This window comes from Equus quagga, chromosome 6, assembly GCF_021613505.1.
Source record: "Equus quagga isolate Etosha38 chromosome 6, UCLA_HA_Equagga_1.0, whole genome shotgun sequence".
NCBI lineage: Eukaryota > Metazoa > Chordata > Mammalia > Perissodactyla > Equidae > Equus > Equus quagga.
Genome location: NC_060272.1, coordinates 99676972 through 99821150, shown reverse-complemented (window position 1 = coordinate 99821150; position 144179 = coordinate 99676972). Strand labels below are relative to the sequence as shown.

The window sequence follows — 144179 nt, the reverse complement described above, 5'->3', positions numbered from 1 at the left end:
ACTTTTGAGCTTTTAGTCAAGAAAAATTACACAGTTTTACATTTGCCTATTAAGTTATAACAACACTAGAATATCAATAAATCACGATGCTACATTTATTTACACAAAATCTCCCTGACTAGACCATACATTGTATAACTCATATACTTGCCTGGTACATGGTAGGTGCCCAAGATTGATTGATGAATTGATCTAAATATACCAGGTTTATACTGAGAAAGAAAGGGATGAAGAATGGGAGGGAGAGAGAAGGAGAGCGGAGAAGGGTTTGAAGGAGGAGGAAGGGCAGGAGGAAAGGAATGAATGATTATTGAGTACTCAGCATGTTTTGGCTCATTGTTGTTATTGCAATTAATCACAAGAAAAATAATCACATACGCATTTCATAGACATTTTACGGGGGAGGAGAAGGAGGTTGAGGGAAAAGTTAAGTAATTTACCAAGATCACTGCTGAGCTGGGATTTTGACCGATACCCCTCTCGGTCCAAAGTCTGTTCATCACCACACCTGTACCCCTCACCATCCATCCAAATAGTCCCAACTCATCTGTTGATACTTGACACTCCAGTTGAAGCTGCTTGCATTTAAAATAATATAAAAATCCTCCTGTTATTTGGCCTGGGGTCAGACCATGGAGTGAAATGCAGGAAGCTGGAAGTCAACTCAGAGTGATGATGCCCATAGTGCCCCGTCGCAACTGTGGCACAGCATGACTTCTGCTTTGTCTCTGCAGAGAGAAGTCTAAATGCCCTCAGTTAACCAGTTCTGTGCATTCTAATGGCTCTGAACACACTTTCCTAAAAGAAAGTGCTGCCCTGCTACTCCCTAATAACCTTTTTCTGACAGGAGGCTTTTTACTAATGCCAGTGGTTTTTCACTGTGAGCTCTTAAGAGGACTAAGCATTAAGTCCCTCTTGCTGTCCATGAGAAATTGTACATGATTATTCCTCTAGTGGAGAAAGAGCGCCTTGTGTCCCTAGAATGTAAAACTGAATGTTCCAAATGGACAACAGCTCCTGGGGTTCCACTCCATCCTAGAGGACAGTTTGTTCCTTTCTTTTGCACCTGTTTTCTTTTCAATGCCTCCTTGATGTTTTTGTGTCTACAGAAACTCCTTTAAATTATTGTCTGTTCCAGCTAAAACAACTCTCTGTGTCTGAAATTCTGATTAGTTTCAACCCAGTGATGCTAGGATTTCTTTTCTGTGGTGCACAGGTTGCAATGTGAACCCAGATCAAGAGAGAATGAGTTGGTCCATTACTGGTGTGTTACTAGAACATCAGTTCAACGGAACCTACTCAAGCATCCCACAAAACAAAGGACTTTTTGAACACAGGCTTCTGAATCTGCATGATTCATAAACCTGGGCTAGTTATGAAGGAGGTTAGCCAGAATTAATAAAACTCTGAATTATAGTTTAATATATGAGACACAAATTGTGTTTTTTATTTGCCTTTAAGAAATAGAATTAATTCGGTCTAAAGTATTTCCAAGTCAAATTTCACCTGAGTCTGCTTTTATATGTAGAAGCTACGTATTACTGGTTGTTAGGGTCACTCATTTGTACTTAAAATAAAACTACAAACTTTTAAAATATAAACAATTCTCTTAAGTCGTTGATCTTGAATATATATGAATTCAACACGATCAGAAACTTGTACAAATGTAAATCACAGCTCAACTAGGCTGAATTGCTTGAAAATGCGGGAGAATGCAAATGAGTAGACTTTCAACAGATGACAGTAAAAGCTACTATTTACCATGTGCTAGCGCTTTACCAACAGCATAATCGTAAAAGGCAATAATTATTATCCTAACTTTTCAGTTAAGTTACAGCGTTTGAGGAGATTAAACGAGTGGCCCAAAGGCACATGGCTGGTAAGTCACAGAACCCGGGCTCAAGCTGAGGTGGGCTTAGTTGCAGACCTTGGTCCTAATGCCCAGTTTATACTGCTTTCATTTTAGCGCTAAGAGAAATTTTAGAGTTGATCTAGTCCAGTGTTTCTGAACCTCCAGTTCCCTTTTAAAAAAAGCAACTGACGTGGATTCACAGTGTAGACATAAATTATTTTTATTATAAGAAGCTTAAACATGTACAAAACATGTTCCTTTTATCCCTGTTTCTTATATTAGCACAAAGTGAAACTACACTACGAATTAAAATACCGAGCAAATTATAAAACCAATAAAATTTAAATTAGTACCATTAAGATGACAGAGGATGCTGTTTTGCTGAAACTGAATTGCCCAGATTTGCTTTAAAATTATCAAAAGGTATCTGCTAACCACTATAATAGGTAATCAGAGTTTGCAGCAATGGGGTGTTCGTATAAATGTAATGTTCAGAATGTTATTAATAATTTCAAGGTAGTGAGAAATGCTCAGATGCCAATTTTAATGGTGTCATTTATAACTCTGTAAATTGCCATCTTTATTTAAAGATAAGATTAGCATTCTGCCTTTTTGGAAGTCTACGTTAAAGGTATATGATTGACTTATCACTGGAATGTGAAACTGACATTTTCTCATTGTGTGTTAACTGACTTACAAAACTATTCTCAAACTATCGCAACCTGGTACTGATGGTACCCCAGAAAGCAGATTCGCGTGGGGTCGGCAAGTCTAAACTACTGCTGGGCTACGTGATGGTCAAACTCTCCATCTGCTTTCTCTTTTCAAAGTTTTATGTACTAATTAAGGATAGTGTTAGCTGTTATAACAGCTAAGTCCTGAATTTTTGATGTTGAACCCAATAAAATTTCGCTTCTCACTCACATCACAGTCTGGTCACGCAGCCTCCATATTATCTTCCAGGGACCAGGTCTCCTTCTATTTTGTGGCTCTACCCGCCTTTAGTCCTCAGTGGCCTTTCTGTTCATCTTGCAGAGGGAAAAGGAGCAGGGACTGTGTGTGCTGAGGGGAGTAGGTGCTTATGTGGGCCAGACCTGGAAATGGCACCCGAATCTTCTGTCTATGTTCTACTGCGCAGAACTCAGGCACCTGGCCACACCCAAATGCAAGAGATGCTAGAAAATGAAGTCCAGCTGTGTGCTAAAGAAGGAAAAGGAAACACTAACTATATAGCAGAGTACGCCTCATTATGAAAAACCGTTACTTTTTTAGTCAACCAGTTCTTACATGACCCAGATCACAAACACAAATACCCAGACGAGGCCTGTAAGGATGTAGCAGTGGCCAGGTTTAAGTGGCCATGCTCATGATCTACATACACTTACATCAATGCTTTAGATTTGTGCTGAAATGAAAGCATTAAACGTGTAAATTGCCTCTGAGAAGACATACAGAATCCTCAAGGTCCATGAGCCCTAATTTTAGGAACTGTCGCCCTCATGGAATCTCCATCCTAGTGAGGCTGGAGTGCTCCGCCATGCTTCTTCTTTCATCATAATTGTTCCTGCGTTTGGCTTTTGTTTAGGCAGTTTACCTGCCCAGAACGCTCTTCCTCTTTCTTTTCAGAAATTCATCTAAGTCTTACTGACCACATAGCAAGTGACCCCACATCTCTATGAAGGTTTCCAAGCCTTCCTGTCTTCCATAGTCTCTGATTTTTCGGAACTTTTATCTTATACAGAACCAAAAATTTATTCATACCATTATTCAGTTTATGAATATATGACTTCTCTCAGCAGATGATTTCCCAACCAGAGCCTGCAGGAGTTTTTCACTCCACAAAGAAATGAAGAAAATAAAGATAGAATGCTGGGTATTTTAAAAGTTTTAATTAATTCAGCCTCCAAAATTGTTTTCCTGAAAGTATGTCTTTTCTATCTTTTTAATGTTAAAATGATTTTGCTTTTATAAAGTGATGATTTGAGATATACAGAACAATTTCTCCCTCTCTCTCTTTCATGCGCTCTCTCTCTCTCTCTCAATGAAGAAACTGAACTCAGAGAGGTGAAGTAACACCCTATGATTACATTGTAAGTTCAGAGTGTATGAGTCAGGACATTGTGGACAACAAGTAACAGGAAACTCAGATGAAATGTCTTAAATAATAAAGAAATATATGAAGAAGTCTTGAAGAAAGGCTCCTAAGCAAGGTTGTTTTATTCAGTGGCACGATGATGTCATCAATGATCCAGATTCTTTTGTATTTCCTGCTCAGTTGTCTTCAGTTGGGTGGCTATGGTTTCAAGGTGGCAGTCATGGTTCTAGACGTCATAAGCAGACATGCCAGTGTTTGACAATGTGAGAAGATATCGTCTCTTTCTGTGTTTATCTTTTGTAAAAGTGAGGAAACCTTCCTTAGAGGTGACCAGCAGACTTCTGCCTCAACTCATGGGCTAAAAATTTGTCACATGTTGAGACCCAAACCAATCACTGTGGAAAAAGGAATAGGGTAACCAGGATTGGTTAGGATGGACCCCAGAGTTGGGTTTAAGGTTACTTCCCCTGAGGAGTAGAAAACAGAACCAAAATTGGGTTCTTCAAACACAGAAAAAGCAGGGGAAATAGTGGTCGATAAACAATCATTAAGGTCACCACATCAGACTGATTCTGGGTATCTTCCTACTGCACAAAATATGTGTTGAACGAGTAGAGAGAGGTAAAAATATACATGTAGGAGAAAGGTATTAAGCATGTAAATTCAGGCATTGAGAGAAGACAAATGGATTCCTCATTCCTTTCTTAGAACCATCAAATACCTTTAGAATCTATGATAACGCACATTTGTATGTACCATGTAACACTCCTCCTTCATTCTTCCTTAGGGTGCTATACAGATAAATGAGCTCTGTAAAGTCATACACCATAAATATAAGTTTTTATCACAGTATTGATTATTTCAACTCTATTTCTAAAGAGCTGTAGAAATTTCATCAAAAGAAAAATGAAAGCTCTAGGAGATGTGTAGAGAAGCCAAACAACTGCACAGATTTTTAAAGCAGCATTTTCCCGAAAATATGTCAGGGCAGTGTAAATATATGAAAAAAGGTTCAGCTTCACTAGTAATCAAAGAAATGCAAATTCGCCTGAGAAACATTTTCACTCATCGAACTGACAATTGTTTTTCTTAGGCTTAGATTAAAGGTTGGTGAGTCTGTAAGGAAATAGACATTCCCGTATACTGACGGTGAGATTTTAACTTGCTGCATCCTTTCTGGTTGTCATTTTACCAATGTGTGACAGAGGGTTGTTATTTTCTGTCTTAGCTAGAGTTTGGGGTCACTGAGTGCAGGGACTATATATTGGCTGTATCAAGTGTTTCTGGTGTCCAGACCACTGCCTAATAACGCGATAAATATACATCTAGTATTTATTGCATGGTCACTAAGTATTTGTGGAATTAATAAGCAGATGTTTTAAAAAGTAAGCATAGCCTTTAACCTGGCATTAAAGTTTCTAGGAATATATATAAAAGAAATGAGTTATATACTAAGAATTATCTATAAAGATGTTTACCTTATTGTAATTTACAGCACCAACAAAAAAATAAATGTCAGTGGAGGAATAATGCTTATCAATAAGGGATTAGTATTCTAAATGTTAGCACATTCAGATCATAAAAACTAATAAAAAAGTTGCACCTCTTTGGTTAAATTTATTCCTGGATATATTATTCTTTATATTGTGATTGTAATTGGGATTGTGTTCTTGACTGCTCTTTCTGCCAGTTCATTATTAGTGTATAGAAATGCAATTTTTCTAAGTTGATTTTGTACCCTGAAACTTCGCTGTAGTTGTTGATTGTTTCTAATAGCTTTCTGGTGGATGCTTTAAGACTTTCTCTGTATAGAATCATGTCATCTGCAGGCAGCAAGAGTTTTACTTCTTCCTTTCCAATTTGGACTCCTTTTATTTCTCTTTCTTGCCTAATTTCTCTGGCCAAAACCTTCAGTACTGTGTTGAATAAGAGTGGCAAGACTGGGCACCCTTGTCTTGTTCGTGTTCTCAGAAGGATGGCTTTCAGTTTATCCCCATTAAGTGTGATGTTGGCTGTGGGTTTGTCATATATGGCCTTTATTATGTTGAGGTACTTTACTTCTATACCCATTTTATTGAGAGTTTTTGTCATTAATTGATGTTGGATCTTGTCAGATGCTTTCTCTGCATCTATTGAGATGATCATGTGGTTTTTATTCCTCATTTTGTTAATATGGCATATGAATTGATTGATTTGCAAATGTTGAGCTATCCCTGCGTCCCTGGTATAAATCTCATTGGTAATGGTATATGATCCTCTTAATGTATTGCCGGATTCGGTTTAGCAATATTTTTTGAGGATTTTTCCATCTATCTTCATCAGCAATATTGGCCTGTAATTTTCCTTCCTTGTGTTGTCCTTGTCTGGTTTGGGTATCAGGGTAATGTTGGCCTAATGAGTTAGGAAGCATTCTGTTTTCTTCAACTTTTTGGAATGGTTTGAGAAGGATAGGTATTAAATCTTCTTTGATTAAAAAAAAAAGCCACAACTAGAAGGACCCACAATGAAGAATATACAACTGTGTACTGGGGTCTTTGGGGAGAAAAAGGAAAAAAAATAAAATCTAAATCTTCTTTGAATGTTTGGTAGAATTCTCCAGAGAAGCCGTCTGATCCTGGACTTTTGATTTTGGGGAGGTTTTGATTACTGTTTCAATCTTCTTACTTGTGATTGGTCTATTCAGATTCTCTATTTCTTCTTGATTCAGTTTTGAGAAGTTGTATGAGTCTAAGAATTTATCCATTTCTTCTAGGTTCCAATTTGTTGGCATGTAGTTTTTCATAGTATTCTCTTATAACCCTTTGTATTTCTGGGGCATCCATTGTAATTTCTCCTCTTTCATTTCTAATTTTATTTATTTGAGCCTTCTTTCTCTTTTTCTTAGTGAGTCTGGCTAAGGGTTTGTCAATTTTGTTTATCTTCTCAAAGAAGCAGCTCTCTGTTTCATTGATCCTTTCTATTGTTTTTGTAGTCTCTGTTTCATTTATTTCTGCTCTAATTTTTACTATTTCCCTCCCTCTGCTGACTTTGGGCTTTGTTTGTTCTTCTTTTTCTAGTTCTGTTAGCTGCAATTTAAGATTACTTATTTGAGATTTTTCTTCTTTGTTGAGGTAGGTCTGTATTGCTATAAATTTCCTTCTTAGCACAGCTTTTGCTGCATCCCATAAGAGTTGGTACGTTGTGTTTTCATTTTCATTTGTCTCCAGGTGTTTTTTTATTTCTCCTTTGATTTCTTCATTGATGCAATGGTTCTTCAGCAGCATGTTGTTTAGTCTCCATACATTTGAATAAATTTAACCAAGGAGGTGAAAAACCTATACACTGAACACTATAAGATATCATTTAAAGAAATCAAAGAAGAGATAAAGAAATGGAAAGATATTCCATGCTCATGGATTGGAAGAATAAACATAGTTAAGATGTCCATATTACCTAAAGCAATCTACAGATTCAATGCAATCTCAATCAGAATCCCAACGACATTTTTCATGGAAATAGAACAAAGTATCCTTAAATTTATATGGAACAACAAAACACCCCAAATAGCCAAAACAATCCTGAGAAAAAAAGAACAAAGCTGGAGGCATCGCAATCCCTGACCTCAAAACTTACTATAAAGCTATAATAATCCAAACAGCGTGGTACTGGCACAAAAACAGACACACAGATCAATGGAATAGAATCAAAAGCCCAGAAATAAAGCCACACACCTATGGACAGATAATCTTCAACAAAGGAGCCAAGAACGTACAATGGAGAAAAGAAAATCTCTTCAATAAATGATGCTTGGAAAACTAGACAGCCACATGCAAAAGAATGAAAGTAGACCATTATCTTACACCATACACAAAAACTAACTCAAAATGGATTAAACACTTAAATGTAAGACCTGAAACCATAAAACTATATAGGCAGTACACTCTTTGACATCAGTCTTAGCAGCATCTTTTCAAATACTGTGTCTACTCAGGCAAGGGAAACAAAAGAAAAAATAAATAGATGGTTCTACATCAGACTAAAAAGCTTCTGCAAGGCAAAGGAAATCATGAACAAAATGAAAAGACAACCCACCAACTGGCAAAAAATATTTCCAAATCATATGTCTGACAAGGGGTTAATTTTTAAAATATATAAAGAACACATACAACTCAATGACAAAAAGACAAACAACCTGATCAAAAAATTGGCAGAGGATATGAACAGACATTTTTCCAAAGAAGATATACAGATGGCCAACTGGCACATGAAAAGAAGTTCAATGTCCCTAATAGAGAAATGTAAATGAAAATTACAGTGAGATATCAGCTTACACCTGTCAGAATGGCTATAATTAACAAGATGAGAAATATGTGTTGGAGAGGATATGGAGAAAAGGGAACCATCATACACTACTGATGGGAATGCAAACTAGTGCAGCCACTATGGAAAACAGTATAGAGATTTCTCAAAAAATTAAAAATAGAAATACCATATGATCCAGCTATCTCACTACTGGGTATTTATCCAAAGAACATAAAATCAACAATACAAAGAGATCTGTGCACCCTTATGTTCATTGCAGCATTATTCACAATAGTCAAGACATGGAAGCAACACAAGTGCCCATCAACTGATGAATGGATAAAGAAGATATGGTATATATGTACAATGGAATACTACTTGGTCATAAAAAAGACAAAATTGTCCCATTTGCAACAACATGGATGGCCCTTGAGGGTATTATGTTAAGTGAAATAAGCCAGACAGAGAAAGACAAACATCATATGATTTTACTCATATGTAGAAGATAAACAAACACATAGATAAAGAGAACAGATTAGAGGTTAGCAGAGGGGAAGGGGTGAGAGTGTGGGCAAAAAGGGTAAAGGGGCACATATGTACGGTGATGGATAAAAATTAGACTACTGGTTGTGAGCATGAGGCAGTCTATACAGAAAACTGACATATAATAATGTACGCCTGAAATTACACAGTTATAAACCAATATGACCTCAATAAAATAAAAAAAGAAAAAAATTGCAGAAGATTAATAACACTGAAGATGTTCATAAATGTGTATTATCAAATCAAAAAAGGTTTCAAAATAGAATGATCTCTTTTGTTAAAAACACAGATATGTGTAAATGCTTAGAAAAAATGTGGGAAATACATACAGCAAAATGTGAACAGTGACTACTTCATTATCATGGGAATATAGCTGGTTCTTTTATGTTTTTTATACTTAACATGTATTTTTGTGAAAAGGAAGAGACGAACAAATGTTCTTTCTTTCAAGTGAGTGATCTGAAAAAAAAATCTCTCTCTATTTGATTACTCCTGATCAAACATCATTAGTTTATTTTGGTAATGACGACTTGATAAAAATATACACTTTATCAACCAAACTAAGCATAAAGAACCAATTAGTGGTATTTTTTATAACAAATTGTGGGATGTTTTCCCATTGTGATTTCTGCGGCAGAGATATGGGTTTTTAATAATTTAAAGATTACCAAAAAGAGTCACAAATTGCTGTGTGAACTATAGAATCACATCCTTTAGTTCTGACCCTCAAAATTTAATCTATTGTATTTGAAGTTAAGCTTCAACCTTGTAGACTTCATCACAAGAACAGCAACTTACTGTCTTAAAAACCTGCTTGCCTGCTTCTCTCTCTTTCCCAGTGCTATTTAAAGCAGTGTAAACACCCTTATCAATAGGATGGATGAGTCATATCAATAATTATGAGCAACAGCAATACTCTTCTCAAAGATGCACAGCATTTTTTAAAAACCTCTGAGCAAAATGGCATCTTTATGCAACTGAATGATATGAGGGGCTGTTTAGAAGCAGTGGAGGCTTTTGTTGTTTTCCATCATTCCATTTCATTGTCAGTGAGAAACAAAGTGATCCAGTAAACACAAAATGTGCTATTTTTAACATGACTCATTTGATGCACGTATTTTTGGGAGTCGAGTCATTTTCCCTGAGACATGATTCAAATTCCCTAATATGTTTTGTAAGGCCCACCGTGTTTATCAGCAGCCTCCGGATAGCTTCCTGGATTCTCCATGGTGGACATTTAAAATTTTTCTGCTTTCATGGAACCTACGCTTCTACCACTTGCTCCTTAACACATGACCTCAACACTTGTATCATTCAGAAAAATAGAAAGCATCAGGCAGAAAATGGCTCTACTTTGCTCCATTTATACAAACGTGTCTACCTCAGCACCCATTGACCCACTCTCCTTTCTATGGTTAGTTTCTCTGCCTGTGGTTTGGATCGCATCTTCTCGTGTCCTCCCAGGGACTGTACTCCACAAATTAGCCCCCTCTCCTACATCTTCAGCTTCTGACTTCAACCAGGGGCATTTCTATATCTTCTTGAATAGTATATGAATAGCATTAATAAAATGGCAGTTCCCACTTACTAAGCATTTAGTCTGTCCCGGGCACGGAGCTAAATGCTTTTAAATCTAATTAACTTATTTCTTTCAACTTCTTTTTAAGGTTGATGTTGTTTTTCATGTTATGCGGATGAGGAAACTGAGGCTCAGAAAGGTTAAGCACCAGCTAAGATTATGCAACATGTATGTGGCAAACTAGGGATTCAAAACAAACTCTGTCTGATTACAACATGATTTTGTAACCATTTTGTTTGTCTCTGAAAAACCCTCGCTTGGATCCAATTTCTATCTCATCATAGACAAACTTCCTGAAAGACTTGTATTCACTTGTTGTCTCCACTTCACTTCTCACACCTCAACCCACTGCAGCTTGGCATGGGCCCCACACATCACTGGAACCACTCTAGGCAGCGGCATCAATTACCTGCTCATTTCTAAAGCCAAAAATCTTCTGAGTCCCTCCATTAAGTTGACTTGTAGCATCTTTTCACTCTGTTGACAGCTTTCTCCTCGAAACATTCTCTTCCACGGACTTTCATAAAACACCCACCTTGCTAGTTTTTCTCGTACTTAATCAGTCTTTTGGGTTGTGAGTTGCTTCTTTTTTCTCTACCCCTTATGTGTTAAAATTCCTCAGATCTGTCTTTGTTTTATCACAAATACAAATGTTTTCATTACAAATGCTGTCCTGGGGATCTCATCCACTCCCATGGCTTTACTTCCGTTTGCTGATAAATCTCACATTTCTATCTAGAGCCCAGGTCTCTATCCTGACCTTCAGACCTGAATGTCTGCTGCCTATTTTGCATCTGACTTTACATGTTCCATAGGCACAGGAGCAGAATAGTGAGATATTGACAGCATCCTATCTGGATTCAAACCACTGGGTTTGAATTCTGGTTCCAACACCTAGCACCATGGACCACTGGGCATGTATCTCTCTGGGTGTCCATTTCTTCACCTCACCTGCACTTACTAAGCACACGCACAAACACACACGCATGTATAATTTTTCTCTTTTTGAGAAGAAAAGGTCTTATACAAATAAAGACACTACTATATTATTGTGAGTTATTTTTCATAATTATTATGCAGGCCACCTGCCACTCCATCAAGTGAGAAAATGATGACATGCTCTTTTTTTAAATATCTCAGTACCTTATTTATTATGGATCAAAAACTATAAAAGAGAGAGAGAGAGAAGTGAGGGAGGGGTATAAATTATTCATAAGAGGGACTTGTTGGATTCCTGCAGATTAGTACTCAGTAAACAATAATCGAAAGTTGTGTTTCTCAAATCCAGTGATCATCAGAACCACAGCAGAATACTTCAAATATATGCATGTGGATTTCTCTCCAGACTTACTGAATCAAAACCTCTGGGGATAGGAGCCCGGAGTATGTATATTTCAAAGCATTCAGCTGATTCTGATGATCAATCTTATTTGGAAACCACTGATGAGCAGGGTTTTAACCTCCAATATAATAAAATAGTCACTACCTTCTTTAGAACAAATGAAAACTATTTTTAGGGCTGTCTGATACTTTATGTTTGAATCCTGGATAATTTGAGAGAGAGATCTCAAAGGACTCATCATTGACCTAGATAAAGACTACATTGATCAATTTCCTTTATAGTGAGATGTGACCACATGACTAAGTTCTGCCAGTTGGATGAGAGTGGAAATGAGGCATGCAAATTAGAGTCTTGCCTTTTAAGTGGTGGTTTCTAATGGTTTTTGTTCCATGGACCCTTTTGGCATCCTGGAGAAGGCTAAGGACTCCTTCTTAAAATAATATTTTTATATGCATAAAGTAAACTACTTAGAATTACAAAGGAGACCAATTATATGACATACTGTTATCAGAATACTAAAAGAATAAATTTGTGATACAGTGATATAAATGTTTATCAACACATTCAACAAGAAGATTCTGCAGCAGGTCAATGATAGAGTTACAGACATTAGGGTTCCTTAGGGTGAAAGCGTGGGTGATATTTCAGGGTAGGGTAATGTCTTAGATTCAGAGCACTTAGCTCTGAATCTCTGTCTTCTAAGAGTGAACAGACTCTATTCTCATGTTTCCTAGACCTTAGAAACTTCTAACTTTATCCCCATCCTACCCAAAGTCATGATCCTCAACAGTTACTTAGAGGAAACTTGTAGATATATAATGGATATGATTTTTCTATGAATTAGGACGGTAAAGGGCAGGTTCAGAAATGTTTTTAAATAAAGACAGGGGCCTTCTATAGTATTCTGACTCTGGTTTGCCAAATTTTGTAAACTTGGCTGAAAAAAGAGGTATTTCCTTTACTGGGCTCCTCAGTACCTATTAATTTATCCATCTACGCATTCAACAAACATTTTTTGAGCATCTGCTATATCCCAGACACTATGCAGGGCTATCTAATAAATTGGTGACTAACAAACTTGTCAGACGTTGAACAGTGGTTATGACCTGTAGTGACAGGCAAATGGTGTCTCAACCTTAAGTCTGTCCGCCTCTGCTTGCCCAGTTAGAACAAGATAGGAATGAGGTTTATAAAGAATTGTAAAGGGATGTTGGAGAACTGGTTAGTTTTTTGCTCCCTATTTCAAATTTGTCCTACAACACGCCTGATCTTTTCTGAGAGTGTTTGGGTCTCTCTTTGAGCAAACTGCCAGCCTGCAGCAGTCACATCAATTCAAGGAGAGAATACAAAGTCATTCCCAGGAAACTTTCCAGAATAAAAAATTCTTTGTGACCCTCATGATTCGAATCAGCCATCTGCATTCAAAATGATCAGGAAATCTGTAGCATCCTAAATTTTCGTTTATTTATGTCTAACTTGGCCTGATCTTTTTTAAACTGCATGACACTTGTTTTATTTAGTGGACTGCTTAACTTGGAGTGGAGTGGAAATTATATCCTTTTTTTAAAAAAATAAGCATTTGAACCCAGTTGAGTCAAAACCAGTTTTTTTATTTTAAATTGATTGATGGGAAAATAAATCTTTTCTGAGACGAACAGCAAAAAAAGATATGAAAGTAAATCTTTCCTGGGAGAATCTACAATGTGTGTGCAGGTTTGCCTGTTCTTTCCTTTCAGGCTAGTCCTCGGACACTCTCTCGGTTATCTGCCTACGTCATCATTGTGAGGATCAATGAAGTGTTGTACAAGAGTGAGCCTTATAAACCCTACTGTCTTCTACCAACTGATGACCTAGGAAGTCAGTTCCACCAAAAGAGGTTAAATGGTTTTCTCCATTGAGATTTTATGCATCTGTTTACCTTTTCCTTTTGGCCTGTTTGTTCTTTTTCTTATCTACGTGCGACTGTGAACCATTTATTAGAGAGGATTTTGAATCTTATCTCAATTCTGTCAGCTATTTTGCTTGGTGGTTTCACTTGAGCCAAAGACTTCCAGATTTTCCCATTTAGTGGTTTCTTGGATTTTTGCTATTAGTTTCCCATATCCCCACAGAGAAGGGACTTCTGATAAATGGAAAATAGTTTCACCTCGAAAGGAAATGAATGTAACTGGCATAGAAATGAAGAGGTGAGGTCGATGAGTTGTATGGCTGCTTCTGCACCTGCCTATCACCACCATGTTATCCTTGATGTATTTACAGAGCTATCTCTATAATTAAGTGAATATAAAATGGTGAATGTGCTCATTCACCATTCTACGTTCTCTTAAAAATAAGGGGTTCAAATACTGGAATGGTGGAATGTGGTAGAGTGGCAGTATGTTACATGGCTTTATTGCCATTTTTATGAAAAGTTTGTTTTACATTGGCAATGTCTTTGCTGATTGTAATAGTAATAATGATAATAATTTAAAAACAACTACTATCATTTTTGAGGACTTGTCATGTGCTAGGCATTTTATATCCATTATGTTCACAACAACAATGGATGATAGATGCTACTATTCACTTTCCAATGCTGAGATATATATAATATCATATAATAAACATATAATGTTGACATAACTAGAGCGGACTAGTTATTTGATTAGGATTTTGACAACTCCTTGTAGGAATTCTTTACCAGTTTTCAAGCCAGCTCTAAACCCTCAGAGGAGTCCTGTGAGACAGGCTGGCGGCCAGCATCTTTATATAGGCAGGGCCTGAGCCTGATTCAGTTGTTTGCCTAGCACCTAACTTATTTTTAGAATGCAATACATGGTAATAAAAATAAAATAGTGAATAACAACATAATCAAAGCAATACAAATTCACTTCTCAGGTCGGGGGGTTCTCACTAGAGTTCCTTTTAGAGCGTCTGAAATATGTCCTTGTCTGGCAATGAGAGATGGAATAAAATTACACCAATTTTAGCTTTCTTTTGATTAAAAACATATTCAAGCTTTCAACAGAATAGGCCAGCAGCCACTCTCCATGAGTAAGCCAGAGAATAAGCTAGGCACAACTGGAGTCTCCATTGACTGCTTGCCTCCTCCTGGAATGTTGGCCATGCCATACTGAGCTTGTCCTTTCCACTCTACCTCCAGGTCCTTGGGCATCCTCTGCTGTGTCCACCGTCCTCAGATAGCATCAATCACTACCCCCCTGCTTCCAGACCAAGTTAGGACTTGTTGGTACATAGGATAAAGACAGGGATTCACTGAAGAAAAATTTCTGTTTAGGACCCACACAGGGCTCATGGCATCTGCTGCAGTATATTTTTCTCATCCCATTCTGGCCTTCAGTCTTACAGCTCCAGATATTGCTAGAGGCCCAGAATTTCCCAGATATGGGGAGACAGATTAATGCTTACCTGCCTTACAATAGACTCCATGTAAAAACCAAAATGCTAGCATATTTAACTGACAATGAGAAGTGTAATTGCCAAAAAGAATCTCCGCTGGTGAAACCCGGATGAGAAGCCAAATGTCAACAGAGGGTTGCTTGGTTAGCATGAAAACAGGGCAGAGGAGTTGGCAGAATGAGTTGAATATTTAAAGGCCCCGGGTTAGATCAGCCTGGGATCAGGACTTTTGCTGCCATCAAGACGGGAAAAGGCAAATTCTTGAGCCAGAGCATTTCCTTCCCTGGAAATTCCCTGACCTGGAGATGACTCGTGTCTGCTGGAAATTGTTGGATGACACTGGAAATATTTCTCCTGGCCTCTGGCACTTTCCCCCAATGCTGTGCTGAGCGGGCACTAAGAGAAAGACAGTTAAACACCAAACTCTTGTAGCACGTAGACATATGATGCCCTTGTTCTAATCCTGCATTCACGTTAGGAAGTGATCATCTTTCTGAAATAAGATGCCAAGTAGTTTTCTTTTATTCATCAAATGAGAGAATAAAGGTGGTAGGTTATAGTAAGCCAAAAAAGGAGTGGCCAGGGTGGTGGGTGCAAATCCCATATAGACATCTTTCAATATTTAATGGCTTATTGAGGTAGATAAGAGTGTTTTAAAAAACAGATTCTCCCAGGAGGTTTTTTTTTTTTCGGATGTACATCATGATGTATTTCGAATTCTGTGTAGATTACATCATGTTCACCACCCAAAAACTAATTATAGTCCATCCCCTCACATGTGAGCTTAATTACCCCTTTTGCCCTCCCTCCTTCCCCCTTCCCTCTGGTAACCACCAATCCAATCTCTGTTGCTATGTGTTTGTTTGTCGTTGTTTTTATCTTCTACTTATGAGTGAAATCATATGGTATTTCAATTTCTCCCTCTGACTTATTTCACTCAGCATAATACCTTCAAGGCCCATCCATGTTGTCACAAATGGCCGGATTTCATCATTTCTTATGGCTGAGCAGTAGTCCATCGTGTATAAATACCACATCTTATCCATTTGTCTCTTCATGGGCAACTAGGTTGCTTCCAAGTCTTGGCTATTGTGAATAATGCTGCAATGAACACAGAGGTGCAAGTATCGCTATGCCTTTGTGTTTTCAAGTTCTTTGGATAAATACCCAGCAGTGGGATAGCTGGATCATATGGTAGATCTATCCTTAATTTCCTGAGGATACTCCATACTGCTTTCCATAGTGGTTGCACCAGTTTGCACTCCCACCAGCAGTGAACAAGGGTTCCCTTCTCTCCACATCTTCTCCAACATTTGTCGTTTCCTGTCTTGTTAATTATAGACATTCTGACCGGAGCGAGGTGATACCTCATTGTAGTTTTGATTTTCATTTCCCTGATAGCTAATGATGTTGAGCATCTTTTCATATGCCTGTTGGCCATCTGTATATCTTCTTTGGAGAAATGTCTGTTCAGATCTTTTGCCCATTTTCTAATTGGATTGTTGGTTTTTTTGTTGTTGAGCTGTATCAGTTCTTTGTATATTTTGGATATTAACCCCTTATCTGATATATGGTTTGCAAATATCTTCTCCCAATTGTTAGGTTGTCTTTTTGTTTTGTTCATGGTTTCCTTTGCTGTGCAGAAGCTTTTTAGTTTGATGTAGTCCCATTTGTTCATTTTTTCTTTTGTTTCCCTTGCCCGGTCAGACATGGTACTTGAAAATATGCTGCTCAGACCGATGTCAAAGAGCGTACTGCCTATGTTTTCTTCTAGAAGTTTCATGGTTTCGGGTCTTACATTCAAGTCTTTAATCCATTTTGAGTTGGTTTTTGTGCATGGTGTAAGGGAATGGTCTACTTTCATTCTTTTGCATGTGGCTGTCCAGTGTTCCTAACACCATTTATTGAAGAGACTCTCCTTTCTCCATCGTATGCTCTTAGCTCCCTTGTTGAATATTAGCTGTCCATAAATGTGTGGGTTTACTTCCCAGGAGGTTTAAATCTACCTAATATGCATAACTTAGTGCACTTAAATGAATAATATTTTGGTGAGGTCTGGTGCCTGATTTACAGAGAATGACGATCAAGAACTTTCCTTGAAGAGTAGCGGAGACCTACAGAGCTGAAGACACTCAACTGGTTACAGGCTGAGGCAAGAGCTATACTTGCTTTTCTTAACTCTCAGTCCAAGTTTTTTGCGCAATTAAGTACAGCTTATTTTTCTCCTATCACTCAGTTGATAGGCACCAAATAAGGAAAGGCAATTTTGGTTTGAGAGAGTGGGAGAGGGGGCAGGAGTGCTTTCTTGAGAATGAGACATGAGTAGGGACAAGTGGACCTAGGTGGAGCCCCAATGTAAGATCATAGGGTGCAGAGAGCACCGTGGCAGACATCTCCATTTCTGAAATTTCCCTAGAGCTGGTCACCAGCTCCCATGCCAGGTTTTTTGGTAGATTTTTGTTCTACTATTTCAACTGTATCAGCTTTGTAAAACACAAAACATTCATCAAATACATGAGGGTAAAACAGCCATGGGAAGATGATGACACTGAGATCTGGGGATTCTGGTTAATGGGTAAGTTATGAGAATGCAGCAATCTCATTTTATTTCATTCAATAAGTATTGAGCACGTGTCCTGAGATAGGTGCCGGGCCTAACTCAGAGGACATAAAGATAAATAGCACATGTCCCTACCCTCAAGAAGCCACAGTCCAACAGAGGAAATTTTCACTTAAGCAATTACAGTACTGCGTGTTATACCCAATGATCCAAGGGTGTATACGGCACGGTGATAACGTGGAAATAGGAAAACAGAACTCTATTGGGAGTGGTCAAGGAAGGCTTTTCAGAGAAGATGATCTATGCACTGAGTAATGAATAGGACAGTATGAATTTAAAAAAAGAAAAAAGGAGGGTGTTGAGTCATCCAAACTTACCACCGTGTAACACAGGCTATTACTGGTAACAGGCTTACCTGGCTGAAAATTTTTCTAAAATTGTCTGTACACATTGAGTCTAAACTCTTCATCACAGCATTCTTGAGCTTCCATTCATTCCCAATTCATCATGATGTATTGAAAATCTATTACGTGCCCATTGCTAGAGATAAAAGACAAGTTGGAGGAGATATTTGCCCTGGAGGAGCTCACAGTATAGTGTAGTGATTCTCAAACCTAGAATCATGGGAGAGCTTTTGCGATATATTGATACCCAAGATCCACTTCCAAATGTACAGCTCAAGTTAAAAACCATGGGTATAGTGAGACAGACATATATGCAAGCAGACCATTTAGTGTGTTTTTATATGATGGAGGTTCCTAAGGGGTTATGGGAATAGCAAGGCAGGCACCTATCCAGCCTGAATCTGGGGAAAGGGTCCATGAAGGCTTTATTATGAACATGATTCTTGCCTGAGCTGTGTTGTGAAGCGTCAGTTGAGTTTAATTAGGCAAAGGATGTGGGGGAAATGTTCCAGACAGATAAAGGTGCCTGGGCAAACACTCAGTGGTTTCCATTTTTTTCATCTGCATTCTCCTCACCTCCCATCAACTTCTTATAATGACGGCCTTCAGCTGTAACCTCATCCCACCCCACCCCTGCTCCATGAGCCCTGTGCTGTAGCTTTGCTACCTACTTGCCACTCCTGATCATGACATGCATTTTCCCTTTGCTGCAATGCCCTTCCCTTATTACTCAAGAGAAAAGCTTTTTTGTCTTTCAAAGCCAAGCTCTAGTTGCACCCTCTAAACCAAGGGTTGCAAAACCGTGGCCTGTGAACCAAATCCAGCCCACCACATGTTTTTATAAATAAAGTTTTATCGGATTGCAGCCATGGCCACTTGTTCCAGTATCGTCTATGGCTGCTTTCATGTTATAACAGCAGAATTAAGTAGTTGTTTTAGAGTTGGTATGACTTCCAAAACTGTGCGTTCTTGAGATAATTGCTATTTAAACATTCAGTGCTTCAATTTCCTCATGAGTATCATGGCAACAATTATAAAAGCCACAACGTTTTTATAATGATTAACTGAGATGCTGTGTGTTTGGTGGATGCTGTGATGTGACAACCTGATCCCTCTTCAGAATGAGGATTTACTCCCCCTGTTGTCAATAGATAGCATGTAGCTGTCAGCCTTCTGCTGTGTTGGAAGAAAACTTCACCTTAGGTCATGACTCTTCTCTGAGGCAGCCCTCATCAAATGACTTATTGTTCAGGGAGGTATAAAGACCCTTAACCCCCAATATAGATCTGTCTGAGGAGCCAACAGGGAAATTGGATCATGGGTCATGGAAATTCATCCTTTTCCTGTGCCCAATCCTGCTTCTTAACACAGGTATCGATCCCAAGAGCACTCCCTAAGTTCCTTCTTGGGTTCTGCATCCAGTGATCCCAACCCATGACAATGGGTACCACGGTTGGACCACGAGTACAGACACTAAGATGAGATTTTGGAGATGATCATCATCCCCTGGCTGCCAGTGAGGATGCTGTTGCTGGTAGGTGGAACACGCCCCTCCAAGAGTCTTGAATCTCTAGATTACCTTGAACCCTCTGAGCCTGCACAAATGGCCCACTCCTCCTTTTTAGTAAGGGCTATACATGCACACACACACCACACACACACACACACACACGCACACACACGCCATGCTTGCATTTAATGCAAAGGCCTCTCCTTTGCAAGACATTATACTCTCTTCAAGATCTCTCCCATCTTCCTTCTCAACCACCAGGTCAATAACGGGTTATGTCACAAAATAACTCTGCCAAGGACCTGCTGGGACTGCTAAGGGAGGGAAAGAACTATATCTCCTCTAGTCCAATTTCAAGAACAACCAACCAGGAGACTATGCATGAGACTGGATTCTGAGGGTGCCCAACCAGCGTAGGTGGAAGATAAATTTGGATACATAAGAGTTTACCAATATGAGAACACTCTCCCACAATACAGGAGGTAATAATACTTCAACAAGGACCCGAGACAGGATGTTAGCAGGTTGCAGGATGGCTGCTAGAAGCATGGCAAAAGCAATGACCCATATTAAGTGAGGTAGAAAAGATGGAATTACTGTGACAGACAGCACTGCACAATGGAGAAAGGAAACAACATGTTTAGCACCTCTTCTCTCTTGCCCAATTTGATAGCAAATGACATGTCTATTTTTATTATTGCTGTATCATTCTGAAGATCTCCAAATCAATCAAGAGGATGCAGATTTGGTGTCAAGAATAGTACTCCAAGAATGTCCCATAGGGAACCAGTAGCCCAGACACACCAAGAGACTCTCAGGCCATTGATGGTTCAGCTGGACTCAAGTAGTTATGGTTCCTGGAGTCCCCTCACTTCCCACCACCCCATCCCCAAGCAGAACAATGTCCCTGTATCTGACCTAATGGTCCAGATTTGTGGCTCTGGCTTACAAGACCCCATTATGCAGGGTGGCCCTGCCTGGATATTTGTACCTGAATATGAGATGGTGCTAATCATTTCCAAGGACAAAATGTAATAGAGAAAGAAAAGGAGGCAGCTGGGTGCACCCTGCGTGATGATCAATTTGGGGAGAACCATTTTTTCTTAATAACAAGAAATAATTTTTGCTTAGAAAGCAATTTCTGAGCTTTCTTTTTTCTGGTTTCAATCTATGTTTTCTATTGATTTGCAGGTTCCAGCATATCAGTTATTTTTCACAAATTCTTTTCTATTTTAAAAATCAGCAATGTGTATAGCTTATCCCTTACATATATGAACATTGTTCTTCAGGAATGTCAAGCTGCGAATACTTGCTTTTAGATTAGCCAAGTGACCTTAGCCCACATGGAAATTATTCCCTGGTCATTTGTTTTTAAATTCCTTGGGCTTCCATCATCCTGATTTCCCATAGTCAGAACAGACGTTCACTCTGGTTACAATTTAAGGAGAATTAAGAGAGCTCTCTCATTTCTTCTTATACTAACTGGCTTCCTAGTAATATTCTTCCAAACACACTAGAAATTCTACTATAATAAAACATGGCCATAACTCTATGAATGGGGTCCAAAACAGTCACTCTGTATAACGCAGTGCTGCTTTAGGACAAGGTTCAAGATGTAAGCCAGGGGAGCCTGCTGTGAGGACTGAAGCCAATCCCCCATCCCATTCTTCTGGAATCTCAGCTATCACAGGGATGAGTGTGTGATCATCAAGTTTCAGTCCATGTTTAGCCTTCTGTTCCTTTGGGTTACACATTGAACTCTCCCTGTGTTTCTCATTTATTGCATAACAACCTATCAGAGTCTCTCTTTATTCCCTGTCAAAGAGTGGAAACCATTGTTGTAAGTGGGAGCAGGAAGACCACGAAAAACAGAATAAGTGGAGAAAAAAAGGAAGGGGCTTTGTAAATAGGGATAAACACCAGTTTTCAACTGAAATAGTTTGCTCAACTAAGAGACTAACTAAAGTGATGGGAAGAGCCATGACCTAATTGCAAAGAGCTGGGGATCTTAGAGAACCAGTGCTGCGATCTTGGCTATGGCATTTAATGTTCCTCTATGTCAATTTCTTCATCTGTAAAATTCAAAGTGCTATGCCTGCCCTGCCTACCTCCCTGGCTGATTGTGAGGCCAAAATTCATATTTCTGAAGATGCTCCATAAACTGTACTGTGCTCTGGGCAGGTACTTGACTGTTGTTATGAGTTTGTAAACATGCATAAATCCTGCCTCAGAATCTATTGGGAAAGAAGTTGGGTACAAAAGAGTACATAGAACTGAATTAATGTTTGTGAGACATGACAAGAAGTAGAGGAGTTTCCCCTTGACAGTTTTGCCTGGTGTCAATCCTGGTGCTGCTATTATAGAGCTGAGGACATCCCAGTCCACCAGACTCCCTTGGGGGAAATGTGGTTCTGGCAAAGAAGGTGGTTGGTCCAGATCACATGGGTCTATGACATGCAATAACTCAGGTTTCTTGTTGATTACTTCCCTACTGAGTGATACTTCTCTGGAGCCACAAGATTCTACAGTTTAGGGAAGACAATGCCAGCTAAATACAGAGTTTCTGCTCCATTTTGGTTTTTTGCACATCAGTATCCACAATTAGATTTTCACTGGCAAGACTGACCCATTTTTACATTCTCTTCTGAATAAATATATTTTTACCCAGGAAAGAGTTAAGGTATGGCCCTGAACATCATGGCCTATTTTTTTTCTTTAAGTTTTAAATTGCAATTAATAAAACTAATCACATGATCAAATAATAAAACTAGCAATAATATTTGAGTACCTTCTATATTCCAACTACTGTCCTGAGAATTATATGTATATTATTTCACTTATTTCTAATAGTGAAACTGAGAGTGGGTATTTGTATTTCTATTTTGAGGAAGTGAGATTTAAGCCGAAGCCACATGCACAAGATTGCACAGTCATAAGTGGTAGGTCCAGGATTCAGATCCAGCTTTGTCTGATTTCGAGGCCCAGGCCCTTCATCATTTTGCTCTTATCTCCACCCAGGGGCATCTACTCTGAGGAAGGTGTGCTGTGTCCTGGGGATGGAAGGATGGATACAGCAGCGTCCCTGTCCTCATCAAGCCCCATTTAATGTTTGGATGAGCATTAGGAAAGCTGTTATTGAGAGGCTCACAAGACTGAAATGGATGATTACTCTAAGTTTTTCATACAAATAATACATTTTTGCCATTTGAGGAGAAAATATTTCATTTTTAAGCAATGAAAATGATAGAATGTGTGGCGTATCTTGACTTGGGCAAGGCATCAGACTATTTCATCAAATCTTTGAGGAGAGTTGTAGAACTGTCATGTAAATTACAGTGTAATATGGAGAATTCGGAGCTGATTGAGCCCCCACATCAAAATGTATTTGATAATAGTCAAGGTCAAGTTAGAGTGAGGGTCTAGAGGTGAGCCATTGGATTACGTCTTTGCCCCTGACATCCTCATCTCCTTTAACAATGCCTTAGCTCATTAATTAATTCTATTGTGGCACACAATAATTCTGTGAATGGCATTAGACTTTGAGAAATAGCTGAGACATTAGATTAAAAACTAAGAAGGTGATCATCATTTAGGATAATGTAAAGCCTTGGATTTAGGTTCAGAAAGTCAATTACATTTGTATAGGATAGATACTATTAACAGTCAGGCTAGAAAAGATTGAAAAGTACAATTTGTCTAGATAACATGATATGGATGCTAACGGAGCAGGTGTAACCTTAGGCTGCATGAATAGAAGCATCCCGTTCAGATCAAGGAAGATGTTTCAATGTATTCAGCATCAGTTGTATGTTTCAAAAATATTGCTACAGTGTCTTCCTTTAAATGAAATATTGACTCAGCAGTGAGAGGCAACAGAGACAATTACTGAGGACCTACCATGTACCAGGTTATGTGCTGGGTATCATCCAAATCTCACACCATCCCTGTGAAGCATTTTTAAAGAAAGTTGCAGCAACTGAAGCTCAGAGGGGTTAATAAGTTGTTTGCAGGGAAGCCCAGATTTGGTTTCAGACTGAGATAACTCAAAAGCTCATGTCCACATCATGACATCAGTCTCCCAGAGGGCACTAACCACAAAAGGGAGCTACCTGGGGGAGGGAATGAACAGAGGTAGGTAAGAGTAGAAGTGAAGTGAGTTAAGATTATTGGGCATCTACTATTTGCTAGATATGCATACATGTGTAGCCCCAATTAATACAACAACTCAAGGAAATAGATATTATTACATTCCCATTTTTAATGTGAGACAACTGAGGTTTAAAGGGCTAAATAACTCACCTAAGATCACATAATAAATAAGTGATGGAATCAAGATCAGGCTACCCATCCGTTTGTTTCCATGACCATGGTTTGCCATTATTTCTCCAACTTCAGAAGTTACACGTGGTACCTATATTGGTTTTGTCCAATCTGTGAATCCGCATTGTAATTAATTTTTCTTTAAATCTCACTTTTTAAAACTTAAGCTCAATTATTTAACTAGAAAACTGTATACAAAACCATAAACGAGAAACAAACTGTGCTACACCTATAAAAGGGAAAACAGCACCCTTTCTCATAAACACAAAGAAACCATAAACATAAATACATTGTAAACAAAATAATGTTGTTGGAGTCTAGCTAGATACTGTTGCCTGCAGAAAGTTCTAACTCTGAGGTCTCTTCTCTCTTTGTTAAAAAGGGAAATTAGCAAGGTTAGTAAACCTTTTAGTACCAAACTAAGAAGGTGTCCTTGACTTAAGAAGGACTGAAGAATTCAAATGGAAGTAATTTTCCCACTATAATTATGTGTAATTCAATGTTGTTTAATGTAGTGTCTGTGAGACAGCTGAAATCATCTTCTGAATCATCTAGAGACATCTCATGTTCCACTAGTTGCTCACATCCAATGTTTTTGAATATACTCTTTACCATTCCTCTTAATTGCCTAGAAGAATAGTGGGATGATGAATATGGTGGGGGAAAAAAAAAACTTAGGACAATCACCACCACTTTCAAAACCTGGAGGACTGACATGTGGGAGAGAGTACTGATTTCTTCTTTCTTACTCAAGAAAGTTGAACTAGGGCAAATTGCGTGACATTTTGAAATACATCTTTCAGCTCAATATAACATACAATATGAACATTAAAACTAATAAAGGAAATGGCCATTGCTCAAAGAACTGAGCTCTCTACCCATGAAAAACAATTATAGCCACCTTCCAAAATTTATCCAAAAGAAATGATTTTACTCTTTGGGGGATTGGAGTCAAATTTAAGATGCTTTAGAACTTTGAGATCTGTTTCAACTCCATCATTGTCTAAGACGCCATGTTGCTTCTAGTAGTTCAAAGATCACTGGACATTTAAGATCCTGTGGCCGAGGATCTTACTCTAGACAAAGATTTTTCAACCTCAGAACTAGTGACATTTTGGACTGGATAATTCTTTGTTGTGGTGGCTGTCTTGTGAATTATAGGATGTTTAGCAGCATCTCTGGCCTCTACCCATTAGATGCTAGCAGCACCCCCAAGTTATGACAATCAAAAATGTCTCCAGATGCTGCCAAATGTTCTCTAGGAAACAGACCACCTTTGGTTGAGAATCACTGCCCTTGACTCACTTCTCTCTGTGCATATTTACTCTTCTGAGGAATCAATAAGAAGTTTCTTAAATATTTATATCTCTCGCATATCTGTATCATTGCACTTAATGGATCTAACAAATATCTATTGAGTATAACACGCCAGATGCTGCATTAAGCACTGTGGCTGCAGTGGTAAAGCAGACAGACCCAGTCTGCGCAGAGCTCTCCGGTGGGTGGATGGGGTCGCAGAGGTCAAGGGGAGAAGAGACAGACCAGTATACAGCTTATCATAGTTCACCCATGTTCCTGTCTGTTTCCACCATTATCTTGTGAGCTTCTTAAAGACGAGAATCATATCATTTTAATCTTTTGATTCCCAGGGCCTAGCTGAAGGCCTAGAATATAGTGGGTGCTCAACAAATGCTTGCTGACTAAATGGATGAGAGGGTCGGAGACTGGATAAGGGCAGGAAGTGGTAACCTACCCAGCACATTAAATAACAACAACAGCAAAATCAACCATATCTAACTGATTGGGGAAGGAAGAAAACTTATGTACTAAGTTTTTGTTTGGTCTTATGAAACATTAATATCATTGCATCTTTCCATGAGTTTCATTGTATGTTGTTTTTATGAGCATGATGCCATACCCTAACATACCATGAACCAGGCATGGCCTGCCATCCCTCTTTCTAGCACTTTACCTTAAGATTAAGTTTGACCAACAGAAATGATTAAAGTATGGCTTTGTGATGTGGCTCATTTGAACTAGGCATTTTGGTGTATTTGGTCAAACTGCAACTTAACTGGATTTCATTACCAATAGCAGGATGGCATAAGGGATAGGTAAAGATCATGAAAATTAATGATCAAATGGACATTGTAATGTCATATGTTCCAGGCCATTATAATATCTCTCCATTGAAATAACCCCATCAAAATGTCCCATATCTGGAAATGTCTACCGTTTACATAAAGTAAGTATATGGCAAATAGGCAAATTCCTTATGGCACCAAAAATGCTAAATAGCTTTCTTGTAAGTCATAGTGGCTGAATCTCTGACCAGATCTATATTCATGTCCTTCTAAGGAGAGAGTAGTCTGTAATCAAAGTTTAAAAAGTAGTTCCACTATGCACTTTATTTTTAAAAAGATCCCTTCTGTTTGTGATTGATTCTTAGTGTGAGCACAGGAACGATGTCATACTTACTTTTATATCCTGCACAACATGCAGCACATTATCTTACAGTAGGGACAAAACAAAATTTGTTGAGAGAAAACAGGAAAGCATGTTACAATATAATTATTTCACGTACATCATGTATTCTATCACACTTCATCCATATTTATGTTGGTTATATTTCTAATTATGTCTGTATTTATCATTCCATTGAGATAAGTCAATAACTTTGAGTGAAGAAACCTGTACTCATCACATCCTAATAAACATCTGTTGTTTTTGCTACCCAGCATCCATTCACCTTCATTTGGACGCTTTATCTTTTCCAGTTTGTCTGGAAAACCACCCCCTTCCCCACTTTCAGCTCCTGTGCTTATGAGGTGGGGACCACCTCTGTCCTTGAGAGGTGGAGCGTATGACTCAAGTCAAGGTACACATTTCCATTGCCTTGCTACAATGATTGCTTCAGGACTGAGTATTGGTCTAACTGGGGCAAATAAGGTGATGAGTTTCTTAGTTGTTTTGTTTTTTTCCTGGAGCTTTTGAGGGAGGTTGCTCAGTTTTTCCCTCACTTGAACTTGGGAGAGTATTAAAGGCTAGAGCTATTGCTGTCATCTCATAGCCAGGAGGAAAGAGATGTTGGAGGACAGAAATGTAGACAAAGTAACACTAGGTCAATAGTATTTGCTTTGAACTTGCTGTCATAGTGGGAAAGTGGCACAAGATAATCTCTGCTGAGGTGCTACATGATTCTAAGGATGAGCAGTATGAGTAGGTGATGGAGACAGCTACGTACATGGTACTGAAGCCACATACTTTCAAGCCAGGGAAAAAGCCTTCCTGCACCTGCCTGGAATAAAATCTAATTCAAGTTGCAACTCAATCTTCTTGTTTTGAAGTTTTCCTTTTTTTCACTAAAATTCAGATAAAATATGTGTCTCTCTCTCAATTTAATTGCTGTTCTACAATGTAGAGGTAGCTTTCCTCTAGCTTACTTTTCCTTTCTACAAACCTCTAGGCTGTCTATTAGCTTTTGTCTTTTCTATATTAGAACTTGTCGAAGAAAACCTCAAGGGTGGGGCCCAGCCACGTGGCTGAGTGGTTAAGTTTGTGCGCTCCTCTTCGGCAGCCCAGGGTTCACTGGTTCAGATCCTGGGCACAGACCTACACACAGCTCATCAAGCCATGCTGTGGTGGCATCCCACATAGAAGAACTGGAATGACTTACAACTAAGCTATACAACTATGTACTGGGGCTTTGGGGAAAAAAAAAAAAGAAAGAGGAAGATTGGCAACAGATGCTAGCTCAGGGCCAATTCTCCTCACCAGAAAAGAAAAAAATAAATAAATAAAAAGAAACATTTAAAAAAAAAAACTCAGGCCAACCTGGTGGCACAGCAGTTAAGTTTGCACGTTCCACTTTGGCAGTCTGGGCTTCACCGGTTCAGATCCTGGGTATGGACCTATGCACCACTTGGCAAGCCATGCTGTGGCAGGCATCCCACATATAAAGTAAAGGAAGATGGACATGGATGTTAGCTCAGGGCCAGCCTTCCTCAGCAAAAAGAGGAGGATTTGTGGCAGATGTTAGCTCAGAGCTAATCTTCCTCAAAAAAAACCCCCATAACTCAAGGGTGCTAGTGGTGATGATACAGCTGGATAGTGAGATATGAGTGTAGTTTTAGTGTTCTAATCTTTAAAATGAACATATATCAATTTTACAAAAGTAATAAAGTAGCCACTTAAAAATAATAGACTTCTTTAAAACAAATAGTTTAAAGAAATCACATAACTCTGCCTTGTTATCAATGAGTCACTTCAGCTTCGATCTTAAGTGCCTTTTATTATATTCATATTGCTTAAAATTTGATATGTAAGTATATATGATAATACACTATTCACCAATCATGCTAAGGAAATGTTATGGTAACACAATGAAAACTATTAATTCCTAGTCCTATTGGTGATGGAGAGAAAGAAGATTAGCATAAATTGCATATGGGCAGGGCAGTATCTGTTTCATACATTGTCATATCCGCAGTGCTTAGCATACCACCTATCATGACAGATTTCCAATAAATATTGGTTGAATGAACAAACAGAACAAGAAAATATATAGGGACTAGCACTATATTCTCACAAAAAATCCGCTAACTGAGGATTGAGCCATCTCTCTCTATTGTCAGTAAACCCAGAAGTAAAATACTCACAGACATAACTACTGCTACTCCAATAAAGTCATTTTGGGGGACAAAGGGTGCTTCTTTGATGGGCATGCAAACCTGCATTCTCACTTAAGAACTGGAAAATCAAAACCATTATGATTTGCCCTCCATCAAGGCTTCCCACTCAGAAGTACACAGTTTTAAAAGGAATGCATTTATCCAATCTCAGATTTTTGGTGTGCCTTTTTTTTCTCTAAAGCATAACGAGCTTGTCAGAGTTTCCATGGTGAACATGGGGCACCATGGAAACTGATAGATTTAGCTACATGAAAAGAATAAATAAAACAGGCAGGCATTTATTTCACTGTGTCATGACAACTTCTCTCCTGGATAGGAGAGGAAAGTGACTTCTCATTTAACCTGCCTTGTCCTTCGCTCTCTGTACCCCATGAAACCATGGTATTCTCACTGGATCTTCTTACTGACCTATGATGATTGGATTGTCCTTCTCCTCAACGCCCATTACCCACTTGGGTTTCACTTCGGGGCAGATCTGTGTGTCACTGGCACACTGTGGACATGGTTGGAAAATCACGTACAATGTGAAAGTTGTAGATGACAACCCACAATGCAGTGACCAAGTGAGTCATGGCAAAATTGAGTGGACATTCTTTGCAATCCACTGTGATGAGACAACGTGTGAGAACAACTAGAGTCAACACCCAGGTCCATCCTCTACTAACTGGATAGGCAAGCCCACCCTCCTGAACTCCAGGTTCCCCATCTGTGAAATGGTTAAAATCTACCCTGGGCCTACTTTATAGGGTCATGGTGAGGCTCAAAATGAGATAGTAGAAGAGAAAGCATTTTTAAACAGTCAAGTTCTGTTTAGTGGGAGGGACCAAAATGTCGAAACTGATCGTCCAAGACTGATCATGTCTTTCCCTTAGGCAATGAAAGGTTTAGAATATACAGGTCCCACCCAGTAGTTGGGGAGTTTTGAGACCACGTGGCTCCGTCTGAAGTAGAGAGAAATGTGACCTTAAGAAACAAAGTTCTTCAACTTTTCTGTATGTTTGAAAATTTTCATAATGCAATGTTGGAAAACTAAATAAATGAAATAAAGCTCTTTCGTAGGTTCTAGTCCCAATGGATTGCTCACCATTAGCACACAGGCACTATAGCCTCTTATTTTTTATTGCTAAAATATAGACAATAGAGCCATCTCTTGAAATTCAGTGTTCGTATGAGTCTATTGAGCATCTCCTATTGGTCAGGCACTCTGTTAAGGGGATACAGAGAAAGAAAGAAAGAAGACATGGTCCTTAAGGAGATCACAATCTTCTGGGGGAGATAGACTAGTAAAAGAATAATTATAGCACCCCACAAACTCAGAGGAGGAGCGCTTAACACCTGAAAGAGAGAGGAGTGTAAAGATTTCCTGGACGGTGGTGGGAGTGGGCAATTAAGCTGAAGGGTTTAGCCAGGGAGAGTGTTAGTAAAATGAGGCAGATGTGGTGTAAGGTGGCCTAAGGGCACCGCAGGCAGACATGTGAGCAGAGCAGATGCACAGTATGTGAGAGACTGGAGGAAGAAGAGGCTGAAGAAGCAGCCAGGGCTTTAGGAAGCATCCATACCAAAAGGAGTCTCTTTTCTTCCAAAGAAGTGATAAGTGAGGTTAGGGTACTGAAAGTGCAGACCAGTGTTGGATTTTCTTCAGAGAAGTTGAGTTGGTGAGGGTTGAAACGAGCCATGACTTACAGGGAATAGTGACACTAGAGAAGAGTAGTGCAATGCCATTGAACAGTGGTCTCTAAGGCTCTTTCTTTTCTATTATCACCTAGATTTCAACATGGGCTATAGAAAAAGCTGAAGAATCAGAACTGCTATTTCCATGAGACTTTGGAGGCACAATAAGTACCATTTGTTGCATACTTTGCCCTGGTCAGAAGAACAGTATTAACCAGAAGCTGGCTTGCTATGTGCTTGGGCTATGTTTCAAAGAGGAATATAAGAGCTCTGTTCTCCCTTCTTCCTCCAAACCTCAGCAGCCTGGAGAGCATGTCCCTGGGATACCAGGATGGCAGTCAGAATTGCAGGAGGGCCCGCAATTTAAGGGAGTCATCAAGTTTGAGGGGAGAGAATGGATGAGAGTAGTCGGGAAGCCAAGATTTCCCACATGTGGCTGAGCAGAGGGTACCAGGTCCTGCAAGAAGCGGAATGGAAGCAGAACTGTGCACTGTGTGGAAGAGCTAACAGTGACCTGAGGAGTGCTGATCCCTTGTCACCTGGATGCACCACCATTCCTTCTGTTTAAGAAGATTCGCTTTAATTAAAGCTACACAACAATGACTCAATCCATCAACCACATTTAACAACATCAATAAACATCAAAACAAAATTCCCTAGCAACTTCATTACCTCAACAGAACTGTAGCCATTGTTTGGTATAGCTTGTCACTTCTAGCCTATATGCCTACAGGCTTTTCATGATTTTAACCAGAATATAAATGCCATTTTGAAAAATTTGATATTTTATTATACATAATTTCCACATGGCCCCATATCCATATTTCCCTTATTGTTTTTAATAACTGCATGATATTCTACAGCATAGATATATCCTAATTCACTAAACTAGTCTCAATTGTTGAACATTTAGGTGACTTTCATGAAAAAAATATTAGCTGTATCTATTGTAGGGAACTGGTACATCTTTTAGAAACATTTACTTGACTCGTCTTTTCCACTAATAGCCAGACATTTTCTTCATTTTTCTTTCTGAGTCTGTGTGTGCACAAGCCCAGGTCAAGAGGACGTTTTCAGCGTTGGGACAAGGAAGAGCGTGGTCTGTGGAATCAGGAGAAAGTGACAGGGAGAAACAGCTAACGTCTTCAAGAGGCACGTTCAATGCTCTGAGCTTCAGGGCTTCCGAATCTGAGTCCCTGGCAGGGTGTCAGCCACCTCACGTGCTGGAACTGAGGAGTTTCCTGGACCTCCAGACTTTCAGTTCTAACATCAGGAACCTTTCCCATAAACCAGGATGAGCTGGTCACCCTAGACCTTGCTGTGGGGGAGGTGAAGGAACTAAGAGGAGAGTGAATCATTTATATAAGCTGGCTCTGTGTCAAAAAAACAACAATTCAGAGAAAGCCTGCTCATGCACTGCAATAAAACCCTTATCCTTCCAGTTGGAGCTCAAACAGGTGTTTATCTCAGGTTATTGCTCTGCTCCTAGAAAAACCATTCATTCATTTTTTCAAAAAATACAACAGGCACTGTTCTAGGCATAAGACCCCTGTTCTTGTGGTGTTTCCATTCCATTTCTGTGTGTGTATTGGGGGAAGGGAAGCAGAAATAAACAAACAAAAAAAAAACCCACCATGAAATAAATGTGGATGGATATGATAAATGCCATGGCAGAAATAAGGTGGATTAATGGAATAGAAACTGCCTGAGGAGGGTGGGTGTGCTACTAGCTTAGTGGCAGGGGAAGGTTACTCCAAAGAGCTGACATGTGAGGCAAACGAGTGATGACAAGAACCGGCCATGTGAACATCCAAAGGAGGCATAAGGGGCAGACGGAACAGCATGTGCAAAGGCCCTGAGTGGAAACCAGTTGGTCTTCCTGGAGGAACTTAGTAAAGGATTTTGTGGGTGTAGTGTAGGGAAGGGATGCTGACCTAGAAACAATCTTAGCAACCGTCCAATCCAAGTTCCATTTTCACAAATGAGAATGATAAGGATGCTGAGGCCCACCTGTGTACCGTTCTTAATCCAGCACTCTTTTCACCAGACCATGCCACAGGGCCATTCCTAGCTACTTGGCTTGAGTACTTAATTTTCTCCCCTTGTACAACCGGAAGTAAATCAAAGAGATTCATCTATTTTAGGTCTGAGAAAAATTGGAATTGGAATTGTGGATGGACACAAGGGGCAAAACATTGGCCTCAAGGTGAAGAGAGGAACGTTGGAATCCAGATTGACCTCCAGCAGTGGGGTCCCCAGTAATTCTGTAAGGCATGCTTCTAAAGCATCAGGTTAGGACAAATTCTGCAGTCCATAGAAAGTGAAAATGAAACTGATCAGTACGGAAAGCAGCCCTGTCTGACTTTACACCGGTTCCTGAACTTGTGTCAGTTCAGACCGGGTGGGTGCTACAGGGTGAAGAGGTCCAGGGTTCAGCCACCAATAGCCCTAAGAGTTTACAGAAAAAGCAGGCAGACGCAACTTTAGGTGTGCCGACTAAAGACAGGGGGAGGAGGTAAGGGGGCAAAGAGCAAAAGCAAATTTGGTGACCAATTAAAGATACAGGGCTGGAACCATCGCCTCCTCCAGCTCCTTCCTTTATCTCCCGCCCTCTGGGTGAGTGACTCAGCCAGGTTAAAAGAAGCGCAACGTGAGCGGTGATTTTGGAAACTCAGAGTTAAGATAGCAAAAACTAACGCAGGGGAGGAGACAAAGACCACACCCCACGGGTGCGAGGAACCAACTCGAGGGAGAAAAATCCTATTGGCGTCGAGGAGCTAGGGTGCCAGCCCCTGGGCGTGGTCTGCAAGGCGACCACGGCAGGCAACGGTCCGGGAAAGCGGGGGCAGTACGGGCCCGCTCCGCAGCCACCCGCGTCGCAGGAAGCCTAGCCGCGCCTTTGTCCGGTGCGCCCTCCTTGGCCTCGGACCCTGCACTGCGCTTCGCCGCTGCCATGTGTGCCGCCCGGATGCCAGCCCTGGCGCACATCTTCCGAGGGACGTTCGTCCACTCCACCTGGACCTGCCCCATGGAGGTGCTGCGGGATCACCTCCTCGGCGTGAGCGACAGTGGCAAAGTAAGCGGGCGCGGGGCTGGCGCACCCCGACGGGCGGGCGGCCAGATGGAAAGAATAAGGCGCAGCGCGCTGCGAAGCCCGGAGTTCGCTCAGCGCTGAGCAAGCGCCGCGGCTCCGGACTTGAACTTGAGTGGCTCTCAGGGAACCACAGGGGAACCTGGTTCCTGGGCTGATCTGGGAGTAATGTGTTCCCAGAAGCCAGGAGCCATGGAATACTCGCACTCACGACTGGTTCAACAGCTGTCCAGGCTGCAGTGGAAGGGCAAGAGGTTGTGCCTGCCCCTCCGACCCCCAGTCTTAAGAGATCATTAATAAACCAGAACCTTGCTTAAATTCATCTTTGGCTCCTGGCACAGCACCTGGCACTGGCTAGGCGCTCTGTAAATTTGATTGAATTTATTGCAAAAGAGTTAACAGAAGAGAGGTCATTTGATCAGTGTTGTTTAGCCCGTTCAGTGCGTAGAATAAAGAAGTGATTTCATTCGCCTGATCATTCAACTGAAACAGTATACTAATGATTCAGGCTAGACAACTTGTGATACTAGAAAGGATAGTCTGAGAGAAATTATCCCTCTGCTACGCACACTCATAGCCATTTGCATCAAAGCAAATAGTTCCATTTTAAGGTTCAAAATGTCTTCTATGAATGTATCTTCTACACTTCTTTTTCCAAAATCAGGATTTGTACAAATGACGGGGGTAACTTGTCTAATATTTACTGTTCCATACAAAGTTGTGGTAACTGTATCAGCAGTAGCCTGGCCAATTTGATAAGTGAAAGCCATTCCATTTCTAGAAGAAAAAATAAAGATGGCAATGGGATATTTTTTAGCTTTTCCTCAACTATCAGTTTGGTTAGCAAAAGTACATGTCTGTGACTTGTCTGCTTGAAGATACTATTCCTACTAAAGAAGCTTCTGAGTCAGTGACAAGTTTCGATTCCTGACTGTTACATTTGGGGATAACTAAACTGTGTTTTCTTATGGTGCTTAAAAAAAAAATTGTGCATCTTCAGGGAGCCTGCTGTTGTGTTTCCAAGGTGATCAGACTCTCAGGGCGGCCCTAGACTAGAGGACTCCAATAAACCTTGAGACCAATGAATCATTTGCTTGGGTCCTTGACTGTCAAGTTCCAGGGAACCCTTGCGATTGGGAAATCCCTAGAAGCAAAGGAACAGAAACTGCTAAACTGAGGAAAGATGAGAGGAGTTTGCCTAATCACAAGGAGCTGCTCAAGTCTTAGTTTTCTTTGTTAAAGTTAATTTCCCACGTCCAGAGTGTTAATTAATAGGGTAGCAGGTGAGAGGTGAGTTTGAGGACTGGCTCTAACCAGTAGAGAGGAGTAAGGAAAGGAAGTAATTTATCTAAAAAACTTCCCTTTCTGGGGATTGTACAGAAGAATAAAAAAGTGTCCCAAACATGCAATTGGTGCTTGAGTCAGGGCGTCTATTCCTGACAAGGAGCAAACTGAGGTTATAAATTTAGAAAAATGCCATTCCCCTGCAAGACAAAATTAACCAGGCATTGGACACAAAAGTGTGTTAATCAAGTGGCTTAGATGTACCATTCAAAGCTCCCTAGTCAGTGAACTGGTAACTGATCATTACTCTCCTCGTAGGTTCAGGGCAGTTGATTCCTGACTGTGTATAAACAGAGGACATGTCATATATATGTCATGAATCAATTTCCTCTATTTTGAAAGTGGGAATCCCTCACTCTTAGAGTTTCTGGGATAAATATCTTTTTTATTTAAAGACTTACAAAGGTATAAACAGAAAATGATGTCCCCGTGAAATACATAAATACGAGGAATCATTGTGATCTTTACATTTTTACTGAGCTCCTAAAGCTGTTCTCAAACTTTGGGATGAGTCAGAAACATCTAAGGGGACTTAAAATGCCAGTTCCTGGGCATCATCCTCAGAGAATGAATCCGTCGGCCAGGAGTAGGCCCCAGGAGGTGGCATTCCAACAGAGGCCCCAGGAGATTTGGATGTATGTTATGAGTGGATTGCGTTTTAGGTAACTGCAGTAATATAGGTTGTATGATGGAACCAGTTGTGTGGGGTCTTGGGGCTCAGTTCTCCATTTCAAGCCCAGGTCTGGGGTAGCATCTCAGAGAGAAGGACGAGATTTCCTCTGTCCTTCTCTCTCTTCCTTCTAGACCTCAGCCCTCATTCCATATAACTTCATTTAGGCCCAGAGAATTAGGATGATTAAGTACCTTTAATAAATTAATTAAAGCTCATTCAAAATTAGGCTAATTAAAAAAATTCTCTAGTTAACGTTTTAGTATTGGGCATTTTGAATTCACAGTTAGTTTTTCTACTCAAGTGGCCTGTAGCTTTTTAAAAGAAAGATTGCAGCATGTATAATTCATTTGCAGATATTTAATTAATCTTGACACACTGTGTGCTCAAATATTACTAAATTATCTGATTCTTTCCACATATAACAGGGTCAGGTTGACTTTACAGATACATAAAGATGCCTTGGGTCTTTTAGTGCACTCTTACAGGGAAGCAACAGTGAGGAAGAATACCATTTTGGGGGTAGTGCCCTGGAGTGGCAGGAGAAAGTCCTGTGGAGAAACAGAGTACTGAGTTCAAGTCAAGTCTGCACCACTTACTTTCTTTGAGACCATGGGAGAGACATTTAACCTCTCTGAGCCTCAGTTTCCTCATTTGTAGAATCAGATTTACTATTGCTGAGTATTAGATGATGTATGAAAATGCCTGGCGCTTAGTGGATGCTTAACACATACACGTGTTATTGAGCAAGGGTTCGATCTGCTCGCTACAAGACAAAAGCCAATCAGTCCAGAGGCAAGGTGGTGGAGAGAAAGAACTTTAATAAGCAGTAAGTTAGCAAATTGGAAGATGGTGGACTATCATCCAGAAAAAAACATCTTAAAGGGGAACTGATTTGGAGAGGACTTATATAAGGCAAATGGGGTTGGGGAGGGGGCTCAGGAGTGTCAGGTGATGGTTGACCACAGAACATTGGGAGCTTCTCTGTAGCAGATCTGCTGAATACAACATTGCTGAGGAATCTAAGAAAACCTCAGTTACTTCCTTATCTGGGACAGAAGGATAACTTTGGACAGAGGACATAAATTTTCTGCTAACAAATGATTAAATGATTCTTTCTACTGGCTACAGATTAGCTTGCCTACATGCAGTTCTAAGCATTTTTCCAAAGCATACTGTGAGAATAAGATGGGGAGGGGTAGCATGTGGCCTTGGGGGCTGAAGTTCTAAGAGTCCTCTGCACAGGGGCAACTGTCTTTCATATTTCTTCATAGGTTGCATGTGCAAATTCAGGGGGAGGTTCTATGTATTGCATCTGGTGGATTTTTAGTCTGTGACGTGTAAAGCTTACAATTGGTCATTTTAGTTTCTCATTGCTCCTGTGAGATGCTTAGTCAGTTGGAGGACTGTCAGCAAGCTACTCTCTTTATCAGCAGTCCTCCTGCTGTTCTGCAAAGCAAGCTCAGAATCTTTGATTACTTTGTTTCCCATGTTAACCTTGTTGGTACAAGGATGGTTTCACCCTAATCCAGGGAAACTTCAACTCCTTCATCCTTGGTTTCAGTCCCCACTGTCTTATGATCATTCCTCAATCTTGGGGAGTAGGGGGGCACAGACCACTCCAGCTGTTTCCTGCTGTGAAAGGACAAAGATCAGGGTCAGAGGAATGAAACTGTTCTACCTTTATTTTAACTATTTTTGGGTACCAGGTGGAGAGAGTGAGATATGCTTTGCATGACTAATATTTCAGCCCTCTAATCAGTGACTTTGAAACAACATTTAAGTCCACATTTTATAATTACATGGCTGATCATACATATTAGCAAAATAGACAGCCCAAATTTTAGTATTCCCTCCATAATGGACCTTAGTCCTTGGGGAATCCAGGAGAAGACCAATCAAGGTTAGTGCCTAGGACCTCAGGTGAAATCTGATGTAGCCAAGTAGCCTGTTGTTTAATAGTCCAACAAGTAAGGTAAGAACCCTGGAGTCACTCATTATTTATCTTTAGAAGAATGTCTTCTGAACAGCAACTTTCATTCTGTCAGGGGTCCATTGTCCTTTCAGGAAAGTCAGTGTCTAGAGTATGAAGCCAGCCAAGGTTTGGGTGATCCCAATTGTGATGTTCTATGGCATGTTCCCATTCTCTGTGGCATTTCTTCTGTGATCCCATCTTGTGCTTCCAGGATTTTAATAGGACCCAGTCACCACGACAAATATAGCACAGAGGAACATCTGACAGTGCCTAGCTCCTTAATTGGAGTTCTCTCCAGGATCATCTCTAGAACATAGGAAGGGTCCCCCAAATTGGCTTATGTTGTGTAAGTAAGGAACCAAGCACTTAATAAGAAGCACTTCTAGAAGAAGAAGAAGAAAAAGAAGGTTATTGATTGGAGCAAATTATAAACCAATTTCTGAGCTGAGAGGACAGTCAGTCAGGAAGATCTCTAAGTGTCAGGGTTGAAGCATCCCCTGCTATTCAAAATGTCTCTGATGATGTCATCAAGCATTCAGGTAAACCTTTCGACTGGCTTGCACAGCAGCAGGTGTGAAGATTGTCCAAACATGCCCATCATGGTTTTCTTTCTTAGATTTATATTAAACTGTCTAGCATCGGTTTTTAGGGCTTCAGGGAAAAGGGTGGTTTTAGTTCTCAATGATTACAAATGAAAAGGACAGAACAAAATTGAAAATGTTAGGAGATCTGTACCAGATATTTGAGGAAACTAGAAGAATTCAGGATCCAGTCCAGTTTACAAGTAGAAAACAAAAACCTCAAGATAATTAACAGAACCAGAATCCAACATCCACAAATGTGTATTATAATTTCTATCAAAACATAATTTTTCTCCCCAAAATCACCCTCATTTTACCAAAGATAGCCAAATTAAGACTCATTGTTTTGCAAAGCAAGTCTAGTTGCAATAAACTTGGCCCAGTTATTTACTTAAGTTCAGCAAGAAGAGCAATTGAGGGGCCAGCCCCATGGCCTAGTGGTTAAGTTCAGTGCACTTCTCTTTGGTAGCCTGGGTTTGGTTCCTGGACATGTGGACCTACACCACTTATCAGGGGCCATGCTGTGGTGGTGACCCACATACACATTAGAGGGCAATTGGCATGGATGTTATCTCAGGGTGACTTTTCCTCAGCAAAAATAAAAAAAAAAAAAAGCAATTGATCATATAGGTTCTTTTAAGTCTGCTTTGCTGGAACTTTTTATAAGGAATCTTAGATTGAACTTTGAACTTTATAGGCCTCTCAAGGTCAAGAAAGCCAGACCAAGGGCTTGTCATCAGACTCTGCTTGCTATACCTGCAGATTTTGGTGAATTCCTCTCTCCTTGAGGTCTCCAAAGTATCCTAAGGTTCTTTGTACCTGCCAGGAGAGTGACTTTCTTTACTCATCTGATAAAGTTGTTGGGAACCCTGTAAGTAATTAGCAGACCAACATTTCTGAGTGGCTTTATTCCATAAAGTCAACCTTTGTTCCTCAAAAGCTGTCTTGTCATATCTGAGCCTGTGCATGTTTCTCTCAAATATGACATTCCAGTCAAAGTCTTGGTAATATAACTAATGTTTCCAATTGTGGCTTATTATAAGGAGAACAGATTCTTATTGAACTTATTCAAATAACTATATTGCCATGAATATAAGAATATTCACTCTTTAAGAATTTTCAAATTCTGGAGAGATCAGATAGGGAGAGAAAGGTGAATGTTTCAATTCTGTTTACAAATTGCTTTAAGTCATAGTTCCTTAAGAGAAAAAGGTTTTCTTTTTTTTTTTTTTAAAGATTTTATTTTTTCCTTTTTCTCCCCAAAGCCCCCCGGTACATAGTTGTATCTTCTTCATTGTGGGTCCTTCTAACGAAACACTGGGCCACCTGCAGTGGAGCATGCGAACTTAACCACTCGGCCACGGGGCCAGCCCCGAGAAAAAGGTTTTCTTAAATCTGGAAAAACAAAACCTTTTAAAAAGTCAGCAATATTTCAAACAAAAAGTCATAAAAATTATAATCATCCCCATCAGTTTATTTAGTTCTCATGATACCAACTCTTGATCTCCTGTTAGCAGTTTCATGAGGGCATCAGTTTCTCCATTACAATTCTGTAATTTCTTATCCAGCTCAGTTTTATGATATGAAAGTTTGTCAGAAACCTGTATTCTTTTTGTTTTTAAAGATTGGCCCCTGAGCTAACATCTGTTGCCAATCTTATTTTTTCCCCCTTTTTTTCTCCCCAAAGCCCCCCAGTACATAGTTGTATATTCTAATTGTAGGTCCTTTTGGTTGTGCTATGTGGGATGTCACCTCAGCATGACCTGACAAGTGGTGCCATGTCTGCACTCCAGATCCAAACTGGTGAAACCCTGGGCTGCTGAAGCAGAGTGTGCAAACTTAACCACTCAGCCATGGGGCCAGCCCAGAAACCTGTATTCTAGAGCAAGTGTCAGAGTACTTTCTATGACTCTCTCTGAAGATGAAATATATTTGCAAAAACAATGCGCATAAAACAACTGTCTGCAAATAACAAAACATTAAAAAATGACAATTGATAAAGACTGTGACATATAACACTTTGAAATAATAACCAGAATTGTGGTTGATAGCCAGGACAGATCAGAATTTTAAGAATGTTGTATAATTAAAAAAAACACACACATAATAACATTTACCTACACAATATAACCCAGGAAGATTTATAATTATTTGTTTGATGATGCTTCCCATATAACTTGTCATACCAAATAAGTTTAATTAACATTTTCCTTTTTATAGGAAGAGAGAACAAATTCTTTGAAAAGTCCCAGGGCTGATTAGAAATTCCCAAAGTTTTCTTTTTAAGTCAAAAGAAAGACTTTACCCAGAATTTAAACCTTGGGGGAAGTTTGTCAAAAATATTGAAAGGGTTTAAAACACTTGGTCAAATAGGAAATGATGCTTAGTTATCCATTCAATCAAGGTGACAACAGGGGCCGGCCCTGTGGCCAAGTGGTTAAGTTCAAGCACTCTACTTTGGTGGCCCAGGGTTTTGCCGGTTCAGATCCTGGGCATGGACATGGCACTGCTCATCAGGTCATGTTGAGGTGGCATCCCATATAGCACAACCAGAGGCACTCAGAAGTAGAATATGCCACTATGTACCAGGGAGCTTTGGAGAGAAGAGAAAAAAAAAGATTGGCAATGGATGTTAGCACAGGTGCCAATCTTAAAAAAAAAAAAAACAACAGAAATAATAATTAAAAAAAAACCTTAATAGAGAGACCTCAGTATTTTTGAACACAGGAAATTATTTTAACAAAACATAGGTTTTCCGTCTTTTAGGTAAACTTACTCAAAGTTAAAGAAAAACCTTTATAACCTCTATATTAAGAGCAGACCAAAAGTTCAAGAAAGTTACCTTTTTAAGAGAAAGAAAGCCTAATTCCAATTTTGCACCAGTGTACTTTTGATATTGAAACTCATTCATTTAATTGAATTCATTTTAATTTCAGCCAACTTGACGTTGCACAAAACTTCTCAGGGTTTTACTTCCACAAATCTTCTGTCACTGGCTTTTTACATTCAGAATTTGTGCCATGCTTTCTTTCCTTTTTTCTTTCCTTGTACTTTAGGACAAGTTTATCTTTCTTAACAAAAGAAAAATACCTCTATTCTTTACATCTTCTTTACTGAAAACATACATTTTACTTTCCTTGTATACAGAGTTTTTAGAAATATGTGCTTTCTCACAGAAAATTCCCCAGCATAGCACAGAACACGTTCATCAATAAACCTAAGCATCCTTCAGTTTCTCTGAGGTTAAGAATCCAAAGGCAGACAAATCTGTTTAGTAATCAATTTCTAATATTTTATTTTATGTGGAAATGATCTAGATACTCAAAAAATTTTTATCATTGAATTTAGTTTAGCAAAACTCTAAAGTTTCAAGTTACCAAAAAGATTTTAGAAGCTGCCTTTCAAGCACACAGACCATAAAACATAATTATTGTGCCCCAAAATTCTCACCCATTTTCATCTATCTAAATCATTTTTCTTAACAATTATGTTTAGATTACTCCTAAAAAACTTCACGCGACATTGAAGCAGTTAGCAGTTATCTTAAGTTGTTTTAAGTACGTACAAAATTACTGTTTGAAAAGTTCCCCCCAAAAGCTTTATCTTTTTCACATCCATTAGTTTACCTGTTCCCAATAATTATACTAGATTGTCAAAACCCCCATGAGACATCAGACAAAATCAACTATTATTCTAAGTTATTTTTGCTGACAATTTTTGTAACAGAGATAACATGTCTGGATCATATCCAATGCTGATAACTCTGAAAACATGTTTGTTTCAATTAAATCAACAAACTTTTAAACAAGCTTTCATTTACCAAAGATCATTTTATATCATGTTAACATGAAAGATATCTGGGCTAGTTTCTATTACATGTAGAAATAATTTCTACAAGCACTTACTTCAAGCCAGTTAAATAAAGATCCTTTAGAAATTATACCATCTGGAGGCAGCCAAATACATCTGGACACAGATAGACACAAAACAGAGGTCTTCAACATTTTAACCAGGTACAAAACTCAGAACAGTTGGATCCAAATTGCTCCTTGGCAGACAGACCTGTTCAGATGGCTATAGATCTTTTACTAAAGATTCTTTTCTTTTTGCTGTAAGGATCCTTTTTAGAGCTGTTTTTGAAATCCTTTTGCTTTTAGAAGTTTCTGCATATTAATCAAAGATTATATTCCATTGTGAGAGGTTTTGAATCCTCTCTTTTAAGGATGTCCCCTTAAGGTTGAGCTGTCTGAAACAGAGGTTACTCAGAATGGCCATTACAATTTTAAATTATCTCAAAAGTTTACCCATTTTCACTTGCTTAATTTTAGATCAAGAATTTGGGGAGAGTTGAAGCAGGAACCTCAGCGAAAGAGCAGATTTGGTTTCGTTTTCCTAGCAGGGCCGCTGACATCCACCAATCTGGCTCGTTTAATTATTTAATTATTTTCTTTTAAAGAGGCAGTAAAGTATCCTGATTTCATTTAGAAGCCCCAAAAGATTAAAATAGCTTCCTCATTGGTTGTTCCATTTTATAGCAGACTTTTTCCAATTGCATACACAAACACACCAGTTTGGGTAAACTGAAATTGCCCCATTTTGTCTGTTTTAAAGTGAGATCTCCTTTAGCATGTTTAGTTAGCATTGCCTGAAGGGTGGATTTCTATGCTCTTACAATATCAGGCTGTGGGGTGGGGGACGTTCCCCACTGAGACACAATGTTTATCCCCATAACATAATCTATAATACAATCAGGCAAAAGAGATGCAATCATTTTATGTAAAGTTGATTTAAATATACCAATTTTTACAAAATTTTATCAACTCTTATACCTCTAACTATAACTTCCATTAGGATTTCATCAACAAGTTTTGAATTATAATACTGTGTAGGGGAAGCATTCCCAGCTAGACATAACATCCATTTCCAAAAAACATTCAGGCAAAGTTGACATGACCTCTTCATATAATATTAGCTTAAACACTTTCGTCTCTATAATCTTATTAACCTCAGCAGCCTAACAGTTTGTCCAAGCAGTTGCTGGTCAGGTTTCTCATTGTGATTTCTGCCTTCTGGCTTTTAAACTTTTTCATACTGAGGTGAATACAATGGGCCCATCTGAGGTCCTTTAATGTTGGGGGGAGAGGTAGGGGGTCCTTTTAGCCCCCAACCTTAGGCAGCATTTTATTAAAATGTTTGTTTTAACCTCAGTCATGTCTGTTTCATTCATCCCATGTTTCCTTTACTAACTAGCTAGAGATTTCCATGCTGCTGGGCTGAGTCCTGTGACTTTTCCCTTTCTGATTCCTCTTTGTTTTTCCATCTTGAAATATTTGTTTGATTTAACTCCACTGTCCTATTTACCTTTTTTTAAAAAAAAACATTAAAAATTTTCACCTTGTTCAAAAGAGTTCCTTTATTTTTCTCTCAGCATCTTTTTATTCTTCTGTTAACTTAATGTTTTCATTAGTGTCTTTAAGACCATGAAAGGAAACCGAGACCCCAAATTTGATTAAGGTCTTAAGACTAGTCATTGTATTTCCTTTTTAATTTGGTCTTTTCATAGGTACCAGCTATTTATGATAGCTCTCTAAAAAACTTGGAAGTTTTTCCAACTTAAGGATCCATTGTCTGGTCATTTTCTCTCCAGAGTCTAAAGAATATCATGGCCATGTGATGTTACAAAAGAATATCATGTTCTTCTTAGATGTCAACTCATAACTATAATCAGACCATCTACTCAGAATCAGCCCCAATGACTCTGCTTCTGGACAGACGGCACATTCCCCATTCCAATACACAGAGATGGACAGACACACAGATCCAGACACAGAAAAAACAGACACCAGTGAACCAGTTCCCGGATTCTGAGTAAAAGTCCTGCCACTATTCCCACTCTGGCAGGGCACCCTGTCAACCAGATGGTCCTGCCTCTCAAAGAAGGAGGACCACAGATAGAGGGAAAGGAAGTTCTGGGCTGTACACACCCGAGGCAACTTACCCTATTGCAGATTGAGCCATCCACTCACCAGAGACAGCTGTTTCTCTTTTCTACCACAGTCAGCATTTAGAGGCAGCTAGCATCAGTAGGGGAAATCAAAAGGGACAGATCCCCAAGGCAAAAGACGTCTCAGCAGCTACTAGGGAATTACTCAAGAGATTGCCCATCCATCGGCTAGCCACGAGCAGAACTTAATTGTCCCATCTGGGTCGCCAGTTTTATTGCTGAGCAAGGGCTCAATCTGCTCGCTGCAAGACAAAAGCCAGTCAGCCCAGAGACAAGGTGGTCGAGAGAAAGAACTTTAAGAAGCAATAAGCCAGCAAATCAGAAGATAGTGGACTATCACCCAAAAAACCCCTCATAAAGGGGAGCTGATTTGGAAAGGACTTATATAAGGCAAACGGGGTTGGGGAGGGGGCTCAGGAGTGTCAGGTGATAGTCAACCGCAGAACACTGGGTGCCTGTCCCTAGCACATCTGCCGAATGCAACATTCCTGAGGAATCTAAGAAAACCTCAGTTGCTTCCTTACCTGAGAGAGAAGGACCAGTTTGTGCAGAGGACATAAATTTTCTGCGAACAAGTTATTCTTTCTACCGGGTACAGATAAGCTTGTCTATATGCAATTCTAAGCTTTTTTCCAAAGCATACTGTGAGAATAAGATGGGGAGGGGGAGCATGTGGCCTTGGGCGCTGAAGTTCTAAGAGTCCTCTGCACAGAGGCGACTGTCTTTCATATTTCTTCATGGGTTGCATGTGCAGATTTGGGGGAGGAGGGTTCTATGTGTTGCATGCAGTGGATTTTTAGTTTGTGATCTGTAAAGCTTACAACTGGTCATTTTAGCTGCTCAGTGCTCCAGGGAGAGGCAGAGGACTGTCAACAATCTACTCCCTTTATCAGCGGTTCTTCTGCTGTTCTGCAAGGCAAGCTCAGAAAATTTGGTTACTTTATTTCCCTAACCTAGTAGATACAGGCGTAATTTCACCCTAATCCAGGGAAACTTTTAACTCCATCATTGGTTTCACATGTTCACCATATTTCCACATGGTGGCACCCATGCGGGCCAAGCGATGAAAAAGGAAGCCATGGCCTGGGATGAACTATATGGGAAGTGGGGGAGGTCACCGGACCTCAGCTGTGCAGCCTCACTGCTCATGTCATTGACCTGCTGGGACACAAAGATGCATCTGGGAAGAAAGATCTTAAATGACTTTTGCTGCCAGGTTCACCAGCACATTATTTTCAGTATCTCTTTTAGTCTTCATAGGTCATTATTCCCACCTACAGATGGGGAAGTTGAGACTCGAGAAATCATGCCTCCAGAGGGTGTGTAGCTGGATTCTGAGTTCACATGGGCCAAAGTCCATGTTCTCTTCACTGTAGCAGGCTGTGTCCCTGAGACACAGTCCCTGACCTCAAAGAATTTGCGTTTTTAACAAGGGAGCTTAGACTTTTACTTGTGATAAAAGTGGACTGATTCCTGAGTCAGAGTCTAGGCTTGTTGCCAGAGACACATTGATGAACAAAAGTGCAAACTCTGCCTTGCCCTGGTGAGGTTGATAATCTAGTGATACATTAACAGAATCTGTATAGATAGAACTTAAACTAATCCAGGGGTGGAGAGAGGCTTTCCTGAGTGTGCAGTGGCATTTAATTTGTGATCTAAAGGATGAATAGAATAAAGTAGGTAAGGCAGACAGGATTGGAAGCAGAGAATAGCCTTCTAGGTAGAGGGAACAACATACGCAAAGGCCCTGGGGTAAGAAAAAACCCAAAGCATCAAGGTGGTTAGAGTCCAAAGTTCTAGGAAAAGGATAACTAAAGCTGGAGAGGTGGGCAGGGCAAGTTCTTGGAGGGCATAGGGAGTGGGAGGAGGGATTGTGCTGTGACCAAATTTTGCATTTAAAAAGAAAATCATTCTAGCTTCAGAATAAAGAATGCATTGGTGAGGAGTTGAGTGCAGGCAAAGAGATCAGATAGGAGCCTGTTGCAGTGGTTTAGGTGAAATGGGATCTGGTTTAGAAGAGAGAGGCAGTGAAGTGTATCAGTTAAGAAATGAACTCTTAAGAGTGCCTCTGTTACTTTCTACCTATGTGAATTTGATCGAGTTACTTAACAATTCTATTTCCAAGTTTCCTCATGTATAAAATAATTGTGATCATCTACCTCATAGGGTTGTTGAAAGGATTAAATGCATTAATAATTGTAAAGTAAGTAGAATAATGTCTTGTGTGTAGGTCATGCTCAATTAACATCAGCAGTTATCATCAGCAGTGGAGACGGAGCAAGGTGGGCAGAATTAGTGGCTATTTACATCAGGTCAGCTGGACTTGGGATAGGGTTAGAAAGGTATTTGTGAATGTATTGAATAGTATGGTAGGATACAAATTGGCTGGTGACAGGAAAAGCTTGATAAGGGAAGCCAAAATTGAGCTGGACATTCAAGAACGTATAGGACTCGAACAAGCATAAACAGGTTAACTAGCATGGGTGGAAGGAATAAGTCAATGTTCTTCAATGCCTAAAACTGCTGAGAGGGGCAAGAGTTACATTTCACCTAACACTGTGTCATCCTCTTTCTTTGCCAGGAGTTCTCACAGTCTGAATCACAAATCTTAGTGGTTCTATATCATCCTTTCCTTCTCCTTGGGCAGATGCAGACCCATCTTCTTGCAGAGCTCAGGACCTCAGAATATCCTGTGATCTTGAAGAGGGAATTTGGGCTAAGCTATCCCTTCTGAGGCTGCCAAATCAGAGCTTTGCTTTCATCGAAAACATGCTTTTATGCCTAACTATCGCATTATTAGCTTGTAAATTCCCATTTTCTGGAAGGCAGATTGCTTTGTTCAAAATGCTCATGGCAAACACTATTGGTTACCCACTCAATAGCCATAACCCCTTCTTCCTTATTAACACATTCGGAATTTGATCAGCCCGTAGTATACTCGGCTCTTGGCTACATCCTGGTGTAAGCCAGTCATGGTAAGCACAATCCCATTTGCTGGATACTTATTTTCCCAGCTTCCTAGTAGCTAAAGGTGGCCAGTGATGACATTCTGACATGCAGGAAGTCAGCTCAGAGGCTTCTGGGAAATATTTTCCTCCATAATAAATAGACACAGATATGGGAAAAGAATTCCTTTCTTTTTTGGATGCTTTCATATGATGAGTGGAGATGCACCTGCTGCTGGTTGAGACTATGAGGAAAAATTAAGAGGGTTTCAGATGCACCAACCTAGTTCCTCTTTGAACATCATTGTATACATACATAAATAACATCATTGAATAGTTAACCATCCCTGGAACTGCCTACTACCTTCATACTTCTTTTGTAAGATAATGAAATGTCATTATTGTCTATACCTCTGTTAATTCCAGCCAGGGCACCTCTAACTATTACACTGCTTTTTCGAAGAATCATATTATTTTTCAAAGGACTGCTAGCTACCTTCATTGTGTATTGTTTATATACAAATTTTAGGGTCGTTTATTCTATTTCTGTGAAAAATGTCATTGGAATTTTGACAGGGATTGCATTGAATCTGTAGATTGCTTTGGGTGGTATGGACATTTCGACAATATTAATTCTTCCAATCCATGAGCACAGCATATCTTTCCGGTTATTTGTGTCTTCTTCAATTTCTTTCATCAGTGTCTTATAGTTTTCAGTGTACAGATCTTTCCTCTCCTTGGTTAAATTTATTCCTGTGTATTTTATTCTTCTTGATGCAATTATAAATGGGATTGTTTTCTTAATTTCTCTTTCTGATAGTTCATTGTTAATGTATGAAAACACAACAGATTTATGTTTATTGATTTTGTACCCTGCAACTTTACTAAATTCATTTATTAGTTTAACAGTTTTTTGGTGGAGTCTTTAGGGTTTTCTCTATATAAAATCGTGTGATTTATAAATAGTAATAGTTTTAATTCTTCCTTTCCAATTTGGGTGCCTTTTATTTCTTTTTCCTGCCTAATTGCTCTGGCTAGGACTTCCAATACTATGTTGAATAAAAGTAGTGAGAGTGGGCATCCTTGTCTTATTCCTGATCTTAAAGGAACAGCTTTCAGCTGTCCATTGTTAAGTATGATGTTAGCTGTGGGCTTGTCGTGGAACATACCTATCCTTGATGCTGAGTTCAGACTGGAATTTCTCCTAGATAGACATTGTGTCTTATAATTATGCTTAATAACTCTCCTTTGTAAGGTAGAGTTTCATAGGATTGCCTCTGTTGAGAACCTCTGACTTGAGCTGAAGATGTGGCAGAAAGAAGCGATCCATAAAACTATTCTGCAGGGCTGAGGCTATGGGGAGGGTCAGTGGCAGATGGTCCAGGCACCCAGCTCTTGGCTGATCTGAAATGACCTGGAGATAGACTTCAGGATGTCAGAGGGTCGGCAGGATCGCATGTCCTCCAGGCACACCTCCTAAGAGTGGCCCTTTGGATGGAGTTTTTCTTTTTCTTTTTCTTTTTTTTTTTTTGAGGAACGGTAGCCCTGAGCTAACATCTGCTGCCAATCCTCCTCTTTTTGCTGAGGAAGACTGGTCCTGAGCTAACATCTGTGCCCGTCTTCCTCAACTTTTGTATGTGGGATGCCTACCACAGCATGGCTTGCCAAGCAGTGCCATGTCCTCACCCGGGATCCGAACCAGCAAACCCTAGGCTACCAAAGCAGAGCATGTGTACTTAACCGCTGCTCCACCGGGCTGGCCCCTAGGATGGAGTTTTTGATGAACATTGAGAGGCGGGAGCCTGAGTAGTTCTCTTTGGCAAACGCCTGGAGTGCAACTGTTTCGTTTTTCCTGTAAAATGCTGAAGTACATGCCTTTACCAATGATCCAGCTGTGTGGGTGTTGAGGAGCCTAACAAGAGACTATTCAATAATTTCAAATCCTTTTACATGGGTGAGAAATACTCTTTCCTTCTTAGAGGGTATGCCAGTTTTGAGCTTTCCAATCTGCTTGTGCTCAAGCTTATTCTTTAAGGCTCACCTCAAGTACCATCTCTAAAATCTTTTTACTACTTCTCTATCTCAAAGTGAGCTCCCTGTCCCATAAATGTCTCCTTCATTGTCTGTTCTCTTATAGAGTACTTACATGCATTTGCTGACCATGTGCTTTCTTTGCATATATTTTCATTCAAATTGATTATAAGTTCTTATTCACATGACATAAGAAAAGTGTAGAAAATACCTACTACGTCTTAGCGAGCACAGGATCTTGCAAAGAGTATAGGTGCTCAATAAATATTTATTCAATGAATGAAAGCTCGGAAAAATTATAGAAACTATTGTTCAATTTGTCTTAATCTTTGTTGAGAGTATTTCTAAAACATTTTTGTGTGTACCCTGGAGAGTAAACTACTGCACATAATTTAATCTTGTCTCAAGTGATTTTTTTATGCAGAATATAGATATTCAGAAGTCGTTAGTTCTGTTGGTTAAACTTATTCTGGTTTGAAAATATATTACTTTTAAGAGGTTTTCATTTTATATTTTATGCCTTTAATCGTTCATGCTACAAATATCACATACCTGCTATGTGCTATGTGTTTACTATACTAAAGAACTGGAATCTGTGGCCAGTGGTGAAGTCCAACCACTGTGAAAGATAGCTTTACCCCTTAAAGCCAAATGCTTGGTGTCATGGGGCAAAGGGCTGCACTTTATCGGTGGATACAATTAGAGGGAACACAAAACTCAGAGAAATTGTTAGTGGCTTGCCCGGTGGAATACAGCCAGGAAGGAGTGGAGTTTGGATTTGAATCCAGGTCTGTTTCCTCTCCAACATTTATTATCTCTCAGGATTTGATTTAAAGAACCTGGTTACCATTTCAGCCACCTGAGCACTGAACGCTCTCTCAGCCCTGCCTCCTCCCTTGCTGTGCCTTTGAATTTTCGAGAGCAAACCCTTCCTTCAGTCTGCAAGCCCAGGATCTCCTGCCCTGTCCTGGTATTCACCTCCTGGTTCCTTCCACGTTGAAACCGTGCTGCCTCTTTTTCGATCTTTTCTTTGGTTTGCTGTGCTTGTGTCAATAAAGCTATTTTCATGCCTCAGTTCTCAGCACCCATAAAGCTCAAGCAAATCTGGAAGTACTCCCAATCTACAGACTTCCCACAACCCCGAACTTCCCCCAAACAATGCAAAAGTCGTGGCTTTTAAGCTGATCTAATCAATATGTGTAAATCTGAATCTGCAGAACTGATTAAGGGAAGATACACATGTGTTTTACAAAAGGGTTTAGGTAAGAGATGTTTCTTACAGACTGACAGAGATAGATTCAAAAGGGAGCTCAGATTCTCCTCATCCTGTTTTTCTTTAACTAGTCGTCCATTGCTCTCTCCCTTCCTTCCTGTGGTTGCTGCAATTTTTCTATTGAGGGAATCGCACCTTTCGTCAGATCTCAAAAGAGTAAGTGACCTCAGAATGTCAAAAACCTCTGCATCATCTAATCTCATCCCTCAAATAGGACTATCTCATCTGTACAACATCCCTGTCCAGCCTTTATTTAAATGCTTCCAGTGATAGTATGCCAGAAATGTATTGATCTGCCCATTTGGGTGCTAATGATGTCGCTCTTTTTTTCATTTCTCAAATTTTAGGAGAATCAGTTTGAGCTCTACCCATGCAATTATTGGAAAGTCCAGTATCAGTCATTTGGGGCTTCTTTTTCCTTTCCTTTCATTCTACAGGATTCCTGGAGACTTTTATGATCCAAGTGTTCATTCATTCAGTGTATATTATGTCCCAGGTGCTGTCCTCGTTCTGGAGCCACAGCTGTGAACAAGACGAAGCTGCCCTCATGGTAATCCCCCTCAGTTTTGAAAAGGGATCTTCTAGACATGCAGTTTTTTGGGGTTTTTTTTTGTTTTTTTCATGAAATAAGAATTTTTTTTTTCTTGCTGGGAAAGATTCACGCTGAGCCTGAGCTAACATCTGTTGTCAATCTTACTCTTTTTTTTTTCTTTCTCTTCCACAAAGCCCCAGTACATAGTTGTATATTTGAGTTGTAAGTCTTTCTGGTTCTTCTATGTGAGCCACCAGCACAGCATGGCTACTGACAGACAAGTGGTGTGGTTCTGTGCCTGGGAACCAAACCCGGGCCACCAAAGCAGTGAGAGCACCAAATTTACCCACTAGGCCATCAGGACTGGCTTGATGTCCAGTTTTTAAATGAGGACAAGCCCTTATCTCTAAGTCTGTTGTGCCCACCGCTGCCCTAGTCCTTTGTGGCCACATAAGGCTGCACTTGGGTGCTGGTCTCAACCATCTGTCTGCCATTACTACACGGTCCTGTCCAGGCTAGAAAGGGCCTTCCCCAAGGGCAGCTCAGTGGCAACTCCACACCCCTGTGCTCAGCTTGTTCTGGAACAACTCATAGAGTCCCCTATGGTCACACTGGTCTTAACATTTAGTTTCCCCTCTAGGGAGGAGAACAATATTTCATTCTTTCCTGGTGTACCCAAGGCACTAAAGAAGTACAAGATAAATTCTCAGTTGCTTACTCAACTACAATGGTAAATTTTTTTTTTTTTTTTTTTTTTTTTGGTGAGAAAGATTGGCCCTGAGCTAACATCTGTTGCCAGTCTTCCTCCTCTTTTTGCTTGAGGAAGATTGTCACTGAGCTAACATCTGTGCCAGTCTTCTTCTATTTTGTATATGGGACGCCACCACAGCATGGCTTAATGAGCAATGTGTAGGTCCACGTCCAGGATCCAAACCAGGACACTGCAGGCCACTGAAGCAGAGTGCACAAACTTAACCACTATGCCACCAGGCTGGCCCAATGGTAACTTTTTAAAGTAAGAGTTCCATGGAACATTTAAATTATGATTTAAAAAGTTTGATCAGTTAAAAGATTAATAGCACATCTCATATTAAGCAGTTGTGCATGAAAATACTGTAACATGAATAAAAAGGAAACACATTTTTTGTGTAAGTCCTCTTCTTACATTGCATTTGGCTTCTTGCCCATGACACTGGATTATAAAATCATAGACAGGAGATATGTTGATGACAATATTGATCATATTAACAACGATGATAATATCGAACATTTATTGGATACTCATTATGTGCTAGGTCCTGTGCTGAGTGCCTTGCAAAGCGTAATTCTGCTGACTACTTTATGAGGTGAAACCGTTTTCCTTATTTTATAGAGAAGGAAACTGAGGGTCAGAGTGTTAATCCTAATTCTGAAATAAATATCTGATGACTATACATTGGGATGACTTCGCTGGCTCGTAAAGCCATTATCTAGCTCTGTTTCAGAGTCAAATAGCAAAGTTACAATAGCTTCCCATACTTAAATTGTTAATACGGATTCAATTCCTAAGATAACGGTAATACATTTCTTAAGATCCAGCAATAAATGTTGCTCATCTCCCAAAAGATCTTATCTCATGTATGACTTCGCCTTGTTTCCCCCATGCTAAAAAGCCTCACCCTTTTCCTTTATGAAAACGTTTTTAGTTAACTTTATCACGCAAACTTATTAACTCTAAAGGGTGATTTACATTAACTTTAAATTTAACTTATAATTGAGGTCTGTTTTGCAAAACCTTTATGACTCTTGAAGTTGGTGCGTCTTCTTGTGAAATGCTAATTTTTTTCCCATGAACTAGTTATCGATCCCCTGTTACCTGAGCCCATTTCATGTTTGACATACCCTTCACGCCTTCTCTTCCCTCAAGGCCCTGCTCAGGGTGGCATCGTCATGGCACCTGTTTCTATAGCACAGTGCTCTTTCTCTTTTCAGCCTGGTGCTGAGTTTTTAAAAATTATTTTGACAGAATGAACCTTCCTCAGTAAACACCACCCAAAAACCCAGCTGTGTTGATCTCAATTTATTGAAAAGCTATTGATTCATGAGTTGAAAAAAATTTTTGGAAGGCTAAAGCAATTAAAAGGTAATTTTAATTTCAAGTGAATTCTTCTAGGCTTACACATGAGAATATAGAAATTTTAAAGGCCCAAGGTACCCCAATAGCTTAAATCGACAGTTAAAGCGTATTGTGTGACCATACAACCTGCTCCACGCACCCACACCCTTACAATCACACCTATAAAACACATTTCTGGAAGGCAATATTAAAATTAAAAACCTAAATAATATTTACTTTTGCAGATAGGAGTGGAGGGTTGGGGATGTGGAGAATTTCTACTTTCCACGTTATAACTTCTAATATTGTTACTTTGTTTGGTTTTTTTACTTTTATAATTTAACATAAAATTCACCATTTTAAGGTATGCACTTCAATGTCACTGATTACATTTGCAGTGTCATACAACCATCACCACTATCTAGTTCCAGAATGTGTTCACCCTCAAGGGAACTCTATTAGCCATGAAGCAGTCACTTTGTGACCCCATTCCTCCCCTCAACCACCGCCCCGCAACTGCTGATTTACTTTCTGTCCTTATAAGCTTGCCTATTCTGGATGTTTTATGTAAGCAGACACATGCAACGTGTAACGTTTTGTGCCTGATTTTGTCATTTAGCGTAATGTTTTCAAGGTTCATCCATATTGTGGCACGCGTCAGAACTCCGTGCCTTGTTATGGCTGAATAATAATCCATTGTATAAATATGCTGCGTTTTGTTTATCCATTCACCAAGTGATGGATATTTGGGTTGTTTCTATCTCTTTCCTGTTGTCACCAGTGCTGCTCTGAACATTTATGTACAGGTTTTTAAAACCAGTTTATTTTAAAAAATCTTTTTATGGCTCTCCATTGCTTGACTATGGGATTAATCTAGACCTGAGCTTGCTGACTGACCAAACTTCCATATTGTTTGTGGCTTTGTGTCTTTGTCTCTGCTCCTCCTTCACCTTCCATCTACTGGATGAAGACCTTTCAAGACTAATTTAAGCATCGCTTCCTCAATGAGGTCATTGCTGAGATTGTTCCCGCGCTTCAGTTCTCAGGCAGAGCTAACACCTGGCTCCTTTGGGGCCCCACTTTCTGCTTGGCGTCTCTTTATGGCTTTGTTTTATCTCATGAGTCTGCCCCATAACCTAATCGTGAAGGCAGAGGCTATGACTTTATTGCTTTCATAGCCACAACTCCCGGTATATGGTAGGCACTCAGATGAACATTTGTTGGATAAACAGTGCTTGGGTTTTTTCACCACAAGATAACCAGGTTGGAAAAGATCACTTTCGGAGTCAGCAAAATGTACAGCCAGCTAAAAATATCTTCCAAATAACCAATTATTTGAATAAGAACTCTGGGTTTTTCTAACCTGGATGCTTAATACAACATACTTGGCCACTGGGAGCTGTAATTAGTTTCATATCCTGGTGAGTAATTAATAAGTCTGGAAGAGTCGATTTTAATATTTTAATCGGAACTCTGAGACCTCATAGAGTTCTAAAATGCCTTTAACTCAGACTGTCTTAAGGATCTGGAATAATGTAGATTATATAGGCTGCTTATTCCCTTTGGTTTTATATAATGGTTTGTTACACGTTCATTTCTTCATAAAATGGTCATTTACTTGAAATGTTGCTTGTAAATTGCCACTTACAGTTTACAGTCCTGGAACATGACAGACCCTCCATAAACAATAGCTCTTATTAGCCATCTCCTGCCCTCAGAGTACTTAGTGCTTTAGCTCAAAATCGGCTTCAATAAATGCTTCTGAATGAAGGAATGAATAGAATGGACTGCTGTGCTCTGTACACTATTTCTTTTGGGGCACAGCTAGTCCTGGCAGAGTAGACAGGAATCTATTAAGAATTAAGATTCTCAGCTGGTTATAGCCAATATGTTTGAGGGTTCAACCCAAGAAGTAAGATTTTTAATTCCTTCCACACAGTGGGGTAGATTTTTTCCTCTGTACAATTTAACCTAGAAGTTATTTTCCTCCTGCCATGTGTTGGGTGGTCTTATGTATGCCGTAACCCTTTTTTGAAGTGCAAAACACAGAGAGAAGCCATTTCAGGTCCCAAGTTCAGTGGGGGCACATGAACCTCCTCAAGCTCCAGTGCAGTGTGGACTCACTAGCCCTGGGGAGCTGGTATACTTGGAGTTCATAAGAACCGATAATAGCTGATGAAGAGCAAAGACTTCAAGGGGTTAGGGATAAAATGGTGAGCAAAAGAGAAGCAGGTCCTGCCTTATTTGCACTCAGAATCAATAATCAAATGAACATGGATAAATATATAATTTATAAAGAGGAAAACTTCAGAGTTTTATGGAAGTGTGAAACCAGAGGACTTGGCTTGTTTTCAGCAGATGCTTCAAAAATACATCCCTAAGGAAGTGTCTTTTGAGCTGATTCTGAAGGTTCAATGGGAGTTAACTTGGCAGAGAAAGATAGGGGAAAGGCCTGTGTGAAGACCCAGTGGGGAGAGGAACTGGAAACAGGAGTGGCAGAGGATGGAGAAAGAGGGGATGGCAGAAAAAGATGTCGCCAGAGAGATAAGCAATAGCCACAAGAGGCTATTGTAGGCTTTTTCCTTTATCCAAAGGCAATGGATAGCAATGAAGGGTACTAGGTAGAGGAAGATAGATCAGATTTGCATTTTAAAAATATATAAACGATAATTGCAAAGTGGAGAACAGACTGGAGCAGGCAGGAGTAGTGGCTGGATGAGATGAGTTAGAGGATAATTGCAGTGGACCATGAAAGAGACAGGTAGGTGGTGGTAGAGCTGGAGAGAAGTGGGTACATCTGTGAGACATAAGGAGGCAAAAATCAATGGGATTTGGTGACCAACTGGCTATGGAGGGAGAGGGACAAGCTTCCCTTGAGTTTCAGGCTTATACTGGATGGATGTGGTACCATCACTGAACTAGGGAACAGAAGAAGAGGTCCACCCAGGGATGCCAACCCAGAGGTCTGTTTTGGTCATGCTGAATTGAGATGCCCTTGTGACATCCATGCGGAGATGTCAAGTAGGTGTTGGCTTGCAGATCTGGAGCTCAGAAGAGATATCTGAGTGGGAGACATAAAATGTGGAGTAAGGGCTGAGAAAAGAACAGGAAGTAGACTAACTCTAGTGGTTGAGTTCGTAGTAAAAGAGGATGAGTAGGTTGAGAATGGCAGCTTGAAGGTCAGAGGACAACCTAGGAAGGGTAGAGTCATAGAAGGCAAAGGATGGGGAACCTTTGAGAGGGAGGGGGTCGGGCAGGTGTCACATGTTACTGGAGTAGAAGTAAGAGGGGTAAATAATACTGGAAAATGCCCAGTGGAGTTAGCAATTTGAGATTATTCTTGACCTTAAGGAGACTTATTTTGGTGGAGAGGGTGGCAATCAGTTGGGTTTGGGTTTTGGAGTGGGTGGAAGATAAGGAAATGCAGACAGTGACCATGGACAATTTTTTTGAGATTATAAATGTGTAATATTTTTGTTTATCATATGAGAAAAATAATAAAATGCCTCCAATAGTAAATACAAATAGATTACAGAAGTTGTATTCCTCTAATTTTTAAGTTATCTGAGGATTTTTATTTAAACGTTTTCACTTGTAAAAGTTATGTAAGCGTGCTGGTATTGCCCGTTTGCAAATGTTTAATTTGAGTGGATGCCGAAGCATTGGAAAACATATATCTACCAGGACTTAGAACTGCTTGTAGCCTTTTTAATAATCCTTTTACTATATTACCTGGAAAACATAATGTAACATCTCAGTGTCCCCAGAAATCTTGGTATGTAGTCAGTATTTTGTTTTAAAGTGCAGAATGCCAGTAGTGAAATTCTTTTCATTTTATTAAGATCCAACAGGGAAGGCATAATTTTTCTAGAAATTTGAGATTGTTTTGAAATGAAAGCAAACATATAAAACCAGGTAAGGCAATAATAGAACCAGATGTTTCCTGTATTCAAAACTGCGGTTTGATTCTAGCGATGCAAAGCGTTTTTGGACTTCTGCCTTCTCGAAGGAACTGAGAAAACCTCCCTGCTCCTGGGTGGATGATTATACAAGCAAGATTTAATCCAGCTGAGAAAACAACACATCGATGACTCACATTAAGAAGGAAAACTACAACCCTTATATGGGTGAATGGAGGCCTGTACAATCATTCTTTTTTTCGTCTCTGTCTAGACAATTAAGAAGGAAGAAGGAGAAAAACAAGATTTATGCTAGATTTTTGCCAGTTGAAATTAGAATAAGGAAAACCATCCATGTAATCTAGATAGGATCAGATGCTTCAATAATGCCCACTCATTGAGCAGATAAAGAGAGAAGATAGAAAGAGGAAAAGATGTGGAAAGGAAGTCATATGATGATTAGGACAAACTGCAACACACGTCAATCTACATTTTGTCATGTTTTTGGTTTTCCCATCTTTTCGCCCACATCCTAAATGTGCTCACCCCTCATTTTCCCCCATATAAACCTCATCCCTCACCTCTTCCCAAAAAACCCTGATTTTTTATAGTCCTCATTGATTTCTCCCTTCTCTGAGTTTTCACAGCTCAGTCTGTAATGCCAATTTGGTCTTTAGAAACTTGCCGCCATGCACTCATTGTTCTCATTTCCCAGATGTACATAAATTTTATTTCCTTGGCCAGAAAATAAACTCTTGAAAGGTGAGGATTATTTCTTATACATTTTTCTGAATCCTTAGCAGTTTGATGGGTGTGTGATATACATTTAAACAATGCGTTGCCTTGAATTGGTACCAGTTGAAATGCATTACTGAACGTAACAAAAAGTAGGCCAAGAAGCACGTTTTAAGAACTTCCTGCCAAATCTTGGCATTTCTCTTCCCAGCCTCTGTACACAATGATTTGATTGGCAGGTACCCTGTCACAGGCCCTTGGCGTGCACAGGTATGACTTTCACAGATGAACCTGGAAAATATTTGTAACTTTGTGCAGGTGGATGTGCGAATCCTGAAAGCTGCACATTGGTGAGCCAGTGAGCATCACGTAACCAGCCAGTGAGCCCAGCTGGCCTGCCAGCATCAGCACCTCAGTCCAATTTCTTGTTCTTGTTGTAGATGCAGTAGTTCTCACAAAGTAGTTGAAAAACAACCCAAACTTAGTATTTTTATAAAATGTTATAGTGTTCTTAGAGAATTGCTGAGCAAGTGAAGATGCACTGCTGGCAAAGCAGTTTCTCATCACTGGCCTTGCTGCTGCCATTGACTGTACGCTCCTGGAGGGCAGAGATTATGTCTTGCTCATGTCATGTCCCTGGAGCTGGACACGTGACCTGGTAGATAGAATATGCTCAGCGAATATTTGAGGAATGGATAAGTAAAAAAAAAGATTGTTTCTAATGAAGGTAAAAGATTGGATAGCTCTTGTAATGTGCCAAGCACTGGTCTAAGTGTTTTACATATATCATTAATCATTGCAGCAACTCTGTGAATTAAGTACCATTATATCTCCATTTTGCAGATGAGAAAGCTGGGTCAAGGACAGTCTGAGTGCCTTGGTCAAGGTCACATACCGGTAACTGGTGGAGTTAGGATTTAAATCCACATGGTTGGGTTCTATTGTCTTAGTTTCAGCAGCTCTGCTATGGGAGAAATTAAATGCTGTATTGGTATTCAAATGTTTGGGGGTACACGAAAGCCTTAGGATGTAGTCCCCAGTCTCTGTTATAAAATGTTTCTTTGATTTGGCTTTTTATCTTGCTAAAGAAAACTCCTAAGGCATTCCGGCAATTTGTCAGTAAACCTTATAAAGCAATTTTATGTCCCTTCCAACATCACCAGTTTGCTACTTCTTAAGTAGTTTTCAGCAACACTGTGATGTTATTACATGTCAGAGCTGTAGAACCAGGTGAATAGGCGTTGGCTTTTGGGAATGGTGAAAAGTAAACTAGCGTCAGTGCATGGCTGGCATCTTCACACAGGAGAGGAATTTGCAAAGCCAGTAGATGGGCTTGTTCTGAGTTTCTTTTATTAGCTTCAGGAGTAGAGTTTGTTGAGCTAAACAGGCAGTTCAATGAAGCTCGCAATATGTTGGTCGTGTGAAACCTCATGTCAAGTCTATTAGAGCCACTGCAAACAGAAAAGAGACGAAGGAGGAGGGAGTATCAAGTCACATGGAATATTTCTTGTTGGACACAGATTTTATTTTTATGTCGATGCTTTTGGAAATAGAGTTGTGATTTGACTTAATTTGGCTACTCTGAATGATACTTTCTAGATGGCCATCATGATTTCTTTACATGTTCATATCGACTTCTACGCAGGCTTTGTAAATCAAACCTTGTAATCAAACCTTGGACTAACTCTCCAACAAACCAAAAGTTTGCATTTCTAGGCTCATCCGGCTCCCTATACGTGGTCAATCTTATATTAAAAAAAAAGGTAACAACAGGCTAATGAGCTCACGCTAGAATTAGAAATTGTAAAACATTTGGTTTTCCAGGGGCTCTGGAAAAGGCTTTGTAATTAATATGACAGAGGAAAAACTGAAACAAAGATATTTTCAGTTTCACCATATATGATTGAAAAAAATAGTAATTTAAAAAATATATCCTCCAGCTCTGAGAGCAGATAAACATCCCCTGCCTCTGAACCTCCAGGAGATGCTCTCTGTTATTTCATGTATCTGTGTTCTAGTGATCAAATAGGGTGCAGAGAAATGATTGTAAATCGAACAAACATAATGAAGCATAAAGATTTCTTTCCCTTTAAAATTAGGGAATATGACATCAAACACCATTCTTTGGTTGCCATAAAAATAAACCAGGAAAGTTGGATTAGACCCACAGGTTTGACTAATGAATGCTGTGCTCATGAACACACATAATTATCCCTGAGCTCTTGAAATTGAACCAATTGCAGTACCTTCTGGGAGAGGGGGGTTTGCATATATTAATTTTAAAGATAGAATCCTGGTTGGCAAAAATGACTCTCCTACTACTATATAAAGGATTTAGCAAGAAGCAAGGAATGTACATAAATACTGAGAGAAAAGTAAAGCTCATTGCTGTCTTCTTCTCAGTACAGATCTTTCTTAGAACACAATAACTGGATTTTTGCAGAGCTGTATGTAAAAGAGATTTTATAAATTCAATAACATGAAAAAATAAATTTGGCTGGAAGTTGGGATACCTGAACTATAGAAGGGCTTCTATTATTTAAAGGATTGTGTGATCATGGGCTAGTCAGCATCCTTCGTACATCTTTGTTCCTTATGTGCAAAATGGGTATGGGAAGGCTTGCTTTTACCTCACCAGGACTTCAAATATGTCTCTGCCGATCCCTTTCTTTGTGTCTTTAGAAACCCTTTTCTCCCATGAGCAAATCAGCAGGAGCTTCAAGTCAGTGAACATGTATGGACTGCTTACTGTGTGCCAGGCCCTGCTAGGTGATAGGGGATACAAAGATGAAGGAGCCCTGGCTCTCTACCCATGAGAACTAGTGAGGCGGGTGAACTGTACATGGCTAACCATGTGGCTCTGATAAGTGATTAATGGGGAAATAAGGCAATGTAATTGAAAGTGTTTGGCTAATCTTCAAAGTTTTTAAAAGTTAAGAATGTTATGAACTAGGGTTGCGTTATGACCTTCGTGGACCCTAGGTACTTTAGCCCTCATCGGCCCTTTCTTCCATATTTACCAATTATGTATATATAATTTTAAGAACTGCATTGGCATAAAGATCGATATAATTATAATCCAGGATGGATTATATTTATTTTCCTAATTTAAAAGAAATTCATAAAATATTTAATGGGCCGCTAAAAGTATCAACGGGCCCTCAGCACTGTGCCCAGTGGAAAACGTCAAATCTGCTATGAACAAAAGAAGTGCCATGGGAATACAGAGCATAGGAAGTTAATTCTGACCGGGCTGTCCCAGCAGAGCTTCACAGAGCAGGTGGCATCTGAACTGACACCTGAAGACTGCAAAAACTTTACCCTCCTGGGAAAGGCATCCCAAGGCATTGGGAAGAACAGCAAAGAGCAGAGGCAAGAAAGTGTGTGGCCTGTGCTTGGAGGCAAATGAGTAGCATGAGTGGTCAGAAATGGGGGCGGAAAAGAAGTTCAGGATTTGTGAAATCCTACACACGTGATCTTTGTTGTTGTTAGTGTTGTCTAGTGGATTTTGACTTCTGGCAACTCTGTGTACAACAGAGCAAAACCCTGCTCAATCTTTTTGTGCCATTCTGTCACCTTCCAGTGCTCTATCAGTCAATACTCTGCTGCTATTCACAAGGTTTTCATGGCCAATGCTTTTAGAAGTGTGTGGCTGTGTCCTTCTTCTTAGTCTGTCGTAGTCTGGAAACTCTACCGAAACCTGTCTACCATGGGTGACCCTGCTGGTCTTTGAAATACTGGTGTCATAGCTTTCAGCATCACAGCAACAAGCAGTTGCCACAGTAGGACAACTGACAGACCAGGAGTGTGGTTGCCTGATGGGGAAACAAACCCGGGCCGTGGCAATGAGAGTGCTGAATCTTAACCTTTAGATCACCAGGGCTGGCTATATGTGACCTAAACATTATTACTGTTTTATGCAGTCAGCTTACTGAAACTTTCTTCAGTTATGTCTAATCTATTGTTTATTCTATCCATCAACTAGCTGCAATCATAATTTCCATTTTGAAAAGTTCCACTTGGTTCTTTTTTCCAATCTGCCTGATCATTTTTGATTGTCTCTTGTTGCTTGCTCCATTTTGTGATTCCATTCTTTATTTCTTTAAGCATACCATGTATGCTTTTATATGCTCTGTATTAGGTACTGTCAATATCTGAAATCCTTGAGGTTCTAAATCTGGACTTTGTGGTTTCTGCAAGCCTTTACCCATGATGATTTGTTTTCTTTTCATTGTGGTGACTTTTGATTATGAGTTTAATTTTAGTTGATCTTATTCTGTGGAAAACCTGGAGGTCTAGATTCAAATGTAATCTGCTGGGAGCTAGGGACCATTAGGGCCCCCATGCATTCCATCTGTTTAGCTCCTCTAAGATTAGAGCCTCTTTTTTGTCTTCCTCTTTTTTTTCAGCCTTGGTGCTTTCCCTGTTTCCTGCAAGCGCTACTTAATAAGTCTTCTGCGGTATATGGTTATTCTGTAGCTGGAAGGCCCTGAGTATCTTCCCCAAAATATTTTTTGGTAGCAGAAATTGCTGACGTTTTCGAATGCTTAATTATGCTGTGCCAGGCGTTCTTTTGAGCATTTTGCTTGTGTTATCTCATTTAATGCTCTCGACCACTTTATGAGAAAGGTAGTATTTTTTATTCTCATTTTATGGGTGAAGAAACAGAGGTCCAATAAGATTAAGTAATCAATTGCCAATGTTACACAGCTGATAAATGTTGGAGCTGGGATTTAAAAAATACCTAAAAGAAAATCCATGCACATGATAGGAAAGTCCAAGTGCACAAAAGAATGTGTAGCGGCTAGCAGGTCCCCTTCGCATTCCTGTCACCTGCACTTGACATGGAGACATTGCCCCTCCCAACAGGCCAACCACTGTTACCAGTTTCTTATGTATTTTTCTAGAGATAGTGTGCAAAATCTACAAGCTAATATATTGACGAGGTCTTATTCTCTAGGAATAGGAATAGGAATAGGAACCCTGGAAAGGGACTAGATTTGGGAACAAGATCATGGACTCCATTTTGGACACGTTGACTTTGAAATGCCTTATGAGAAATACTAATGTGATATCAAGGAAAATGGCAAATATATGGACCTGGAGTTCATAGAAGTCTGGGCTGGATATTTAAGTTTGGGTGAGCAGATGGCGCCATATTGAAGGAAATTGTTCCTTCATATATAAAGAGTAGGAGGAGCCAGTCCTTGTTTGATTGACAGTTTGCAACTAAAAGATGAACTTGCTGAAGGACTTCTCTCTCACTAAAGAGAACTTTAAGCCCTATTTCTGAGGTCTGTGTTAATCTCTTGCAGCAGATTTAAATGTAGGGTGACAATCAGCCAGAGTGGGAGGAATTAATTTTAGATTCCTTCTCTACTTTCTACTTTTTACAACAGAATACTATTGGATAATCATTTATCCTTCAATGATAGGAACTAGTTTTTGGAAATTGTGGTTTGAGTCTATTAAAAGGAAACTGGCAGAACAAAAAAGGCTGTGTAAGCAGGCTTCTTAAGACTGCATGTACCCTCAGTGTTCTATACCAAGTGGATTGTATTTGTTAACTACTGCTGCATAACAAAACTTAGGGGCTTAAAACAATTCATCATCCTTACAGTTTCTTTGGATCAGGGATTCAGGAGCAGTTTAGCTGAGTAGCTCAGGCTTAGGAACTCTCATGAGCTGTCAGTGAAGATGTTGGCCAGGACTGCAGTCATCAGAAGGCTTGACTGGGGTTGAGGGATCCACTTCCAAGGTTCAAGTTCATTCACATGACTGTAAGCTGGTGCTTAGGGTTGTGCTCAGCAGTCCTTGGTTTCTCCCCACAAGAGCTTCTCCCAGGGCTGCTTGAGTATCCTCATGGCATGACTGAGGGCTTCCCCTAGAATAATAATCCCAAAGTGAAAGAGCCACGTAGAAGCTATCCTTTTTATGAGCTAGCCGTGGAATTCACATAGCGCCATGAGTGCTTCATTCCAAGCACACCACTAAGTTTGGCCCACCTCAAGGTTGGGGGAGGGAACTCCACTTTTTGAAGAGAAGAATGTCGAAGAATTTGTGGACGTATTTTAAAGCCAACACATGGATGTTTAGAATCTGAACTGTGGATGGAACCTCCTCTCTTACCTGTATAGGAATTAATTTCCGCTACAACATCCCTGACAGGTGGTCAGTCAGCCTCTGCTTGGCACTTCCACTATGTTGTGAGTCAGTGAATTCCATTTATATTCAGTTTTAATTGTTAGAAGCTTCTTCTGTTCAGGAAATTGAAAATTCTATTGCTGAATATTTCATTATTGAAGCTAATTCAGCTGTTCTAAAATGGCACTTTTGTGTGACAACTTTTCCATTATTTGCAATGATGGTAATCTTTTTGACTTCTCTCTTCCTCAGACAAAATACTGTCAGTTCCATTCAGAATTTCCTCTCATGTTTTGATTTCAGGGTTGTTCCACATTCTGGTCACCTTTCTGTAAAAACATTTCAATTCAGTTCATGTTTCAACAACTGAAAATCAACTACTAGTTCTGTACCCCAAGCTAAGTCTAAAAGAGAACAAGAAGGCAGTTCTCAGTTTGCACAATAGCACAGGACAGAAAAAGAGGACTGTAAATGACGGAATCATGCAAAGTAATCTTAAGAATCAATGGGAACGTTATAATTATTCTGAGACCTTTAAAAATTTCTTTTAAAACATGAACAACTTTCTTTCAGATCTAAATGCATGGGGAATTGAAAAAAAGTAGTGAAACCAGTGTTCATGGTTTCTCAATATTGTGAGATATCTCTGAGCTATTTCTCTGAGAGTTCCTTTAATGTGAAATCTTTTTGCTGGTGTCATTTCTTCTGAGACATCTTCCATCACTATCCCCACTTATGTCAATAAGTTCACCTCCACTAAATTCCTCTAGCTGTAGATCTTGAGTTTCTTGAATGGTGGCAATGTCAAGATTCTCAACTGTCAGCTGTTTTTTCTATAACTCTAGTAGATTTAAATTTCACCTTTCATGCTTAAATTTCACTTTTCATTTCTTTGGGGCACTTTCATCTTTGTTAAACAATTTCCTCTTTTGCTTATCCATTTTTGTAAAGTGCCACATGAGTTTATTGCTGAGAGACAAGGAGACAACACAGCTACACACTTTGCTGTCTGTCTGTGAACTGATGCACAGTGACCAGTCACCACAGACTTTGGAAGAAGTGATGTGATTGGTCACTGGGCTTGATGTACATCTGTTGTGTGTGTAGTGATTTGTGGACGGAAGGGCTGGAAGCAAGTTTTTACTTGATGCAGTCACTTAAAGTTAATAGACCGTGGTAACTGATGTTTGAACCATGTTGTTGAGGGACTGGTATTATTTAACTAAATCGTGGCATCTGAAATTTATGTATATCAGAACCATGCAAAGCAAGGACTGCCTGTATTTCCTCAAAGTTGACCTTAGTTGGAATCTGTTGTTGTGGGCAACTGTTCCTCACTGTTTATTTTGAGCTCATGGTCCTTGCTCTTACTAGGACTCATACATCTTTACCTTGTGCCTTTGATTTTTCTTAAATGTAAATGTTGGCTTTTACTACATTCCTGTTAAGCTTCATCTTGTCAGCCTTAGTCTGTGAATTTCTTTTTGAAACTTGAGTTTGCTATCTAGGGAACAAGCTGTTCCTTCCAAATTGTTATCCTTTCCACATCTAAGCCGTGAATAAGAACACGGCTGGGTCAGAGCTCCATGATCTGTCTCTAAGCTCTCTAGCCATGCTTCTCCCATCCTATTAATCAATCCTTTAAGTAGGAATATATAACCAGATATGGATTTCTCCAACTCTACTGTCTCTAGCTTGCCTTTTTTGAGCTTGTCCTACAAAATTAACTCTCTGGTGCCATCAGACGCCTTTCTGAAATCAAACCACATTGTGTCTGCAGTTGTCTCCTGAAATACCACTCTGTTATCTCAAAAATTAACACTACTGATAATACTTCATGTTTATGGAGAACTTTTTTTTAAAGTTTGTTTTTGCTGAGGAAGATTCACCCTGAGCTAATATCTGTGCCAGTCTTCCTCTGTTTTGTATGTGGGTCACCACCTCAGCATGGCTGCCAACGAGCAGTGTTGGTCTGCACCCAGGAACCGAACCCAGGTCACTGAAGTGGAGCATGCCAAACTTAACCACTAGACCAGAGGGCCGGCCCCTATGGAGAACTTTTATGGTTTATAGAGTGTTTTACATATCTCCGTTTTAAAATATTTTGTCTTTATAAAGGGTTCAAAGGACATGTGGCAGGTATTATTACTGTGTTTCAAAACATTTAAGTCAGAAAGATTAAGGGATTTGCCTGTGTTCACAAAGCTAGTAAATAACAGAATCTTGATTCTTCAGTAAGTCTAGTGTATTTTTTACCACCTCAAACTTCAGATGAGGTGCCCACTGAAAACAAAAAGAGGATTTCATGGTGTTTTTCTTTTGTTGATTTATTTGACTAGTCTTGTAATCCCGCCTCCCACAGGGCTTGAATTAGTTTGCTTGGGCTGCTGTAACAACGCATCACAGACTGGGTGGTTTAAACAACAGAACTTTATTGTCTCCCAGTTCTGGAGGCTGGAAGTCTGAGGTCAAGGTTGGTTCTCTCTGAGGTCTGTGAGGGAAGGATCTGTTCCCGGCCTCCCTTCTTGACTTCTTGACGGCTGTCTTCTCCCTGTGTCTCTTTGTATTATCTTCCCTCTCTGCATGTCTCTGTGTCCACATTTCCCCTTTCATGAGGACACCAGTCATATTGGATGAGAGCTCACCTTAATGACCTCATTTTAACTTGATCACCTCTGTTAAGACCTGTCTCCAAATACAATCACATTCTGGGGAACTAGGGGTTCAGGACTTTAATATATTTTGGGGAAAGTTTGGGGAATTCGGGGGAGACACAATTCAACCTATATCAGGTCTCTAAGGCGGATTCCATGTTTTTAAAAAATGACCAAATGAGTAGGCTTGTGGGGCCAGTACTTCTGCACATGCCTGCATTTTCTTATCAATATCTATCTATCTGATGTAGTCTGTTGAGATAAACTTTGCAAACAGTTGATATCAAAAAGACAGCGTTTTCAAAAGACAGAGTGAGTGCTTTTCCTAAATTCATTCTCTATTGTCCACGGCTGAATGGAGTCTCTGAAGATGTCTTTTGTGAGGCAGCTGCTGAAATTATTGGCTTGTTTAATCATTTTAGGATTCAAGTGTGTCATGTAACCTTGGCTCTGAGATTTGTGGTGAGTTCAACTGAGTGCTTGGTGATAATCATACACCCATCTAAGCAATTTTCTTATTCTACAAATGGTTAAGGCATCAAAGGATTCTGAATTTAGGAAACAAACAAAGAGGGAGTAACTATTTGTATCGCCAAGACATTCAAAAACTATCCGGAGCACATAAAGGTTGGTCAGCGTATTACTGACTGCTTATAAAAACAAAGGACATGAGTGACCTCATTTTCTATGACTGATGTTGGCTGCTATAAACATTAGATCTGCGTCATTCAGTTTTCTTATTGCCTCCCCTCCTGTAGTTTTTCTTCATGGTCATTTGGATGGTCCACAGATTACCAATGTGAGCATTTTATATGATATGGATTTTGATGTTTTAAAAAAATAACATTTAGTGAGAGCAAAGAATTTGGTTTTTGCTCATACAAAAAAGAACAGTGATAATGTCTGTGTAAGGTGGAATGAATGAAGTCGTCATGAACTGTCACTTATCGCTGAAGCTCCCTGTCTGCCCTCCTCATCCCGTTGTCTTCCCTTCCCAATCTGAGGGAAATGTTACCCTCAATTTTATGATTATCATGTCCTTGCCTTTCTTATACTTTCACTTTAAATATTTGTATTTCTAATCAATATACTGTTTGTTTTGTAGTTAAAAATTTTTATTTTTAAATCATTGCAAAATTCTAAAGAAGTCACCAGAATAGTGTGAATAACTCTCATAGAGCCTTCATCCAGGTTCCCCAGTGTTAGCATTTTACCACATTTGCTTCCTCATTCTTCCCCACTCAGATAGCTGTAGATATACATATGCAAATGCACATAAGCACACATATACATTTTTTTTTCTGTACTGAGAGTAAGTTACAGACATGCTGTTCCAGTCTGAATACTTCAATGTATATTTCCTAAGAAAACGAGGATGCTGTCTGACATAATCATATACAATCATCTAGATCAGGAAGTTGACATAGATATAATTCTACCACATACTCCACAGATCCATTCAAACTTTGCCCATTGGTCCAATAATGTCCTTGATAGCCTTTTCCCCTCTTCTGGTTCAGAATCCCCCCAGAATCACAAGTTGCATTCACTTGTCAAGTTTCTTTAGTTGCTTTTCATCTGACAGGTCTTCAGTCTTTCTTTGTCTTTCATGTCCTGGATCATTTTCAAGAATACCGAACAGCTTTTTTTTTTAAAGAATATCTGTCACTTTGGGTTCGTCTGATGTTTCCTCATGATTAGATTCAGGTTATTCATTTTTAGGCAGGAATGCCACAGAAGTGACACTGTGTTCTCCTCAGTGCATCATATCAGGATGCAAATGGTGTTGATTTGTCCCATTCCTGGTGATGTTAACTTTGTTCACTTGGTGAAGGTGGTGTTTACCTGGTTTCTCCATCATAAAGTTATTGTTTTTCTCTGCAAAATAAATTTTGTGGAGACATACTTTGCAATTGTATAAATATCCTATTCCTCAACAAATTTTCACCCACTAGTTTTAACACTCATTGATGGTTTTTGCATGAATCATTATTATGATGATGGCTGCCAAATGTTCATTTTCTAATTCTATCATTCCTTCCACATGTATTAGTCGGTACCCTACTCTAAGGAAGAACTCTCCCTTATTCATTTATTCATTCATTCATTCATTTGTGTGGACTCATGGATCCCTATTTTATTCATTGGCTTTTAATTCATTACTATCATTATTTATTTGAATGCTCCACTTGGTCCATATTTGGCTAGCAGGAGCTTCTTCAAGGAGGCTCTTGTGTACTTTTTACCACTCTCCAACTGTATTTTTAGCACTTCCTTACTTTTTGGTGCAAAATTGTATTCTAAATTTATCTCACATTTGCTTTAGCTCTGGGGTCCCTCTGGTTCTTTCTAGTGGAGAATGGTATATAGAAACCAAGATCTGAGCCCTGGGGCTGCTGATTGCTACAGAGTGTCATTGTTTCTAGGCACTGTCAGTAGATAGAGCTAGGAAGGAAATATTTATATATTTGATCTACCTAAATTAAAAACCGTAAGTTGACACCAATACCTCCAATTCAAATCCAGTACCACAGAGTCTATTCCAGCCTCCCTCCTTTCCATGTTTGTAACTCCCTTCCAAGAAGCCTGCTTTCATTATCCACAATATATTTACATATTGTGCTTGTTACCCCTCTGTGTAATCAGTCTCCTGACCCTGGTGGCTGTCTTCTCAGCCATACCCCTGCCCCTTAACCTGCCTCCTTGACTCTGTACTTCTCCAGCCCCAGTGCCCCTGGTCCTCTTCTCAGCCTTGATCACCCCCATAGACCTGATTACCTCCACATTCTTGGCCCCATCAGGCCCATCAGCCTGGGCTATTCTAAGGGAAGGGAAGGAAGAAGAAAGCCACCAAGAAACATTTTATAAAGAAAAAAGAAAGAGAAGGGGAGGGCTGTTTTATTTTTGTATGAAAGACAGTTTTTAAAAATGTATAACATTAGTGTTTAATAGTCCCCAGCCTGGAGGCCAATTGTGGTTTAAATTCTAGATTTACCACCTACCGGCTCTGTAATCTTGGGGAAGGAACTTAACATCTGTGTGCTTCAGTGTTCTCATCTGTAAAATGGGGTTAGTAGTAGTACCTACCTCACAGGATTCTTTCAAGGTTTGAATGAATTAATACATGTAAAGTGTGTAGGGCAGTGTCTTGCACACAGTAGGTACATTTAAGTATTTTTATTATTATCGGACATCCTATCATTTTGAAACATATTGCTTTATTTTTCTAATAAAAACTTACTAAATACCAATGAATCATTACCGATGTCTTCAGTAGAGATTAGAAAAATTACTAAAGTTACTTTTTAATCTATCAAAAACTATATGTTTTCTACAACAAAATAGGGCTTAGAAGACACCCAGAATTTGTACTTTTCCAAGAGCATTTTGTCAGGCCCTGAAGTTAAAGGAAAACTTGTTAAAAATTATTACCAATTGAAAACCAATCATAAGATAAAGCTTCCTGGAAATGCTAGTGGAAGCCCCTGAGATGGTCTTCAAATTATACAATTTTAATTTACATGCATCTTTTTAGGAGTCTGCATCAGAGGTTGGCAGACTGTGGTCCATGAGTCAAATCTAGCCCACTGCCTGATTTTTTGGGGCCAGTGAGCTAAGTGTGGTTTTCACATTTTTAAATGGTTAAAAAATAAGAATATTTCACAAGTGAAAATTATATAAAATGCAAATTTCACTTCTATAAATAAAGTTTTATTGGAACATAGCCACACCCACTTGCCTATATATTGTCTATGGCTGCTTTTGCTTTACAATGACAAGGCTGAGTAGTTACAACAAAGACAATGTGGTCCGTAAAGTCTAAAATATTTACTATATGGCCCTTTATAGAAAGTTCGCTGACGTTTGGTTTATACTATTAGAGATGCAGTCATAGAGGCCTGGGAGAAACTCTGAGAAGATGGGTCAAGTCCACTACATACTCCTGGCTTGCCCTGTGACCTTCGATGAGTCACATAGCCTGGTCTATTTCCTCATCTGTGAAATGAGCATATCGGACCTGAAGATCTAAGTCCCTCGTGCCTCGCGCCTCCTTGGTGCCTTTGTAACATGAATTCACTCGATTCTACCTTTATAGGCTGACAGGGGTTTTGTTTTGTTTTGTTTTTAAGACAATCTCACTTCATCTTTCTTTTCCATTGATCTGTTTAATGTGAATTGAGCTAATATGGCAATTTTCATCTCTGTCCAAAAGCTTCAGAAATCTTTGAGACCTCATATTTTTATCTGATTTTATTTCCCACTATAGGGCTGAAACATGGATTTTGTGTATGTAGTTACATGTTACCTTATTTTTGTGGATGGCCAAGCTCTTTTACAATGACCTAAGGAGAAGTTTACTCTGTTCCATGGCAACAAGCCTGTTGTCCAAATTCGCCATCTGGTGTTTGCAGCCTGTATCTTGTGGAGATTTTTTTTCATTGGCTGACAGTCATTACTCATCTGCTTTTGGCTTTAGTATTCCTGACATTCTCGTTATTGCTCATCCTAAATAGTCCCAGTTTCAATAAGAGAACACTTGAAATTGTTTGCTTAACAGAAAGGATTCAACTTCCTCATCTGGAAAACAAGAGGGTCGGATGAGAAGGTTCCTGCCAGCTGGCACCATCTGTGATTTTATGATTTTATGAAACTTGGTTTTTAATGACTTCAGTATGTGCTTGACAGCCCACCTACTCTGTGCCCTGTGAAGAGGAAGGCCCTGGGCCATGATAGGCACCCTTGATGGTAAGTGATCGAACAAGTAAATGAATGGCCACATAAGCCCAGGTAACCTCAAGATGAAAGAGCTACTGCTCCATAAAGAAAACATTTGCCATACCTTCTGTCTCCATCGGAACTGGTGGGGTCCATTGCACTGTCATCATGCCCTCCCCTACCTCATTCCTGATCTATCTGTGTGTCTTAACTACTCAACCATAGGCTCCATGACTAGAGATTATATTTATATATTTCTATTTTTTTACTTTATATTTTCATATGCATTGTATTTTATTTTATTTATTTTTTATTTTTGTGAGGAAGATTGGTCCTGAGCTAACATCTGTTGCCAATCTTCCTCTTTTTGCTTGAGGAAGATTGTCGCTGAGCTAACATCTGTGCCAATCCTCCTCTATTTTGTATGTGGGACTCTGCCACAGCATAGCTTGATGAGTGGTGTGTAGCTCTTCAGCTGGGATCCGAACCCATGAACCCCAGGTTGCTGAAGCTGTGCATGTGAACTTAACCACTAGTCCATCAGGCCGGCCCCTTCATATACATTTTAAATGGAATTAATTTCATTGTTTCAGCTAGAAGAAGACATTTATTATTAACAATTTTGAATCTAAAAAAGTGTAAAGAGTAAAGCAAAAATTATCCCCCAGATCTATCATAAAGAGATAATCACCAGTGTCAACATTTAAACACACCAGCTCTAACACACCAGCACACACACACACACCATATTCTTATAAAAAATGTGATGATCATACCATCCATGTCCTAGTAACCTGCATTTTTAAAAAATCTTAAGATTATATCCTGGATAAGTAGTAAATGTGTCTTCACTGGTACTTTTCATTGCTGCCGTGTTTAGTTGTATTTAACCAATCCCTGCTTGACTTTGAAATTGTTCGCAATTTTTCATTATTGCACGTGTTTGATGTACATTTCAGGGTGAGTAGGGTGAGAGATCTGAAGAGAAGGCAGATTTGAAATCTTCATGGTAGAGGCTGGAACAGGAGTTGACTGGAGAAATGCTCTTCACAGTTAAAAAAATAATTTTTTAAAGATTGGCACCTGAGCTAACAACTGTTGCCAATCTTTTTTTTTTTCTGCTTTTTCTCCCCAAATCCCCCCAGTACATAGTTGTATGTTTTAGTTGTGGGTCCTTCTAGTTGTGGCATATGGGACACTGCCGCAGCGTGGCCTGACGAGCAGTGCCATGTCCGCGCCCAGGATCCGAACCAGCGAAACCCTGGGCCGGCAAAGCGGAGAGCACGGACTTAACCCCTCTGCCACGGGGCCGGCCCCCTCTTCACATTTTTCTTTACTAATGTGCCCCCAAAAGAATTTTGAAAAACCCTACATATTTTGCACTTTTAGAAGTTGATGTGTATAGTTTGTATTAAATTTAAATATATATAAAGCTCATAATTTCTGGCAAATTATAAATATATACATGTTAAAATTAAGCTGTGCCATTGTTTTTTACAATGTATCTGATGGAATCAAAATATAGCAATTTGATATCTACCTTAATCTGTTAAAAAATCCTGAACCAGCTTCTCTTTAATGATCTGAAATGCTTTATAGTCCCTGTTTCTTCTTGAATCACTAATTCTATTCTACTTTCCTTATAGAGTTTGTGCTAATGCAATATAATTTTACACCTGACAGTCTTTCATTGATCAACCATTGCAATAAAACCTGTGTGCATAAGTTTAAATGTTTAAAATTTCCTGGGACCATAAACAAATTTTAAAACATATATTACACATTTTGAAAGGTAATTTGTTAAATGTAAAGTAAAAAGAGTGGGTTTTTCCTCCAACTAGATAATATCTGTGGATGAGTGTTAGTTGTTGGTAGAATGAAATAGGAGCAGCATCAATTTTTTTTCTTGTTTTCCATTTCTATAGATGTAAGTGCTGAGAAATATTTTCACATAAATCAAGTAGATGGGAATGCAAGCTTTGTTACAGCAATCTCCCTCAATTCTTTGAACTCCTTCTGAGTTATCTGATAAAAATTGTATATTAATCTATCACCAAAAAGTATTTCTAATGATCTGTCAGTGGGTAAGCAATTACGTCTGCTGTCAGTTTTATTAACGGTAAGGACCACAGTGCTAGAGAGATGTCTTAGGACGCCAGGCATAGCACAAGTTGGAGCACATTGGAACTCGATGACTATGGGTATTTCCTCTACCGTGTTGCGTGCTTTGCTCCACTGCTGCTCAGTTCCTCAGGGGCAACCCAGAGAAGGGGAGGGATGGGTTCAGTCATGGTTGAATTTTTACCACATGTATGTTAACCAGAAGACACAAGAAATATGAAATAACAGATGGTGGAATTTAAGCTGGACAAGGAAAATGGTGAAAGAAGACGACTGATAGACTGGGGGAAGCAGATAGGAGCAAGTAAACGCAGGGCTTTTCAAGGTGGGAGATTGGTTGGAATAGCTGAGGTGTCAAATAGGAAAAAGGAGAGGTTGTGGTCACATGTGCGATTCACTGGTTTTGGAGGTGAAGCAGTGATGCTTCATGACCATGTCCAAGGTGTGGCCTTGATGGAAAGTTCATGAACTTTCTTTGTTCATGAACAAATGCCTGAAGATAGGTTTACAGATATAGGTGGCCATGGTGTCAAAAGGATCGTCCATGTTGATTTTATAAGGAATGCAGGCAGGGCTTGGAATGGAGAGAAAGAGTGGGGCAGACCACAACAGATTTGAACAATGAGAGAAAGATTAGTAAAGGAGAACAACTAAGAGAGGGGAAAGATGCTCATGAAACGTGAAAGGGGTGGGTCTTAAAGGAGCTTCCTATGTTTGCAAGAAGCTGGAGGAAAAATGGTCTGGAAATGGCCATGGTGGGTGCAGAAGGTACAAAACTCATTGCCTGACGCTGGTGTATATATACTTGCCATTTGAGAAGAGTAGGGGAAGCCATGTCCTTGGGGAAGAGCCCCAGTTGTAGAAGGAAGAAACTCAGAGCAGATATTGAAGACACAGGGGAGTTTGCTGCTTATGGAGGGGCAGTAACAAGAGGTCACAGTGAGGGGTCCTGGTAAGCAGTGAGTGTTGGTAGCTCAGGAGGAACAAGGAACAAGGAAGCACAGAGCTCTGTGAGGATAATAGTACAGCTCAAGACCCTGTTGTGTATGTGCGGAGAAAGTAGATTCTGGTTTCAGTGTTGACTACAGAAAACAGAAAAGAGGGTAGGTGGATTTCTTCCAGCAGTCTTTGAAGAGTTGGGCCCCTGCCTAACTACTAAACATCTGCTATAAGTCGATAGACGATGAGTGTCTCGCTTGGTTGGAATACATGAAGCTCACATGCTGCAGACATGCTGAATTATTATTTTAACGTATTTTTGCTTTTTACTGCCAGTGTATTATTGGGATTATTTTTGCGTCTATATCATTAAATAACACTGGCTTGTAATTTTCTCTCTTTGTTTGCATATCTGTGTTTGTATATGTGCGTGTGCTTCGTTAGGTGTTGGCATGAGGGTTATGCTAGCTTTGTAGAAATAAAGAAGTGTCCATTCTTTCTCCATGCTTGGAGCTCTTTACCTAGTACAGACATTTTCTGTTCTTTGTAAGTTGAAAAGAAATTTGCTATGAAATTCTCTGAATGTGTTCTGTCTAATATGGCATCTTAAGCACTTGAAATGTGGCTAGTACGACTGAGGAACTGAGTGTTTAAATATTTTATTTCTTATTTTTATTTTTAATTGAATTTTCATTAAAAATTGATACTCATCTCAGTGGATATGTGAATCCACTTTTTGGAAATTACGTAAAGTCTAAATATACAGATGAAGTATTTCTGATGAAAATTTAATGGGATTGAAATGTACTTCAAATGCAAAATATACCCTGGATTTTAAAGACCTATGTACCAAAAAAAGTAAAATTAATAGCTTTTATATTGATTTCATGTTAACATGATAATCTTTTATCATGGCTATGTTAAATCAAACATATTACTAAAATTAATTTTACCTGTTCCTTTTTACACTTTTAGTGTGGCTATTAGAAAATATTAAGTTGCATATGTGGCTTGCTTTTGTGACAGGCATTATATTTCTAATAGACTGCGTGGTTCTGAACCATGAACTTTCTTGAAAGGTTAGTAAAACCTCCTCAGTTCCTTCCAGAATTACCAGTTCATTCAGTTTATTTATCTCTCCAGAATAAATTTTGATCATTTATATTTTCCTCAAAAACCATTTATTTCAAATATATTTTCAAAAGTATGAATGTAGTGCTTTATGAATATTATATTTATTTATTCATTTATTTGTTTATGGCTTTAATGTTAAATCAGCTCTCACATCTATTGATTTTGTTATTTTTCATTAATTTTGTATCTGTTTTGATATCTATTGATTTGAATATGTTTTTAGAATCATTGAATTTCCTTTCCTTATTTGTAAGAATTACATTTTTATTTTCTTTTCTGACGAAAATCCCAATTTTTCAAAAAGGGATATCGTCAATGAATAGAGAAGTCAATATTTCTTTTGTTTTATTTTCAGTTCCACAAACTATTTTTCCCATGATATATTGCCTTGCTTCTAATTAATTAGATACATTTTATCTACCAGTTTTATTTTTCAGTATTTCAATTTCCATGAAACATTTATTCTCACGATATTGCATTTAAAAATGAAACAGGATATTTCCTGCATATATATTTCATCCTTCCTTCCCCTTTCTTGCTTTGCAATTCATTTTTTATAGAGAAAGCAATCACGCTGTACTTAAAAAAGAATCGACAATAGATGTACTGTATCTAGCATTAGGCATGTTCCGCAGTTGTGCTAACTTCTTCATTGAAATTATCCTATTCAGTCCTCACAATAGCCCTGTGAAATACATACATACAGGCCAAGAGCGATCAGGAGACACATCCAAAGTTTCTCAGCTGTTGCCCTGGGGCTCACAAGCCCCATTCCAGAGCTCACTCTGCTGCCGTCTCATACACGGTACTAGAAAAATATAGCAGAGCCCTTGATAGCGGATGTCTAGCATCAGAACATCAACATAGTTCATGCCCACATTCAATTGTCAGACAATTATTATGTGCAATTATATTGTGTTAATAAGTTGCCCCATGATGTACTACTGGTGTCCTCTGGATGTGGGTTTCCCATAACAGCCTGCAAAAATCTTATATTCGTCTGCAGCGAGGTACACTTTCTATAAACAATTGTTTCCTTTAATCATTTTGGGGGGGTTCGGTGAAATAGATATCGATTAGCCATTTTTAATACTTTTATCTTCAGATTAGAATTTTTGAAGTCGTACTTATATCAAAGGAGAAATGACACCTGTCTTTTTGCCTCTAAATTCTATCCCATTTGGTGTCAAGTACCTTTTAAAATGAACTCAGCTACAGTATAGTCTCTTTTAAAAAGATTTAGACATTTAATAACGACAAATGACCACGGTTCATTAATTTGTGATTCTTTTCTTTCTCTCTTTTAAAGATAGTGTTTTTAGAAGAAGCTTCCCAACAAGAAAAGCTGGCCAAAGAATGGGGCTTCAAGCCGTGTGAAGTCAGAGAACTCAGCCACCAGTAAGTCGCAGCCAACTTCCCTTTTGCTGGACGACACTAACTCATCTCAAATGATAGGAAACCTGCCTTGGGAGACAGAAAGGCTCTTTCTTTTTTTTATTGAGAAGTGAGATGGGAAGGGGAAGGTAAACAGAGAACAGGAAGCTGGAGGACAGAAGCTTTGAGGACTAGAGGCTGCCATCATGCATCTATTTATTCAGCAAATATTTGTTGAGCTTACTGTGTGCAAGAAGCGGGATGTGGAGGTGAAAATGCTCTCCAAAGTCTTTCCCCTCCGAGGGTTTACAGCTCTTGGAGAACAGAGTGTAAACAAGTGCGTAGATACACAAGCACGACAGTGATGGTCGTGCTGCCTTCTGTAAGGAGGTGAAGAGGGCGTGTGAGAGACAGAAGCTATGGATGGGAGAGTGGGGAGACGTGGGAGCAGTAACTCGGACAGCGTGGCTGGGGAAGACCTCGCTCCACAGGGGCATTTGAGCTCCGAATTTATATTCCAACTACTTTTAGCAGTTTTTATTATTTGTGCAAAATGTGTTTCCTATGATTGGCTCATTTGTTTCATAGCCTTGATTTGTTTCATAGTTGATTTGTTTTATAGAAATGGGAATACGTTTTTTAAACTCAAAGATTTTATCTTGCTTCAGGCCAAGTATGTTTCTGAAGTCAATAAAAGCTCCAAAGTCAATCAAAATCGTTTTTATTCTAAAATATTTTTGTAACTTGGGAAGTGACTTTAGGGTAGTGAGGAGAACACTGCAGAGGAATTAGGACACCTGGCTTGAATCCTCACACTACGGCTTTGCTGTTAGATGGAAAGCAAGGCGCTTCCCTTCTTTGAGCTCATCTCCTAGGCTGTTAGCAAAAGCATAGTCCTACTTAATGTGGACACTTTGTCCCCTGCAGCAGACCTGTGAACTGGGCCACCCCCAAGGCTTTGAGGTGGAGGGCAGGCCACCGTCTGGAGAGACGGCGTGACTAGTTGAAAAGTTTGTTGCACTTACATTTGTACTCACATCTATCTCCTTCCCTCTGGCTGCTGCCTTTCTATGGGCTTGGAAGTACGTGGGCAATGGGCATGGAGAGGAATCCAGTCACTTCTGGTGTTGCCATCTGCCTCCTCTTGCTAGATTTTCATGAGAATGTAGGTTGAAGAACAACTGACATTTATAGTCCCCTGCTTGTGTGCCTTAGGGGTTAGAAGAAAGCTTGGGAGTGGACGCGATGGAGTTGGGAAGGAGTGAGAGGACCATGGACTGGCTGGAGGATGGGGAGAGGCGTGAACACATCTATGGGTCTTCACATCCTTTTGTCCCTCTTTATGAGGCTGCTTTTGGAGTTAAATCCATCAAACAAATGCAGATTCCAAGGGACTTGTAAATACTACACACAGAAAATTGGTAAGGGAGGAAAAAGTTTAAACTTTGGTAGAAGACTGAAGTCTTTGGAAAAAAAGTCATATTTAAAATGCAAAGTAATTCTTCTATTAAACACATAAGATATGTGCAGTTGAATTTCTTTAAGTTAGGATTAAAATACCACAGAAGACGGTACCTCTGACAGTCTGTTTAATAGATTCAGTGTGTCTACAGGTCTGTATCAGCACAATGTGGGTTTTTTTTTAAAAAAAAAAATGAACATTACGACTGGAGCATTGTGAGTGATGCTTGTGTAGGAGTGGGTCAGATTGTGGCCATGGACCAGGGAGAGGTTGGCAGGACCAGGATTAGGGTGAGGCGAGTGAGGCGTTCACCTTGGGCACAGAATTTAAGGGTGATGGAAAGGGCAAAAAACTCAGTGATCAAGATAAATAATACTTTATTGCGATATTTTTGTTAACAATCAAAATTAATGCAAAAAAATCCATGAGGAACAAAATGCTAAAATTTTAAGTAAAGACAGATGTTGTTGTTTGTTTCACACCCATGCATTTTTGTGCAACACAACAGTCATTTTCACAGAGCCCAGGGCTCCCAGGCCCATGGGACCATTGCATCTCCTGTGGGGCATATTCATGAGGGTTGACAATGGTGTGTGAATAGATTGGGCAAATCAGGCCTTATGTACACTCCTGTGTTTTGATTGTAGGCCTTTTATTAATGTTTTCCACTTGGTTAAAAGATGGGTGGATGTTTTGATAAGTGTCTATAGGGGCACCGTGTTCTTCTTCCTCAGATTCTGATATAACCTGGCCAGCGTTGTAGGTTTGGAATATGAAGTTGATGGTTTTTATCTGGGGGAAGCCGCGATATTCTAAGGGAATTAGGATAGTGATTAAGTAAGGTGCAAAGAGGAAGGCTGAAAAGAAGAAGGAGAAAGGAGAGCTTCTCCACCTGCTTCAGCTTCCAAGCGCCATCTCGGCTTTGCCTGCAGCTTGACTTGTGATGGCTACGACTTAGCTGCCAGTGATGTCTTGAGTGGAGAACTGAGTCCTAATCCTGGCTGGACGACTAATGAATTGCATGTCTGAAAATGAGCTCTCTCTACAAAATGAATGGTTGGGCTCAGTGACCTCTAATCTCACATGCAGCTCTGACAGTCCACACTCCTGTATGTGCCAATATCTGTAATATCCTAGACTATAACTTTGATTATGTGAATGTTTCTACTAATAAGCATTTCACAATGCTTCCTGTTTCCCAGAAAGGATTGCTAGCTTTTCTGGAGGAAAGTAACCCTTTAGATGCAATAAATCCTCGCTCTTCGGTTGCCTCTGAAGACTGTGCCCTGAGTTACCTTCTTTACTCCTTTCATCTCTGCTGCCTTCAGAACATGCTTGGGTTTCTCCTACATGGAAAACAAAACGTGACTTTCATTCTCCCCTCCATTACCATTCTAATTTTCACTACCAAATATTTTTGCCCAGTACTTTTCTCTTTCACCCATCTTTTGTGTTCATGGCTCTCTCCTCAGCACCTAGGACAGTAGCACGGTAACTAAAACATACTAGAGACTCAGTAAGTACTTACATAAACAAGGACTGAATCCATGTGAAATTGGGTGTTTCTCCAATCATTGCGTAGAAATGAGAGCTCTCGGGGTCTTTCCTGAGGCCACTCATCCTTGACTTTTACAGTTTTTGACACTGGTCACTGTCATGTACTCCTTCCCTTCATTTCTCTCCTTGACACCTCTCTATCCTGGGTCTCCCTATATCCTCCTGACAATGACTCCTAGACTGAGCATGACCTTCTTCCTCAGCCTCACTCCTTAAGTGGAGGGTACTGTTGACAGTTTAGTTTTGTTCTTCCTTCTACAGAAATTTCTGGCACTACCAACTTCTAGGACCAACTTCTAGAGGTGACAGAGGAGATGCTCAGATCTTAATCTCGTCTTTAACTTTTGTGACCTCTTATCCCACATTTCCAATGGTTTTTTTTTTTGAGACTTGGAGGTCATAGTTTGACTGTAGGCTTAATATGACATCAAATAGACTTTCCTTCTATCTTCTCTATACTTTGTGTCACATGTTCAGCCTCCCATGCTCAAAAACTTACTCTCTCTGACTCATTCCTCGGCTTTGCTTCCTAGAATTAATGAAAGATCAAGTTCCTTCTCTTGTGTCTGTTTCCTTTCTGTTCCCATCACTATAATCTTTCTTCAGAAATCTCATGCTGGAGAGATTGAAGGAGTCACCTGACACGTGCCTTCCATGACCAGGTTCATCTTCCTAATCCTGAGGTTCAATATGTCACAATTCTGCCAAAGAAGATAAGAAACAGAGAAACAAATATCCTCATGATCGCCTCCCTTCTGGCTACAGAATAGTAAATACATGTTAATTCATGAAACTGAGTATTCAAGACCCTTTCCAAAACAACTTTTTTGTAGTCGTTTTTAGGAAACATTTTTATATAGTAAATGCATAGATCTTAGTTATATAATTTGATAAATTTTGACAAATGTAGACACCTATGTAACCAACACACCAATTGAGATATAAAACATTCCTATCATCCTAGAAAGTTCCGTGTGCCCCTCCCAACCCCGTGCTGTTTGATTTCTATCACATAGATTACTTTTGCCAGTTTTTGAACATCATATAAATGGAATAACTCAATATGTACTCTTTTGTGTCTGAATCCATTCAACGTAATATTTTTTGAGATTTATCCATATTGTTGTGTGTGTCAGTAGTTCATTCTTTTTCATTGCTGAATAGTATTCCATTGTGTCAATATATCACAGTTTATTTCCTGTGGTATTTTGATTGTTTCCAGTTTGAGACTAGTATGAATAAAGCTACAATAAACACTCTTGTACATGTGCAATCCTTTTTGTAAACATGTTTTATTTCACTTGGGTAAATTACTAGGAGTGAAATTGCTCACTAAGACTCTTTATGTTTTGACCACATCTGCCTCTCTCTTTCCACCTTTCCTCTCTGTCTCTCTCTCTCTCTCACACACATACACACACACACACACACACACACACACAGATGCCCTCACTCACCCCTGATCTCCTCAACTAGATTGTAATCTCTTTGAGGACAAGAAGATGTCTTATTTCTCATTGGACTCCCTGCAAGGCTTAGCAGAATTTCTTAAACATGATAGATACTTGGGAAATATTATTTGATTGAACAATTCAACTACGTGACGAAATCACGCTGCCGTTCCATTTTATGCTGGTGGAGATGGTAAACGCCCCAAGGACTGAAGTATCCTGGGGAGGTCAGTGACTCTCACCTGAGAGGAATCCATATTTCATCCTCCCTCTCTGCACACCCCCACATTGTAGGCCCACTTATCACTACCTCCTTGTTATACAGGTTGTCACTGCTCTTCATTTTCAGAGTGAATGAAAAGTTCTGTCAAACAGAGGGTAGTGACCAAGAGTACTGAGTCTGCAGACAAACTGCCTGGGTTTGAATGTAGGCTCCAGAGCTGACTAGTTGAATGATTACTTTTTTCAAGCTATTTAAATTTCCTGAGCTTCAATTTACTCTTATGTAAGTGAGGATAACAATACTACTTCATACATTTGTTGTGAGCATTACATCATCATCACAACTAATATTTTTGAGGGCTTTCCATTATCTAGGCACTGTTTCTACACAGGCTAACTCAATCCTCACAACAGCCCTATAGCACTGCTATTATCTCCATTTTACATTAGGAGAAACTGAGTCACAGAGGGGTTAAATAACATGTTGAATATCCTACTGCTGGTTTATGGTGGGACCTGAACTCAAAATCAGGTAGTCTGAGTCAGAATGTATATACTTAACTTCTATAATAAACTGTCTCCCACATGCACAGAGAAGCTGTGCCCAGTGCCAAGTGCCCAGTACACATATATCTTCAGTAAACATCACCTGCTGTCACCATCACCATCATCATTATTACCACCATTCCTAGTTCTCATTTTTTTAAAAAATAAGGCATATCTAGATACCCATGGCTTTATTTGTCTTCCGTGTAGGCGGTATACATTTGAATTGGTAATACAAAGGATTCTTTGTTATGTCAAATTTTTAGTTCAAGTTCCTTATGTATATAAAATATAATTAATATTTACTCAGGGTGATAGTGGTGGTGCATACTTTTTAACAAATATCTGTTTGGATGAGATTAGACACTTAGTAGATGTCAGTGAACTGGATTAGTTCTTTAGAAAAGCTTTAAGTGTCTGTTAGCATTGGGTTGTCTCAATTCTGTGGGTATTACCTCTGAAAACTCTTAAAAACATCTTTGCAAGACTTTCTGTTATAAGAATTAATAGAAATATGACAATTGGTGCATCAGAGAACCAGCAGGAATGATCAGAAGCCACTGGAGAATGGCTGTCGTAGCATTGCAACTGTATCTTCTCTTACCATTTACACCGCTCACCCAGTGTTACTCTCGTCACCTAAGATTGCCTGTCCCTAACCAGCCTCAGTTTACTCTGGCTGCTACCCCTAGATCACATGGGAAAGGACTGGATTTCTTGCAGTCAGCCAAGGTCAAGATGACCATTGGGTCTCTAAAGGTGGCTACCCTGTTTCTCGTCCTCGGTCATCCTTAGTGACTTATGGATAGTTCCTCAGCACAGCTCCAGAAGTTTTGAAGACCCCCTCTCTCATCTTTGGTCTCTGTCCTGCAACCCCAATTGTGAGAACAAAGTCAGAGGATTAAATCAGAGCTTCACTCATGTCTTGTACGACAGCTGCTTTGCTCCTGCTCAGTGTTGTGCTTTGTCTTCCCCTCGTCATCTTTGGTTAACGTCGCACCCGCCATTCCAATTTAGGAGCTGTATCTCTCCTTGCAGAGCTTCATTTTTATTTCCTGACCTCTAAATAATAGTATAATTTACAGTTGCCTGATTGCATTGGCTCTAAACCTGGGTGGAGTGAACAATTAAATCATTTCAAGAAAAAACATGATTTAAAAATATGGAAAATGACTAAAGATGTTATTAAATTCTTTTCCTCTCATCTGAATTTCCAGTGAGTTCTTCATGCCTGGGCTGGTTGATACACATATCCATGCCTCTCAGTATTCTTTTGCTGGGACTAATGTAGACCTGCCCCTTTTGGAGTGGCTGACCAAGTACACATTTCCTACAGAAAACAGATTCTGCAACATCGACTTTGCTGAAGAAGTATATACCAGAGTGGTCGTAAGTATCCTGCTTCTGATTATTGGTGTATGATGTTTGGTCATCTATAGAGCCATCCATTTCTTGGGGAAGATTTAAGTTATCAAGCAGAGGCAAGTTAAGGCTGGAATGGACTCTAGCGATTTTTTAGCTCTTTCACAAGCCAGTGAGTTTGTGACCACTTCACCTACACAGCTAGTCACCAGCAAAGAGAGAACTTGAATCCAAATTCCCACATCCCCTGGGCTCTCATTGCTCTCTTTTACTTAGTGTGTTTTACTTTACTAAATTTGGGTTTAATGCATGTGTGTGTTCTCTTACTCCTGCCAATCCACAATGCTATTCTGGGGACCATATGGAATAGCTGTGTAACCTTTGCAAAGTTGTGTGACTCATTTTCCCCATCTGTAAAAAAACAGAGATAATGATACTACCTACTTCATAGGATTATTATGATTATGATAATTAAGCAAGTCAATAATAATATGTGAGATTCTTAGAATAGTGCCCAACACATGGTAAGTACTCTGTGTTTGCTGTAAAAAAAAAATACCCAAGGAAATTTAAAATTAAAATTTGAGATTACGGTTAGAAGGATATCACACTATTTTGGTAGCTTCGCAAGGAGGGAAAATAGGATGGACCCCCATTGCCCCGCCTGCGAAGATGTAATGAGCATTAGCACCACTAGAGGCAACTATGGAGCTAGTTCAGTCATTGAACACGGGCTGTAGTGTGTCAACTACATATCGAAGGCTTTGGAAATGTCCTTCCTTCCATTCTCGCAAGGAAATCAGTTCCCTTCTTTCTACTCCAACCGTATGCCCACTCCACTCAGCAACCAGCAAAAGCATCTGCAGTTGAGAATTAAAGCTGCAAATACCTTCCTATCTGACCACTACCTCTTGTCATTCAGCACACTTAGTCTGAACATTCCTGCATTTCTCTTGGAGCCATTGATGGTTTTTCTCATAAAGTGATGGCTAGGTGATAGTGACAACTTATAAGCTTTATACAGTGACCTAGCCATCCTGCCACTTTCCCTGGTCTTGCATCATTCAAGCCTTGAGGAGTAAAAGCAAGCTCTATTATTTATACACTTGCCTCGCTTAATTATAAATTCAGTTTAATTGTGGATCTTACATATTTAGCATGCATCCACATGACACCAGAAAAACTGAGAAGCTCTAAAGCTGTGTAGAAGCTACTGGCACATGGTGTTAATGAATTGTGTTAACCACACCAAATCTTTTTAGTCTCAAAATTTATTTATACCTTGCATTGTTCCAAAAGAGGGTTTGAGATGTCTTAAAATTGCATGGTATACAACAGAAGAAAATGAGTCACGAAATCACAGCACAGGGAAAAAAAGGGAGGAGGATAAATAAAATAAAATCGAGAGGTAAATGTGTGCCACGGGGGTCAACGCACTTGTTAGAATTTGTCACAGATTTGGCTTTAAGTGTCTAGCAGCTGACCCAGAGAGGGTAATCAGTGTTGAAATTTGCACTGTGTGTATGATAAAAAATAAAACATTTGTTGCTGTGAAGCATATCTATTCCTCATACTGAAATTTAAGAAAATTAATCCCAGTATTCCAATATAGTTACATGCTATGTTGTCAAAATATATATTTTCAAGGTGCTGTAGTATCAAAAATTCCAGATACAGCAGCCTTTTATGTTTAGATAGACTATCTAGAACTATATATCCTTCAGACAATACTCCACAAATATTATTTCCTACATCAGAGATTTGTTTAAGTATTTGATGTCGGGAAATACAAATCAGGTGTTATTCTTGACAAGTGTTTGGAGTATATAAGTCCCATGTTTCTCAGTATGAGTGGCCCAAACACTTTAAGAGTTGGATGAGCTGAGGGTATGGTTGACATCTGTTTAAGAAAGTTAAGATTTGTTAACTACAACCTGTCCCTGGGCTGAAGACTGCCCATGGCCATATAAAGGGGTGCCAGGGCAGTACCCATGAATAGAACCAAGATTTTTTGTCTCCCTCAGAATACACTCCTAGATCTATACTTCAACAAATGGGCAATCAAGACCCTAGAGTTTTGCACCATAGATTTTGACAGTGATTGCTCGATCTGCAAATAATTTAAAGTGTATATTAGCACACATCTCCTGAGATTATTAAGAAAAATATCCCAGTAAGTCAATCCTGGAATGTCTCCCTTTAAACATTGCAAAGTGGGTGAGCGATTGAAGTTTCAAATTTGACTGGAATGAACTAAAAAGACTAGAAAGTTCAGGAATCTATTTATTATATAGCTTATAGTCAAAGAACTTGGGAGTAAGATTCTTGGTAAATGTGCCAAGACAAACTAGTTGCAAATATTCTCCTGGATAAAAGAATGAACATGCTTACTCTATGGGGTTCTCAAAGATTTGACGATGAATACAACTAATTCCAAAGGGGTATTAGGTCATCAAAGTACGAGGTGAAAAGACAGGGAGTCAGGCCACCCATTTTCCCCTATTTCAGCTAATGGAAATTGTCTAATCTGTTAAGAGGTCATTGCTACTGGTCTTGATGCTCATGGTCATCTTAAGTTTGGAATCTATTTTGAGCTCAAAAGACTTGGTCTCAAGACTCTTCTTGTCAAGAATTGAAGGCTGAGTAAAGGTTGGGAAACAGCCAACAGTTTGATGTTACTCCTGATACATTTCTTTATAAAGAGGAAAAGTACAAAATCATCGTTAATGGAAGAGCTCTCTTGAAAGCTTATGAGAGACTGGGGTGGAATGGGGCCATGGAAGCCCAAACATAAAATATATGAAGACGGAAGTAGCTGCATTTTAGATGGCCTGTCTAGGAAGATTTTTAAGCCAAGGTCTTTTCTTATTTTTTTCAGTTACATAAATCACACACATGTGGCTGCTCTGTTAAATGGGCTGAACGCAGTGGGAACAAACAGGAGTAGCTTTGGGGATTCTTTTCGCCTTCTTTCCCTACCTTCCTTCCTTTTTCTTCCCCTCCATGCGCTCTCCCTGTCCTGTCCTTAGTTATAATTCGGGCAGATTCTTGAACCTTCTAGTCTTTCTAGTTCCTTCCAGTCCAATTTAAAACTGCAGTTTCTCATCTGAAAGTTTTTCTGGATGAGAAGCCTTCCACCCTGATGGGTGGTGTGGGTGTCTGTCTGGGTAGCACTTCCATTGTCCTCAGTGCTAAACAGCCGAAATTTTCCATTTTGATTTCATCTTCAAGCCCAGGTTTTAGAAAGGTGTTTAAACTTGTGAGAATTTAGAAAATGTTAGATTATGCTTCTGTTTTAATTTTGAGTTTCATTTTATTCTGATTAGTAAATGTAACTTGGATGATTATTTTTCTTGGGAATTAACTGCCTGTTATTTGATGACCTAACAATTTTTATTTTGCACATTTTTAAAAATACTATGTTTTCTCTGTCAATATGACATTTTTTATATCTCTGTTAGATTAAGTTAAAAGTGTTAGACAAGTCTTCTCTCATTTCCCTCCATCTTCTCCCATATAGCAAGACAAGAACCCAACATACTCTTCTTTCTTCACAGTATGACTCCCCATCTCCTGTGTTATATCATCTGAGGTTTTAGTTCTGGTTTATTTTTTTCACCATCTACACTTAATTTAAAATGTTTTAGATTTTAAATTTAATATCCTAAAATTTATTTTAATTTAATTCCAGTTTGTTATTTTCAACATCTGCATTTAATTTAACAAAGGGCTTTCTTTTTCTTTTGCTATTTGGATCCCTTGTCTTCCTTTGGATTCATTTTTCATTTTCATGGAATGTAGCCTCTGATAAGCCTTTCCAATAAGGTGGGTGAGAAACTTCCAAATCCTTGAATAACTGGAAAAAAAAAAAAGGTGTTACTTTGTTTTGACTCTTGAATGATATGCTTTAGCTGTAGAGAGAATTCTATTTGAAATTGTTTGCCCACCAGCATCCAAAGTGTTGATGTCAATCTGATTCTCATTCCTTTTTAGCTAATTTGCTGGCCCTTGGGATTTTCTTCATTCTTGATGTTCTGAAATTTCACTTATAGATCTTTTTTTCAGTTCATTGTCTTTAATATATAGTTCTTTCTTATAAGAACTCCTGTCTTTCTTTTGTTGTGGGAAATAAATTTCTCTCCCTCTCGCACACATTCGTTCTCTCTCTCTCTCTCTCTCAGTATATTCTTCCCTCCAATCTGCCCTTTCTTTTGGTAACTCCTATTAGAAAAATGTTGACTCTTCTGTATATACTTCTGTGCTGCCTTCTTAGAGAATGCCGCGGCCCAATTTTGCATGTCGTTAATTCACTCTTACTGTTATAGTAGCCTATTCCTCTTTCAAGGATACGAAGTCCTATCCTGTTCACTTAAGGATCCTAATTTTAGTTCATTTTATATCTCTTGTTGTTTTAGTCATTCTGATTCCTCAAGTGTTCATTCAGCAAATATTTTCTGAGCACATACTGGGATCCAGGCTCTTTTCTCGTTGCTGGAGTTAATTCGATGCCTCAGTCATGGTATTAGCTTTCTCCTGGATTTGTGTCCTGATAGAGAGCTAGTCCATCCTTCTCTGTGGCTAGCAGGCTCTAAACATCCTCTACTGGTAGCCAGATTTATTTTCTTTAATGTGCAGAGTGTCTTAAAATTTGACAAGATTGACATAAAAATCCAGATTTCATTCTCTTGACCTTTGGGACTAAGTGACATCATTGGGCTCTCATTTGGTTTTTTTCAACAACTGGCTGTAGCTGAGTGGAGGCTGCTAAGATAGGGCATATTCTTCCCTATTATTTTAAGTCCCAATTGCTTTACTCCTGCAGACATTTGAGTTCCCAACCCAAACCCTGTTCTAGTTGAGAAGGCACTCATTTCACACGTGAGGAAACTGATGTTGAGAAAGTAAAGCGACTTTCTCAAGGTCACATAGCTCATAATATGCAAGAAGCAAGTAAGAACCCCAGTCTGAAGGTTTTCCTCTGCACTTTAAAAAGCTTCTGCTGTGTGTGGGTGCTGAGGGTATAGGGGGTATCTCTGTGCCTTCCTCTTGATTTTGCTATGAACCTAAAACTGCTCTGAAAAAATTGTCTTAACAATAAAAAAAAAAGAAGAAAAAAAAAAGCTCCTACTAAAGACAGACCCCACTCAGGTCAACTGGTAGTTTTTCCAAGTGCTCAGACGGGTCAGGCAATATCACTTCCATTTTCTTTCTTGAAATCTTCCCTCTGCCTCGAATCCCCTTGTTTCCCTCTGCTCAGAATTCTCTTCGCACTCCTGTCATCTGGGCATTCCCTTTGCCTCCCCCCTGTGTTTAATTCCTATTTTCTGGATCTAGGAATTCCTTTGCTTTGCATCACTGTCTCATTTTGTTAAAACACATCTTCTGGGAGCTTCAAAAGAAGGGAAAAGTTTTCAAGTCTTTGTATATCTCATTATATCTCTTTTCCGCCTTCACACTTGACTGATAATTTACCAGGGTATAAAATTCTACATTAAAAATAGCTTTTCTCCAGAATTTTGAAGGCGTTGTTCTTCTGCTTTCAGCATTACTGGTGATAAATCCAGTGCCATTGTGATTCCTGTCATTCGTCTGTGATGGCTTTTCTTTTTCTGGAAGCTTTTAGTATCTTCTCTTCACTTGTAGGCTTACTATTTCACAATTGGGTGCTTTACTTTGGCTTCTGTTTTTCGTTCACTCTGCTGAGCACTCCGTGAGGATTTTCAGTTTGGAGAATAGTATTCTTTTTCAGACAACTTCAGACCCTCCATGTCCTTTTCTTTAAAAAATTTTTTAGAACTCTTATTCTAACTGTTGGACCTCCTAGATTGAGCATAATTTTCTTGTCTTTTCACTCCTGACTTCCATGTTTTTCCCTGAGAAATTCTCTTCTAATTTACCCTACAACCCTTCTGTTGACTTCCAAATTTTATTTTTAATGATTTTACTTTCAAAGAGCTCCTATTCTCTGGTTTTCATAGCATTCTGTTCTTGTTTTTTGGCTACAATATCTTCTTTTATTTCTTTGAGAATATTAATCACAGTTTTTTTCAATCCAGCTTCCTTCTGACCCTATAGATTGCCTGTTTCCTCCAAGATTTTTTTCCATATTCTTTCTTCATTCCCTTCTCCTCTTTTTTACAGTAGCTTTCCTCTAGTGTCTGCTGAAGCTCAAATGTGCATTCGTATTTAAGTGTGATGCTCCAAGATGCTGGCTAGAAGATCTGGGTGGGGGTAGCACTTGTCGACTTCATTATAGGATGGGCACTGAAGGAGTGAACAGCCTTTTCAGTTGTGGGCCCCAAATGTCATTGTGAGGACATCTTTCTTCTGGAGCCATTCATCTTCTCTAGGAAAGAGTCCTTCAGTCCTGCCAGGAGTGGTGGGAGTAGTACTTGTGGCATTTGGGGGAAGATGACCGAGGGTCCCAGAGGTCAGCCAGATATCCGCTTGAACCTCTTCTTCTCAGCCTGTGCCTCACTTTGTCTTTTGGGGTTGTTCTCTCTAAATACTACCCAGTTTCTACAAAGAGTAAATCCCTTCCACAAGGCACAGGTTAGGGGTGGTTGGCTGATTTCAACAGGGAGGAGCAGGGTCCCGCCAGGGTTTAATCATCTGTCTACAGACTTTCAGCCACTTCCCTGTAACAACCATGTGCTTCTCTCTCTCTCTTTCCAAGTGGCCTCCATGTTCTCATCTATGTTTTTTTCTACCAGGAAGGTGTTGAAATGTTTTCTCTGGTCAAGGCTCCTCTCTTCTTATGCGTTAATAAATTTTATAGCCCTTTATTGCTGTTTTGGTGGAAATTTGCTGAGGAAAGGAGCCAGATACATGTGACCAATCCACCAGGTTGAACTAGAGGATTGGCTGAGTATTGCATCCTGTAGTAGATAGAAAAATCTCGTTTATTCACTCCTAGATGCAATAAAGTTTGCTATCCTTAAACAATCCTAAAAGATAAGGAACTAATTAGTACCACTTTTTATGAATTCTGCAACACAGACTGTCTGATTCTAGGAAGTCAAAAGTACCAGCATCTCCCCCAGCTAACACTTTTGAAATATAAATACTTTTGACATTTACCTTAACTGTATTTCATATCAAGATGGCATACCTTTAAATAAAAGCATTTTAAAATTAAAAACTAGGATTCTATTTTCATCTGTCTAGGCCATGTGACTTTTCTGGGCACACGCGATTCATGGTTTTGTGATTTATTTTTAGAGGAGAACACTAAAGAATGGAACAACCACCGCCTGTTACTTTGCAACAATTCACACTGACTCATCTCTGCTCCTTGCAGAAATTACAGGTGAGGAGATGAAAGTGTGGTTTACGGGCACATCAAGCAGACAGCCAGACCAGGCCTGACAATGACTTATACCTGTGAGCACTCCTGACTTTTCATTGCTAGAATTTGTGCATTGCATTGCTTGCAAGTAATTAGGTATTTGTGTATCACTGTGGCCCTTGAATTTTTTTTCTGTTGTCTAAGTAATTTGATTATTTATTTTTGGTTTTTGGTTGCAGAATGATGTGTATGGGTCTGAACTTTGTGTATTAATTTAGGGCTTTTGGGAACAGGTTTACTAATTCCAACAGTTTATAATAATCAGCAGATATGTCTGGGTGTTGGCTAGACTCAGGGCACTGTGTCAGATGCTGGGAACACAATGAAACAGAAAATAGTCTCTGCCCTTCAGGAGCCAGACTAATGCCTTTGCGGATTAACTGATTAAGAAGTACACACGTTGATTAATAGCTTTAGTGACAGCTATGGTGCTCTTACTAGATGCCTGGTGTTGTGCAAAGAACCCTACATGGATTATCTTGGCTCAGCTGCAAACAGCCTTCTGAGGTAGTTTGTAATGTCCCCTTGTTACAGGCGGCTAAACTGATGCTCAGAGAGGTTATGTAACATGCCCAGGTCACAGCTCGTAAGCACACCTGAGACTGGATTTCGATTGCTGATTCCAAACTCGTACCCAGCACGGTGCCTACCACATAGCAGGTGCTCAGTAAATACTGTTCACTGATGTGCTGACACTGCTGCTGGCTGGCCAAGGTAGTTTATGCCAAAGGCCTGAGGGTGACACTGAAAGTAAAGACGGCCACTTTTGGAGGAGGAAGAGTGAACTCAGAATTAGATCCTCAGGGAAGACTTCATTGAAAGGACCTTTAAATTGGGCTTTGAAGGAAAGATAAAATGGGGAGAGAGGAAAATGCCTTTCAGATGGGGAGAAATGGCATGGACAAAGGTGTGGGGGCAGGAACATCCAGAGTGGACACAGGAAGCAGGGAACAGAGCAGCTGAACTAGAGGAGAGGATTCATTGCTCGGTGGGGCAGGAGAGGAGGCTGGGGAGATGGGATGGTTCAGACAGTGGAGAGATTGGAATATGCATCAAAGACTCAAAAAGGCTTTTGAGCCAGATGAGGAATGTGATGAAGGTGGTGTTTTAAGAAAGAGTAATCTAATGGCCAGGTATTAAGGTGAATTACAGGGGAGAGACAGAGGCAGAAAGACTTTTGAAAGTCTCTTATGACAGAGGTAGTGACCTTGGAAAAAAGAAAATTAACATTGCCCCATGTAGTTCAGCTTCCCAGCTGAAGCAGAATACCTCTAATGAGGACTAGGTTCTTTAGTGCTGTGAGCTGCTAGTAGGACTAAGTAAATTTCCCCACAGATAATAATATTGACATTGCTACAGTTAAGAATAGCAGCAGTATCTTTTCTAAGCCGGATGTGCCAGACACTTTATATACATTATTGGCTATATTCCTCATAACCCTGCACACAGCACAGGACACTGGGCACATAGGGTTTAGACCTTAGACAAATAATATCCCCTATCCTGGGAGTAATCAGAGGAATAAGACGTCAATGGAAGAACCTTTACTACTTACAGAATGGAGTGGGGTTTTGTTGTTATTGTTCTTAAATGGTGTGATGATCTTTTACATTCTCATGTTTTCATAATGATTTTAATTTAAAAATGTTTTTAAAAGGCTCAGGAAAGGTACCGTTTGGGAAAGAAACATGTCTTTAGACTCTTTTTGTGTGTGCCTCACAGATAAATTTGGGCAGCGGGCATTTGTGGGCAAAGTCTGCATGGATTTGAATGACGCGGTTCCAGAATACAAGGAAACCACTGAGGAATCAATCAAGGAGACAGAGAGGTGTGTTCATCTTGCTTTGTCCTGTGGGTGGTCCCTCTGCTTCACTGATGGTGTCAGAGATGGAGAGAGGAGCCCTCTCTGAACCAGGAGGGGTGTGCACATATGTCACTGTGTGGGTTTGCCCAACTTTATGAAATTAGTCTGGTCCTAAAAAAAATCATTGCATGTCAATGCTATTTTTGTATATGAAATTATATTTTAAAGCCTCTGGGAACTTGCCATAGGAGTCCCAGGGTGAATCCCTTTGTAAAATGAAGGCTTCTTTTTTAAAGTAAATGATTTACCTGCTCCCTCTCCTTTTTTATAGATTGGGCCTCTCCTGTAGATTGGATTTGCTTGAAGTGTGTATGGCCTGCTCATTAAATTATTTTGGGTTGTGGGTCATCCTATTGCCTGAGACCATGAGTTTTTGTTGTGTTCTTTTTATATTACGTTGGGATATTCCACTGATGCTATTAGTACTTTTTCTACATTTCTTTAATGACTTTTCCATGGTGCCTTTAGGATTTGACCAGGAATTGTGTTGTGTGACACTCAACATCCAAGAGATATAGAAGAAAATTCTTTAGATTTAAATGTTCCTCAAGACCAATGGTATCCCAATGCAAGTTTTAGAAGTCTGACTTTTCGCCATTCCCCAGGTCTCCTTCACCTTAAGTATGTCCCCTGAAAAGGGCAGCTTAGGAGCTGCTGCATGCTCACAGAGAGAAGGAAGCACCACCTTCCTCTTAGCATAGGCCATATGCTCAACTTTTCTATGAATCCGTGTTTGTGGTCATACTAAACCTTAATTCACATTTTATTCTGAAACAAAGGAATACCAGAAGGCAGGAAGCTATAGCTAGTCAGTGTTTCCAGCCAGGGCAGAAATAGTCATTTCATAGGCCCTACAGATACCACCGTCCCTGCAGGTATCATTGGTAAGATCACCACCCCTGTCACTACCCATTTAAAAACCACTTCTGGCCTTTTCCTTCTGTCTTCCTCCAACATCCATGCCCAGTAGGACTCTGCCTTTGAAATAACTGATGATATTGTATAAACAAGTAGCTTCCACTTTATGGAAATTAGGAGTAGAGAGCCTCATGGCTTCTAAATGCCTCCAGGTGCATAGGACTCCAGGACTCTAATATCCATGGAGCTCTAATATCATATATTGCAATATTCCCTCAAACAGAGTGTAAGCTAGTAGGAGGGCTTGAGTGCTGCAGAATGCTCGTGAACAGCCCAGCTGATGTTAGATGATAAGATTGCATTGCTCTGTGATTTTGCACTCCATCTCTCTGGCTGCAAATGAAAAAGAAGAGTAATTACTACTTGTTAATCTTTAATTAGTGGTGGTGAAACATGTGCAGCATTGGAAATGCTTGCATGGAAATTAGGACACGTACGGATCCTGTTTGCACCCTTTTTCAAAATTTATTTGAAAATGCCTAGATTTTCTAACCTCCCATTCATTTCTTTATTTCAGATTTGTGTCAGAAATGCTCCAGAGGAAAGTAAGTGAACTCGTTCCCAGCTTGTTTTTGGATTGCGTTTGTGTTGATTGTAGAGTTCATTATTAAGCTGTTTGGCAGGGATTTGTCTGTGTTTGTTTAGCTTATCCCATGCATGCAGAAGTATTTTCCTAGAACCTTAAATTGTCTTCACAGTGGACCCATCAACTCAGCTCAGTGAGGTCAGACATTTTTTGCTTTCTCAGTGGGTTTTCCCTCCCTCTCCTCTGGAAGCTTCTAATTTCACAAGACTGGTCTCTGGGGAGGGATTCATGGATGTGGATAGATTGGTGGCACCTGGAAGTTATGGCATAATTTGTTGCTACATCAGCCTTGGCTCTGGCCTCTTGTGCCTCTTGATCAAACACAGGTGATGTCCACCCTGATGCCCCAGCCCAGGCTGCTTTGGTCCATATATGTGTGGCATGTCACATGGCCTGTATGCACTCAGCTAGGCCCCCCATTTGCAGCATTCTTGCATCGTGAGTCAATGGAGGCAGTGCTGTTTCCTGCCAGCACTCCCAGCAGGCTGGTTTGTGGCTCCATTTTGCAATGTCTTAGATTGGCAAGGCAGACCTGTCCCTTAATATCTTTCGAGGTCTCACTGGAAACCATAGGAAACCTCAGAATTTCCTTCAATCAGATCTTGGGAGACCTGGGTGGACCTTTGTGGATCGTTATCCTCACCACCCCTCTATGAGTCCTCTCCTGCTCGGCCTCTCACCTCAGGTGACATCCGAGCGAATCCTGCAACAAAATAGGCCTGAGGGAGGCCATGGCCAGCAGCCCTCCCCAAGATGTCGAAGGGGAATAGGCCACCACCTCACGTTTAGTCTCCCCAGTGCTCTCCTTTAAAACTTCTCCATCTGCCTCCTAATTGTCCTCATAAAGACCACCTAGTCTGGGCCTCGGCTGAGCCTCCATGTGGATGTGGAGCAGGGGGAGTCTTTCATTTGGGATGGGATCTTTTTCCATTGAACTGGGTGCTACAGAATATACTCTCCTTTGTCCTCAGCTGTGTGCAGTTTCCATGAAACCCGGCACTTCCACCCACTCTTAGAATGGGACACTGTCCGCAAAAGGACATAAAATCATCTTGTTGTATGATATGCATTTGGGGGCATGCTACACATTCATGACATCCACAGTTTCCTTACCAGCTGTTTTGGATTATTTCCAGTATTCTAGAGTGAAGCCCATAGTGACACCACGTTTTTCCCTTTCCTGCTCTGAGACTCTGATGGGTGAACTCGGAAACATTGCGAAGACCCATGATTTACACATTCAGGTGGGCATTATTTTCCTCTTTGTGCCTCTGTCCAGATCTGCAAGACTTCTCAGTAGCCTCAATTCCAGCAGTAATCTCCAGTTTTCTACTGAGATCTCCTAGGGATACAGCATCATGCAACAGGAAGGGGCCTTACAGACACCACCTAAATCCAATCCTTTAATTTTTCAGTAGGAAATCTCAAGTTCTTTTACCCTCAGTCTTCTCTGATCTGGCTTTGAGAGACGAGGACATCATAAGTAACCAAGCGAGAGCGATGACAAACTGGTTCCCTAGTCTCTGTAGGGTACATTTAATGCATTTCTTTCCTACTTCTCTTTTATTTGATACTTTCTCAGTGTCCTAGTCCTTCATTTTTTTGGAGGAACCACTTATAATTTGAAAAGCAAGAAGAGCCTAATTTCTACCTTACAAAAATGCATTTGAAAGCCCTTTTGTTCTGAGTTTCTTAATTTAAAATGAGGAACAAAAAAGTTTACCTTACTTTGTCATTAAGTGGTTGCAATTTAGGAATAAAACACTTTTTAAAGCTTCCAGCTGGGTTAAAATCGGGAGCTGGGAGCTCCTCTTTGCCTATCCAAGCACGTACTGCACTAAAATTTTCCCTCTTGGGAATTGACTGTCTTATAACAAAGGACAAGTCACGAGAAAGGCAACACATGATTCTTTACCTTTTTGTAGGGTGGCATGTGTTTTGTTTGTGTGTTTGTTTTTTAAAGATTTATCTTCTTAGGGCTCATTCACTATTCCCAACGCCCCTCTCCCTTTTTTTTTTGGGTCTATGGAAGTTTTGATTCAATCCCACACAAGTGTAGGGGAGGAAGAAGTTTTCCTTGGCCCTCTTGGGATCTCTGAGTGGGTTTGAAAATTAAACTGACAAAGATAGATTAACAAGAGAAAAGTGTACAAATGTATTAAATGTAAGTCTTACATGTCACGGGAGCCTTCATGAAGAAATGAAGACCCAACGGAATGGTTAAATCTGAGTATTTTTATGCTCCACTTGATGGCGAGTGCACAGTGGTGGCGGAATATGATAGGTTGAGGAGTAGGAGGGAAGTGTAGTAAGAGGGGAAACTTAGCAAGGCCTGTTTGTTAGGATTCTTCTCAGTGTCCCTTTGGGTTCAGAAATAAGGATGCTCCTTTCCTCTGGATGTAGGGAAGGCACACCTCACATGAGGGTCTTATGACCTGCTTCAGGGGAGAAGGGAGGGGGAATTTCAGAGTGACCTTCCTGTTTCTGCCATTTTCTCAAACTCCATCAGCTTAAAATATTCAATATGCCAAGGTGCCATATTTTGGGGTAGCATGTCCCGAACCCCATCAACATGCAACAAAATCAAGTATATCCTTGCTTAGGTATATGTACGTGCATATGTGCATTTACTCAAATTTATCAAAATGAAATGAAGCATCTGGTTGTCCTTTCTTCTCCTCTGATGCCCATACATTTCTTCAGTGGTCTGGATTTCCTCAAGGCCAGAGATAGAGTTCACACTCTAGATGGAACACTCTAGTTTTAGAACATTGCTGTGTTTCCTTTTACTTATTTGGCTATGCATACTCTTCCTCATAGAGACAGGGAAATGGCATTGCCATTCTTAGAAGTGGTAACTTGCTCATGAGTTATTTTCCATAATATATGCTCATCACTAGTTGATCCGAAATTATTTTTGTTTTAGGCTGGGGGTTGGGGTGGTTGCACTTAAGTATCGTGTCTTACAAATACTTTATGCCCTCCAAGGTTTTGTGGTACCCTGGAGAAACAGCAGCATGGGGGCCAGCTCTCACTTGTTTTATTTACTCTTGGATTCTAATGGGCTCTTTCTTGGTGACTGCAGGATTGTCTAGCTCAGTTATTTTCCAACTGTTTTCTGCAGAGAAACTCATTCTGGAAGCCGACAAAGGGGATAGAATGGGGACAGGGTCCCAGAGTCCCAACCCTGCTTCATCCTGAGAAGCAGCTTACTTATGACTATTACATATTGGATTTCTATGAATTTTTACATGAATAACATATCCAAAGCTAAAAGAATTTGGAAAATCACTCATCTAGCCCAGCTCCTTTATTTGAGAGATGAAAAATGGAGACCCAAAGAAAAGAACCAGCTCACCCAAAGACACACCTAGGGTCAGAACCTAGGCTAAATTTCAGCTCTCTTTATTCAAATTCCAGTTTTCTTATGAGTGAATCATGCTTTGTGTCCTTTTGATAGCCACTGAACTCTTTTCTTAAACTGTCAACACCAGAAGAAGCAGGTAACAACCAATAGCTAGGCTCTTGACTCTCTTCAAGGAGCGCTTTTCCTTTTTATTTGTTCTTGCTATAAATTGGAATTTGAAAAGACTTTGTTGAAAGAATATTACATGGGTTAGGGTTAGAAGATTATATGTTCAGTTTCCTTGTCATGTACATGCTATATTTTATATACAAGATATATAATTGTTTTAAATAAAACACATGTATAATCTTTGTTGTCTTTCTATGTGGTCCCTTACAAGCAAGTAGAAACCATCCATATCGTTTTGGCTTAGGAAGTATAATTTCTAATGGTATTTTAAGTTAAAAAATTGAAAATATTCTTTCTTTTCTTGTAGAGCCATATAAGTGAAAATCCTGATGAAGTTAAAGCAGTGAAAAACTTATACCCCAGTTATAAAAACTACACTGATGTGTATGATAAAAACAATCTTCTGACAAGTAAGGTAAATTGCATATCATGACATAGTCTGTGTAAAGTAGGGCATATTTATCTAAATTTTAAAATGTCAGTGGTAATCTTCAGTCTTCCGTAATATGCATGCATTTCCCAAACTAGAGTAAAGCTCAGCGTGTGCATATGTGTATGTGTATATAGTTAAAAACCAGCCTGAAGTTTCATCTTAGTAAATAAGTCTGAAGACTTCATTGAGGGTAAGAATGTCATTTAGTCCATGGACATTTTGTCAGTATCTGTTAGAATGTAAATGTGCATTCCTTTGAATTAGCAGATGCATTTCTAAGGACCCATTCTGCAAGGAATATGAATAGGGATGTTAATTACATATGGAAGTTAAAAAATGGCTATCAGTGGAGGATTGTTTAGATTATAAGACATACCTAATTAGAATTTTACCCAACATTCACAAAGAATGAGGTATAAGGGCTTACAAGGAAGAATGTACAGTATTGTTTGATGTATGTGTATATATGTGTGGGTGCATGCTCACTTAGAAAAAATTTTCCGGAAGACATACATTGAATGTTAAAAGTGATTCTTCCTGAGGGAGAAAGCAGAATGATGTTTTACTTTTTATTTTTAAACATCTGAGTTTGCTTTTTTTAAAAAAATGAGTATATATTGTTTCCATAATTAAATGATTTTAAGTTAATTAAAATAATGTGAGCAAAGAGGGACCTCATTCCAATATAACTCTTGTCCTTGGCCTTCAATGAAATGTACAAACTGCATTGAAAGTTTAACTACTGTAGCAAATAAATTCTTAGGGACTATATAAATGGAGATGGGACTATGACTAATTTGAAAGGTTAATACTCTGCAAAAATCTTGTAAATGCTACACCGTAATTTTCATCCTCCTTTACATATATTTCCATACGATTAATAAATTAACTTTCAATTTGCATGCTAATTTTATTTGCACAGAGCTTGGGAAAATTTTATTTTAATAATAATTCTGTGGTCACTGAACCATGCCTCCTAAAGGGGAAAGCTATTTAGCTACAGGTTTTGCACTGAGCGAAGAAAGAATTTTGAAAGAGTAAAGTCTTATTCAGGAAAACCCACAAATGTTAAGACTAAAAATGAAGAGAAATTTTTATGTTCGCAGTGCCTGCCTTCTTGGACCAATTTTGCCTTCTGAATTAAGGATTATAAGATATTACATTTCCTAATTTTTATGAAAATGTGAATATAGGTGATAAAATAAATAAAGTTGAATTGGTTATATGTGTCAAGATCATTGGTGTCTATATTTAACCAGGAGCAGAAATAAAGAACAGCTCTTTGCAGATCACTCCCATAGCTTCTAGGTACTGAGGAAGGAAAGTTTACTTCTGGAAAATTCTGATTAGAATTGGAACAAGCACAGCTCCACCAGTTGCTCACCACGTAGACTTACAAAAGAGAGTAACTTGGTTATTTTCTAAAGTGGAGATGAAGGAATCATAGTATCTTCAAACTGGATGGATACCCTGTGCAATAGACCACCTGGACCAACCCTCATTATTTCATAGATTCAAAAAACAGAATGTAAGATCCAGAATTTTGCAAGTCTTTTGTGATCTAATGTTTTTTCAGGCTTCTTTTCAGGTGTAATTTGTACGCAGTGATTTTATACATACAGGTAATCATAAATGTTCTTGTGAAGATGCTAATAGACAAGTCACAGCTTTTATCTGTACCTATAAGTAAGGACGAACTGCAGCATTTTTAAGGGGTAAACTCCACATAGGACACTCTTACACTCTTCTTTCCAGACAGTGATGGCGCATGGCTGCTACCTTTCTGCAGAAGAACTGGACGTATTCAGAGAACGAGGAGCATCCATTGCACATTGTCCCAATTCTAACTTATCGTAAGTAGGCAATAACTGATTGGTAGATTATGAACATTTGGGTTGCAAATTAGCAGCCAAATACCTTTGCTTTCTCAGCCATTCCTCCAGTATCTCTCTTCTATAGTTATGCTTGATTGGGACAGGAACTAGATAGACTAACGCTTACTTGTGCTGTAGTGGGGAGAAAGAAAGCACTGAAAAGAGGACATTTTTTGCAGAGTATGCATATTAAAGGGCACCACAACTCTTAAAATTTCTGAGTTTGTGCAAAATAGGACAATAGGAAATATAACGGAAAGAGTTCAAAACCAATAGCATTCAGAATTTACAGCTAACGGCTGAAAGGGTGCATGTGCCAACCAGCAGTTCCAGGGAGAGGGGCCCGACTTCCCATTACTTTGTGTTGTGCAAACTACTAGAAATGGTGCAGAAGCCAACACCCGTAGTATATGTCATACTGCTGGATCTGACAGTGTGCCAGTTCACATAGGAGGGACCTTGTCCTATTGTAATTCTCCAGAATGCAAAAGCTTTCTTTGTAACTAGTTCTCAACATTTTGAGAGGTTATAGATCCATAAGTGAACCAGATGAAAGTTATGGTCTGTATCTTCAGAAAAAAGCCCATAAATAGAAAAATATTGCATCTAATTCAAGAGAATTCATAGTTAACAAGATGTTGATCCATGGATGCTAGGTTAAGAATCCATGCTCCAGAATTAGATACAGAAAGGATCTCTCATTTCTGGGGCCAGTTGATCCAGAACAGAGCTCCTCCTCCTTAGAGGCAAGTTGGGGTGGACTATTCATATATTGACTAATGTGTTTGGTCAGCGTTAGAGCTGATGTGATGGGAAACACAATTTCCAGTGATATCGCCATCATTATTGTTGGTGTCCTTCTCTTACTGGAACCACCTGGGTCTCCTTGTTCTGACTCTCTCCTGTCTCTACAGGATCCTCAGTGGCTTTCTCAATGTGTTGCAAGTCCTGGAACATGACGTGAAAATAGGGCTGGGTACAGGTTAGTAGTCTGCCATTTAGAGCCGTGGCAAAGTGGTTGATTAAGTGCATAACTTGCTAATATGACTAATTTTCAGTAACAGTTCTCTGTTAAAAAAGACAGTTTTATTATCTGGTAGTAATAGCTTGAGCTAATAAGATAGTGAAGTTAGAGCAGCAAGAAGATGTATGCAAAGGGAGAAGTTTTGGTGACACTAATCTCTCGAAAGCCATTATCCATACTGTTGAGAGAGTAGGCTATAAAGGATAAGTCCTTCTCAAGGGTTTTAGAGATTCTTTTTAAAAAGTCCTTGATTTTTTTCCCCTTTTGTTTTGTCCTTCTGGCTAGGTTTTAATGGTTTAGATTTGTACATTTCCAGTTTTCAATAACTGTGTCATCACAAATACCGTCTCAAAGAAAATTACTTGACCTTGCCTAGTGAGCACAGGTTTAATCTGTGCCAGCACTGAGAACTCTGAGATAAGTTAAGAACTTCCTTTGCTTTTAAGCAGTGTTTAACAAAATGAGATTCCAATCCCCGCGGGCAGTCTAGTGTTTGCTAGGTGAAGGACATTCTAGGTGGCTGATAAATTAGTGATGTCTCCTTTTTTTCACAGTACGTGTTAATTGTTTGTCCTGTGTGTGTGTAGTGCTGCTCACTCTGAAAGTGTGCGCCAGGCCCAAATGTCTAGGCATATCCACTGTGCACTTTCCTTTATTGCTGTGTGTGAATGAACTAAAAATTTTTACAAAACGGGTACAGGACAGCAGGGTGCATTTGTCTTCCTGTTTAAGATTATCAAGATGTTTGCATATTGACAATGATGGTTTTCATCATTTTCTGCGATAACTTGTCTCAGTTAACTTTATACCAAGCTATATTGGTAAGACATACAGTAATACAAAATGATTTATTTATAAAGAGGTGTGCTAGATTAGGCTTTCCCCAATTTTACATGAATCAAAGGAATTACGTTTTTTTTAAATTCTAGTTTAGGCCTTGAATCATTGAGATCGTGTAATGCTTGGGGATAGTCACAGGTATTAAGGCAGGAAACCAGTTATCATACTTCACAGAAGAGCTTTAATGGATAAGGAAAAAAGGGCCAAGAGTTTTTGTTACACGCTGTAGTTAATTAATGAAAAATTTAGCAGACATGCAAAAATCAGATAGGTATTACCTTCAAATTTTCTAGAATTTTGGTCTCCATGATTTAAATTTATCACATGACTTTCAGTTCTTGACTTCCGGTTATATAGTGATGGCCTAAAACATTTAGGGAAAGCTCTGTCACATATTAGCTGTAAGACCTTGAGAAAATTACATTAATTTTCTAAGGCTTCATTTCCTAATTTTTATAACAATAACAATAATAATTATAACAATGTCTATCTTACAAGCTTGTTTTGAGGCTTAAATGAAAAGAATGCATGCGAAGTGGTTAGCATATACCTGGCACATTGCACTAGTTAATAAAGATTGGCTTAAAAAGGAAAGAGCAACATTGGTGTATTGACCAAATGTTTGATTAAATATGATGCATTCGCTTACTAATTTGGAGAATACTATTTATTGCATTTTACATAGTCTCTCTTGCAGTTGTTACCCTATGCTCCACTATTTCTTAAACCTGACTTTCATATGTCAACTTGCCCTTCCCCTGTAGACTTTAGGAGATTGTTTAACCTCATGCTATGGACAGAAAGGAGGTCCAAGAGCAGTTCGTTCACCCTGTCTCTAACAAGTGGAGGCAGATCCTTACTTAGGTATTAGAAAGGAGAAACTTACATGAAGCTTAATGAAAATATTGCAAAACAAGAGAAAGCAGTATCAAAAAGAATAGGAGGATGAGCATATCTCTGAAAATGATCTACTTCAGGATCCAGAAGAAAATTTCAGAAAATTGCCATCATCTTTGGAGTACAAGAAGACATGGCACTATGAAAAGACCACAAGTTGTGATGGAAAAGGAAGTGTTAAAAATGAAAGAAGAAAACTGGAAAAACAAATAGAATAAGAAGCCTGTAAATGCTCATACACTGCTGGAGGGAGGGTCAGTGGTACAGACACTCTGGAGAACTGTTGGGCGATTTCTTATAAAGTTAAACATATAGCTATATATGGCCCAGTAATTGCACTTTGGGGTATTTGCCCTAGAGAAATAAACACATATGTTTGCAAAAGGAGCTGTACAAGAATGCTTACAGCAGCTTTATTCATAATAGCCCAAAAGTGGAAACAATCCAAACACCTGCCAAAAGGAGGATGGATAAGCAAGTTGTGGCATATTCAGTGGAGTACTACTCAGCATTAAAAAAAAGGAACAAACCACTGATGTTGCAAAACATGAGTAAATCTCAAAAATATTTTGTTAAGCGAAAAAAGCCAGACACAAAAGAGCACGCACTGTGTGATTCCACATGTATGAAATCCAGGGACAATAGAGTATCTTACAGTGACAGAAGTCAGAAAATGGTTGCCAAAGGGTGAGGAGGGGAATTGACTGGAAAGGGGTGTGAGAGAACTTTCTAGAGTGATGGAAAGATTTAATATCTTTTTTTGAAAGCTAGTTAAATGGCTATATACAATTGTTAGCATTCATCAAACTGGACACCTGAGTTCCGTGCATTTTATGATATCCTAATTATACCTCAATTAAAAAACAACAAACAAACCATGTGGGAAGCTGTGACAAGTAGAATTATTGTTGCAGAAAATTAAATCAGAGATGCAGAGAACAAGGTTAACCAAAGATCACAGTGAGTGTTTGAGAAGGATCCACATGAGGGGCAGAAAGCATAGCGCCAACACATGGGATTTTCCTGACCAAGGTTCCAGAACAAATGGAACAGAAGCAATAATCAGAGCTTTGAAATCAGAGCTTTTCTGAGCTTAAGAAAGAATTGTGTATCATATTGAAAGGACTTACCCCGTTCAAGACTGAATCCTAACTAAACATATTGTGGCAAAATATTTGAATTATGAAGAAAACGAAAAAAAGTCCTAACAACAAACATATAAACATTAAAAAAAAAAAACCACCAATGAGAACACATGTCAAGAAGATGTTTCCGTCTGGTTGGGAAGAAGTTCCTTTGACCTGAATACAGGATATTTATTTTTTAAACTGAGGATTGGGCTTTGAGTTTCGGTGTTACATATTCTTTATATCATTTGAACGTCTTCAATATTTTATCATACATTTTTAAAATAATATATGCTCTGCAAAAGAACTTTCCAAGTACTAAAACTTCTTCTGTTTTCTGATTTTGTTACTAGAAACCAAGAAGTTGTGGTTTATGTGTAAGGTAGAGAGGATGAAGATGTATTTGGCAAGTGGGAGCAAAATTATAAGTATATAAAATCTCTTGTCTCAGAAAAAAGGGACATAGCAAATAGCCAAAAAACAGTGATCTGAAGGAAAAGATGAAAATATGGAACAAGTTTACATCAACAAGACCTATGAATTCATTAAAACAAACAACATACATGGAGCCAGTGTCCCATGTTCTAGTGACAATTTCTTATCCTTCTAACTTACTTGTTCCATCACTCCCAAAGCAACAGCTCTTTGATCAACTTGTAGCCTCCAGTCCAGCGATGCCGTGCCTCCTCAAATTCCATTATTCTCTTTCTCATTTACCCATCTGGGATGCCAGAGTACATCACTATAATCGTTCCCTTGGGAATGTCCTCATGTCTCATGTTCTTCTTGTTTTCTTTGTATTCACTTTGCAAAAACCCAACCCTTGGTTATTTCAACTATTCCCCTTCTCAGTGTCTACAGCTGAGCAGCTGGAAGTTGCTGGAAAAAAATTCTCTAGTGAGGTTTCATTTCAAATTTTGCTCTCAAATCCCAAATGGCCCTCAGCACTACCCAAATAGACAATTACTTTTCTCTAATGGGCACACGTCCCCATGTTCCAAGACAGCCTTTTCTCATTTCTTTCTAAACTTTCTACTCCAACTCATCGTCTCCTCACTTCCCGCTGATGGCCTTGTCTCATAAGTCATTTAGAAAATAGAAACAATCAGAAACCCTTCCCTCACCTTCCCCCCAGCAAATTTACACATTTACACACCTTCCTGCATCTGCTTGTGTGTTTTCTTTTTCCCGCTACAGCTAAAAAACAAAAATTCTCTTCTCCAATCAAAGGCAAAAATCAAAATACCGTGCAGTGTGTTCTGTATTCTCTCCCTCTCTCAGTATCTCAGCAAATCCTTTGGCCACTGACTCTCTTGCATCATCATTATCTCCTCCCCACTGGATCATTCCTATCAGCACAGAAACATTCTCTAGTATCTTCTGATCTTTTCAGCAAAGATATGAAACTTCCCTCTTAGTCAGACACCCGTCTCTGACTCTTGCCCCATCTCTCTGCTACACTTCACAGCAAAACTTCTTCAGAGTGGGAACCCCACTGCCACCACTTTCCATTCCTCCACCCCTTCAGTCTGGCTCCCGCCCCACCCTCCATGGTAACTATCCTTGTCCTTTCTCCCCTGGGCTTTTACCATTGTGGTCTCTTTTGCCGCCAACCCCAAAGGCCACCATTCTGCCCTTAACGCACTGCACTTATGAGTAGTATTTGCCATAATTGACCACTCTTTCCTTTGTCCACACAATCTTTTCTTGGATACAGCGAAACAACACTGTTCTAGATTTCCTTCTGCCTGTATTGTCAGCCCTTCTTTCTCTTCTCTGGGGTCCTTTCTCCTTTCCCTGGACATTCAAAAGCTTTGTTCAGGCTCAGTCCTAGCCTCTCTCCTCTTTTCACTTTCCACTTTCTTCTTAGGAGACATCATCCACAACCTTGGCTTCACATGATTACACATCTGCAGATGACTCACAGGTTTTTGTATCCAGCCCAGACTCTTCCTTTGAATTCCAAACCTTCATTTTCAATTGCTTTCTTTCTCCTTCCTTTTTGACCCCTCCTCATAGAACCCCCAAACTTGCTTATATCCCAAAACACATTTAAGCCTCATTCTCTTAAATGGCTCTGCTTTCCACGGTTTTCAGTTTCTCAAAGTTGAAATGCGATCCTTGTCTTTGGGACCTTCTTTTCCCTCACCTTCTCCCCCATGTCTAAGCCAGTACAATGTCCAACCTCATGAATCCTGAATATATCTTGAATCCATCCTCTTTTCCCATATCAACCACCACCACTTGATCCAAGCTGCCATCATTGTCTTGCCTGAACTCCTGCACTAGCTTTCTAATCAGGCTCATATCCATCTTGGACTCTTCCAATCCACAGTCTTCTCTTTTCAGAAGAATCACAGTGAAGATCTGACCGTTTCAACCTTTCCCGCCTACCACCCTTCGGTGGGATTTTGAATATGCAGAGGTCATTACAAGGCCCTCAAAGCTCTGCACGGTTTGATACCCGTCTACCTCCCAGCCTCGTCTCACACTACTCTCTTCTCCCTACGCTGGCCGTCTTTTAATCTCCTCTATGAATCACATTCCGATCTTCCAAAAGATCTTTGTGTATTCTGTTGCTCTGCCTGGAGTGCCCTTTATGCCTCTCCTTACATGGCTGAATTCTCATTCCTGTCTTAGTTTAAATGTCATCGCCTTAAAGAAATCTTCTCTGGACATCCTGTCCAAATGGCCTTTCCACCTCCATTTTCTCTATACGAACTGAACACAATTTATAGTTAATATTTGTTTCTTTCTCCTCCACTAGATATTTAGCTCACGTGGAGCTCATAAGTTTTATTTATGAGTGCTTAAATAAATCAAGCACATAGAAGATGCTCAGTAAATGGTTGTCGATAGATGAAAGAATGCATAAGAAATGGACACACATATGTAAAATCATTTCCTTTTATCTTTCCATTGCCTCTGGCTCAAGTTTTTTCTCTTGTGTGGTTTCTTCAGAGTCTTCTTGTAAATAATAGAGTCCTTTGATTGACTGTGGCAAGCAAGTGATGGTACCATTCTTTATCAAGATGGTAGAGTGGCAGGGGTTGGGAATAGATTTTCTGAGAAAATGCATCCACTTTCCTCCCTTTACCATTCCCTTATGCAAGTTCCACCCTTTGGTCCTCATTCCCCGGCACTTGTGTTATTTAATTGGATTTTATCAGCAACTGTTAAGACAGGTGATGTTATTTCTATTTTCTGAGAAAATTGAGGTTCACAGGTACTAAGTAAATGACCAAAGGTCAACAAAGCAAAGAAGTTCCAGATCTCAGGTTAAAACCAGGTCAGTAAAAAGTGAAGGCTCATTATTTCTCTTTCCACCCCATCACACTGCCTCTTGCTATATGACAAAGTAAGGATTCCACCTGCATTAAATGTGTTGCAGAGGGAGGAGGAAGGCCCTGAGTTCACCAGGCAGGGGGGGATCTGGAAGTTCCTCTTGCAATAGAAATCCATGGAGGAAAAGCTTGACTCTTACACAAATGGTGCTCATTAAATACCATGGTTTGTGTGCTCCACAGTTCATTCTTTGACCCACAGGTCTTGTTCCTTTATTGGAAGTTACTTCATTAACATAACAACCAGGAGAATATAGGATCATTAAATCATCCTATAAGTCAGCAACATAAAAAGACAGCTCTCGAGATTTTCTCAATAAATTGCATAATGTTTCCCCTAACCTATCTTTATCCTTTCTGTAAGGACAGTTTTGATTAGATATTGAGGAAAAGACTACTTTCTGTACCCGCTTTTATAACTGCAGGCTTTTAAATTGTCCATATTCACATCATCCTAATGGCTTTGCTCTTGTTTTCTCCATGTTTCCTTCCAGTCTTTATACACATATTTTGAAATATATATTCCATCTTTACATGTTTCCATATTACACAGTGATAGCATTTTTATTCTGCCTTTACATTTAACATTTTCTTTTTTCTAGCAATAAAGAAAGAATCAGTAGACAAAGTATTTCAAAGCTAATGTGCATTATTCCCAAATCTTATTTATTTTGATCTTAGTTTGATGCCATGGTAAAATGAAGGTTGAATGGATGGTTACTAAAATGGACTAATAGCTTAAGTAGATGTAATTAAAACTTGTCAAGGAAGTGGATGATCCTTTGGCAATACTATTCTGGCTAAAGAAAAGTATTTTCTAAAAAAATTCCATACAAGTTTATCTAAGGACATGGCAGACGGTTGAACATAAAATCGAACTGCAATCTAGAATTAGTACTTAATAGGTTATTACTTTTAAACTTGGCAATATATATAGGCACTAAGAATTATATATGTCTATCTTGAAATGACAGAAGGAATAACAAACAACAAAGTGTATTTTAAGCTATAGATGTACTTTTCCTCTAATAAAACATGCTAACTCACTTGACATTTATTTATACAAACTCATTTAATAACTCCCACATGTGTTCTTGCCAAAGGTAGTATTCCAATATAATTATGATTAGGGACTTTATTTAAGTCACTGAAAATCTTAATCCTCATCTAATTATGCCAAGCAACATATAAAGTTGTCTACATCAGCATTGCTCATTTATTACACTAGTTTTCCAGAATACATAAATTCACTCTAAAAGCTTTTCCTGAAAATTATCATAAAGAAGTGGCTTTTTAATTCCCAAAGTTCTCATCTGAATTAGAATAGATTTAGGACAAGTTTTTAGAGCATAGAACTGTGAATTTCTTTTAAGTCTCATGTTATGTTATCTAAATTATCTTTATAACTATGAAGGCATATTTGACCAATTTCTGTGAGAGTTTAGGGAATATTCAGAGGTAAGTTTCTTCTCTTAACTTTGTGAACCATCCAGGCTTTGTATTGGGTTGAACTGTGCCCTCTCCTCGCCCCCGCCCAAAAAGATGTCTACCTGGAAGTTTTAAATGGGACCTTATTTGAAATAAAGATCTTTGCAGATGTAATTAAGGTAAGGATCTCAAGACAAAATCATTCTGAATTAGGGTGAGCCCTAAATCTGATGATGAATGTCCTTATAAGAGACAAAAAATGAGAAACTCATAAAGACACATAGGGAAGAAGGTCATTTGACAATGGACGCAGATATTGGAGCTATGCAGCCACAAGCCAAGGCACACCAGGAGCCACTAGAAGCTGGAAGAAGCAAGGAAAGATTCTTCCCCAGGGCCTTTGCAGGGATTAGCGGCCTTGCCAACACTTTGATGTAAGACTTCTGCCCTCCAAAACTGTGGAAGAATAAATTTCTGCTGTTTTAAATCCCCAAATATGTGGTAATTTGCTGCAGCAGCCTTAGGAAATTAATACAGGTGTACATTTGATACTAACTGATACTAACTTAAATTGATTTTAAGTTTTAAATTCCTTTAAATGTTAGTCTGTTATCTATTCTGTGTATATAAATAAGATCTTCTTTAAAAAAATATATTAAGGACTGAACATCTGTCACTGAAAACAAACGAAAAACCCAACCTTGTCTACCTAATATTCCATTTCTCTCGTAAGGTTCCTCTTTTGGCTTTGTTTTATCTACCGTAGATGTGGCTGGGGGTTATTCATCTTCCATGCTTGATGCAATCAGAAGAGCAGTGATGGTTTCCAATATCCTTTTAATCAGCAACGTAAATGCAAAAAGCCTCACCCTCAAGGAGGTTTTCAGACTTGCTACTCTTGGAGGCAGCCAAGGTAATGACCATTTTATTTCTCTCTCGAACAGTGTTACAACCATGCCAATCTGAGTCCTTGGATACCGTATGAAGGCACATGTTATGGCATCATCAGGCACCCAATATCCATGACATAGCATACCCCAAACTTCTCATGTAAAGTACATGCTCAAGCATGTGGTGGACGCATCATTCTTTCGGCAAGTTCCCTGTCTTTGGCAGAAAAGATAATACATACACAATTATCATTTTAATTTTTTTTTTTGAGGAAGATTAGCCCTAAGTTAACATCCACTGCCAATCCTCCTCTTTTTGCTGAGGAAGACTGGCCCTGAGCTAACATCTGTGCCCATCTTTCCCTACTTTATACGTGGGATGCTTACCACAGCATGGCTTGCCAAGCGGTGCCATGTCCGCACCGGGGATCCGAACCGGCGAACCCCAGGCTGCCGAAGCAGAACGTGCGAACTTAACTGCTGCACCACCGGACCAGCCCCATATATTATTGTTTTAGTGGATATTTCCATTGACCACGTGCATGTGTGTTCTTTAAAATAATCAGTTTTTCCATTGAGTCAAATGACATGCTCTCTATTGGCCTGAGTGATAATAATAATAGTAGTAAAAATAATAGCCAAGACTTACTGAGGTCTTACCATGTGATAGGCACTATGCAACATGCTTTAAGTATATTGTTATTTAATCCTTACAACCACTGTTATTAACTCCATTTTACCAACAAGGTACCTCAACAAGGCTTACACAACTGTCAAGCTATATAGTGCCATGATTTGAATCCAGAAAATCTAATGCCAGAATGCAGGCTCTTATCCTTCCCCTGTGATACCTTCCTGTATAAATCTCAGATTAGACTATGAATTTTGTTTACATAATTAAGTATGCTAATTACCCAAGCCTCATTAAAAGGAGAAAGATATAAAAATATAGTTGGTTGATATGAAAACATTGTTCATCAGCTTTTTCCAGTTCTCACGTCACTGTATTTTTATGTAAAAAATAGAAAATGGTAATTGTATTGCTTTCAGTCACTTTAGTATTATACCATAATCTGGATGGATGATAGTGAACACAGCATGCAAACTTAGATAGCTAGTGAGCAATAAAACATAGAGATAGAGATTTATGATAGATACCCTGGGTCTCAGAAACAGAAGGTGATGCAGGCCAAGAGTATCCTGGGAAGAGAAACTTGCTGGCTCTTCTCAGAATATTCTGGGCTATGATGAATGCCATAAAGAATATTTCAGGGAAAACAAGTAGAGGTCATGCTCTTTCAGTTTCCCTAAGTCTTAAGATTTCATTTTCTGAAGTTACAAGTTGTAAATCACCCATTCTTTTGATGAGTGTCACGTTCCCCACCCCAACCCCAGTGTACTTGTGTGTCTAAGTTGGAGTCGTTGACCTGCCATCTTATTTCCATGGTGCAAACGAGTTCTATTTAAATAATGCTTTTTTTATTTTAGGCTCTCTGTGAGTTGCTTCATCAGGATCCTGTGTCTGATCAAGCCGGCATGGGTTGCTTACCAAATCATTTCTACTTTGCTGTAATGGCTTTCTAATCTATTTTCTGGGCTGCTGGGTTTACTGTTATGGGATTTCTTCTCCTTAGCTTGTGTCTCTACGAGAGTCTGAGTGAAATGAGATGAGTGGCTTTCTGTATAAAGTGGGGCATCTTCCCAGCTTGCCACGGCCTTTCCATTGCTCTCAAGAGCAAGATGTGTGTAAATCACCTTCCCGGAGGCCTTTGCTCCAAAGGCAGCAACGCTACATTTCCTGAACTGCATTTGAGTCACTTAGCAGCTCAGCTAGGCCTCCTTGCAATAATCTGAACTGAGATCAATTTACAAATTCACTGAAAGCAATTGTGTCTTTTCTGTTTCATTCATGCCTGAACTCTCCAGGTTTTAAAAAATAGCCCGGTTTATGTATATCATTCAAAGACTGGTGAATGAACCTGGTTTTCTGGCCTATTAAGCACACAACAATTTTATGTTGAATACAGTCATTAAAAACTCATATTTGTCATGTTCTTTGTCAGGGGCTAAAGAAGTAAAGTGTAATTGGTGAAGGAGGAGAGAATTTCCAGTGATTTTCTATTGCATTTAGTCCTTCCCCATGCAATTAATAGAACTCACCTAACTGCTTTTAACATTTCTAATTATTTTTGCGCTCCTGTCTTGCTCTAAGAATTCTTTAGCCTTTTTCTTTTCTGAGCATAAAAGAATTGCCCTTTAAATAGCCTTTTAAGAACAAGTGGGATTTCTATGTCAGTGCTTAGAGAATTGCCAAAAGACTTCTGTATGTTCATATGTAGAAATATAATGTACCAGATATTGTCTAACAGGGATATATGATCCAATATTTTCACATCGGGCTATAGCCTGACCGTGACAGACTACCGCAAACACATGTAAAAATTCAAATAAATAATGTTGCATTCCAGTTGACCTTCCTTTAATGCATGCTTCCATTTGGTACCTCAGTGTCCCCTCAGTGACTCGGATTACAGGTTTTAAGAAGCTTTGAATTCAGCATCTTTACTGACTAGGGAAGCCAACTTCCCCATCTTCTGAAACTAAGTCATAAAAATGAGAGATGTTCTTCCTCAGCATCTAATGTTCATGGAACATGAATTCTAGCTATGAGGTGGATCGAGCCAGCAGTCATTATTGACCTATGCCCTATTTTAGAAAATCATTCTTCTCCGGCAACCAGAAAATCTATGAGGTTACAAAGAAATTGGTCCGCTTTCAAAAGCATTCGGACTCTTGAGCTAAAAGGATTATTTACTTTCAGAAGTTAATTTTTTCTGTTCAAAAGATTTAAACTAAGGAACTTCTGATGGATATGCCTGCATTGGCAAATATGCAAAAGGATAATAATTTTTTATTTATTCGTGGTTCATTTCACTGCCAAGAAAATAGATCTTGTCAGCTAGTTCATAGAACAAAAAGAACAAAAAGGTAAGGAAAAGGAGTTGGGATGTTGTGGGGGGTGCTTAGGAGGGAAAAAGAAGAAAGATATTATGTCAGTCGTCGTGTTTCTTAGAGAGATGAATGAAAATCTTGGAGTAGCTGGACTGATAGAGCTGAAATAGAGGCACCCTCAGAATCAGGATCCTGGTGATGAAGGGAACTGTTCTCATTCTCACATTTTGCTTTCCCTGTGTGCTCTGCCTTCTGTAAGTCCAAGTCTTGTGACCTATTGCATTGAGAGAGCTTTTCTGCTTCACTATTGAGATACTAATTTTTTTGTAGTAACATGTTGCAGATTCCATGCTTGCAAACTGGGACATTTGCACAGTCTGATGGCTTGAAATACTGACTGTTGATTAATTTATTCCACCCTGCAGCCCTGGGGCTGGATAAAGAGATTGGAAACTTTGAGGTGGGCAAGGAATTTGATGCCCTCTTGATCAACCCCAAAGCATCTGACTCCCCCATTGACCTGTTTTGTGGGGATTTTGTTGGTGATATTTCTGAGGTAAGTAAAAGAAAGGTAATCAAAGGCATTTATTTCATGAAGTGGTCATCATAGCTTCCCTGTAGAAAAAAAATAAAGGCTGAAACGTTTTAATGGAATGCAGGAGAATCTTTAAAAGGGAAGCTAGATCCTTTTAAATTATTACAATCCCATGCAACAATGTTAACAATAATGGTATTAACAAAGTATTTGTATTTTGATTATATTTGTATGTTTGAATGTATTTAGCTAAAAGAAGCCATAATATAGTTAGCACTTATTGAACATACTTACTATGTGCTAGGTGGCCTGGAATTAAGTACTTTCATGCATCATTTTTGTTTAATCATCAGAACTCTTACGAGAGGTAGGTGCTGTTAATATTGCTATGTAACTTACGGGGCAGTGAGGCTTCAGGGAGATTAAATGATCTACCTAAGGACTCATGGCTAGTAATTAGTAATTAGCAGACAGAGTCTGGATTCCAGTCCAGGACTTTCTGACTTCCAGAGTGGAGCTCTTGACCATAATGCTACATTGATTTTCTTAATTATAAGAAAATGAGATTTATTCCTTTGTTTCTCTTATTATAGAATGTTTTCTGTATAAAATAAACTGGTGCTTCTTACTTTAATAACAATTCTTTATAAGATATTGAATTTTTCTTAAAAAACTATTACCATTTATAGATCGATCCACTTATGAGATAATGTGATACTAAATATAACATATTAAGGTCTTTAGAAGAAAGATGCTGGATTATTTGAACTTGGTACCATTTGTTATTTTCATGTTATTTATTTTACTCCTTCTTTAACATAAATTTGTGGGAATAGGGCTGTGTCCCATTCATCCAGTCATTTTTCTTATAAGAAATATAAATATTTTGAAAGATTTGAATTATTTTATTAAATCAGTTTCTTTAATTTATGTAACACTTTTCCTCTGAAGAATTCAAGGTTATATACCAAGAACTTTCAGGTAATGGATAAACATTTGTTAATAGCCAGTAGTTTCTTTTTTTTAAGCAAAAGACCATTTCTTTTTCATAAATAGAAGTAAATTTTGCCATTGAGAAGTAAATTTATATTTCTGGGCTTTGCCAACCACTATTGGCTGTGAATTTACTTTTCTAAATGCACAAAATATTCTTTCTTATTGTGACCTTTATTTTGCATTTTAGGCCGTTATCCAGAAGTTCCTCTATCTAGGTGGGTAGACACACGTGTCAATGCTAAATAAAATCTTTCTTTATCTCTTTCTTGGGTATGGTTCTCTGTATTTATTGTACCATATGTTAAACCCTATGTGTGATCGTTTGCTTTGATTCTTTTTTTTTTTTTTTTTTAACATTCCCCGGCATCAAGCCCGTTTATGGCACAATAAAGGCACTATTTGAAATGCGCATGCTCCTCTACAACGTAAATCCTAAACTGAGGAACGGTAGACCAAAAGAAAGACGTCATTGTGTCCTTTCCTCTTTCTCTCATTCTGTACCTTCCACTCTGCCCTACCACGTTGTATTTGTGATAAGTATGTGGGGGAGTCTCACCACACACATTTTTTAACGTACATTCAATTCAGTTCACTGAGAGAGAGAAATAAATAGTCCGGAAGGTTCTACCTTGCCTCTCACTGCAGTTGAGTGAACTCCGAGTCCTAAGTGAACTTGAGATGGGAGAGACACCTGGTATTTCTTGAGCTCAGTTCTAGCAGGCCCTTCATCTCACCATGCTGAGTGTGATTCTAGGTCTAAAGATAAGTATTTCCTTTACTATGGGGGCTGGAAATGCAAACCGTGCACGTCGGCTGGAAGGACAGCAACAGGGGGTCCGTTCACCTTTATGTGATTTCTGCCTTAGGTGCAGAATTCCGACCCTAATCCTCAGATTAGGTGGAACATCGTCTGTTGCTCATTTCTCCCTGTCTAGATTATAAGCAATCTGAAAGAGAAGAGAGAGCTTTTTGTATTTTCTCTCTTAGAAGTAGTTTTTGTTTTTAAATCGCTCCCAGTGGCAAATAAAATACATATTGACACAAAAGCACTTTATAAATGATTCCTTGATTTCCTTTTTCAGGAGATGACCGAAATATTGAGGAGGTTTATGTGGGCGGAAAGCAGGTGGTTCCCTTTTCAAGCTCAGTGTGAGACCCTCAGCGTCTACCAGTTCTCCTGGGACAACGTCGTTCTGCGTCTGTTTGTGCCCAGGCGGAGTTAGAAAGTCAACGAATAGTACCTTGTTCTTGGGCTGACTCTCTCTTCCTGTATCCAGTTACAGTATTGACTTGACAAATCGTTTGAAGGAAGTTGTGCTAATTCTCAACTCTGTGCTTGGGAGGGTTCAAAATTTCTCTCTTTTGAGCTCTTCAGATTTACTTTAAGCTCAAACATAAGGGAATGTTATTCCTGATGATATCCTTATTATGAGATTTAAGTAAGATTGACTTCATATGTGGAAATGTGGAGAGGAAAGATATTTCTATAAAGTTAGATATTTTAAGCCAATAAACATGAAAATCAGAAAACAGAAAATGAACCAGTGAATATATTTTAATGAAGGAGAAAACATTAGACTATGAACAAACACTGGAAAATCACTTCAGATTATGTTTGAAAATTATATACTGAGCATACTAATTTAAAAAGAGAAATTGTTGAATTTTAAAACGTGTTTCCCGATTGACCTTGTCTTCTGGAAATTTGCATTTAATGGAATTTGCATTTCAGAGATGTGTTATTGTTGTGCTTTGCCTTCTTCGGGGATGAAATGTCAGAAATTGAATGCCACGTGCTTTCTTAATATAGTTCTGTGCTTCAAAGTGTTTGACAGAAGTTGAGTATTCAAGATTTAAAGTTTCTTAGGAATATTATTCTCATAACTACATGGCATAAATAGTTATATTTCTGTGTACTTTAAAGTCACCTTAATGTATAATTGTGTGATGCTGTTATTGCTTCAATTTTATTAGAAGAGAAACAAATTCCATAATCTACTGCTGTGTAGACTGGAGCCTTCATAAATTGGGGCAAGTGCTGAGCATCCAAAAGCTGCCAATACCAAAAGCAAGGGTCTCATTGCAATGACCTATTCTCCCCGAGAACTACGCCATAGTTGCTGGAAATTTCATACTCAGATATCAATCTCTTAGAACTTTAAAATGAAGGACAAATCCTCTTAAAGAAATGTTAAAAATCTTTAAACCCTGGGGCCGGCCCTGTGGCGAGTGGTTAAGTTTGCTCGCTCCACTTCCTCGGCCCAGGGTTTTGCTGGTTCAGATCCTGGGTGCGGACATGGCACCGCTCATCAGGCCATGCTGAGGTGGCGTCCCACATGCCACAACTAGAAGGACCACATCTAAAACTACACAACTATGTACTGGGGGACTTTGGGGAGAAAAAGGAAAAATAAAAAAGAATCTTTAAAAAAAATCTTTAAACCCTACATATTGTGAGTACTCTATTTTTCAATTTTATCCTATTATCTTTCTAATTCCTAATAATTTTCAGGACATTAGAATTTTAGGATAATGAAAAATATATAGATGTCCCACTTTATGTTAATAGGACTTAATCTGTACTAGACATCTAGGAACATTAAACAAAGCAGAGTATTTTTATGCGTCCTAACTATAACCATAACCTAGAATTAAAAACAAATTATGACTTTATGATAAATCCTTAAGAAGTATTGATGTGAATGTTATTTGAATACTATATTTTTCTCATTTAATTCCAAATACTATAAACCAAAAAGGAAAAGGAGTAGATTTTCTTAATGTATCTTAACACTCATACCTAGGGCTTAGTTGTGACTCATTATTATTATGTTACAGTAGAGAACTTTATGTAATATAGCTAATCCATATCTACAGAACTAAGAAAAAGATTCCCCCTCTTGTATTATAAATTTTAATCTCATGTAGTCATGCCAATTCAGAAGTATGTCCAGTTTTCTTTTTTTCCTGGTGGAAACACTTTTAGATTTGCTTGTTTAGATTTGCTACACTTAAAGATAGAACACATTTTTATCTTATTTTTTGAAAAACAACAGAGTTTGCATTGTGGGATATGAAGTAACTCAGTAAATCCAATTTCCAGTCTCAGCCTCTGTATTTCCAGAATTTCTAATTCCTGCACCATGTCAAAGATGCCCCCACAAATTTCTGTCCATTTCTCTAGAGCACTGGGAGGCGTTTTCTCTTTGTCTCCCGATCCCTGCCGAAGGACCTGGTTACCTGCTGTCTAACCCACACGAGCGGGCTTAAGAATTTGGATGAAATGTGCAAGATCCACTACTAGGCAGCAGCTGCCCCACCCTTGGCAAGCTCCTACACTTCTCTTCCTTAAGGGTGTACATTTTACGTTGAACATCAGTTTTCATTTAGATTTAGGATTGATATGCAGTAAATATACATAAATGTAGCATCAGAAGCAGGAAGAATGGCCATATACAACCAATCTGTCAAGCGTTAAATATAGCCCTGGAAATATGTTAAGAGTTGAATACCTTTTCCAGTGCAAATAGAATTCATTGAAATGTTTACATGTACTTTGTTCTCCCTGCACCCCTGATAACTTTTATGTTTTATTTCTCTGAGTGCAGTGTTCCTGAATGTTGATCTGCTTCTTGCTGTACTACAGGGATGTGCCACACATGTGGCCAGATGTTCTGCACTTTGAAATGTTGCCTTTGCCTACTGTAGGTTGACTTTCTGAATGGTGGAGAGGCAGTATTCCAAGCCAATCCCATTTGTCACTTTATGTTTGGATATTTTGCTCTCTGACGGGAAAGAAAGTATTAAAACTTATCAGCACCTTCACCCCACCCTGCGCTATTTGCCTCAGGTTTCATGGTATTTTTAATGGGATACATTTTGGCAGGTAAAACCGTATTCAATAGTATTAACTATCATACTTTAAAAAACATCTTTTCACAACCAGAACACAAAAGCAGGCTTATCAGCTAAGGTGAATTTACTTTTCAAAAGGGAATGAAATGTGGGATTAGGACCTGAGAGGTTGTCCTAGTCATGGTAAACTGAGATCAAGGAGACTCTGCTCCCTTATTTATTCTCCAAGCTTCTTCTCTGATTTAATTGTCAAAGGTTTTAGAATCCAAGAGAATATCTTGGAACAAGCTCCCTTCATGCCAGGAGGAGGTCTTTCTAGGTTAACATTGTGAGCGTTGAACCCCATTGAATTTCTTTTTTACTTCTGTGAGAATTCAGCATGGGACAGGAAGGAAAGAGATGGGAAGACACTCCATTACGCTTAGCTGGTTTTGAAGTGTGCCCTTGAATATCCCTGTGGGCAGCATTATGTCTCCTCAGAGATAATGGAGGTGGTGTGAGATCCAGCAGTGGTGTGAGATCCAACAATGTATTTTGAGTCTTCACACCCTTCCAGACTCTTGCTATTTTTAATCTTTTCACCTCAGAACCAGACATATGGAAAGCTTTAAAGGCAAGCTGGAAGCGTGTTGTGTCAGTTCTACCTTGTGCTATGCACAGAAGATATCCAGAACTGGATGCTTCCATAGCCCACTGGACATCTTTTCATTGTGTGCGTTTTCTGATGATGCTGGAAGCAGTCACATGTTTAAAAAGAGTGTTCTGAGTTATTAAAAGCTGGACTAAGAAATGTGTCTTGGGCAATGTCTTGAAATAATTTTCAAATTGCATGGATTGTGAATTTTTTTGAAGGCTTAAAGAAGACATTTGCAATTTCTGATCTACCTAGCCAACTTTAGGTATGACTTTGGACCCTGATACTTTTTAATGTCTCTGAAAGAAAAGCATGAAAGAAATGCACAAATGAATGGACACTATTAGAAAACCCTACCATTGGTCCCCATGCATGTTTTACATCCAGCTCTCTCCTCCCTTGGCCTCCCACAGTCCTGAGTGTGACAGATCAAGAATTGAGTTAGTTTGCAAATCTGGTCCAAATTTAATGAAATGTAAAAGATGAACAGGCCAATGATGAAACAAAATGTAAATTCCGAGGCCTTCCAAGTCCATGGGGTTCAATGACCTGAGTAATAGATGTATGTGCCATTGATTTGCCTGTCCATTTCCCACTCAAAAGCCTGCCAGAAAGCATTTTTTTATAGAAAACCACCTTACATTATCGTTAAACTCCTGATCGCTACTCGTAAGAATATACATGTATGTATTCATGGGGACATTTTTTCTCAATATTGTATGATTTGCTTATTGTTCTTGTGCTGAGTGAGCTCCTTTGTGCTTCTGACAAAAATAAATGAGATTTTGTGTTTACATTATTTTTTTGTTGTGAGTTCCCTCAGTCTGATAGAAGGGGGATTAATCTTACAATGTTTCTTTCTTTTTAACATGAATTTTAAAAAACAGAATAGGATATGTAGCTGTGGGCCAACATGTATCTTCCATCCTATGAAAGTCACCATAAATAGCTTTTAAAAATTAACCTATAATGTTCAGCCCTTTGGAATCAGATTACTACTGCTTTTGATTTCAGCATAGTTAATATTTCATATTTTATAAGCCACAACCCAGAGTGAGAAACATACTTTAACATCAAGAATTAGTTCACACTGTAGGGCAGCAAAATTTGCCACCTCAAAATGTGTCTCTTTGGTTTGTGGGTTATTTTAGGCTGATTGTTTTTAATAAACAAAAGACTCGGGGAGAAACTTTGACCTCTCCCCCTCATCGCCTAAAAAGAATTTAGATAGAGGACCTGTTCCAGGAAGGAGCTATCATCATAGACAACTATAGTGTGATATGAACTCGTGGTGTGGTAGACAGAGAGGAACCTAGCAAGGTGCATTTGATCAAAGTCCTCTCTGTGTCCCATTGTCTCTAGATGGCCCAACAAACACTTGTTTACCAAACATTAACTCTTTTCGTCTTCCTGTAAATTGCCTCCTTTCCCTTTGAAGTCCCAGACTCCTGCCTCCTTCTCTTTAGTCCAGAATGACATATATACCTCATTTTGCCTGTCTTTAGAATTTTTCATGCTTATGTGAATTCCCCATGCATACATGTTAAATTTGATTTGCTCCCGTTAACCCGCCTTATGTTATTTTAATTGTTCAACCACCGTAAGAACCAAAAGAAGAGAGGATTTCGCCTCCCGCACAACATACACATATGTGCATGTGTATTTAAACATGAGTCTCGCAAAATGATACTTTCCCTGTCTGTGATGCCTGGAGCTATTTTCTTCTATTATGTTCTGTTCTATTCTATCTTATTCTGTTTAATTTTTTTTATGCTGATAATGATTTCCAAAATTGGTTTCTTGAACCTCTAATGGGTCATCACCTGCAGTGTGGAAGCAGTTTCCAGTGTCTTTTGAGCTGTATACTTGAAGTCTCCATGCCTCCATTCAGTGATTTGGGCATGACATGAGTACCTGCCTCAGAGTCATGAGGATTAAATGAAATAATACTTAGCCAGCACTTAAGATAGCACCTGGGACACAATGACTACTCACGATATTGTAGTTATTATTTTTTAAATGAATACAGACTGAACAGGAATAAAACTTTATTCTCTACTGAGGTATAGTTGACATACAATATTATATTCGTTTCAGGTGTACAACATAGTGATTTGACATTTATATACATTACAGAGGGATCACCCTGATAAGTCTAGTAACCATCTGTCATCATACAAAGTTATTACAATGTTTTTGACTATAATCCCTATGCTGTGCATCACGTCCCCATGACATTTATTGTGTGTCTGGAAGTTTATACCTCTTAATCCCCTTCACTTGTTTCACCCTTCCCTCCACCCTCCTGAAATAAAACTAGTTTAAAACGTATTTTTATCAATTTATTTTTTAGCGTCTAAATCAAGTGATATTAAGGATCTCTCTATACATAAAAATATTCTGTAAGGATTAAATCTGATTTTTTTCAGCACTATGTTCATTATTTTTTATTTGAAACACGAAGCATAAGACAGTAGCAGATTTGATCTATAAATTCACCCTTAATGTTCTGAGCAATTTACTAAGCACCATTTTTTTTTCTCCTAAAGAACAACTTAGTCAAAATACCCAGAAGAGAATTTTCATGTACGTAATCTAGCAATAAGGAGCGCCTAAATTGCACATTGTGGAAACAGAGTTCTGTAATAGCTAATTAATGGACGTGCAAATTATTACATGGTACTAAATTCAGGACTTAAATAAAATAAGATTTAGACACAGGATAAATATCTGCCAGTAGTGAAACAGGGCCCGTTGTAGGGTGTTCTCAGATTCCAGTGAAGACGCTGTTCAGTTAAAAGAACAGGACCCACAATAGTTGTTACCAACAGGAGCAGGATATTTTTGTTTTTTGTTTTAATTTTGTTATAAAATGGGATAAGGGAAATACTTTCCGTATTTAAAGTGATAAAAGCCTATTTTAAAGTGTAATTAATTTTTTTCACTAATTCAGACTCATCCCCTTTTACCATCAAGCCAGCCCACACCATCTTTGTAAAATTACATTAGATTTGTCATACTTCTTGAGTTCTCCATGCTTCTATATTAGTTGAGTCTATATTTTGAGGTGGGAAGAGAGATAGCTCACTAAAAAAGCATTCTCTATGGCGAAAACTTCGTTGGGAAATTTTTCAGTGGTAACTCAGAAAAAAAATAAAACATTTTTGGCCCAACACAAAAAGTGATCAAGAAAATATGACCAGATGACACAGAGTTTTGCAGGCCACTTGGGCCCTCATCAATTGTCAATAGGGACTCATGCAAATATTTCTTAAGATATTTCCCATCTGTAGAAGGAAGGATCAAAGTCAGAGCAGTAAAATCTACTGTAAGAGAAATAAAGGCCTAGAAAGATGGTCATTTAGTCAGATGACAAGAGGGTCTCAGACACTTGCTTGAGAATTGAAACTTGCAGCTTCCCTGTAAAATTAATTTCTGTCCCTTTAATCTTGGACAGTCTCCAAATCAGACTGTTGTTTTACTACTGTGAGTAAAGCCACAACCCATAAATTAATAACCGAAGGAAGAGTTTTACTCTTGTTTTTATCAGTTCTAAACTTGCTTCCTTGAGTACTTGAGAGACTTTGAACAGCTCTGGTGTTTTGTTTTTCTTTCTCTTTCTGCAAAAGTTGGTTCCATCCTCACCTGAGCTTGGGGACAAACGCAAGGATGGCTTTGCGTGTGGAAAGCACTTCGAAAAGCTTGACGGAAGCACATAAACAGACGAAGACATGAGAGGCTTTTGTTATTTCAATGGATCAATTAAGAGGCTCAGAAAAAGAAGTGCACACACTTCTCTCAATTCATGAACACTTTCCTCTTGGCAGAACTACGAAAAATAAATCAGGCTTGGCAAATTACGTATTCCGGATTAATTTACATAATCACAACACGCCCTTCAGCATGATAAACACTCCCTGGCTTGATGCGACGGCACGCTGTGAATACAGTGAAATCTCATGATAATGATTCGGTAGTAATGGGGGTAAAAGAGACTCTATGGAGGTTAGGTTGTTGTGGTGGTTGTTTTAAGCTCAGGGATAGATTTTGGGATGTCCAGGACAATTATGCAATCTCTTGTGGGTAGATTATTTATTATAATTTATATGGGGAAGAAAACCCACCATGTAGAAACTTGTACAAAATCTTCATGTTCCCTACAAAATTACTGCCCAGATAAAACAAGGAAGAAGTCAACATAAATGCACATAAAATCTTCATTTAATGTTGTTGTGTACTGTAGACCATTTAACATGGCATAATTGATTCTAAAAGAAATGAGATTAATCGGTCAGGTTGCCCTGAAATGTACCTGGCTGTTCTCTCAGGCTTTCCATGTGGTGGTAAAATTGAATACTTAAAATTAATTAGTTGCTTTTTTTAAAAGATAGAAATCCCTGCATAGAGAAAGCATAAAGAACAGTGTATTAAGTAATATTTAATTTACTAAGCATGAGGTTGGTAAGTTTTAAACCAGATTTATTCAAGGGTTATTTTATTAAGCACACACTAAGCAGGTCCAGGCCAGTTCTCAGGATTAAAAACGACATTAATCTCTTTGAGGAACTCATTCTGAGACGGTGGGTGAGGGAAATATATAGATGATGCAATATATTAAGTTCGTGCCAGATATATAGAGAGCGAAGGGTGCTCAGAGGGGAAAGCTGGGGTGTGTTGAGTATGTGGTGGGCAGGGAGAACAGAGGACAAAGGACAGTGGTGAATGTTCCACAGAGGAAGTGACAGCTGACCTGAGAAGAAGAATAGGAATTTATTTTCCACGTGAAGACTCTCCAAAGGGCATTCCAAACAGAGCATTCAGCATGAGCAACAACAGTCATCATAAAGACCTTGACCCCTGAAAAAAGTAAGATAAGAATAAGACCGACTAACTCAGTGGCCCTAAAGGTGTTGACTCCAAATGAAGGTTTCTAGGCCCTTCTTCCTAAAGACTCTGATTCAATAGGTCTGAACTGGGGCCCACGAATCTGTATCATGGACAAATAACTTGGTAAGGTCAGGGATTGGGGCCATGCTAGTGATGACAATAACCGGGTGTGATCATAGGTGTGAGATGCTGAAGAGACAAGAAGCAATGCTCCCTTAGTCCAGAAACTGAGCCTCATGTGCAACAGAGATCATTCACCCATTCATTGGACAGATACCTTGTTAGCAAACGTTGCTCGGCTTTACCCCAGCTGGTGGGGAAAGAGATGGTGGCAGCCATGCTTCCACCACAAGGAGAAACCTGAGAGAGTGAACGCTGCCCATCAACACCCAGAGGCCTCTTTCGGACTCTGGGAGTGGGGACTGATAGAGGAGCTCCTGGGCGGTGACTCTGAGCCTACTGACGACCCCAGGGCTGCAGGGGTCCTACTGCCCCGCCATGTTGCGAGCCACGGCAATATCCTACGCTGGCTTAGCCTACTGCCAGCTTTGTTTCTATCACTTGCAAATCAAAGAGCCCAGATTAAAATCCTCTCTGGCTTCTTTTTCTCCCCTACAATGGCTGAATTCTTTAGAAACAGATTATAAACTTTGAAAGAGCTGTTTTCTTCTTAAACGAATGAATGATAGACAAAGAAACAACTCTCACTTCACCAGGCATTTGGCCACCTCCCCACCTCAAACCTCCACAGGGGCACCTGTGGCCCGAACCTGGCACCTTCCAGGACCCCAGACCAGCCTCCGCTCATGGTTTTCTCATTTCCTTCTGGTAAAGGTACTAGGGGCAAGTCACTCACGGTAGACTCCCAGGCGAGATACTAGGAGAATGAGATGTTGTTTAAAGGAGTAAATGAAGGCAAATTCAGCCGAAAGAAGGACCTGCTCCCCCTGCAGAGGCAACTACAGTTATTTGACTCCATGGACTGGAGACCAGTTGCAGGACAACCTTGAGCCATGAGCTGAAGATGGCAGGGTCACATAATGGAAGGTGCCTGGGTCACAAAGTCAACAGTAGAGGAGAGTCTCCTTGATCCAGGAATACATAGGTTGAAAGGGGGAAAATTGGCCCTACGGAAAATCCATGAACTCTTAAGACATTGCCATTCTGATATTGAAATCCGGGGCTGTTAGTTAATACCTTCGTGGAGGCCCTTCAGTGCTCTGCTCCTGCCCCCACGGTGTCCCCTTCCCCCCATAGACCAAACACAAACCAGGGGGGAGGCCTCAGGAGAGGGAGATCCCCGTGACCTTTGTAGGCAAGGTCAGGCTTCCCTGCTGCTGAAGGAAACTTGAACTCAGGAGAATGAGCCTCACCCAGGGCTGTGAGCACAAGAGTCTCCTGCTGCAGCATGCCCACCATTGCACACTGACCTGCTCTGTGGTGGAGAACGCGTGATAGCGTGACACCGCTTTGGTCTCTTCGGTTTCCTGCAGTACCAGGTCAGAACTAGAGTGATCAGAGCTCGAGGCTGGCTTCCTCTGGCTCCCGGAGTGTTTTCCACTTGTGCAAATGCACTGGACAAATAATATCACTTTCTCTGTGTGTGATGAGCCAAGCCAAATGAGAGAGCACTGTTTTATAGATCCTGGCCCCCAGTGCACTCATGGCCTGTCCTGTTTGAGAGGCATTTGTTTGGGCTGGAGAGGGGACACTCTACAGGGTTCCTTGTGGTCAGTTGTGGCCCTCAGGATACTGACAACCAGAGACAGAAAGCAGTCTCTTTGGAGTCATGGAGGGTGTGAGGATGGTTATAAAAACGTCTTCCCAGCTGGTTCTGGAGGCACTCTCTGGTGCTCCGACGGTGCTGTATGAATGCTTGAGATAAGGCAGTCTCTTTGGGTCTCTCTGGGAGATTCTGGGGCATGCTGCCCTGATCCTTGTTACAGAAAAGAGCCAACATACTTAAAGGAGAGGAAAAGAGCTCGTAAGAGATTTTCTGCTCTGGTTGGAGAATATCGTGAAGTCCGTGAGAGGATTAGACTGAAAACACAAGGCGATGGAGCCCTCAAGTCTCCTGAACTGGAGGCCAGTCCTCTGAATTGCACACAAGGAGTTTGGCAACACTAAGAAAATATCTGAGCAGGTTCACGTCTTCATCTGAGGATACGGTAAACCTTCTCCAAAAGGGACAGAAAAGTGAAACCCCCCCCCCCCAAGCTTTCATTTCATGGAGTGATGATGGCTCCACTTCAAGGATGGACAAACCACTCAAAGATGCATCAAAGTCCTGTCACTGCCTAGTGACTGATGCCAAAAACATCGTAAAAGCTTCTCAGAAGTATATAGAACAACTTCTGAGGGGAATCGTGGATGGTCTGCATGAAAACATTAATTTTCAGGAAAGCCTAAAACTACTTTTCCAAGAAGCTTCCCAATGGGAGAGTGCAGGAACTGAAGAGACAGAAAAAAAATGTTTTAGGACTTGAATCCATGAATGAAACAAGATGTCAGTGATAAGGAGAGCCAGTCAAAGTATCTGAAACTGAACTAAAGCCTGTTCTTTCTAGAAAACATTACATGAGGGTAACTTGAAATTAGACAAAAAGAGTAGATCAGCAAATAGAGATTACCTAGACTATGAATCAGAAGTTGATTTGAAGAAACTCATTGATGCCGTTTACTTAGAAAGGCTTGAAGGAGAAAAATAAGGACATATTTAAGACACGTGAAGAAAATCAACAGAATAAAGAGCATACAGTTCTAATAAAAAGGCATCAGCCTGAGCAAGCATGTTTACCATGTAACAATCTACACCTTGGAAGTGAGATTCAAAAGCTTCCACTGAAACTTCAAATATTGCTTGAACTACATCAAGAACATATTGCAGGGGCCAGCCCAGTGGCACAGTGGTTAAGTTCACACATTCTGCTTCAATGGCCTGGGGTTCGCTGGTTCGGATCCTGGGTGTGGACATATGCACCACTTGTCAAGCCATGCTGTGGCAGGCGTCCTACATATAAAGTAGAGGAAGATGGGCATGGATGTTAGCTCAGGGCCAGTCTTCCTCAGCAAAAAAAAGAGGAAGATTGGTGGCAGATGTTAGCTCAGGGCTAATCTTCCTCAAACTAACAAAAAAAGAACGTAATGCAAATTCACAGAAAATCCGTTGAGGAGGGCGTTAACCACTGAGAATTAGAAAAGAAACTTCCCAAAGTGTATGAAACTTATGCAGTGGACTCTGCAGTCCTTGATAGCATGGCACCAGTTCCCTAGAGTTATGACACCCCCACCAAGGGTGAGAATTATGACACTCCAAGCAAGGGTGAGAGTTACGACACCCCAATCAATGGTGAAGTTATGTAAACAAGCCAAGAAAGTGTGCCCCCTACTCTGAGGAGGTGCAGAATTTCCTCTCTTTTTTTAAAAAAAATGAAAAGTAAACAAAAACTGAGGTGACAACTATAGCCAACACTTAGTATGTGCTTATTATATGCCAAACATTGTCTCAAGAGATTTATTGAATCAACTCATTTAATCTTCACAAAAACCTAATGGGAAGGGACCATCATCTTAATTTCACAAAGGTGGAGAATGAGGCCCATAGAAGTTAAGTAACAGGGTTGGATAGAAGGTCTGATAAAGACATTCATAAGACAGTTGGCAAGATTTGAATAAAGTTTGTAGATTAAATCATGGGTATGCAAACTTTCTTTGTAAAGAGCCAAGGAGTAAATATTTTTGGGTCTGTGGACCAAGCCATAAGAACACTTTAGAAGTCTCTATCAGGACTACCCCACTCTGTCTTTGTATCAAAAGCAGCCACAGAGAGTGAACAAACAAATGAGCATGGTGTGCTCTGAAAAACTTAATTTATAAACACTGAAATTTGAATTTCATGTAATTTTCACGTTAAATAGTTCTCAATTATTTAAAAACACTCCTAGCCCCCAGACCCTGCAAAAGAGATGGTGGGCATGACGTGGCTCTCAGGTTGCGGCTTGAGATAACAGTATTGGTCGTTGTACTCTGGTTATGTAAGATAATGTCCTTGTTCTCAGAAAATGAACATGAAAATATTTAGAGATAAAGCGTCATTCTCTTTCCAAATTGTCTCTGTCAACTGCTTGTCCAGCTTCTGCTTACATACCTCCATTGACATGGAACTCATTTCAAGTGGCTCCTTCATCCTGGGACAACATAGATCATTAGAAAATTATTTATTAGATTCAAAGAAAATGTAGTTCCATGTAAGTCAAATGTGAGAATAAATACAATTATTTCAAAATGAATGAAACTGGTATTTTTGTACAAGATATAAAACTAGCATTTTTAAGATAAGATTGTAAGCCAGCCAGCAAGGTGGAGATAATGTTTAACCAGTGCATCCCCTAGTGGCCAAGGCTTGAACAGACGGCTGTACGAAACAAAGGTCTCCCTCCACTAGGGCTAAGCTGCAGAGGAAAAAGGAGGCCAAATTAGTTTTATTTTGATACCCAGCCAAATAGAAATTCATGATTTTAATAAAAGTCAAAAACAACACAAGAAAATTTGAAAGATTATTTTTCTAGTAGGAAGCTGGCCATATTTTTTTTCCTATGCAAGGAAATTAATAAGTAATTTCTTACGTTGAACCCAGACTCTATAATAGACCGGGCATAAAGAAAATTATATTCTCAATGCAAACAAATGTCATTTACTTACTGCCCTTAGTGAAGACAATTTCACGAGGAAAAAATGAAACAAAATTATGAAATCCCAAATGACTTGCTTGAGTTACCTCAGTTCCTAAAAGATGAAAGGCAAAGATATGTCCATCAGATAAAGAACTTTGTGGGGCCAGCCCCGTGGCCAAGTGGTTAAGTTTGCGCGCTCCACTGTGGCAGCCCAGCGTTTCACCGGTTTGGATCCTGGGCTCAGACATGGCACCACTCGTCAGGCCAGGTTTAGGCGGTGTCCCACATGCCACAACTAGAAGGATTCACAACTAAAATATACAACTATGTACCAGGAGGCTTTGGGGAGAAAAAGGAAAAATAAAATCTTAAAAAAAAAAGAAAAAGAACTTTGCTTTTAGAAATACTGCAAAATGATGAATTTCCATGGGCATATCAAATTTGACCTAAGACATAAGAAGGTAATACAAACTGTTTTACATGTTCACCAAATATGAAATTCAACAACACTGCTTATAATTTGGTCAATTATCTTAGATTCCTATGGATATATGCGTGACTCAAACCATAAAGCTTGCTCTAGCTTATGCAAACCAACTACCAATTAACAGACATCACCTCCTCTGCCAGGATTAGATAGTCAAATGAAATCATCAGAGGGAAGTTGGGAAGATGGTGCTGTAATGGTCCCATGAAGGACATTAAGACTCAAGTCTTACAAACCTAGAATCTAAGATTTGCAAGGGCACTTTAAAGATCAACTTGTCTGGCCAGCTGATTGATGCTTGAATCCCTCCTTCAACATCTCCGAAAACAGATATTAAGCCTTAAGTCCTGAGAGTGATGGGGAGCTCAAGGCTATGTCCCTAAGCTCTTTCTATTCTTGGGCTGCCAAGTTAGAAAAGCTTCTATTGAAGAGACAAAATTGTTCTTCTTGCAACTTCCCACTCCACTCCGCTGGTAACCCTTACAGGAACAAATGTATCCCATCTACATGTGACAGTCTTCACTTAGTTGAAGACAGCTCCTATGTCTCACTGAAGCATTTTTTCTCCAGGTAAGGCATCCCCAGTTCTTTATATCTTACTGTTTTTCATCTTTTCATCATGAAGACTTCTTCCCCCTGAACAATATCCACATAGTCCATTACCCCCTTTAAATATGGTGCCATGAATGAAAGGTAAGTTTTTAGACTTGAGTGGCCAGTGAAGAGAAGAGGCAAATATCAGCTCCTTAATTCTGGACCAATGTTTCTTCAAAGTATGTTGCTCAGAACAAAGGTTCTGGGAGATGCTTAAAAAAAAAAGATACTTCTTGGGAGTCCTACACCACAATTTAAAAAGTCTAGCTGGAGGGGCTGGCCCCGTGGCCGAGTGGTTAAGCTCGTGCGCTCCGCTGCAGGCGGCCCAGTGTTTCGTTGGTTCAAATCCTGGGCGCGGACATGGCACTGCTCATCAAACCACGCTGAGGCAGCGTCCCACATACCACAACTAGAAGAATCCACAACGAAGAATATACAACTATGTACCGGGGGGCTTTGGGGATAAAAAGGAAATAATAAAATCTTTAAAAAAAAAAAAAAGTCTAGCTGGAGAGACCTATTAAAGAGACCACATGGAATGACCATATAGAGAAGGCACATGGAGATGAAGAAGTCCTTTATTTGTGGCCAAATAAATGTGGGAAATATTGCACTCTTTATTCGTATCCCCTCACCCTTGAAGAGTCACTATTTATAGGAGCATGTTATTGATACCGAGAAGTTCTCCACATGATTGGAGGTGATTCTGTGGCCTGATAATTTTGTCTAGCTTTGTTTTACCCATTATTTCCAAAATTATTAGGCCACAGAACCACCTTCAAGTCATGTTTCTCTGTAAGACACCTATTAATATTCCATTAATATTTTGAAACTTTCAGAAATTCGTTTTCAGACACAGGACTTCAATCCACAGGGGCTATGATCATTTTTTGGTATTTGACCTCATAACACAATAGACTCACACTGAGCTTTATTATTTACCTAAACTTTTCATTCTTGTTCATGTTGCTCTGTTAAGTTATGCATCCTCTAATCATTAATTGATTTTGTTAGGAGTTTTAGGCCCAACTGTTGGAATTTTCCTCTATCCCTATTGAATTGCATGTTGCTAGAGTCACTCCATCTTTTTGACCTGTTTAAGTTTTGGGATCTAGAATTTACCATGCCTACCAGCTCTGTACCATCTTCAGGCTTGATGAGTCTGACTCCTTTCATCCATAGCAGGCTATTGACAAAGATTTTTCTTATGCCTTATTTAATCTTTACAACAACCTTGTTATTAGGTGATGATGCCTTGAAAGTGATGGTGATTCAGAGTCAGGCAATATTAATCCCATTTATAGAGAAAAAAATCAGGTGGCCAAGCTTGTCTCCAAAGAAGGACCTAGAGGAACCATGCCTCCCAGTACTCACGCCTTTGTGTATTTTTCTTACACGTGGAATCTGGGCTGGATAGGTGACTCACTTTGACAAATAGAATGAAGCAGAAGCGATGCTGTGCTGGTTCTGAGCCTAAGCCTTAAGAAAGCCTGGAAACTTCTGCTTTTGTGCTTTTTAGGAGCCCTAAGATACAATTTAAGGAGTCTGGCTGGAGAGATCATGTGGAATGACCAGAGAGAGAAGGCACATGGAGGTGAAGAAGTTCTAAGATTACGTGGAGAGGGTGAGAGAGAGAGAGAGAAAAGAGAGGGAGAGACAGACACACTCAGCTTTTCTAGCATCCCAACTTAGTCCAGCCCTGTCTGCAAGATGCCATATATGTGAGCAAACCACTTTGGATGTTCTAGCCCAGTTGAGCTTTCAGATGACCACAGTCCCAAATGTCCCAAATGACATCACACGGAGTAGGAGAATTGCCCAGCTGAGCCCCATTAACCCACAGACTCATGATGGAAAATAAAATGGTGGTTCTTTTAAGTCACTCTATTTTGGGATTTCAGTCCAACAGATAACTCCAATAGACAGAGCAATATGTTCAGTGTTATGGTAGATATTATTTATTGTCTCTCAACTTTAAATTCATCGTTTGTTGCCTGATCTGTGAAAATGTAACTGAGCCCTTTAAATAGTTTTCCTTTGTCTGGCACAGTGTTAAGCTTCATCAGTGGAGGGCACTGCAGAGACATTCCAAGAGGAAGAGTTCGAGGGCTCTTCACTCCCAGAGAGCAGTTCCTTTCCAATGCCCGGCCCATTGCTAGATTCCTGCAGGACACAGCTTTCTCCACATTGGAGCACTACGTGTTTTCTCCCAGCTCTTGACTCAGGCAGTGGTGGTGTGTTTAGGACACCAAGACAGTGCCAACCTACAGCCTGATTGCTGCTCCCACATGCTTTCCTCAGTCCCACAGCTTATATATATTATATACAGCTCACATATATATATATATATATATATATGGATATGGATAGAAGAGCAGACATCTTGGTTGGTTACTGAATTTTACTTTATATGCTTCTTTATTGTGTGAACAGCTGGTTGGCAGCAGTGAAGACCCAAGATTTGGACCTCCAACTGATCCAAAATTTTAAGGCCTTTTCTTTGGTTTGTCACTGGCACACTGTAGCTCTTCCTGTAAATTTTTGTTTTTATGATCACACATAAGCTGTTCATTAGAGATCATACACAAATTATTCATATCCTACTGCTAAGTCAGATATATACACAATCCTCCATACATACTAATTTAATAGTAGAGAGAATGTAGAGCCACTTCATAATGGTCCTGATACTGTGTTCTCCTGAAAAGGAGGAACAGTTAGAGTAGTTAGGACCAAGAGTCTTAAGGCCCAACCTAAGTAGGCCACAGTTAAAATAGTCTGCTATTCAATTGTCTGGGTTGAGCGTGATTTATTACTCCCCTTTGAGTCAAATTATTCAGCTGATAGTGAATGTGACTAATGCCCTCCTAAGAAACAACTGACACAGTCACAATACTAAATAATGATGGGAATGAGGCAGAATTAGAAAGTAGGTTGTGGGCAAAGATGCAAATTAGAGCACATCTGATGTTTTATTCATTTGGTATATAACCCAATGCTAAACTCAGAAATTGAATAAAGCATATTAAATTGATTTGTCTCTGCAAATTTTAAAGTGTCTGACTAGATTTGTACATATCTGAAGAGTCATTAACAGTGCCACTCGATCCAATTATATGAATTTTGCAGGCATCTTGCTGTGACAATAATTGAAAAAAATGTCAACTACTTTGCATTTCTAAAATTACTGTATTTTCGGGTCAATAAAAATGTTTTTACATTTGCTAATTCATGTTTTTTTTTTCTGTCCATCAAGAGAAACAGTGTGATACATATACTATTTTCTCATTGTAATGGAAATTGTTCATTAGATTTCGAGGATGGATAATCTTGGAAAGAATTTGTCTATAAGGGAAAAAAATGTGCCTCATCTGTCTGGATTTTAAGGCTTTGAGGACAGATCTAAGTCTGCGTGGAGACATCGGAATTTACAACTTCTGTATCAAAAAGAAGCCATGGCATTTGTACTGATCAGGATTCTTTATTGTAAGCAAGAGAAACTGACCCCAAATAATGTAAAGATAGCTGTTTAAAAACTCACCATTGAGGGGCCGGCCCGGTGGTGCAGCAGTTAAGTGCACACGTTCCGCTTCGGCGGCACGGGGTTGGCAGGTTCAGGTCCCGGGTATGGACATGGCACCGCTTGGCACGCCATGCTGTGATAGGCATCCCACATATAAAGTAGAGGAAGATGGGCATGGATGTCAGCTCAGGGCTAGCATTCCTCAGCAAAAAGAAGAGGATTGGCAGCAGATGTTAGCTCAGTGCTAATCTTCCTCAAAAAAAAAGAAAAACCTCATCATGGAGACTAAAGAATCAAGCTTAGAAATCAGGCACCAACCAATGCGGGAGTGACTGGCTGGAATCACAATCAAAGTCAAGCTACAGAAACAGTCTGCTCAGGGCCCTGCTGACAGCCCTTCCAGTGGACACTGCCAATGCTGAACACCATTGCTACCAGTGGGTGCCGGCACCATCGCGGAATACCACCATGGCAAATGATTCTAACTGCCCTTTGACTTTGGTTCCTGGGCATCTGGTGGGCCAGCCTGCATCATATGCCCGTACCTCTGTAAGGGGAGTGAAGTAGGAAGACTTCATCCTGGGTTTCCTTAGTGAAGGTTGGGGTACCACATCCCACTGACACCCACACAGAGTGGGGGATTCCCGCAAATAGAAAAAGGGGATTAGATGTGGGATAGTCTGAATAAAGATTAAAAACTGTTTACAATATTCGTCTCTCCCGTACAGGCAGGTTCTGACTTACAGGGGCCATGACAGCTCCTCTCATGAACCAGAACAACCATGTTGTTCCTCGCATCACTTCCTTCTTCCTGCCCAAGCCTGTCCCATTATTTCACTTCAGCACTCCTGAGCCACCAGCAACTCTGCCCTCCACCTGCCTGCCACCTCTTTCCACTTCATGTTGGATCTTTCTCACCAGGTCATGGGAGACTCTCCTCACTGGTGTTTGAAGAAGGAAGGACAAGGATGGGAAGAGGGGGAGGCAGAAAGCCATCTGCAGGGGGAAATCCTTGTTCTCACTGTCCAGGCTGCAGCAGGAGTGATATGTGCTCCGATACCTCTGGTCAGAATTCTGAAGGCATATGTTGGACAAATGACCCACAGCTGAGCTCTGCATTTGTTCACCTCTTCACAGCAGGTCAAGACTGTTATCCCAAAGCCCACCAGCACCCAATTCAAATTCTTATGCATCCAGTTGCTTTAAATACACATCAAATCAGCATATTTTTAGCAATCTAGAGCCTTCTTGCTTTCATACCTCGTGAAACTGCACAATAAACCTCATTGCTATAAAAGACCCCAAACTGTCACTGCCCCTTAGAGCTCTCTGACACAGAGTCCCTCCCTAGCTATTGAGTGACACTGCCTAGACACGTAGACTTTTCTACAGTGCCCCTCTCCCCTGAGAGTTCCCTGGCTATCTACCCTTTCTGGGTGGTGGCCTTGCACCCCTGTTTCTGGAAGCTGTCCTGCTGTAAGGGATGTCCTCTCTCCTGCAACCCTGTCCTAGCCCTGCCCAATAAGCACGTTGTGCAATACTGCCATCTGGCGGTCCTGGCTTTTCCTTCATCAGCCCTGAAATTCTCAAAAACACCATAGCACTTCATCTTACCTTATCCATGATTCAGGACTTCTCCATGATCAGGACTAAATTTCAGCTGTACCAAGGGTTAAACACACTTCTGTGAACTAAGCTGGAAACATAACCATCAGAAATAAGTAGAGTGTCTGGCTATCTCAGTTTGCCAGGACTGTTGGTTTCCCAGGACTGAGGGTGTTCCCAGGATGTGGAACTATCAGTACTGAAACTGGAAAAGTCCCCAGTTAACCACGATGAGTTGGTCACCTTCAGAATAACCATTCCTATGAGAAAATACATTCTGCACTCCAAACACCTAATTTCAAGTCAACTTAGTGAATACAACCTCCGGAGACAGCCTGTTGCAAAGTACTTGACTCATCTGTTCAATGCCATCTGGCTTGTAAGTAGGGTAGGCATGTATATATCTTAATATGATTTTCTGATGACTTCCACTGGAAGTCTTAATGTTCAGGAATATTTTATAGAGACCAAACCTAGGATACCGAGGATATCAAGAATATATTCATGACTTACCTAGAATCTTTCTACATGAATTTTTCATTGAAAGTTTGATTATTTCTGGTTCCTGGTCAAAATTCACTCCAAGCAGGTGAGTGACACCATGCTGGCCAAGAGCCAGCTTTGCACATGGGAAAGGCTCATGGTTGAAAACTGCTGACATCAATGAACCTGAATTCAAAGTCCTTTGAGTCACGCACATCAATTTGAGTGAAGTGGCATACTTTCAGGAATTCCTGAATCTATTTTCTTGGTGATCAGAAAGAAAAAAAAAAATCTCTATAGGTGTCAGGTGGCCTTGTTCTCAAAATTTAAACTCCATGCTTAATATGTTTATAATAGAGCATCATCTGAATCTGTGAAAAAGCCAAGCTCATCATGATGTTTGTGTATATTTGGGTTCTCCCTAAAAAGAGAGCCTGAGAAAACAACGTGGATACAGGCAGTTTATTGGAAGATGATCCCAGGAAGAAGGAGAGAATGCACTGGGAGTATCAGTGTAAAACAGGGATGGGATAAAAGCCAATATTTGTGCATTATCAAGGTTACTGCCATGAGCAGTGTGGGCTTGGTCCCACTGGGAACACTGAAAAGCACACAGTGTCTGTGGATTAGGAATTTGGGAGCGGCTTAGCTGGGCAGTCCTGGCTTGGGTTTTCATAAGGTTGCCGTTAGATGTGAGTTGGAGCTGTAGTCCTCCAAAGGCTTGTCTATAGCTGGAAGACCCTCCTCCAAGGTGACTCGCTCCCATGGCTGCCAACTCAGTGCTGGCTCTTGGCATTAGGCCTCAGCCCCCTCTCTGTAGCCACTCCACAGGGCGGCTTGAGTGTCCTCACAGCATGGCAGCTGGCATCCTCAAAGCAAGTGATTCAAGAGGCCAAAATGGAATGTGAATGCATTTCATAATGTAGCCTTGAAAGTATAGAGGAGGAAGAACCATTCCTCTACCCTCTAGGTTCTTCTGGCTGGTCCAAGAATGAAATTGACATGGGACAGAATAACAGGGGAAAAGCAAACAAATTTAATAACAGCTATAGATGGAAAAAACTTGGGAAAATTGAGTGACTCACCAAAATGGCTGAAGCCACGACCTTAAATATCATCTTCAGCTAAAGACAAAGGAGGATGTTGGGATAGTGGTTTGAGACTTCAAAGGAGAGGAAGACAATTCACATGGAGATGGAAAAGCAAATGTTTGCTAAACAAATGTTTGCTGGGCCATCTATAGACAATGGAGTACGAGAGAGAACTTTGATAAAAATGGGCCCTGCTAGGATCCCTCCTGCCTATGTCTAGATACCTAGAGCTATCTATGGTGATAGCTCCTTCCTGGGACAAGTCTTCTGTCTTAAATTCTTTCAGGCAGTTAGAGAAGAAGGTCCAAGTTTCTTTCTGAGTCTTCTGTTCTTAAAAATAACCAAGCCGGGGGTTGGCCCCGGGGCCGAGTGGTTAAGTTCGCGCGTTCCCCTGCAGCAGCCCAGGGTTTGGCTGGTTCGAATCCTTGGCGTACAGATGGCACCACTCATCAGGCCATGCTGAGGCGGCATCCCACATGCCACAACTGGAAGGACCCACAACCAAGAATACACAACTATGTACCTGGGGGCTTTGGGGGGATAAAGGAAAAAAATAAAATCTTTAAAAAAAAATAACCAAGCCAAAGAGATACATTTTGGGATGGCAAACTCTGATCCCCCACAAAAGTCACACACTGTCTCTTCCTCCATATGCTACTGGGAGACAGATCAGCCATATTCAATGTGGAAGACACTAAAGAGGGCAGGAATTCCAGGATTACCAGATTATTGGGAAGTCATCTTGGAGGCTGGCTTCTACTTAGCCTCAGTTTCCTTATCAATAGGACTCATTATAGGACTGACTCATAGGATTGTTGAAAAGATTAAACAAGATAATACATACATTATCTTAATACATTGCCTGGTATAGTAAATGTTCAATAAATATCAGTTATTACTATTGTCATGAGCCTCTTTCTTCTTTTCTCTGCCTTCTACTCAGGGGCAGGCCATCTTCATAGCAGCCATACACTATTTACAATCATTACTGGCCACAAAGCAAAAGAGCTTGAGACTGCTCTCTATCTGAATTGACAAACCTAATGTGAAATATAAGCTCTTGAAGAGCAGGAGTTATCTGAAAGCTTGAGAGTTCTATCGCTGCATTCATAGCTTTGCATCTGGTTCAAGCCACCCCTGCCCCAGAGGGCTTAGTTATATCTTCCTCCTTTCTGGCACCACCCAGGTCATACTACGTAATGATCACCTGAGAGCTGCTGGACCTTGTAAAAACTCTCTTGTGTCCACCACACTAGGGTGGGGGGAGGGGTTCCTTATGGGCCTGAATCCCCCTCCTCCCTCCCACACCCCCAGCTATTACTTGTCTTCTTTGTAATCAGAGTAGCATCCTGCTGATTTCTTTGGCTTGATTCTTATTCTTTGAGGACAGCTCTGTGGCTAGAGTTTATTACTTTATGTCCTAAAAAGCTGCTCAAATCCTCAGTGGGTTGCATTTTAATATATTCTAATTTGCTCCATTCAGTGAAGCAGTGATGTATGAATAAACCCAACATCCTTGGCAAAAGAAAAACTCTTGGTCTTATTGCTGGAGGTGCAAAATATCCCCCTTATCCTGTTGTACTTTTGGGGATCACTTGATAGGTCTACTGTTTGTCTGTTGCTTTTCTCCCCCCACTTGCTGTTGAGGACTGAATTTGCTTTCCCATTATTTGGCTGTGGTCAGGCTTGTTTTGACATCCACTAAAAGCCTTTAGCCTAGAGCCGTGGTTCTCAACCTTGGCTGTTCATTAGAATTGCCTGAGAGCTTTTAAAAATTCCAATACATTGGCCGCACAACAGACCAGTTGCATAAGGATCTCTGGGATGGAACCTCAGCATCAGAATTTTTTTTTCAAGCTTCCTAGTTGATTCCAATGTGTAGTCAAGCTTGAGAGGAGTGATTGTCAAACTTTTTAACCTTAGAGTGTTATCACTCTTCAAAATCATTGAGGACCCCAAAGTGTTTTTATTTATGTGAACTGTAGGGGAGGAAGACATTTCCTCTGCCCATTTTGGGTCCTTCTGGCCAGACAATGAATTAAATTCACATGAGACAGAACAACATGAGAAAATTAACCAAAGCTTTATAACATGTATACATGGGAGAAGCTCAGGCAAACTGAGTAACTCGCCAAAATGGCAGAAGTTCTCATCTTAAATACCATCCTCAGCTAAAGACAAAGGAGGATGTTGGGGTGGTGGGAATCAGTTATGGGAGACTACCAGAAAGGCACAGTAAACAAGGGTAAGGTTACTATGTAGATTTAAATCCTTGCCTTCCCAACTGATAAGAGTTTTTAGAGATAAGCTCATCCTTCCCCCCCCCTTCCTGGTACAGAGAGGGAGACACCTTTACAGATGGAGATTTCCTTTACAAATGTAAATATCTCTTACAAAGGGTTAACTTCTACTTTTCACAGTCTCCCTCATGTCTGCAGTTTTCAAAAGTAACCAGCCCAAAATAATCCTCATGCCAAAGAGAGGTATCTTGGGGAGAACAATTCCAGTGCCCCACAGTACTATATCTGTAGATATTTACTGTAATAGAAATTAAAACAAAAAAATCTTAATTATTTATTAGTTCACTTAAAAATAACAGTAATAAGCCCATTCTATGTTAACATAAATAACATTTTATGAAAAACAGCTGTATTTTCAAAAATAAAAAAAATTTTTAAAGTGGCTCTTTTTACATATTTGCAAATCTCTTCAGTGCCTGGCTTAATAGAAGACAGTCAGTTCTCATATCTGCAGTCAATCCACTGAGATTTCAGCATGTGGCCTCTGAAAATCTCTATCCCTCATGCAAGAATGAGAGTAAAAATGGCAAATTTTTGTATTATTATGAAAATAATTTTGACTTCATGGAGCCCCTTGGGGCCCCCAGGCCACACTTTGAGAACCACTGCTCTAGAAGGCTGTAGAGTATGTGACCCCTAGATGGGTTAGTTAACAAGCCGCCACCATTTCACGCTGTCTTTCCTCTTCACTTTCTGTTCTGTTCTCTCTTCCCTTATCACTACTGGCCTCTAGAGGGAGCCCAAGGCCCTTTACTCCAACACCAAGTGGGGTGTGGGCGGAGCTGGTGCTGGGTCAAGTTTAAGTATGGTATGGAACCGCAGGATTAGGCCGGAGATCTTGGTGGGCAATAAGGAGGAAGCGAGTTAAAGTTTTGACTTCTGTCACAGTCTCTCTCTCTCTTCCTCTCTCTCTCTGTCTCAAAATTCCTGCAACATTTGATGGTTTTCTTTGTAGAGCTGCCTTCTGTTTTTCCTAGTCAGCTGGTGCAATAAGGAACAAGGCAACTAGGGCCCAGGAAAGGGCCTAGAACAATGGTTCTCAAACTTCACGCTCATCAGAATCACCTGGGCAGTTTGCTTAAAATGCAGCTTCCTGGGTCCACCACCAGTGTTGATTTCATAGGACCAAATTGAGGCCCATGAATGAGCATTTTTAAACAATCACCCAAGGTGACTCTAATCCAGGTGTTCTGAGGACAATGCTTTAAGAAACAGTGACCGGGTAGAAGAGAGAACCTGTGCCTGCGTATTCCAGGCAAAAGGAGTAGAAGGCTGAGCCTACTTCACGAGAGTTTAGGGTGCAGATCCCAGCTGATGGCTGTGCTTGCTTTATTTCGTGCTGTGGTTGTGTTTCTGCTAATGACGTTCTCACAATGTCACTCTAGCTCTCTGGAATTTCGGATCCTCAGTCCTAAGCATATCACTCATCATGGCTGGAAAACTGCCTGCAATACTGACTTTCTCCCCTCTTCTTTCATTATCTTCCTGGACTCCCTCGCTGTTTCCAATAGAAACACACTGGAGTATATTCAGTGGAATCACCTAAGATTCAACCAAAGCCAATCAACTAAAGCTGACCCAGCAGCACCAGGTGAAGGAAATGAATATGTTTAACCTGGAAAAGGGAAAGTTTCACACAGACGGGGGAGCTGTCTTTAAATGTATGAAGACTTGCTTTAAATGACTCTACAGGCAAAATTCAGAGACTGGTTGGCAACATGGAGACAAAAGATTTTGGTTCATTCTACAGAATTTTCTAGAATCATAGCTGCCCAAAGGTGAAATAGACTGTTGGGAGTGGTGAGTGTACCACCACTGGAAGAATCCAAGTGTCTGTATGGTCCATAGCTCGGACAATAATTTGATACGGAGGAGGTGGAGGGGATTCAGCCACAGGTTGGGTTATTGGAGAGGGTTTGAAAATCCTTTCAAAGCTGGAATTCCTGATTTATGAACTGAACAAGATGGAAGAGTTTTTGTGCCAATGGTGTCCTGCTTATTTCATTGCAAAGGTCTCCTAGGCAAGGGGGACACAAAACCAAACCAGCCTGCACTTTTCATTCATGGTGACTGTGACAGACCTGGGACACAAGCTGAACCAGAGCTGAGCCTGTGGTTTGATTTGCAGGCTGTGAGTGTCCTCTGTCCTGAGAGTTCACACCTTGGCCAGCCATGCTGCCCTCTCTTCTGTCCCTCTGCCTGCAGAGACCTTTAGAGCCTTGCGCTCAGAGTGTGGGCCCAAGACCAGCAGCAGTGATATCAACTGAGAGCTTCCTGGAAATGCAGAATCTCAGGCCCCACCCCCCCAGGCCTGTGGAATCAAACTGACTCTGCAATTTAACCTCTACTTTTGAGGCTGGAGGCAAATGCATACATTTCCAACACAAAGTACTCTATAAAAGGAAGGCTCTGTTAAGAGAGGGATAGGGGTTTGTTCCTCTTTGAGGGCCTAGCATATGCAAACTCTCAGTATATGTTGACTTGAAGTGGCTTATAAAACTAGATAAGGAAAAGAGGGCCAGCAGAAGTGCAGAAGCAGAAGGAGAGCCAAGATGTCAGGAGGGGGGTCTTGAAGGAGTTATAAAGCAGTAGGAAGACCCTAAAGATAGTTGTGGAAACAAACTTGATATACCTCTCTGTTTTGTCTTGAACACATCAGTCTCCACTCAACATTATCATTTAACAGCTGGCTGTCCCATAGGTCCCCCCAGGTAAGGTCACCTTATGAGTTTGGATGTGAACTGGATCAATAGCCACCATGTGGTAGGATCAGGACCTGGTCCCTCTGCTCTCTGGTATCATTCCTTTACTCAGAAGCACTGCCCTTTCTTACCCTGTATCAGTTAGCCACTGCTGCATAACAACTTAGTTCACAATTTGATGGTCTAAAACAATAATAAACATTTATTATCTCACATACTTTCTGTTTATCAGGAATCCAAGAATGGCTTTGCTGAGTGATTTTTGCTCTGGGTCTCTTCAGAGTGTCTGTCAAGGCTGTCCTTGTCTTGATGAGCTGGAGGGTCTGCTTCCAAGATGCTCACTCACATGGCTGTTGGTAGGAGGCCTCAGTTCTTCACCACTTGGACATCTCCATAAAGCTGCTCACGCATCTTCATGATATGGTTTCCCTCAGAGCCAGGGATCCAAGAGAGAGCAAGGCAGAAGCTGCAATGTCTTTTATGACCTAGTTTCAGAAGTCACACTCCATCATTTCCATGATATTCTATTGGTTACACAAGTCAGCCATATTTGATATGGGAGGGGACTACCAAGGGCATGAATACAAAGAGGTAGGACCATTGGGACCATCTTGGGGGTGGTGACCACACACCTTTAGAATCTGCTGTTTCACCTTTGTCATTAAGACAGACTTCTTCTTCAACATATGCCTAAGTATGTCAATAGCATACTGAACAAACCTGGCTCATGACACAATCAAAACGTGACTCTATTTTCGTCTCCTACATTCCTGTAAAATTATTCCTTGGGAGTGCCCTTCCCTAGTCCCTGGCAGACCCATAACTTCACAGCTAACTCTTAAGCAGCACGCAGACCTACACCATTTAAGGAGCCAAACCTGTTCTTGATTCAGAAATTAGAATATCCGGTCCAAAGTATAAATCCAAACACTGAACTTGATTTAACTTTGAAGTGTTACGTGTTTGTTGGGTTGATAAAGCCTTGTTTAACTCTCAGGGAATTCTCAGGCCTATGCAAGTGGAAAACCACATGCAAAAGGATGAAGTTTGACCCTTACCTTATACCATATACAAAAATTAACTCAAAATGGATCCTGGACTAAAATGAAAGGGCCAAAACTATAAGTTGTTCTTCTTTTACAAGATTCTTTTAGCTGTTCAGGGTCCCTTGACTTTCCATATGAATTTTAGAAAGAGTTTGTCAATTTCTGTAAAAAAGACAACTAGGATTTTGATAGAGATTGCACTGAATCTGTAGGCCAATCTGGCAAGTATTGCCATCTTAACAATAGTAAGTCTTCCAATCTATGAACATGGGATGTGCTTCCATTTATTTCTATTTATTTATATCTTCTTTAATGTCTTTCAATAATGTTTCGTAGTTTTCAGTGTATAAGTCTTGCGCTTCTTTTGTTAAATTTATTCTTCTGTATTTTATTCTTTTTGGTACTCTTGTAAGTGGAATTATTTTCTTAATTTCTTTTTCAGAGTATTCATTGCTAATATATAGAAATGCAACTGCATTTTACATATTGGTTTTGTATCTTGAAATCATGCTGAACTTACTGATTGGTTCTAATAGTTTGTGTGTGTCTGTTCCCTAGGAATTTTTATATAAAAGATCTTATCATCTGCAAATTGAGATAATTTTGCTTCCTTTCCAACCTGGATTCATTTTATTTATTTTTCCTGCATAATTGCCTTGGCTAGAAGCACAAGTAGGCTGTTACAGTGGTGAGAGAGACGTCCTTGTTATGTGCCTGATCTTAGGAGGAAAACATCCACTCTTTCACCGCTGAGTATGATGTTAACTGTAAGTTTTTCATAGATGCCTTTTATGAGGTTTAGGAAGTTCCTCCGATTCTAGATTGTGGAGTGTTTTTATCATGAAATGGTGTTGAATTTTGTCAAATAGCTTTTTTGTATCTGCTGAGATGATCATATGATTTTTGTCTTTTGTTATATCAGCGTGGTATATTACAAGATTGATTTTCAGATGTTAGATCAATCGTGCATTCCTGGGAAAAACCACCGTTAGTCATGGTATATAATCCTTTTTATGGGTTCCTGGGTTCAGTTTGCTTGTACTTTGTTGAGGATTGCACATAATGCCTTTGGTAAATACTTGTTGAATGCATGCCTGCATAAATGAATGAATGCTTAGAGAAAGGCCTCCCCCATTTAGGCAGGCCCTAAAATATAGGTATACAAATTTTGCACATAATTTTAGGAAGTTCGGGGACACGAAAATTAGTATCCTTGAAGAGTTTGGCAGGATATGTTATTGCAAGATCACCATGTGGAAAGGAGGTGGTTATTTTGGGTTTTTGTTTTTTTTTTTAAAGATTTTATTTTTTTCCTTTTTCTCCCCAAAGCCCCCCGGTACATAGTTGTATATTCTTAGTTGTGGGTCCTTCTAGTTGTGGCATGCGGGACGCTGCCTCAGTGTGGTTTGATGAGCAGTGCCATGTGCGTGCCCAGGATTCAAACCAACGAAACACTGGACCGCCTGCAGCAGAGCAGCAGAGCGCGTGGACTTAACCACTCAGCCAAGGGGCCAGCCCCAGGAGGTGGTTATTTTGAAGCAGAAAAAACACTGACTGAAATCAAAAGACAGGGATAAGAGCTTTGTTTTGCTAATTCCTAGATGAGAAAACTTGTGTAGTTTCTACTTTGACAGACTCTGTTTCTTCATCTAATGGAGGTGGGAGGGGGAAGCTTGGAGAAAGAGTGGATTTGAATTAATAACCTCTCAGATACCTTCTGGTTCTAATAACCCATGATTCTCTAAAATACACTGTGAAATTCATTTTTAAGGAGAACGTTTTACATTTTTGTAGTTCTCATTTAGTGTCTCTGGAGTTGCTTTGGGGGAGAAAAATGTATAAATGATTTCAATACAGTATGATAAATACAAAATTTATGTATAGTAGCACAGAAAAGAAAAACGGCTAATCCTCTTTAAAGGAGTATGATTGAGCTTAAAGAAAAGATGATATTTGAGCTGGGTTCTAAGAGATGAATAAGAGTTTGCCTGCTACAGAACGCAGGGTAGGAAAACAATATTCTTCTCTATTTCTGCTACTATGTTTTCTGTTTCTAAGTTTTTATTTAAATTTTTCAAAAAGTAATTTTCGGGGCGGCCCGGTGGCGTAGCAGTTAAGTTTGCGCGCTCCACTTCTCCGGTTTGGTTCCTGGGTGCAGATCTACGCACCGCTTAACAAGCCAAGCTGTGGCAGGCATCCCATGTACAAAGCAGAGAGGAAGATGGGCACAGATGTTAGCTCAGGGCCAATCTCCTCAGCAAAAACAGGAGGATTGGCAGCAGATGTTAGCTCAGGGCTAATCTTCCTCAAAAAAAAAAAAAAATAGGAAAAAAAAGGAAGTAATTTTCTTTTATTTGCTTCTAAAGTACTCTTATAAATAATTTGTGAAAGAAAATTCCTTGGTCTGATAGAATTTAATGTAGAAAGAGAACTCATTAATGTCTTCTTTTGTTATTCCTGAACTCTGAATTTTCTGTTCTGAGTATATGTTTGAAATTAATCTGAACAGGCAGCAAGATCTATAATTTTAGGGGTGTAAGTGGTAATAAAGCCTTTTTGGCGTCAGATTGGGCTTTCGACACAACTGCACAGTTCTTTCTCATT

At 39.7% G+C, this 144179-nt stretch overlaps 1 protein-coding gene across 2 annotated transcripts; it reads left to right on the top strand.

Moving 5' to 3' along the window:
- The first annotated feature begins 32724 nt into the window (after window positions 1-32724).
- Window positions 32725-115988, top strand: GDA (guanine deaminase). 2 transcript variants are annotated; one of them, XM_046664814.1, is made up of 14 exons: window positions 32725-33323; window positions 76440-76528; window positions 82960-83131; window positions 90326-90413; window positions 92175-92280; window positions 93752-93779; window positions 94957-95064; window positions 97663-97770; window positions 99544-99641; window positions 100577-100644; window positions 109089-109235; window positions 112590-112720; window positions 113883-113910; window positions 114778-115988. In XM_046664814.1, the coding sequence occupies exons 1-14, from the start codon at window positions 33201-33203 to the stop codon at window positions 114846-114848; spliced, it is 1365 nt and encodes a 454-aa protein (XP_046520770.1). In that variant the 5' UTR covers window positions 32725-33200; the 3' UTR covers window positions 114849-115988. The 2 variants fall into 2 exon arrangements, with proteins under 2 accessions (XP_046520770.1, XP_046520771.1); XM_046664815.1 differs by having other exon boundaries at window positions 33048-33323; window positions 76444-76528.
- The last annotated feature ends 28191 nt before the right edge of the window (window positions 115989-144179 follow it).

Excerpts from the sequence above, each read along its gene's own strand:
- GDA (XM_046664814.1), top strand. The coding sequence starts at position 33,201 with ATGTGTGCCGCCCGGATGCCAGCCCTGGCGCACATCTTCCGAGGGACG. Across the intron at positions 33,324-76,439 it reads GCGTGAGCGACAGTGGCAAA|ATAGTGTTTTTAGAAGAAGC; the intron begins GTAAGCGGGCGC and ends TCTCTTTTAAAG. Across the intron at positions 100,645-109,088 it reads GAAAATAGGGCTGGGTACAG|ATGTGGCTGGGGGTTATTCA; the intron begins GTTAGTAGTCTG and ends TATCTACCGTAG.